Raw genomic sequence first — 127,143 nt, forward strand, 5'->3', positions numbered from 1 at the left:
GGTAGATCTCTGCTTGCTGTCATTCTGCAAAAACTTCTAAGTTTACTGCCAGTGGACTGAAATCTGACCATGGTCACACAAGTGTATGGCTCATTAGTATCACAGAGTAATCAGATCAGTGTCACGACCTGTACACCTGTGTGACTATGGTCCATGGACCATGGAAAACGAGCAGAAATCTAGAAAACCCTTAGGAATTGATACAGAAAGTATATCAGAAAATTATATCACTTTTCATTATACAAACATAAATATGTATTTGCTCAAATGGGAATACCCCTTTAATCCACCAGGCCAGGGTGCTCATCTGCTTAGCGTGAAGGTGGATAGGGGGAAATGTGACCTTTCTAAAATGCTTTAAGGTGTACCTTAATTTGTGTGTACGATGTGCCCCTACAAGGCTCTATGTGAGAAAATAGTCAAAGCTACTTCTCTCTTGTTACACCCCACAAGTTTTGAGCACGTTAAATACCTGACCTGCTGTAAATTACTTGTCTGTTTGTATATCACTTACACAGTGTCGGACTGGTGTACCTTGGGCCCACCAGAGAAAATTTTTGGGTAGCCCACCCTTCATGTAACAAGAAAAACTGCCAGACTACTCCTAATTGAAGTGTAAAACACGTTCTAGCAAACATTAGATACAGAGCCAAGGTCCATATTTAACTGTAGTATTCAGCCAAGAATGCAGCCATATATGCGTCACCACAATGGCAGTGTGAAGGCACACTAACTGTGCCCAATCATCGCTGGGAAAACATATTATTATTTTACTATGTACTGCGGCTGTAGCTCCATGTATGACTGTGTACTGCAGCTGTTGCTCCATGTATGGCTGTGTACTGCAGCTATAGCCCCCGCGGCCTCCCCCCCACCCCAGTATAGAAACAGGGCCCCCCTCCCCAGTATAGAGACAGGGCCTCCCCCACCCCAATATAGAGACAGGACCCCCACCCCAGTATAGACACAGGGGCCCCCCCATCCCAGTATAGACACAGGGCCTCCCCCCACCCTACTATAGAGACAGGCTACATGCACACGAACTATGCCCTGCGGGCATACGTTCGCCACGATGAAGAGGAGGAGGGGTGACCCCCTCCCCTATCCATAGCAATGCATGGCGTTGTAACACGGGGAAAGATAGGACATGTCTCAGCTTTTCCCCGTGTACGGAGCGTTACGGTGTCCCGCTCCATACACTGACTGCTATCTATGGGGGATGGTAGTGAGCATGGGTCCTTAATGAGGAATTGTTAGACCTAATCATTAAATCATTAGACCCAACCCTTATTTTTTTCCATATGTCAACACGTAATGTACCAGAAAGTAAGCAGTCTGGCCAGAAGATGGGAAGTCTTTGCATCATATTTTGGTATAATGCAAGAACTCCCCTTTTGTACAAGGTGGGAGCAGGCCCACATATAGGTCCATTTCCCTGGGCTGTACACAATTCCCTAATTTGAACTTGTCACTCACATCTCTGGGACTTCTCCCGAGCTGCATCAATTCTCTGGAATTCCATATCCTAGACTATCAGGCTAATACCCAACATCCAAAGTTTCAAACTGGCTCTTAAAAGCCTTCTCTTTAGGCAAGCCTATCACATTCCCTAACTGCATAAAACTTCAACCCTTTCAACCCTCTTTATAGTAACCCATCCTGTGCACTCCTCCCATCTGTTACGCAGTAAAAACCAAATACCAAGTTACAGGCTTCTGTGCAGTCCCATTGACTTTGGGCTTCATATTTAGGATGAAGGCCGATGACTAGTTCAAGCAGCAGAATTTTAATTTATTGAATTACTTTTAGTCTGTTCCCTTATAAAGAATGGCTGGACCATTATACCTCTTGTCTGATTATTTGCACTTACTGCTTGGTCTGGCTCAGGAGTTTATCCTAACCTCATATGGAGATGGGTGGAAGAAGGAAAGGGGGCAATGTCTCTTCTGCCCTTACAAGGGCAGTCCCAGCATTGTCCCTGTTAATGATTGTACCCCATATTACCTCCCTTATTAATTTCATCACTTGAAAATTGATGCAAGAGTCACTTTCAGCACTTTTCATGAGTAGTTACAGGCAGGTTTGGCCCTCCGCTGGAGGAGGAGCGCTGCGATAAGTTCTATTCAAGCCCGGACGCTGTTGGCACGTAAACACCTTATTGGATCATCTTTTATAATAGTATATGTGTATACTGGGGCAAGACCCCGGGTAGTTGTTTCTGTATTTGATTTCCAAATAGAATACAGAAATAAGCATATTTTGGTATATTTTTCAATAAAGGTTACATCTTATTCAGGTACCACCTACATTTTTCTGCTCTATGTTTGTATATTTGTAGTTGATGAAGACCAGGTAGTGCATGTACTGGTAAGATCAGAATGCAATTCTTCGCTATATATATATAAAGGTTATTATTAGCTTTATGTATGTGAAGGCTGTTTTATTTTATACCTGCTGCTGGAATAAACGCAGGCGAGACCTGTTGTGGACTGAATCTTGGTGTCACTGTCTTGAACTATATCACAAATCCCCACTACCGCGGACTCTACTGGGCCAAATCTCCCACAATCGTTATGTTGTAAACTTAACCCCTTCCCGACATTTGACGTACTATTACTGCATGGCGGGAGGTGCGTTCCCGCAAAATGCAGTAATAGTACGTCAAGCTTCTGTCGGATCACTTGTTCAAGCTAACCTGTAAAAGTAAAGAAAAAAGGTAAAAAAAACACTAATAACACACTTTTGAATAAAAATAATTAATTAAATAAAGTTAAAGTCCCCCTAAACACAAACAATCCCTATACACATCTAATAAAGTGAAAAACCCTGAAAATTTCCATATTGGTATCACCGCGTCCGTAACAATCTGTACAATAAGTCAGAAACATTATTGGACCTGTATGGTGAATGCCGTAATAACAAAACGCGAAAAACTCGCCAAAAATGTAAATTTTCATAAAATCCCTTCACAAAAATGTTCCAAAAAGTGATCAAAAAAAAGTTATGTGCACCAAAATGGTACCACTGAAAAGGACAACTCAACACGTAAAAAATAAGCCCTAAACTAGCACTGTCAACAAAAAAAAATTAAAGTTATATCCTGGAAAGATGGCGATGCAAAAACAAATGAGATTTTCTTTATATTCGTTTTTTTCCTGTAAAATATATAAAAACTATATAAATGAGGTATCACCGTAATCGTAGTGATCTAGAGAATAAAAATATTATAGTATTTTTAGTGTACAGTGTAAGACCCCCAAAATATACCAAAAAAAGAACCCAAAATTGACAATTTTCTTTTCCTCCATACATTAAAGAGTTAATAAAAACTCATCAAAAAGCTACAGACCCACTAAAATGAAGTATTTGTAAAGTTCATCTCATGTCGCAAAAAATAAGCCCTTATATGTCCAAATTGCCAAAAAAATAAAGATTGTATAGCCATTATAAAGTGACAATGCATAATCTGTTCTGAATGGCGCAGCTCCCCTTTGATGCCCTGGCGTGTGCCCATACAGCAGGTTACCACCACATAAGGGGTATTATTATACACGGAAGAGATTGGGTATCAAATTTTGTGGAGCGTTTTGGTATTTTATTCACTGAGAATTTGTACATTTTATGAAAAACACATTAATTTAGTAAAAAAAAAAAAAATTCAAAATTGCATCAGATTTTGTTTTAACCCCTGTAAACCAATTAAAGGGTTAACAAACTTCATAAAAGTTGTTTTACATACGTTGAGGGGTGTAGTTTCTATAATGGGGTAATTTATGGGGTTTTACTTTTATTTAGGCCTCTCAAAGTGACTTGAAACCTGAGCAGGTCCCTCAATAGCAGGATTTTGCTTTTTTTATGAAAATGTGAAAAATCGCACCTAACGTTCGAAGCCCCATAACAGCTTACAAAAATAAGACTATGTATAAAAAAAAAACACGGAGGTATAAAGTAGACATTTGGTGAATGTTGGTTATTATGTTTTCTGGTGTTATGACTCATGTGTGGAAAAAGTAGAACATTTTGAATTTTGAAAATTGAGAATTTTTCCAAATTTTCACCAAATATCTGATTTTCTCATAAATAAATGCAAAACATAACACCAACATTTTGTAACTAACATGAAGTACAATGTGTCACGCGAAAACAATTTCAAAATCCCTTGGATATGTTAAAGCGTTCCAAAGTTATAACCACTTATAGTGACACAGGGCAGATTTGAAAAAATGGGCCGTGTCAGGAAGGTGAAAAGTGGCTTCAGCGTTAAGGGGTTAAAGGGCTTTTCCCACGAAGGCAGGTTAGCCTGTATCCACAGGATAGGGCCTAACTTGCCTTCGTGGGAAAACCCCTTTAATTTTAGAGGCCAGTGTTTGCTGCTAAAGGAAATACAATTATGTGATGTAACAAAAGAGAAATATAAATTATCATAAGGACATAGTTTTGCCCTTCAGATAACTGGTCAGGCCACACATGGAATACTGTGTACAGTTTTGGGCAGGCCAGTTTCTCAGTAATTTGCTGTACAGGGCGAATCTCAAGAAATCAACCCACCCCAGGTTATTAAAATATATACAATGTGGCCAGATTTTTTACCATAAACAGCCCCAACAAATTAAAAATTTTAGAGACATGCACATAAGTATGGATTATAGTGTATGCCGCACTGTCCCACTAAGTCAGCCTACATGTTGCTCTCCCAAAATTAATTATAACACATATAGTGCCGCCCCTTTAATTAAGATGTACAGTGTCTTTCAAATTATAATATTATGCCTATCATGAATTATTATAATAGCAATATACATATATACTTCACCAGAACAAAGCTTAGTACATAAAAACAGCACCACCAAGGAGTTCAATACATAAGTACAGTACTAGAACTGAGCTTTGTACATAAACACAGCACCAGGACCAATTCCGGTCGCACTGCACACTGAACCCAGTATATAGGTAGCCAGCACACTGCCCCCAAAGTATACAGGAAGGCAGTACACTGCAGCCACTTCCCCCCATATATAGGTAGCCCTAGCACAATGCAGCCTCATCCCTCCTCCCCGAGTATAGAGGTAGCCCCAGCACAATGCAGCCACCCCCAGTCTACAAGTAGCTGCAGCACAATGCAAGCCTCCCCACTAGTATACAGGTAGCCCCAGCACAGTGCAGTCACCCCTCCTTTGGTATGTAGGTATCCCCAGCACACTGCATCCTCTCCCCTCAATATATAGGTAGATCATGCACACTGCATCCACCCCCAGTATATAGGTAGCCCCAGCATATTGCAGCCATCCCCTCAGTATATAGATAACCCCAGCGCACTGCAGCCTTTCTACCAGTATATGTGTAGTGCCAGCAAACTGCAGCCCCCCACCCATTATATAGCTAGATGCAGCACAATGCAAGCCTTCCCCAAGTTCTTAGGTAGCCCATGCACACTGCAGCCACTCCCAGTCTATAGGTAGCCACAGCATAATGCAAGCCTCCCTCCCCAATGCAATCTCCACCCGCAGCATACAGATTGCCCCACCACACTACAGTCACCCCACCACTGCGCGCATTAAGGATTGCATGGAGCTGGGTCGCATTACTGCAGAAGATCCGCCAGAAGGTAAGTACTGTTTTCTTTTACTGGAAGCAGTGGGCAGCTTCAGGCGCCTCTTGTTTGTTCACCAAGTTGCGCTAGGGGCCGTTGCCCACTGCACGCAGTGCCCTCTCCACCTCATCCTCTCTGAGCCCGAGAGAGAGGCGGAAGCAGTACTGTAGGGAAAGGTGAGTAAAGTTTTTTTCTTTAAACAGAGACTAGGCAGCAAGAGCTGGTCCATCTTGCTGGTGGGATATTGCTGTACAACAGGGAATTCTACCAACATTCTTCCTACCACCCGAGATGGCGGACATCACCCAAAAACCTGGACCGTCTAGCTATATCCGGGACGGTTGGGAGCTATTCTGTACTGTATGGTGCTGATTAGCATACCTGTGTCGGGGTGGGGTTTTCCCCCCATCTATGTGCAACATCCCCCACTGGGGCCTAGCCTTTTCTGGGGCCTAGAGACAGCTGGAGACCGGAATACCGGAGTGGCTGTGTCCAATCATGGAAGCTGCAGCTTTGTCCTGTTTGTGTTTCAGTATCACACTGTGTCAGGTTGATGAGCTGAGGCCTAGTAGCTTCTACTGTGGTGAGAGCTGGGCCTGAGACTTGGGTTCATAGGACTTGACACAGGGGTGAAAGAACGTAGACATCGGTTCCTGTGTACCCGGATTTATGGACGGTATCCTCTTGAAATCTCGTCGACTTCAGGGGAGAGACTGTCCCTAACTAGGTATGGCTCACACTCCCATCGCCCATCTAAATTATTGGTGGGATGGTTGTTTTTCAGCCACACTCGTTCTCCGGGGGCAAGGGGCTCAGCACAGGCATTGCGGTCAAAGTCTCTCTTTTGTTTGTCTCGGGCTTCTTCCACCCGAAGATCCACAATTTCTCTGGCATCCGCCAGGCGCCTCTGATGCTCCTAAACCCAATCAGTCTGAGGGAGTAGAGATTGGGAATCGGGATTTTCCATGTCCAAGGCCATATCTGCAGGGAGATGGCCATGTCTCCTGAACATCAAATAGGTGGGAGTGTATCCTGTGGAGCAATGGGTGGTATTACTGTAAAGGTATACTAGCTCTGGTAGTAACTTTGGTCAGTCAGCCCTTTTTGAAGGGGTCAGGGTTCTCAGCATGTTGATGAGAGTCTGGTTCATTTTCTCACAGAGCCCATTGCCCTGAGGATGGTAGACTGTGGTCCTCAGCTTCTTGCAGCCGTAGAGGGTACACAGTTCCTGGAACACTTGCGACTCAAATGCAGTTCCCTGGTCCGTAAGGATTTTATTCGGACAGCCATAAGGGAGAATTAAGCTTTTCCACAGGGCCGCTGCGGTGGTCCTGGCGGACAAGTCTCTGACTGGTACTGCGAGCCTCAAACTTAGTGTAGTGGTCGATTATTGTCAGGGCATAAGTGTGACCGGATCTGCTGGGCTCCAACTTCACATGATCCAGAATCTCCAAAGGCCGTTGGCTCACAATGAGATGTAGAGGGGCCCTTTGATTGTGTTGCTCTCCTCGAGCGATGTCGCAGGCTGGGCATTCCTGGCACCAGGTCTCGATGTCGGGCTTCATGTTCACCCAGTAGAAGCGCAGACTCATCCAGAGGTCTTTTTCTGCGGGTGGCACAGACTCTTCCGGTGGGGTAGCTGGTACCGCTTCTGAGGGTAAGGAGTAGACTCTCTGGGCCTCTTGGCGCACAAACCGGGCATAGAACGTTGGCATCTCCACATCTTCCCACTGAGCATCCGTGGAGGGTCCCTCCCACTGATCAGCGAGACGGGACAGAGCATCAGCATTGTCGTTGGTCTTGCCAGCTCGGTACTTGATAATGAAGTTAAAGTTCGCTAACCTGGAAGCCCATCGCTGCTCCAGGGCTCCAATCTGGGCAGTGTTCAGATGCGCCAAGGGGTTGTTGTCGGTGAAGACAGTGAAGAAGGAAGCAGCTAGGTAGTCTTTGAACTTTTCAGTCACAGCCCAGACTAACGCCAGAAACTCCAACTTGAATGAGGTGTAATTCTGGTCATTCTGTTCTGGTTCTCGGAGGCAACGGCTGGCGTAGGCTATGACCCTTTCAGTTCCATTCTGAAGCTGGGATAGTACAGCTCCTAATCCCTGCTTGCTGGCATCGGTGTAGAGTATGAAAGACAGATTGTAATGTGGATATCCTAACACCGGTGGCTCAGTTAGTCTTTGCTTCAGCATTTGGAAGGCTGCTTCTCGTTCTGCTGTCCATTCAATGGCTGCTCGGGATCGTTGGCCCTATTTTGGCAGTCCCCTTAAGAGTTCTTGCAAAGGGGCTGCTAATTGGGCAAACTTCGGGATGAATCGCCTGTAGTAGCTGGAAAATCCCAAGAAGCTCTTGATGTCCCGGATAGGGGTAGGCCAGTTATGGACAGCTGCAATTTTATCTGGGTCTGGCTCGATTCCATCAGCACTCATCACATGTCCTAGGTACTTTACGCTAGGCTGCAATAGCTGGCACTTGGACGGCTTTACCTTCAACCCATGCTGGGTCTGGATTTTGAAGACTTCAGCCAGATGTTGGAGGTACTCTTCGTAGGTCTTGGAGTAGATGATGATATCATCCAAGTACAGGAGAACAGTCTCAAAGTTCCGATGACCCAAACATCTCTCCATTAACCACAGAAATGTGCCTGGGGCGTTGCATAAGCCGAAAGGCATGTTGTTGAACTCGAACAGGCCCATTGGGGTGGTGAAAGCCGTCTTCTCCCTATCTTCAGGCGCCATGGCCACTTGCCAGTAGCCACTGGTCAGATCCAAGGTCGAGAAGTAAGCAGCTGACCCTAGGGCTGCGAGGGATTCCTCGATTTGAGGCAGCGGATAGGCATCCTTGTGGGTGATATTGTTGCTCTTTCTATAGTCAACACAGACTCAAAGGGTTCCATCCTACTTTTTCACAAGGACCAACGGGGCAGCCCATGGGCTGTGACTCTCCCGGCTAACTTTGGCTGTCTTCATCTCTTGCACCAGCTTCTTTACCTCTTGGTAGCGGGCTGGAGGTATCGGCCAGTATATCTCTTTGATAGGAGGATGAGAGCCAGTAGGGATGGTATTTTGGATCAGAGTAGTCTGCCCAAAATCCAGTGGGTGTTTGCTGAAGGCCCGGTGATACTTCATGACGACATCCAGGACACCTTCTACTTGGTCTGCAGGAGTAATATCGTCATCTCCAATATTGAGCTCAAGCCACCAGGATTGCTCTGCACCTCCAGCTGTTGGGAGGCAGATAGAGATGTTTCCACTAAGTCTTCAGGGTGGACGCTGAAGAGAGTGGCTATGGCTTGGTATCTTCTCAGATCCACTGGGGAGTCTCCCACATTTAGTAGTCTGATGGGTACTTGTCCTCTGGCTACAGTGACTAGACTCCTGGCGGCTAGAATGGGCAGGTCTTCGTCAGCTGGTAGCGGTTCTACCATAGCCTGGTAGTCTAGCCCTTGAACGCCCATGCAGGCTCGGCACCGTACTAACGTCTCAGTCCCAGGTTGAAGGCAGACAGGTTGTGGATATCTTTGATCCGAGCTCTGCAGATTTCTCCATTAGGGCCAGCAAACTTCTGTTGCGCCGCTAAGACCTGCATAGTCTCCTGAATTGCCTTCCGAGAACCACTGGGCACTGTTGGTAGAGAGTTGTGGAGAGCCTTCAGCACTACAGGGTAGCAGTTGTGAAGGACATTGGTACCCAGTACCAGGGAGAAGTTACAGTCTTCAGGCACTTGTGTCCCAATAACCGCGGATGGCTACGGTTTTCCCATTAGTAGCAATAATGTTCCAGTAAGCACTGGGAGGCTGTGTCAAGGATGCTTCTCTTAGGCATCGAAGGTAGGGTTACTCCGTTGATGGTCACATGAACCATGGGGCGAGTCCCCACGAACCTGGGCATCCAGTTGGCATCTCGGGGACTTAAAGGTTCTTCCCTTGGGGTTGTCCCCTAGCTCCAAGGGTTTGTCTTTTAACCGACGCCATCCATTCTCTTCATGCCCGTAATTACGGCAGTAGCTGCACCGCTGGCGGGGTTCCTTCTGACTCCAGGTGTTTAAAGACTTTGCCTCCGTTGGGCGCAGTTTGGCTGGGGAGTCACGAGGAGTGACTGACCGTACAGGGACAATTGGGACAACCGATCGAGTATTTTACTCATGGTGTCCGTCAGATTAGTGACCTGTCCTGCTAGGACAGCAACTTCTGCAGACGTGGGAGGAGGTGATGTCGGCTTGCGTTGAATGACAAGCTAGAGCAGTATCCTCCATTTCCACGGATTCAGAATCTTTCTGCGGTCCATTGGGCAGTCGGTCCCCTAATAAGTCAATGGCAATTTCCTTGAACTCAAGAAAGGAAGCCTGGGCATGTTTAGAAGAGATTATCTTCAGTTGACATCTTTGATTTCTATCAACAAGTCCATAAATGAATTGTTCCCTTAGGGTTTGGTCAGAGTTTTCAGTCTCTGAGGGACTCTCGAGGCTTCTGTCTTTTTCCAAAGAACTTCTGCTTTAACTCTGCGGCAGTGCATTTGTCAAAGGTGTTGCGCAGCCTATTGAGAATTTGGACCAAGACTTAACTTCCCGGAGAGCGGGTCCCTTTAACTTCCCGGTTAGAATGCCCAATTTCTGTTCCTCGGTGAGTGGATACAGGGCGAAGGTAGCTAACAACTTGGCTATAAATTCAGAGAGAGTGTGTAATTCTCCTTCGTAGTGGGGTAACCAGGGAGCCCCCAGATAGTAGGGCATAGTCAGAGGCATAATGGTGGGAGTCCAGGGGACACTGGCGGTAGCAGGGCTGAAGGGACTCTCTGGCAGGTTTAACATGCTCCGGTACCCTGAGGAGGGACCAGGGGACGGGAACTGCTCCGGTCCCGTATCTTCGTCTTGGACTGACATGATTGAGCTAGCCTAATGAGGTCTAAGGAGTACACAATGTCCGTTGCTATAAGCGATGGCCAGTAATGGGGAATTGAGCACTTTAAAACACAGTCACTATTCCCTGAGAGGTGAGCGTCGGAAACAATCTCTACCCCCCCTTTAACTTCCCCAGCGGTACTCACTCAGGATCAGCCGCGTTGACAGGACAGCTACGGTGCACGAAAGACTCAGCTCCCTATGTCGGCAGGCAGCCGGGATTCAGTGGTGATCAGCTGTGCTCTCCTCCGCGCCCCACGCACAGTGGGTGGAGCTTAACAAGGCCTCTGGGTTTCCCGCCAGTGAAGGTTTTGGCGGGCAGGAAATACTTGCTGCGCCACAGCCTCGTGAGGTAAATGTTTAGGTACTGCAGGGCCGGATGTAGCAGAGCTGACAGAGTCCGTTGCAGGGATTAACCTCCTGAGTGCTGAAGCGGAGCTCGACAGCACGTGGCAATGCAGTATAACAGAGTCAATGTAAGAATGCACACAATCATTTGGGCCTAAACGCGAATGGCAGCACAGTAGTTTTGTAATAAAGGACAGCCTATAGTGCCAGTATAAGGCACAGAAGTAGACATCCTGTTCGTGACGCCACTTGCAACATCCCCCACCGGGGCCTAGCCTTTTCTTGGGACCTGAAGACAGCCGGGACCGGAATACCTGAGTGGCTGGCAGTTGTGGCCTAGGCACGCTAGTGTCACGGTGCTTGGTATGGGGACCGGAGGGCTGTCCTACAGCCTGGCAGGTCTCCAGCAGGTGGTGTTGGCAAGAAATGATATAGAAGGAGAGGCTGTGGTATTGGTTCTCCCTGGGGCAGCCCTTAGAATCTGTAGTGTATGTCTATGGTAGATAGATGGGGTGCCCTTGATGGTGATACAGCCTTAGCAGGGACCAGACGTAGGCAATATTGTGCATAAAAGTAACAGTTCTTTATTTAACCAACGGTAACAACACGCCAAACGATTCTGTATAAATGCAGTACTGGAGTGATTTTGGAGAGGAACCTCAGTAGTTGTCTCACCAGCCTGGATGCATGGGCAGGCTGGGATGTGTCTGTATCCAATGCTGGAAGCTGCAGCTTTGTCCTGTTTGTGGTTCAGTATCCCTTTGTGTCAGGTTGATGAGCTGAGGCCTAGTAGCTTCTCCTGTGGTGAGAGCTGAGCCTGAGAGATCTGCTCTCTCCGACATTTCTAGAATTCTCCCTTAGCTCTGACAGACTTAACTCCTCCCCTGACTAAGGGTTTAGTTACTCCCTTGTCAGGTGGTCTCCTCCTCCAATCACACTCCAGTTACAAACAATGGAACATCATTGGATGATGACATTAACATGCTTTTAACCCTTGCCTATCCAAGCAGAATCTACCACTGCTCAATTACCTCTATATGTATTGCATAGAAAAAGGGCTTATTCGCAATTCCTCTGCCCTGCGCATTGGCAGGTACGTTGCATATGCAAAACCTCTAGCTATGCCCCATTCCGATGGTGTGGTTAAAACCATATAGAAATCCCCATCACATGAGAAACCATCCCATGCCGTGTGTCTCTGGCCAATCATAGCCCTGGATAGTTTCTAGGGGTGTCAATTTGAACTCAAATGCTGAATATCTTATTTTATTTGTATATGTTTCCCATGATATGTAAATTGCTGTGGAATATAATGGTGACATATAAATAAAGATATTTTACCATTATTATATAATTAACATGCCTTATATTGACTTCAGATGAAAACTTTGGATTCTAAAAACCCTCCTAAAATGTTTTTCAAGCATTTTCAAATTGTATAACACTTACTAAAAGCTTCCCATTGATTTCAATATGAAATGCTATTATATTATAATGCAAAAAAAACACCCGGATTTCAAAGGCTCGTTTCTCATGACAGATGTCCAATGTGAACAGTCCTAAACATGGATAGAGTAGAAAGCATTCTGAATAGTGCGCATGGCGACAGCTCTTCTCCCGTCACAACTCATTGTTATCCACCACAGCTTACAGGTGATGTTTAGAAGCGCACTGCCCCCTCCTAACGCTCCGCAGAGCGCACAGCGCCTCAGGACTTCTGTCCCATGCCGGCTTCCGTAGCTCCAACCTGACGTCACGTCCTGCCCTAAGCTAACATGAAAGTTTAGAGCGCGAAATTCAATAGGTTGTGTGTGTAGCATTCCGGAGGTCTGTCATGGACCAGGTGTCCTGTATGAAGAGCCTGCTGCTGGCAGTGGCGCAGTACCGCAGCTGTAAGAACGAGGCCAATGGAGCAGCGCTGCAGCGACAGCTGGAGGTACAGTAGTGACAAGTGATGGCTGTGCCTGTGGCAGTCTATGGCGGTAATAACCCGTATCCCCCTCATGTAACAGGCCTTCCTGGGGCTCAAGCTCAACAAGCTATTCGTGTCCAGCCACATCCTGCCGGGGGAGTGTCTGAGCAGCCTGGTGGAGCTCATCGAGGACCCCAACACCAGCCCTGCCGTCACCCTGAAGACCATCAGCCTGCTCTCTAGTCTGGGTAGGAGCCTGTGTATTTATTATGTAGAGATAACACATCAAATATTTACCTGTTTATATTTCTCATTGCTGGCTGCTATTGTAGACTCCAGTATGAAGGCCAGAGTGCTGCTGTCCAGGCGCCATGACATGTATCAGTTATTCACATCAGCTCCAGAGAATTGGGGGGGTAAACTGCAACGGTTTCCATTTCCAGCATCACAGATGGGAATTATCCATGTGCTGCATACACGTTATGCTGCAGTGTTTACTCTTCGATCTCTAGCCCATTCCTGGAATTTTAAAGAAACTGTCAGGTTGATTTGGGACTCCAACTACTTATGTATGGACCTGTGGTTTAGGATCTCAAACTGCCATGGATGCGATTTTTATTTATTAATTTTTATTTCCTGTAGGCGCAATGTAAAAGTAAACCAAAACATTAATACTTGCCTTGATGTGAGTGCGATCAGACCAATGAGAGTATAAATGTTTTTTTGTTTTTGTTTTTTTTAATACGCCCATGGAGAGAACTCATACCGGGTGGTTTAAGACACTAAGCCACCTGTCCATAAGGACATGTGGGTGGATTAGTGTCCCAGATTGCATTGACAGGCTTAGAGGTTAGTACAAACCGCATCCACTTTGTTGGCACTATTAAACAATGTGGCTGACCTACAGTAATTCCACAGCACTTGTCTCTGGCCAGCAGTGTTTTAGTCTTGTAGATAAGGTTAGTTCGGATCTTTTGAAGGGGGTGGTGCAAATTTTTCAGTCCACAGTCTTGGCGTTGCTGTAGTAACACTCTTTTCACATAACATAACGCTGGCTGGTAGTGATTTGTCTATTCAACACATACTGCTCACTTAAAGCATGTGCGCATACAATTTTTCACATGGGGTACTTCTAGAAACCCATTTGTATTCAATATCAACTCCTCCAGAAAGCAGATGCTAATTTGTCCATCTTGTGGACTGATATAGGTGTCATTAATGCAGAAAAACAACTTTAAAGGAAACCTACCACGTGAAATAGTAGTTGTAAGCTTCAAATACTGAGCAGGGTGAGCTGGTGCCGGAGCATATTTTCGTTATTGTCCTAAGCTGCTGAATTGTGGTTTAAACACTTTTTAATCTTTATATGTGAAGCAGCTTCGGTCGTACGCTTGGTGCGCCGAAGCTGCTTCACGTATAGAGATTAAAAATTGTTTAAACAGCGATACAGCGGTTTATGACAATAACGAAAATATGCTCCGGACCCCAGCTCCCCCTCAGTTGGTGCTCGGTATTTGAAGCCTACAACTACTATTTCACGTGGTAGGTTTCCTTTAATAATATTAATTTGCAGTTTCTCAGAATATTGTTAGGTTGCTTAACATTTCTTTTTGCTGTGTTTTATAGCTTCTGACATTCAAACTAGAGAAACCCTTCATGCCACCTACAATGTCACCAGTGTTCTGGCTGGTGTGGTCCATAGATACAGCTCCATCCTGAATGACCCTGTTTTATTACAGGTTTGTAATTTCAATTGTTCTTAATTTGTCTGAAACTATATGTTATCTTTATGAATACATATGTCATAGCAGATGTGTTCCCAAAGTCTTTATCTACCCTGCTTTAGGCTTCCTTCATGGAATGGGTAAGGCTGCAGCCCCTATACTACCTAACATGTATAAAGTAGATTAATGATTTGAAGGGGTTTTCTGCTTGTGGAGAGGTGGCTGCATTTGTGTGGGAATAAAATGAAAAGTTATACTTGCCACTCCGAATAGCATACCTCTCTCCTGCTGTGACCATTTGTTCCCATGGAAGTTATGTAATGTACATTGACTTCTGTAACCGCTGGAGCTTGACCCAAATGTCATGTCCTAAAATGTGTGTGACATCACTTCTGTCCTATGGGGACCAGATGCATCTGGGAACAGACAGTCTGTTGCTGCTAGGTATAACTTTCCTTTAGATTTCTGAAGAAATGCTGCCCGTTCTGCAATTAGCTTGTTTAATTGACTGCTTTGACCAGGGCAAGCAAATATACTGTAAAAATAAAGTGTCAATTGTAGGACAACTTTGTTTTTAATCTCAAATCCTTCCAGACATGAATACAAATACAATATATACTCTACTTTGAAGCACAACTTCCCAGTTATCCATTTGAGGCTTCAGAAGCCTCAAATTCTTTGTTCACAAGCAGCCAAACTGTGACATTAACATCACATGAACTTAGTTGTGTGGTACTTGACCACTGACTGTTGTTGCTCTTTGTTCCAATTTTTAGTGCTACATAAAGTTATAAGAAAGTGTGTGCACTGGCATCCATGGTTATGTGGCAATACATTTGATGTAAGGTTTAGTTAAATGAATTGAATATCTTGTTGTAATCATCATGTGAAGAAGACATATGTTTTTTTTATAGTATTGTTTCCGTAACTCTGGTTGTGGTACATTAGTTTCCTGGTTTGGTAAACTTGAGTGTGAATGACTTTATTATTCTACTTCTCTCATTAGGCCGACCACCTAATGCTCTATTCCCTTCTGTCTAGTATTACCACCTGGGAGCTGTGTACCAAAACCAGGGAATGTGCTGTTACAATGTAAAACTATGTAATAAATGTTATGTTCTACTTACCTGCAGCATGGTGGGTCTGCTCTGACCTTATGAGAGGCAGGCCAGCAGCAGCTCTGGTGTTTTATAGGGGAAGCTGCAGAGAATTGTGGGTATTTCAATTGTATAAAAGGTGTCACTGACCAGCAATCTGGGGGATTATGATTGTGGAGATTTGTGTTTTGCCTTCTGCTGCTCTGTGGAACTACAAGAGGCTGGTGTATATTGAACCTGTTATGTTATATATGGACTTTTCAAAATAAACTCTTTTGGATTATTTTCCTCACGCAAAGGCTGGTTGTGCATTGAAATGCCTATGCCTCACACATTACATATACTTTTCATGCAACTAATTTCATATGTGAAGCTAGATTGCAGGCTTCTCCCTGCTATTCCTTTGTTTGTTTCCTGTGCCCAGGTTATCTGCAGCAAGCCCCCCTTATCTCCATTCCCCCACTTCTGCCTAGAGTGGGATGTTCCAGTGTGCCCTCTGCTGTGGCCCCCCCTCGCTGCATGGAGCATCCCTGGTGCAGATGTATTGGGTACCATCTTCTTTAGTTGGTAATGGCCACAGTGAAAGGGAGCTGTTTCTTGTTGAAACTGTTTATTTGATGACTGTCCCAAAGTATTAGTTCCTTTTCTCCCATTGGCACATAAGAGAGCAGCTTGCACCTCCCTAATGACAAAGCCATTTAATCACACATGGTATAAGCTTTCTTTGACTATTTTTAATGATGAATTTGTATTTTAATCAGAGCATTCAGCTGCTGCAAAGACTAACCTACAATGTACGAGTTCTGCATGCAAGTGTCAATATAGAGGGATTAGTTTCATTCTTGATGAACAGAATGTAAGTACATTGTTCAGTGTTATTTTATCGTAATATTTTTTTTTTAAAAACATGGTTTTTTTATGCTTCTAGACAGCAAAACACATCCCAAACTACATTTCTTATATCATTGCATGGCCGCATTTCTGTAAAAAAAAAAAAAAAAAAAAAAAATAGTTTAAGATATGCAAATTAGCCTTTGGTGCTCTGCAGAGCACAATCAGGCTCTACCGTAATATAATGCCAGCTGCCAATGCGGCTGACATGGCAGCGGGGAAAGCATAAATTATATTACTTTGGAGCCTAATATGCATATCTTTCAAACTTTTTGTTTTACAGAAATGAGGCCATGCAAAGCTATTAGACGTGAAGCTTGGGACACGAGACGGGGAGGTACGGTATGGTCATCTACCATCGGGTAATCTGATGGTAATGTCTTTTTAAGGGGTTAACAACCACAAGATGTCAGCTATGGATTTAGCTATAATATGCTCCTAATACCTGCACACTGGACTTTGCCATACATAGTGATAGCACTTCCCGTATAAAAAAAATGCCTTTAAAGGGGTATTCCCATCTGTACATTCACATTTATTTTAATTACTGTAATATATACTTCTTCAATCCAATGTTATTAAAAAAAGTTTGCCTGTTTTGAAGATAATTTTTCCATAAATGTCATGTATATGAATTATTTATTATATTATGACTGCCCCTACACTCTCTTAGCAGTGGCCAGTCATGTGCAATATGTTTCTTTGTGCAATCAGCAGAAGTGGTCATATCCAAGGACATCAATCTTGTTTCTAAGGGAGCATATGATTACATTTATGGGAATTTTTTTTTTTTTTTTAATGGAGAAATGTATGTATATGGCAGATTTAAATTCAATGTGAATGCCAAGATCAGAATTCAGCAAATATTTTTTTTGTTTTGGTATGAAGGAAGTTTTCAACTACTCTTTTTGTATCAATTCTTTTCCAAGATCGGTTTCCAAGATCTCTGCTTGTTGTCATGCAATAAGAAGCTTCATTGTTTACTTCCTGTAGAAAACTGGTCCATGGTCATGTGATCTCACACAGGTGCATGGCTAGTTATAACAGTGTAATAAAAGCTGTGTGATGCTAACGAACTGCGCAACTGTGCGACATCACATGATCATGGACTGTTTCTGCAGGAAAACCTTTGCTACAACCTTCTTCCATGCATAAATGTCAAATTTAGGTAATTCTTTGTCTAATTCACATAAACATTTAATTTATACAATCCTACTCTAAAAGCAACAGAAGAAAGCAGCCTTTTTGAAACAAATTACTTGCACTGGGGAATTTTAGTGCATGTGACAATTGGAGTTTCAATGTTTTTTGCTGTAATTGGACCAAGGATTATCAATAAAGCTTCATTACAGACCCCGCTTTCAGAAAGCTTCACCAGAGGTCACAGTGGGCAAAGCCTCCCCATGCTGCAGCCATCCACCTCGCCTACTGATGAAATGGCCCATTCACCCCCCCCCCCCTCTTCTTTTGAAATGCCCCCTGCAACCCTTTTTCGTATATAAAAAAAAAAAAACTTACATACTCGCCTTGTGGCACACCCGTCCTTGCGGCTCCTCTTTTTTTCTTCTCTATACAGCAGAGCTGCAGGGTGCGTATGTAAACCGGGTATAAGCCGTGGTGAGGTTTTGCTGTATTTTTTCTTATGTAGTTTTAAATCTTTTTTAACTGTATATACAAACACAATAATACCCCCTATCCTTCTCTTGAGATTTTCTGCTATTTTAGTCATTGTTGGGAACACTAATACTGCATATCATTTTGTGTGAAATTTTGGCCAGCGGTGTTTGTTATCAAACTGTATTTGTTTTGTCTTTGTATTTCATATATACCGTATATGCCGGCGTATAAGACGACTGGGCGTATAAGACGACCCCCAACTTCTGCCCTAAAAATATAGAATTTGGTATATACTCACTGTATAAGACTACCCCTCTCCCAAATGAAAAAAAGTCTGCTTAAAACTTTGCAAAACAAACAAGAGAGCAAGTGCCTGGTGATCATAACTGTAAGCTGCGATATTAATGAAGATCCGACATGCTTCTGTAAGTGCCGCCGGTGACCCCCAGCTCTGTGACGCCGACCGCTGTGACAGGGCGGCTGCATTAGCATACAGCGCGCCGCCCTGTCAGCGCGTACTAAGCCTCTTCTAATGACTGTGAGAGGCGGACTGCCAAGCATGCGCGGCGGTCCCAGGAGGCGGCTCTCTATGCGCTGACGGGGGAAAAAAACACCTCACACAGTGCGGCCCCCGTATATCCGGCGTATAAGACGACCCCCCACTGTAGCCATTATTTTAAGGGGTTAAAAAGTAGTCTTGTACGCCAGTATATACAGTATCTCAGAATGCAATATTTATATGCTGTCATTTTGCATTTGTGTAAATCTCTTCTCTAGAAGATAATCCCTGTGTTTCATTTCATCTGTTGTAGTCAGTCTCCAGAAGATGACCTAACAATGCCATGTCTTGGCCTTTTGGCAAACCTTTGCCGCAACAATATTTCTGTACAGACACATGTTAAGTCATTGGTAAGTGTTGGTATGCCCACATGAATATGTGTCTGTATACAGTCCTGGCAGGATTGTTTATTATCAATCAAGTTCCAGTCAGTCTTTTTATTACGACTCCTGGATTGTTAAATTTATATTAACAATTTTTTTTTTTTGTATGGAATTGTAAATCAACTAGAAGGATCATCTTTTACTAACGTGTTTTATCCTCTCATTTGCAGAACAATATTAAAGGATTCTATCGTACTTTGATTAGTTTCTTGGCTCACACCAGTTTGACGGTTGTAGTATTTGCACTTTCTATCTTGGCAAGTCTCACATTAAATGAAGAAGTAGGAGATAAGGTGAGGTTTGATTTTGCTTTTGTTTATTATTAGGGAACTATTTTTATGGACATTGTTATATACAAACACTCTTTCTCATGCTTAGGACATAGGCCAAACCAGAAGCTATCTGTGGAATTACTGCTGCTGTGACCAACAAATAGTTGGCAACGTCAGGCAATTGCATTTTTCCAGTTTTTTTAACATGCCATTCTTGAATGAGATGTTTAGCAAGCTTACAGAATCAGAAACGACCTCTGCGTAACATCAGCATAAGTTACTTTGAACAAGTTTCACATCTTTGTAGTGAAAAAAAAATTGCTAAAGAATATTTATAATTAGATCTTTAAATCTGTGCTTAAGCCCCTTAGACCTTTGACGAAAAAACATGTCCTGGTCGGCTTCTAGTTCGCGCGCCTAGATGTATATTTTTGTCCGTCACTGTGATAGCTGTCAATGGTGACAGCAGTGCAAGAGCCGGCTGCACACGTAAGCCGGGACTCCCATGTAACGCGATTCCAGCTGTTTAACCCTTCAAGCACCACAGTCAAACATGACCACGGCTCCTATAGGGTTTCAGTGTGTGCCTCATGTGCCGTTTTCAGGGGTGCGATTGTCTCCATGGCAGTCCCGGGGTCCGGACATGGACCCCAGAGCTGCCTGCAGAAGCACAATGACATAAAGTTACCATATATACTCATGTATAAGCCGAGTTTTTCAGCCACAAAAAATGTGCTGAAAAACCTCAGCTTATACAAGAGCCAATAAAAAAAAAAATAAACTTGCATACTCGCCCTGCTGATGCTCAGCGCGGCTCCTCTTCTGTCTTGCCCCTGCCGCTCTTCTTCTGTCTTGCCCCTCCTGTAACAGCCGGCAGAGAGACGGCTATGTTATCTGCTGACTATCGCTCACTATGACGTTATCAGCCTCATCATCATAGTATGCACCGGCCGACAGAGCGCATGGACATCTGAACCACCCGAAGGTGAGTATGTAAGTTTATTACATATGAAGAAAAATGTGAAAATCTCCACGCAAACAGTACATATAATATATCACCGCGTTCCGTAACAACCCGTACAATAAAATAATTATTAAACCCATACCATGAACACCATTAAAAAAAGCCAAAAATTTGCATTTGCGCAAAAAGTGATCAAGAAGTCCCATTTATATCACAATGATTCCAATAAAAAGCACGACTCATCACATAAAAAATAACAGCTTAAGCAACAAAAAAATCTAAATGTTACGCCTCTTGGAAGTTTGATTTTTCTCTCCAAATGTGTTTTATTCAGCAGAATTACCATATATACCGGTGTATAAGACGACTTTTGAAGACAGAAAAATCTTCTGTCTTCTCTGGGGTCGTCTTATACGCCGGTAATCGTCTTATACGGCGGCGGTCCCGGTGCATGGAGAGGGCTCACGGGCTGAGCCCTCACCATAGCCGGTAAGTCTTTGCTGCATATTGCAGCAAAGGCTTACCGGTAACACCCGCGATCGGTGCTAGCACCGATCGCGGGTGTTTGCACAGCGATGGCTGCCGGCAGCCTCAAAAAGACATCGGGGCGCATACTCACCCTCCGTTGGCCCCGATGTCCGCGCTGTGCTGTCTTCAGTCTTACGCGCCGTCTTCTTTCTTCTGCTGGGCGCCGCCATGTCTTTCCCCAGGTCGGCGCCTAGTATGACGTCAGCAGCGGCCCGTCATACTAGGCGCCTGCCGGGGAAGATCAAGGGTGGCGCCCAGCAGAAGAAAGAAGACGGCGCGGACATCGGGGGAGCAGCGCCGCACATCGGGGCCACCGGAGGGTGAGTATATGTTTATTATTTTTTTTTTAATGCTGTGCTGTATACTACGGGGGGCTGTGCTGTATACTACGGGGGGCTGTGCTGTATACTACGGGGGGCTGTGCTGTATACTACGGGGGGCTGTGCTGTATACTACGGGGGGCTGTGCTGTATACTACGGGGGGCTGTGCTGTATACTACGGGGGGGCTGTGCTGTATACTACGGGGGGGCTGTGCTGTATACTACGGGGGGCTGTGCTGTATACTACGGGGGGCTGTGCTGTATACTACGGGGGGCTGTGCTGTATACTACTGGGGGCTGTGCTGTATACTACTGGGGGCTGTGCTGTATACTACTGGGGCCTGTGCTGTATACTACTGGGGGCTGTGCTGTATACTACTGGGGGCTGTGCTGTATACTACTGGGGGCTGTGCTGTATACTACTGGGGCCTGTGCTGTATACTACTGGGGCCTGTGCTGTATACTACTGGGGCCTGTGCTGTATACTACTGGGGCCTGTGCTGTATACTACTGGGGCCTGTGCTGTATACTACTGGGGCCTGTGCTGTATACTACTGGGGCCTGTGCTGTATACTACTGGGGCCTGTGCTGTATACTACTGGGGCCTGTGCTGTATACTACTGGGGCCTGTGCTGTATACTACTGGGGCCTGTGCTGTATACTACTGGGGCCTGTGCTGTATACTACTGGGGCCTGTGCTGTATACTACTGGGGCCTGTGCTGTATACTACTGGGGCCTGTGCTGTATACTACTGGGGCCTGTGCTGTATACTACTGGGGCCTGTGCTGTATACTACTGGGGCCTGTGCTGTATACTACTGGGGCCTGTGCTGTAATGGTAATGTTGTTGTTGTATGCCTTATGTTTATGAGCGACAGTTTTCCTGCTATATACCTGCATGTCATAAGAATTTACATTTAAAAAAGGACCATGTTAAATTCAAATCTTTTTTTTTTTTAAATTTTTACCGGTGTTTTGTATGCGTTGGAAAAGGGGTAGTCTTATACGGCGAATATATCTTAAACTCTATATTTTAAACAGGAAAGTAGGGGGGTCGTCTTATACACCAGGTCGTCTTATACGCCGGAATATACGATATTCAACCATAAAGAAGCTATATAAATTGGATATCACCGTGATCATACTAACCCATAGAACATAAATATAATGATATCTATGCTATACAGTGTATAAAACAAAAAAAAATCACAAAGTCAAGAGATTTTAAGGTGGCCATACATATGAGATCCCTATTGGGGGTTTTTTTCTGTTTACAGGAAGATATTAACAATCATGTAATGGCATTTTCTTCCTTGTTTTGAGAGTGTTATTTCATCGTATATAAGGCTGGAAAAAGACGCCAAAGTCCATCAAGTCCAACCTTCAAGAATTAAATGTTTTATCCCCATAACCCGTGATATTTTTTTCTCTGCAGAAAGGCATCCAAGCCTCGCTTGAACATGTACATAGAGTCCTCTTGGATTTACAACTAGGAAACTAACATTTTTGAAGGTTCTGTCATGTTCCTTATTAATGAACAATTTGTGCAGGGTGCATTAGGGACTACCATTGCTTTATTATTAAGGTCTGTGTAACATGTCAGGGTAACATTAACAACATTATAACTAGAGATGAGCGAACACTAAAATGCTCGGGTACTCGTTATTCGAGACAAACTTTTCCCGATGCTCGAGTGCTCGTCTCGAATAACGAACCCCATTGAAGTCAATGGGAGACTCGAGCATTTTTCAAGGGGACCAAGGCTCTGCACAGGGAAGCTTGGCCAAACACCTGGGAACCTCAGAAAAGGATGGAAACACCACGGAAATGGACAGGAAACAGCAGGGGCAGCATGCATGGATGCCTCTGAGGCTGCATAATCGCACCATTATGCCAAAATTATGGGCAACAGCATGGCCATGACAGAGTGACAGAATGAAGCTAGATAGCATCTAAAACATCCAATAATTGACCCTGACACTATAGGGGACGGCATGCAGAGGCAGCGGCAGCAGGCTAGAGAGTGTCATGGCGACATACCCTAAATGGACTCAGGCTTCAAACCAATGGGTGGCAGAGAGGAACCAAAGGAGGTGAGCAAGAAGCGCTCAAATAATATCGGTACATGATAAAAGTTTGCCAGTATATTTTGTGGATTACACAGCAGGGTGGCGACAAAGTTAACATGGAAGCCATGAAAACAACCCAAAATTCTGCCTGACACAGCTCGTTTGATAAGGGGACCATGTATGGAGGCAGTGAACTAGTAGTAGATTAAAGGTGCTGCAGTTAAAACTATGTTAGTTGGATCTTGGCATGGAGCTGGCGCTCCGCTGCCAGGCGAGCTTTCGCCAATCCAAGCCCCTGTCTATAGGCTACTCCCCAAACAGCACTTCTAAGAACCTTTTGTATAAGATCAAGTGTAGTAGCGTTCTTATAAGTTTAGGATATGCCGGGTGAGGGGAATGTAAACAGATGCGCAAGAAGCGCTGAAATAATATCCCTAAATGGTAAAAGTTTGCAAGTATATTTTGGGGATTACACAGCAGGGTGGCGACAAAGTTAACAACTTTGATGTGGAATGCCCTGTAATAGCTCTTGGGCGGTGTGCCTTTTATCGCCTAGGCTCAGCAGTTTCAGCACCGCCTGCTGTCGCTTAGCGACGGCACTGCTGCTGTGCCTAGAGCTACCGACTGATGGCGCCATGCCCACGGATGGTAATTCGGAGGAGGAGGAGGTGGAGGAGGGGTGGGAGGAGGTATAGTAGGCCTTTGAGACCTGGACCGAGGTAGGCCCCGCAATTCTCTGCGTCGGCAGTATATGACCAGCCCCAGGGTCAGACTCGGTCCCAGCCTGCACCAAGTTAAGTGTAGTAGCGTTCTTATAAGTTTGGGATATGGCGGGTGAGGGGAATGTAAACAGATGCGCAAGAAGCGCATGGAGCTGGCGTTCCGCTGCCAGGCGAGCTTTCGCCAATCCAAGCCCCTGTCTCTAGGCTACTCCCCAAACAGCACTTCTAAGAACCTTTTGTATAAGATCAAGTGTAGTAGCGTTCTTATAAGTTTAGGATATGCCGGGTGAGGGGAATGTAAACAGATGCGCAAGAAGCGCTGAAATAATATCCCTAAATGGTAAAAGTTTGCAAGTATATTTTGGGGATTACACAGCAGGGTGGCGACAAAGTTAACAACTTTGATGTGGAATGCCCTGTAATAGCTCTTGGGCGGTGTGCCTTTTATCGCCTAGGCTCAGCAGTTTCAGCACCGCCTGCTGTCGCTTAGCGACGGCACTGCTGCTGTGCCTAGAGCTACCGACTGATGGCGCCATGCCCACGGATGGTAATTCGGAGGAGGTGGAGGAGGGGTGGGAGGAGGTATAGTAGGCCTTTGAGACCTGGACCGAGGTAGGCCCCGCAATTCTCTGCGTCGGCAGTATATGACCAGCCCCAGGGTCAGACTCGGTCCCAGCCTGCACCAAGTTAAGTGTAGTAGCGTTCTCATAAGTTTGGGATATGGCGGGTGAGGGGAATGTAAACAGATGCGCAAGAAGCGCATGATGCGCATGGAGCTGGCGTTCCGCTGCCAGGCGAGCTTTCGCCAATCCAAGCCCCTGTCTCTAGGCTACTCCCCAAACAGCACTTCTAAGAACCTTTTGTATAAGATCAAGTGTAGTAGCGTTCTTATAAGTTTAGGATATGCCGGGTGAGGGGAATGTAAACAGATGCGCAAGAAGCGCTGAAATAATATCCCTAAATGGTAAAAGTTTGCCAGTATATTTTGTGGATAACACAGCAGGGTGGCGACAAAGTTAACAACTTTGATGTGAAATCCATGAAAACAACCCAAATTTCTGCCTGACACACCTCGTTTGATAAAGGGACGATGTATGGAGGCAGCTATATGGACGACTTTTGGAGGTAGCAATGGAGACAACGTGTGGAGGCTGCTATGGAGACAATTTAATTTGGATAGTGCCTGTATGTGGCAGTCCCAAACATTTTTCAAACCAGAGGAGCAGGTAGGTGGCCCTCCAGTAAAATGGGATAGATTGAGTGCCTGTATGTGGCAGTCCCAAAAATGTTTCAAACCAGAGGAGCAGGTAGGTGGCCCTCCAGTAAAATGGAATAGATTGAGTGCCTGTATGTGGCAGTCCCAAAAATTGTTCAAACCAGAGGAGCAGGTAGGTGGCCCTGCAGTAAAATGGAATAGATTGAGTGCCTGTATGTGGCAGTCCCAAAAATTGTTCAAACCAGAGGAGCAGGTAGGTGGCCCTGCAGTAAAATGGAATAGATTGAGTGCCTGTATGTGGCAGTCCCAAAAATGTTTCAAACCAGAGGAGCAGGTAGGTGGCCCTCCAGTAAAATGGAATAGATTGAGTGCCTGTATGTGGCAGTCCCAAAAATTTTTTAAAACAGAGGACCGGGTAGGTGGCCCTCCAGAAAAATGGAATAGATTGAGTGCCTGTATGTGGCACTCACAAAAATTGTTTCAAACAGAGGACCGGGTAGGTGGCCCTCCAGAAAAATTAAATGCATGAAGTACTATAGCAAGAGCCAGTGGGCCCTGTCAAAAAATAGCCATTTTCCTCTGCTTTACTGTACAAAGAGGAGGAGAAGGAGGAAAATGAGGAGGAGGAGGAGTGGATCAATTATTCAGGTTGAGCTTCCTTCACCTGGTGGAGATTGGAAATTCTGAGAAATCCAGCCTTTATTCATTTTAATAAGCGTCAGCCTGTCAGCGCTGTCAGTCGACAGGCGTGTACGCTTATCGGTGATGATGCCACCAGCTGCACTGAAAACCCGCTCGGACAAGACGCTAGCGGCAGGGCAGGCAAGAACCTCCAAGGCGTACAGCGCCAGTTCGTGCCACATGTCCAGCTTTGAAACCCAGTAGTTGTAGGGAGCTGTGTGATCATTTAGGACGATGGTATGGTCAGCTACGTACTCCCTCACCATCTTTCTGTAAAGATCAGCCCTACTCTGCCGAGACTGGGGACAGGTGACAGTGTCTTGCTGGGGTGACATAAAGCTGGCAAAAGCCTTGTAAAGCGTACCCTTGCCAGTGCTGGACAAGCTGCCTGCTCGCCTACTCTCCCTCGCTACTTGTCCCGCAGAACTACGCACTCTGCCGCTAGCGCTGTCAGAAGGGAAATACTGTTTCAGCTTGTGCACCAGGGCCTGCTGGTATTCATGCATTCTCACACTCCTTTCCTCTCCAGGGATGAGAGTGGGAAGATTTTGCTTGTACCGTGGGTCCAGGAGAGTGAACACCCAGTAATCGGTGCTGGAATAAATTCTTTGAACGCGAGGGTCACGGGATAGGCAGCCTAGCATGAAATCTGCCATATGCGCCAGAGTACCAACGCGTAAGAATTCACTCCCCTCACTGGCCTGACTGTCCATTTCCTCCTCCTCCAACTCCTCCAACTCCTCTTCTTCTGCCCATACACACTGAACAGTGAAGGACTCAACAATGGTCCCCTCTTGTGTCTCGCCAACATTCTCCTCCTCTTCCTCCTCATCCTCCTCCACCTCCACCTCCTCCGATATGCGCTGAGAAACAGACCTCAGGGTGCTTTGGCTATCAACAAGGGAATATTCTTCCCCCGTCTCTTGTGACGAGCGCAAAGCTTCCTCCTTCATGCTGACCAGAGAGTTTTTCAACAGGCCAAGCAGCGGGATGGTGAGGCTGATGATGGCGGCATCGCCACTGACCATCTGTGTTGACTCCTCAAAGTTACTCAGCACCTGACAGATATCAGACATCCACGTCCACTCCTCATTGTAGACTTGAGGAAGCTGACTGACCTGACTACCAGTTCTGGTGGAAGTTGACATCTGGCAGTCTACAATCGCTCTGCGCTGCTGGTAAACTCTGGATAACATGGTCAGTGTTGAATTCCACCTCGTGGGCACGTCGCACAACAGTCGGTGAGCGGGCAGTTGGAGGCGGCGCTGCGCTGCCCTGAGAGTGGCAGCATCTGGGCTGGACTTCCTGAAATGCGCACAGATGCGGCGCACCTTCGTGAGCAAATCAGACAGATTGGGGTATGTCTTGAGGAAACGCTGCACTATCAGATTTAACACATGGGCCAGGCATGGCACATGTGTCAGTCTGCCGAGTTGCAGAGCCGCCACCAGGTTACGGCCGTTGTCACACACAACCATTCCCGGCTTGAGGTTCAGCGGTGCCAGCCACAGATCAGTCTGCGCCGTGATGCCCTGTAATAGCTCTTGGGCGGTGTGCCTTTTGTCGCCTAGGCTCAGCAGTTTGAGCACCGCCTGCTGTCGCTTAGCGACGGCACTGCTGCTGTGCCTAGAGCTACCGACTGATGGCGCCGTGCCCACGGATGGTAGTTCGGAGGAGGAGGTGGAGGAGGGGTGGGAGGAGGAGGAGGCATAGTAGGCCTGAAACACCTGGACCGAGGTAGGCCCCGCAATCCTCGGCGTCGGCAGTATATGAGCAGCCCCAGGGTCAGACTCGGTCCCAGCCTCCACCAAGTTAACCCAATGTGCCGTCAGCGATATATAGTGGCCCTGCCCGGCAGCACTCGTCCACGTGTCCGTGGTCAGGTGGACCTTGTCAGAAACGGCGTTGGTCAGGGCACGGATGATGTTGTCTGACACGTGCTGGTGCAGGGCTGGGACGGCACATCGGGAAAAGTAGTGGCGGCTGGGGACCGAATACCGAGGGGCGGCCGCCGCCATGAGGTTGCGAAAGGCCTCGGTCTCTACTAGCCTATAGGGCAGCATCTCCAGGCTAAGCAATCTGGAGATGTGCACATTAAGGGCTTGGGCGTGCGGGTGGGTTGCACTATATTTGCGTTTCCGCTCCAGCGTCTGGGGTATGGAGAGCTGAACGCTGGTGGATGCTGTGGAGGATCGTGGAGGCGACGATGGGGTTTTTGTGCCAGGGTCCTGGGCAGGGGGCTGACTAGCAGCTGACACAGGGGAAGGAGCAGTGGTGTGCACGGCCGGAGGTGAACGGGCTTGTTGCCACTGAGTGGGGTGCTTAGCATTCATATGCCTGCGCATACTGGTGGTAGTTAAGCTAGTAGTGGTGGAACCCCTGCTGAGCCTGGTTTGGCAAATGTTGCACACCACAGTCCGTCGGTCATCCGGTGTTTCCTTAAAGAACCTCCACACTTCTGAAGATCTAGCCCTCGCCGCAAGAGCCCTCACCACGGGAGCTTCACTAGTTGACAGTGGCGCTGATGCACCAGCTCTGGCCCTGCCTCTCCGTCTGGCCCCACCACTGCCTCTTCCAACCTGTTCAGGTCGAGGACTCTCCTCCGTCTCAGAAGCACTGTGTTCACCCGGCCTCTCAACCCAGCTTGGGTCTGTCACCTCATCATCCTCCGATCCCTCAGTCTGCTCCCCCCTCGGACTTCCTGCCCTGACAACAACTTCCCCACTGTCTGACAACCGTGTCTCCTCATCGTCGGACACCTCTTTACACACTTCCACTACGTCAAGAAGGTCATCATCACCCACAGACTGTGACTGGTGGAAAACCTGGGCATCGGAAAATTGCTCAGCAGCAACCGGACAAGTGGTTTGTGACTGTGGGAAGGGTCCAGAAAACAGTTCCTCAGAGTATGCCGGTTCAAATGCCAAATTTTCCTGGGAGGGGGCAGACTGGGGGGGAGGAGGCTGAGGTGCAGGAGCTGGAGGAGTGGGGATTTCGGTGACATGGGTGGACTGCGTGGAAGACTGACTGGTGGTGGACAAATTGCTCGAAGCATTGTCAGCAATCCACGACATCACCTGTTCGCACTGTTCTGGCCTCAACAGTGCTCTACCACGAGTCCCAGTAACTTCAGACATGAACCTAGGGAGTGTAGCTCTGCGGCGTTCCCCTGCTCCCTCATCAGCAGGTGGTGTCTCACCCCGCCCAGGACCACGGCCTCTGACCCCTGCAGTAGTTGGACGCCCACGTCCCCGCCCTCGTCCTCTACCCCTAGCCCTCGGGTTAAACATTTTTAAAATGAGAGTTATAACTTTTTTTTTTTTTTTTACTTCTTTTTTTTTTTTTTTGTGTTTTTTGTTTTTTTTTTAGTTTTTAAAACCAAACAATCCTATCCTATTGCTATGGCTATTTTCTAGCCAAGTATCAAAGGAAGCACACTACTATGCCAGATGAGATGACACTGAGTTATTGCCTAATAGAAATCCAACCCCTACTGAATTTTGCCACTTCGGCCTTTGCTATGGATATGTGCGCCACTAAGCGCAGAACACAGCGGTCGCAAGTCTCACTACAAATTGCTCAGAATTGGCAAGTACATGCACTGCAGAAACTACAGCCACCAGCAGATCAACCAGAAATCAAATATATAGAACGCTACTGTAGGCTTCAAGAAGCTGTTTGTATTCTCCTATGGCTATTTTCTAGCCAAGTATCAAAGGAAGCACACTACTATGCCAGATGAGATGACACTGAGTTATTGCCTAATAGAAATCCAACCCCTACTGAATTTTGCCACTTCGGCCTTTGCTATGGATATGTGCGCCACTAAGCGCAGAACACAGCGGTCGCAAGTCTCACTACAAATTGCTCAGAATTGGCAAGTACATGCACTGCAGAAACTACAGCCACCAGCAGATCAACCAGAAATCAAATATATAGAACGCTACTGTAGGCTTCAAGAAGCTGTTTGTATTCTCCTATGGCTATTTTCTAGCCAAGTATCAAAGGAAGCACACTACTATGCCAGATGAGATGACACTGAGTTATTGCCTAATAGAAATCCAACCCCTACTGAATTTTGCCACTTCGGCCTTTGCTATGGATATGTGCGCCACTAAGCGCAGAACACAGCGGTCGCAAGTCTCACTACAAATTGCTCAGAATTGGCAAGTACATGCACTGCAGAAACTACAGCCACCAGCAGATCAACCAGAAATCAAATATATAGAACGCTACTGTAGGCTTCAAGAAGCTGTTTGTATTCTCCTATGGCTATTTTCTAGCCAAGTATCAAAGGAAGCACACTACTATGCCAGATGAGATGACACTGAGTTATTGCCTAATAGAAATCCAACCCCTACTGAATTTTCCCACTTCGGTCTTTGCTATGGATATGTGTGCCACTAAGAGCTAAACACAACGGTAGCAAGTCCCCCTGCTAATTCCTCACAAAATGGTAAAAGATGCAAATTAAAATAAAAAAAGTAGAACGTTATTGTAGCCCTAAGAAGGGCTGTTGGGTTCTTTGAGAATCACTCCTGCCTAACAGTAAGCTAATAGAACACCCTAACGCTTTCCCTGAGCAGCAGCAGCTCTCTCCCTAGCGGCATCCAGAGACAGAATGATCCGAGCAGTGCGGCCAGCGGCTAGTCTATCCCAGGGTCACCTGATCTGGCCAGCCAACCACTGCTATCGACGTGTAAGGGTACCACGTCATGCTGGGTGGAGTGCAGAGTCTCCTGGCTTGTGATTGGCTCTGTTTCTGGCCGCCAAAAAGCAAAACGGCGGGAGCTGCCATTTTCTCGAGCGGGCGAAGTATTCGTCCGAGTAACGAGCAGTTTCGAGTACCCTAATGCTCGACCGAGCATCAAGCTCGGACGAGCATGTTCGCTCATCTCTAATTATAACCCAATGGAGTATGTATCAATGTGTCGCATGTGTCAGACTATCTCCAGATTTATCACTTTGTTGTTGAATCATAAATCAGGAGCAGCATAAGATTATTGAATCCTACTTTGCCGCATCTATTAGTTGCTTTAGTTTGATGCAGCAACTTCCATTTTATTTGCTGCGCTGACTTTTTGTCGCAGGACCACAACTCTTTTTCAAACAAGTCAGAAGAGTGGCTAAAAATGCTATAAAAACTTTAATAAATGTGGCGTAGGATATTTCATACAGGTTTTTACCTTAGAATTCTGGCGCAGACAGCTTGATGCGTCTCTAGAAATGTTCCTCAAACAAATCTTACTCGGGGAATTACGCTGCCCCTTGCTCTCTTCAAGTAGTACAGACGTGTGCAGCTGTCTGCTTGATAAACAAAATGTGATTTAGTTATTTTTTTTCTAAACATTGATTTTTGGACTGTAGTTACACAATTCCATGCATTGCGGCTTGTGTTGCTTTATGTGTTGTGTGACTTCTGCAATAGCTCAAGGCACAGTAGTGTGTGATTGTATGGAGACTTTATATGAATACATGCACACTGAAGCCTGTGTTTCTTTTCATGTGGCAGCTTTTAAGCTCTATAGACTGTCACCCAGAAAAGCTGCTGCTGATAGCAGAGAAGTGTGTTATTCCTTGTGTCCTTGACCTTCACAAGATGCTCTGAAGTGTGTTGGCTGCAGACAGCTGTCCTGCCGAGATCAAGCACCTCTCCATTTTTGTTGAGAAGTTTAAAGCTTCTTCTAATAGAAGGAACAAATCGCCATTAATCAGTCCCTCACAGTAGTTTTTAGGAAATCTTGGAGTACTTTACAGTAGACTGTCCATGTAAGGCCGATCGTAACCTCTAGAAAAAAAAAGTTTATTCAAATATGTAAATTGGCCTGAGGAGCTCAGGCACATATCTCGCATGCGCAAGTGTATTACAAAGAGTGACAGGTTCTTTTGGATTTCGTGTTATAGAATAAGAAAAATTACACAGTCAACAATATTTAAAAGGTTTATTGTAATACAGAAAGTATATAAAGAGTTAAATATCAAATGTTATACTCACAACACTGTCAGCTTTCATTGATGAGCTCCAGCACACAAAATCTTCACGGGCTTATCAACTTACAACTCTGTCCAGCATCATTGATGACCTTCGGCAGATAGTGGTCTTCACGGACTATCACCAAGCAGTAGAATGACAGGTATTGACGGGTATCTTGAGGCGTCCCACAAGTACCCAATAAGTATAGCATCAGTCAATAGCTAGCTCTCAATTCTCTCAAATCCACCGCTAGGTGATAGTACAGAAGTTTTATACCCCATGTCTGCGTCACCAAACTATATGGAAAAACATGTGTATGCACATGTTTTTTTTTTTTTTTTCTCATTATTCTCCTAATGGTATAGTTTCCCATGAAAGTAGCCAATTTTCATTGGAAAGCATCCCAGGAGATGGACACATCCCAGCAGGTGTGTAATACCTAGCAGAGTGCCAAATGAGGATAAGAATATATCAAACTTAATGAGGATCAAAATGTTGATTTGGGCTTATTTATGGGTGAAATAAGGTAACATGAACTAACTTTTATCTCAAGAGCAGACATGTTGTATCTTCGACTTCATTTTGGTTTTTCATTACAGCGAGATTTGCAGACAGCTGGCTGACGTCACTGGCTGTTTGCGGAGACCAGGGAGGGATGGAGAAGTGAATAAGCAGGAGGTGCATATTTACTGAGTGGTGGAGCTATGAGGTGCTCAGGTGACGTGTGCCTCAGGCTAATTTAGATATTTGTATAAACTTTTTTTTTCGTAACACCACATTTTATCAGTTTGCTGCAAAGTTGCATGAAGGTTGTTGTGTATATTAATTATAAAGTTATTTTTGTGTACTTAGGGTGTGATTTCAGAAAAAATATTTTGACAAAATAGGAGCTTTTTATTTTGGGAGTATATATATAATATATATTATTTACACAATTTATGGTTTGCAACCAAATATTGCATGAATTGTGTTTTGGCTTTTTTGGGAGTGTAAATTCTTGCTAAATGTTGTGTATTGTGGTATAAATAAATCTTTATTTTTATTTAATGTAATTTTTTTTTTACAATTGGGCACTGCACCAGAATAATAATGGCATGCTCAAACCCCTTCTCAAATCCCCCTCAAACCCATTATTTTCAACAACCGTGGCGTCCGATACACTTTATGAAGCAGGCCCGGCTGTCTTTGCCACATTTAAAGAAAGCGTACTTGGAGATGCCAGTACCTACACACACACACACACACACACACACACACACACCTACACACACACACACACCTACACACACACACCTACACACACACACCTACACACACACACCTACACACACACACCTACACACACACACCTACACACACACACACACACCTACACACACACCCACACCTACACACACCCACACCTACACACACCCACACACACACCTACACACACACACACCTACACACACACACACCTACACACACACACACCTACACACACACACACCTACACACACACACACCTACACACACACACACCTACACACCTACACCTACCTACACACACACACCTACACCTACCTAGTTTTCCATATGCCCAACTCTCTTTTCCCACTTTCTCCTGACCTCCACCATTGGGTCCCCTAACACCTCATCCAGTAACACCCTTTACAAAAGAGATATTAGCCCCCTCATATGATTAGCAGGCACTACCCCATGTTTCACTTTAAAGGAAGAGAATGACACCTCCTCCAGGTCAAATTGAGCCTGTACAGCATGTCGAATCTGGGGGTACTGAAAAAAACATCGAACGGGGAAGCTCAAACTCATCTGCCCTATTAGTTTGTCTTTATTATTTTTACATCCCTATTTGTGTGAACCTGTTTTTTTATGTGAGTTTTAGTTACAAATTTGTGATTAGATGCATTTTTGTTTTAACTTATTTGTGTTTGTCACAAGGTTGCAGGAGGTAAACTGTTAATCAAGACTAATGCAATCGCCTGGTTGCTTTAAAAAAAAAATATATGGGATGTAGGGGTGCCTTTACTTTTTATCTGTTTTATCGCTGTATTGTGAAGGTTGTGCCTGTCTTAAAATTTCTAGCTGAAAAACAGATTTGAGTTATTTATTTATTTATTTTATATGAACACATGACTGAGGTATCTAATGAACTCTACATATGTTCATCTATTACATGTATGGGGTGTGCAACAAATAAATTTTTGTTTTGTGGCATATTGCAGTATGGCCAATGTTGTGGTGAGACAGCATCTTGGTGGAGTAATGTGTAATGATGGCGGCTATACACACATCGGTGTGTATACACACGCTTCTGTGCCAGTTTTCTGAGGGCTCATGGTAGTTGTGGTATCTTGTGGTGCCCATCTTGAAGATAACTCTGCCAAGTTTAGATTGCTTTTATGATCCACAAAATGTCATGGGCAAACTATTGAAGCTCCATTTTCTAATTAACGACAATGAATTTTGCTGTATCCGTTAATTTATTGCATTGCAGTGTTTTTTATCCGATGTTCATGTACCTGGAATAGCCATTTAAAGAGAACCTGTCACTTTTATAAAAAAAAAAACGTCCCTAGGAGCTGTTTACTAAAGTAAGCAGCTCCTAGTGCTACAACAGAAGCAGCGGCAGTGTTACACCGCTAGCATTATCAGAAACCTCTAATAACCCTGGCAGACACTGCATGTACACTAGAAACACCGAACTGCCCTGTAAGCGATCCGGCATATTCACGAGTGGCGGTCCGAGGCATTACCTCTCCCCTGGACCACCCCGCCCACTCCATAGGCTGACAGTGACTGCCGAGCATCATGCGGCAGTCACTGCCCCTAGCTCCGCCTGCTCATGAATACACCCGACCGCTTACAAGCGCAGTCCTGCATTTTCGGTGTAGATCGCGGCAGTGTTTGCTAGAGTTATCAGAGTGTAACACTGCTGCGTCTGTTATAGCACTAGGAGCTGCTTACTTCAGTAAGCAGCTCCTAGTGCTGTTTTTACAGGTGACAGGTCCTCTTTAAGGTAAAATGCTGGCTGTTCTTTGTGAGGGCGGAGCATAGAATCTGGAATACTCCCTTTTAAATAGAAAAATAAGAGCCATTTGTTTTGAGTGATCCGTTTTTTTATTTGTTTTATATATTTAAATAATATATTTTGTACATGGGGAACTGTATAACTTGCAGTAATTTTCACTTTCTGGCTAAATTGTCATTTTCTTTATAGCTTTTTCATTCCAGAAACATCCATCAAACTTTTCAGCTAATATTTAATATTCTTGTCAATGGGGATGGCACATTAACACGAAAATATTCTGTGGACCTTCTTATGGATTTGTTAAAAAATCCCAAAGTTGCAGATTATTTATCAAGGTAGGCTTTTATATTACTTTGTCAATTACATGTGTGTATATATCTCTCTCTATTGATAGATGTATGAGATAATTCAGAAGTGTTTTTACTTTTTTTGCATCCCTTAATTCATTTATTTTGTACTACCTTAGATATGAACATTTTAATTCATGCCTTATCCAAGTACTAGGCCTTCTTCATGGCAAAGATCCAGATTCAGCTTTTAAGGTATTTTTCGTCTTTTATATGATCTTTTATTTTATTTTTTACAGGATGTGTAGGATATTAATTTTCCCAATTTAAAATGAACCTGTCACCAGGAATGTGATTTTTAGCTTGTTGCCAGTTCCAATAGCCTATGTTGTGCTGATTTAAAAAATGCCTTTGTCAGTATTTTGAATCATTTTAGTAGTTTATATAAGTTTACTTACATTACCTGGCTCCCTGCCAGCAGCGTGTGGCAAGTCCCCAGTTGAAGGGGCGGCTACAGCCTGCGTGTGCCTGTTAGGGTTCCATCAATACCAGAAATTTTGAGTGCAATACCATGATACTTTTTTCTTTTCCTGAATGCATTGTATTATCTGGATTAAATTTTTAGGGTGCAGTCAGATTGGGCATTTGCATTGCGTTAATGTAATGCAATGTATGGGGGAGGGGCTCTGTCCAACTGCATATGTGTTTCCAATGAAACACATTCAATCAGTAACAATCAAGGTGAAGGTTGTCCTGGTAATGTTTAATATAAAATGTTTAATTTATTTTATGTCTTATATATTTTTATTCAATTTAACTGTATTACTTTGTGTGTTTACTAAAGTAAGCAGCTCCTAGTGATGAAACAAACGCAGAAGTGTTACACTGGTAGCTTTATCGGAAACCTCCGATAACGCTATCTAACACCGCTGCGGAGTACGCTGGAAACGCCGGACCACTCTCAAAGCGGTCGTGAGGGGGGCGGAATTCGGGGCAGTGACTGTCGCATGACGCACGGCAGTCCCTGCCGAGCTATGGAGCGAGTGGGGCGGTCCGTGGAAGAGGCAGCACCTATTCGGTGAAATACAGGTTTAACTGTATAAAACATATCACAAAAAGACTATAATTTCCATGTGAGGCATTTCAGGAAAATGTTACTGTATTTTTTGCACCGGATCTGCATAAGGTGCACCGGATCGGATTATAAGGCGCACCATCAATAAATTCCTGCTAAAACGCCTAGGTTCATATATAAGGTGCACGGGATTATAAGGATGAATGACCAGCAGGTGGCAGACCTGTGCACAGTTAAAGGCAGCTGTTGTCTGTAAATATGGTTTATATATAAGGCGCACCTATGATTTCTGAGAAATCAAAGGATTTTCTGTGCGCCTTATAGTCCGAAAAATACGGTACTTAAGAAGTAAAACAAATGTGGCCATTCTAAATTCATGTGTGTAAATATCTTCTGTATTAAATCCATTCCTAACTAATTGGAAATCTCTATTTTTCAGGTGTTAGAATTGTTGTTGGCCTTCTGCTCAGTCACCAGCTTACGTCATATGCTGCGCCAGGCTATACTAGAACAATCGAGTATACCTGCTACAGGGAATGGGAGGCTTGGGCCCCGTGCAAAATCTCCAGAACCAGCTGTGGCTCTTGTTCATTGGTCAAGCCAAGCACTGGAAGCCCCTCAGAACTGTGCAGTATTGTCACTAGAACTCTTCAAGGAAGTTTTTGCTGTAAATGTCTAACGTTCTTTCAATATTTAGCATAAACTTGATATGTTTTAAGTGTAAAGAATGTATATTATTTTAAAAGAGTTTTTCCTAGCAATACCTATTCTTTTGTAACAGGATATGCGATGAGTTGTTGAACAATGGGCATCCAATTCCTGGAGCCCCTGTTTTCATTAAAATGTTTTTGTTTTTGTTTTTTTTTATCTCCTGTTACTAAATTTGGAGGAGTAGGTTTGATGCCATGCTATGTAACAGAGACAAAATAGCAAGCAAACAAGGAACTCCTATCAATCTAATTTATTCCTTAAAGGAAACCTAGCACTTCTGAAGGTAGGTATGAGATGTAAACACCGGGCACCAGCTCAGGGTGAGCTTGTGCCGGAACTTAGCTATATTGCAGTTTAAACACATTTTGATTTACAGCCCCGAGGTAGCTACGGCGCTGGAAGCGCCGGAGGCGTCACGTGCGGACACGGCCGTGCGCAGCGCCGAAGCTACCTCGGGGCTGTAAATCAAAATGTGTTTAAACTGCGATATAGTGGTTTAAAACACTAGCTAAGTTAAGCTCCGGCACAAGCTCACCCTGAGCTGGTGCCCGGTGTTTACATCTCATACCTACCTTCAGAAGTGCTAGGTTTCCTTTAACCTAGTCCAATAAATGTGATAATTTTAAAGGGACTCTTGGCGAGTTTTTATTGAACTTTCATTATCAAAACAGGCGGTCCCTGGTTTATGTACAGGATAGGTTCTGTAGGTTTGTTAAGTTGAATTTGTATGTAAGTTGGAACTGTATACTTTATAATTGTAACGGAGACCAAAAAGAATTTGGCTGGGGTGACAAATGGATTTTAAAAATGTTGAGTTGTCATAAGAACCAGGATTAACAATAAATCTTAATTGCTGACACCTGTGATAACTATTAAAGCTGATCATTTTAGCCTAATGCTAAAGTACAGTAAATTACCAACATCCAGAAGTCCGTTTGTAACTAGGGGGTCGTCTGTAAGTCGGGTGTTCTTAAAGGGGTATTCCGGGAATATGAACGTCTGACACAAAAAACATGATGATATAAATAAATGAATACAACAATGTCATTTGTCACAAAACTGAGCTTAAATAGTTTGGTTTTATGATTTACAAAATTTATGGCCTCTCTAAAGTGGGTTGAGTTATCACTAAGATGGCTGCCACTGGAAACTACAAGTTCCATGATCCATTAGTTCTCAGTAACTCCTCCTCCCTCTTATGCTCTGCTCCCGGTGATGATATAACAGACTGTCTTGCTCTGTTACCATAGTAATGATGTGTAACTGTCATAACCAAATATTACCACAACACTGTCCATACTGGATGTACTGCAACCAACTACAGCCAAACGTAGTGGTGATCACATGACCTGCCCAGGCAGGTGCAGGACATGTGACCAGTGGCCATCTTCTGTCCTGTGTATGCTCCTTAACGGACTGATTAAAGGGACAGTAGCATTTTAATTCTTCATTACAGTCTATGTCACCAGCATTTTCTGCTAAGGGGAGCAAAATTTTAAATTACACATTAGCTTATATTTTGAGTGCCCTTTTGTATATGAATTATGCTTATTCCTGGAATACCCCTATAGTATATAGCCTTTTTTCCTGTAAAATTGTAAAGTAAGGGGTTAAAAATGATCCTTCTTGTGTAAACATCACTAGGGGATTAAAATTTGAGAATTTTCTTTAAAGGGCGCTGGAGACCTGGGTTTAAATCCCAGGGTCAACATCTGCAAAGAGTTTGTATGTTCTCTCCGTGTTTGCGTGGGTTTCTTCCAGGTCCTCCGGTTTCCTCCCACATTCAAAAACATAATGGTAGGCTGATTAGATTGTTAGCCCCATTAGGGACAGGGGCCGGTTTGGCAAGTTCTGTGCAGAGCTGGGTAATCTGTGTGCGCCATTTAAAGGAATTGCTATTATTATTACAATTTGCAGTGTGGTGAGACTTGGTGTGTGCACTGTGCCTTTGGCTATGAGGTAGCTACAATTTGTTCAGCTACTGTAGTTTGTGGCCCCCAAATATGGTATGTGTGTGAGGCCAAAGTCTGTTGAGGAATACTAGTTAAAAGGGTTTGGACCTACCAGTGAAGGACAGTTATCACAGTATGCACAGTCAATCTGATAGGAACAACTCCCTGACATTGTCTAAGCATAGACCTAAATTGAAAATTATTAAAAAAAAATTTCACACAAAAACATAGTTTGCATCTTTATGCCACCTCAGTACCTTCAAATATTTTTTAAAATTTTTAATTTATAATTTTTCTCCTGTCTGCCTTTAGGATGCTATTGACACTGGTGCCAGCCAACCTGCAGAAAGGTTTGTGGACCTTCTCTTGCCAGTTATTCTTGAGCAACTGCATGTGCCTGATTCTTCCTTGGATGAACTATTGACAAAAAAGAAATGTGAAAGAATGGCAAAATCAATGGAAGTATTAATCAATATCCTTTATCAAGCATTTTGTTAAAGTTAATGTAAATACAAATGACTACATAATTTACAACAAAAATAGTTTGATTTTGGTTTTAAAACTAAATGCAGACATGGATACAAAAATAGTTAAGCAAACTAAAATGGATTTCTTATACAGGCAGTCCCCAGGTTACATACAAGATAGGGTCTGTAGGTTTGTTCTGAAGTTGAATTTGTATGTAAGTCAGAACAGTATACTTTATCATTGTAACCTCCAGCCAAATTTTTTTGGGTCTCTGTGACAATTGGATTTTAAAAATGTTGGATTGTCATAAGAACCAGGATTAACAATAAAGCTTCATTGTAGACACCAGTGATAAGTGTTACAGCTGATCATTGTAGCCTAAGGCCAAAGTATAGTAAATTGCCAACATCCAGAGGTCCGTTTGTAACTATGGGTCGTATGTAAGTCAGGTGTTCTTAAGTAGGGGACCGCCTGTAGTTTGGAATTTTATTAGGTTAAAATTTTACAGGTTAAGTCAAAATGTATTATTTTACAAAATGTTTAACATACACTTAGGGGGCACCTAATTTTGATATTGGTATTTTGATTAAAGGGTTTGGCCACTCTTTTACTTTAATTGCCCATGTGCTTTACTGCCCTAATAATACTTACTTTAGTGCTGTTTGTAAACTGTGAATTTGTTACATGTTACTGATCCTGCCACCCCCTCCGCCTGTGTCTGCCAGTGAAATGGACTGCGAGAAAGGGGCACAGTGGGTGATGCCACTAGGGCGGACTGAATGAGTGAGAAACAACAAGTTGTATATCTATGCAGAGGGCAGCATGGTTATAAACAGGAAAGGCTGAAGCTTTCAAAGGGCGCAATGGTACAGGTACTTATACATGCATATATATGTCTAATGGAACAGATTTATTTAAAACTGGCCAACCCCTTTAATTTCCATTTTTTGTTGCAATATGGGTTTGGATTGGCTTATCCTGTCCTATAGGTGTATTTATCCATTGTTCCCATTGTTCAGACCAGCTGGGCTAGCATTCAGTCAAAATATACTTTGTGGTTCCCTCCTCCTTTTTTGTCTTGTTAGTTTTAAACACATATGAAAAATCATGCTTATTTATGCTTACTGAATGTTATGTGATTTAAATCTTTTATCATTATATATCTCCTTAACCTTGCTTACCGATTTGTGCTGATGACTCATTAAAATCCCGTGTCGCTATGAAACTCGCTGTCAACCGATGTATTGCTCTTGTTGATTATCAGTTTACATTCAGTGCTGCGGATTCCACCTTCGGTGCCAAAATGATGGATCCAGAACTCTTGTAAGTTCTATGGTTTTTCCTATCCATACATGTTTTTACTTCAATAGGAGCCTTCACCGCCACTTCTGGCTCCATTCATTGTGTAGCTGTGTGTCTAGCTGCCCTATAAAGGGCTCATGGATGAGGTTGCAAAGTTAAACACACATTAGAACCATATGTTTGACCTACACTATGAATGTTAAGCCTGAAAAACTCCTTTCATTTTTATTACAGACATTACCTGTGCACATGATTCAGATATGTGAATAGGATTTCGTGTGTGTGTTTTATTTTAATGTGTGTCTTTTGTACCAAGGAATATTTCCTCAGATGTTATCCTGAAGACCTTGGATGTTATGAGCAGGTTAAAACATTTGGTTGCAAACATGGAAGCTGCCTTTTATAAGATATTACAGGTATGTATCATGAGATGATTGTTTTGTAGCTGTTTCCAGTGTAGGTGAAGTATAAAGATTGGCATATTGCTCCTTCTGTGGAGCAGTGCTGTATTCCCCAACACAGTACACAACTTATGGCAAAATAAACAAGACTCGCCCTATTATGCAGCCATTTAGAAAGCGGTTTTTATATTTTTATATATTCCAGTATGTTACTGCCCCTTTGTTACATGTTTCAAATTAAAGCCTTTCAATGGACCAGTTTAGTAAATGAATGATGAACACATACAAGTATACGCACAAATATGTTGCATTTTCCTACAGGACCAACGTTTGATCGCATCACTGTCTTTTGCATTAACGTCTGATAACAGGGAGAGAGTCCAAGCTGGCCTTCGAATATTGTTTGAAGCTGCACCACTCCCAGACTTCCCAGCTTATGTGTGAGTAAAAAGTATATAGGATAAAACGGAAAAAAAAATTGAATTAGAATAGTTCATGATCTAATGGTCAATGTTTTTAACTTTATTTTTAGGCTTGGGGAAAGTATTGCTGCTAATAATGCATACACAAGGCAAGAAACCGAGCATCCATCAAAGAGATTTGGTTTGCATGTTCCTGCTAACAATTTCAAACCACCACAGACACCTAAAATTCACAGTATGGATATGTCGTCCTCAAATATCCAAGACCTTATTCAAAAGCTGCAGTCGGGGATGGAGGTAAAGTTCCATAACCTACTGCAAATAATGTTCATACCATAATAGGTTTTAACAACGGAACATGTTTGTATATAACAAACCATATACAGTTATTATGACAACAAAACAGGGGAAGTAACTGGTAATTCCTTGGGCCAAGTACCAATTCTTTATCATAAAATGGCACCTTATGCAGATAAAGGCGTATCCATAAGGGTATAAATGTTGTCAATACTATATGTTTATGCATTGCAAATATCAACTCTACTTTGTGATTTGTGTTTGCAGTTGAAGGAGCAAGTGAACGATGTTCGGATTTCAGATATCATGGATGTCTATGAACAAAAACTCTGTGCACTGGCTGTGAGTACTGAGATTTTATCCCCATTTGTCAGAGGAAACTAGTAGTTTATCTGACCTACCTATATGTCAGCAATGGCGAACATATGGCACAGGTGCCAGAGGTGGCACACGGAGCCCTCTCTGTGGGCACTCAAGCCACCGACCCGGCACAGAGCTCACCAGACAAGACTTGAAGAATCTTTTCAGTTTCACAAAACTCAGGATATACCCTCAATGGCATATATAAAGAAACACATTTGTGACTGCAGGAAGAGTGAGAACATGTGGAAAGAATGGATTATATTTGGAGCTCCTACTGTCTGATGAGAAACTACAACAATAGTCCAAATTTGCCCTTCATCTTTCAACTGTATTGGTGTCCTCAAGAGGCCAATATGATATAAATTTGTGACAGAACAGGGAGCAAAATCGAAATGAGTGATCCCACGTTCTTTTGCAGGGCACAGATTTGGCTGTCTGACCTTCACATTTTGCCGGAGTAGCGGCCGAACAGCAATCCAGCAAATTGAAGCTCCTAGCTTCAGTTATGATTGGCCAGGGAACTCCCATATTTGTTAGGAGCCTGAATTGGATGGATTTCAGGTTCGGCAACCAATCCGGCAATACATCTGGCTCAGGTGGCCAAACCCAAACAGGAAGGTCGAGTCCGCTCATCTTTAGTACCAATAACTTACCACTTAAATTGCTGTTTTGGCACTTGGCAATGAATAAATGGGTCTTGCTTGTAGTTTGGGCACTCATTCTCTAAAACGTTCGCCATCACTGCTCTATGTTTTTACAGTCTAAAGAAAGTCGGCTACAGGATCTTTTAGAAGCAAAGACCTTAGCTCTTGCCCAAGCAGATCGACTTATTTCACAATACCAATGTCAGCGAGCACAAGCTGAAGCAGAGGTGAGACTGCAATGTTACTAAACTTCATCCCTCTCAGTATATTCATACCTCCACCTGTTTTCCTACCACAGTACAGTGTTAATATAACTTCTAATCTCTAGAACTACATAAATGTTATTAAGATTCTACCGCAAGTATTGTTTTCATGTTGCAGGCAAGAAAATTGGCAGCACTCCTTAAGGAGACCGAAAGGAAGAATGAGGAACTGAGTTTGCTTCTAAAGTCTCAACAACTAGAGTCGGAACGAGCAAAGAGTGATATTGAGCAGTTATTCCAGCACAGTAAGAAGCTACAAGTTGTAGCTGAAGAGCATGAAAAACTGAAAGTCTCTTATGCAGATCACATATTAAAGTAAGGACTCTTTTGCTTAAATGTCATTCAGTTTTTGCTATTTTTATATTGTTTCATACATAATATTGCAGCGTTAATTTTTTTTTTTAATCTAACAAACCTGTATTGAACTTGCTTTTGTTATTACTAGAAATGAACAGATTTTAACCCCTTAAGGACCAGGCCCTTTTTTGTTTTTGCGTTTTTATTTTTCACTCCCCACCTTCAAAAATCTATAACTTCTTTATTTTTCCATGTACAGAGCTGTGTGATGGCTTATTTTCTGCGTAACAAATTGCACTTCGTAGTGATGGTATTAAATATTCCATGCCGTGTACTGGGAAGCGGGAAAAAAATTCTAAATGCAGTGAAAATGATGAAAAAACACATTTGCGCCATTTCTTGTGGGCTTGGTTTTTACAGCTTTCACTGTGCACCCCAAATGACATGTCTATTTCATTCATTGGGTCAATACGATCACGGGGATACCAAATTTGTATAGGTTTTATAATGTTTTCATACATTTACAAAAATTAAAACCTCCTGTACAGAAAAAAAATTCTTCATTTTGCCGTGTTCTTGCGCTAATAACTTTTTCATACTTTGGTGTATGGAGCTGTGGGTGGTGTCATTTTTTGCGACTTCTGATGACGTTTTCAAAGCTTCTATTTTTAGGACTGTTCGACATTTTGATCACTTTTTATAGAATTTTTTTCTATTTTTCAAAATGGCAAAAAAATGCCATTTGCGACTTCGGGCGCTATTTTCCGCTACGGGGTTTAACGCAGTGAAAAACGGTTATTATATTTTGATAGATCGGGCATTTTCCGACACGGCGATACCTATTGTGTTTATGATTTTTACTGTTTATTTATATTTATAAAAGTTCTAGGGAAAGGGGGGTGATTTGAATTTTTATGTTTTTTTTAATATAATTTTTTTTTTTTTACTTTTTTTTTTATTTATTTTTTTTACTATTTTACAGACTCCCTAGGGTACTTTAACCCTAGGTTGTCTGATTGATCCTACCATATACTGCCATACTACAGTATGGCAGTATATGGGGATTTTGCATACCATCTATTATAATGTGCAGATCGCACATTATAATAGCCTCGATCATGACAGCCTGGGATCTTTGTGTGATCCCAGGCTGTCATGGCAACGGATCGCCGCTCCCCGGTGACGTCACGGGGAGTGACGATCGGAGCCAAGATGGCGGCGCCCACGCGCCGCCGGCTCTTTAATGCCGCCGGCAGCTTTGCCGGCGGCAATCAAAGGGTTAACACCCGCGATCGGTGCAAGCACCGATCGCGGGTGTTAGCGACGGGCGTTTGCTTCATTATGAAGCAAATGCCCGGTGAGTATGAAGAGGGCTCAGCCTGTGAGCCCTCTTCATACTCCCCCATGCGCAGTAAGACGTAAGGGTACGTCTTATTGCGCTATGGGGTTAAAGAAGATAAGTTAAAAACTTGGGCTATCTTCTATCCACAGTAGGGTCAGTGAGGATCTGGCTGCTAGCACACCAATGACCAGGCATGGCAAGCATGTGTGCTGGAACTACGTTAAATACTATGGGAGTGTCAGAGTGATACACTCAAGAGATTTCTATCTGCAGAATTCTGTAAATGAAAGTGCTACAGATAGCTGAGCGCTATGCATGTCTATTTTTACCATTCCTTATTTTTACATGATCCCTGAGTCACTGCGGGTTCCAATATAGTGATCGTGGGGGTCCCAGCAAACAGGACCTTGTTTTCTCCTATCCTGTGGATCCTCTTTTTCAAAACTCTGCAAAGTGTTTTTCCTTTGTTGTTGCTCACAGTAATTCCAGGGATAGAGGAACAGGTGATTATTACCATTACACTTTAAGTCTTGTCCCTGTTAACATAAAAAGGAATGGTAACATCCAGTCTTTTCAAATATTTAAGGAGGGAAGAGAGAAGTGCATGTCATAATGTTATAAGAAAAAAAGTCTCCCAAATTGCAGAATTCATGCAGAAATATTTTCCTTAAACTGTTGTCAGTAGAAAACACAGGCCACAGGACCAATTTTAATTTTTTTTTATGTGCAAATAAATGTCATGTGTTTTTCTAGATCTGAACTCTGTGAAAAGCAGTACAAGGAGCTACAGAATTCTTATAATGTATTAAGTAAGCAAGCGGAAACCATGAAAAAACTGAACGATTCCCTAAAGCTACAAAATGAGAAGTACGTGTAACAGGTTATATATCTCTCTTAAACCCTTTCCCTGCCAAGGTCATCTCTCACACGTCCTCAGACAGAGGTGCCACCCTGTGAGATTCCTGGAGCCTTTGGATTTCTGACACCTAGAATCTCCTCTAGGAATTTGGAGATATTCCCTTTTTCAAAGTGACAATTTATTATTTCTTTATTTTTCACTCCCTACTGCCTAAGATGTTAGGTGTCAGTGATCCAAAGTTATACTGCTCTGAAGTTTTCACCCATCCAGCTTGTTAGCCAGCAGACAGAATGACGGAGGTTAGGTGCACAGAGGAGCTTCTTACCGATAAAGTAAATATTTACTTTATCTGTAGCTAAAGGTCTTTTAGGAGCTTCTTTACATAGCTAATAGACATGCAATTCTCCAAGACTACCCATTGAGAATGGATATTCACCTTCTCTTATAATATTAGAATCTTAATTCTATGTTCTAGTGACCAGTCTATTCTAATGGGTTAAATCTATTGTATTCTTACACATAAATGTAAATATAGCAATCTGTTTTTATCATTTTGTTCATCTTAAAATGTATTACAGAACCCTGGCACAATTAGAAGACATTGAAAGTCAAAGGAAAGAACTGTCTAAACAGCTTCAAGACAGGGAGAGCAAAATTTTGAGTAAGTGTATCTGTATAACACGTCTAATTAAAATAGGGGGTCTTACAATGGACATATTAGGGGTGATGAATATGTAAATGTTGGGACTCCCAATGATCAGTAGGGAGTGGCTCCATTCAGACTACCATCACTACTGTTGTCATGTGATCCTGTATGTATCCATCATGATATACTTTGTTCATAATGAATAGATTTGCAACAGAAAGTGAAGGGCTTAGAGGAAAAAGTTAAAACAAAGCAAAAAGAGAAAGAAGATATGGAAGAGAATATTGATATCCTCCGGAAGGAATTAAGTAAAACTGAGCAAGCAAGAAAGGAACTGAGCATTAGGGTAAGACATGCTTTTTCCCCTGACTGCTTACGAAGAATTTGCCAAAAATGAAAACTATAATTACATAGTAAGGTGTTTTGCCATAGCCAAAGGGACTTGCCAGTGATCATCTTCTATTGTTGTAATTTCCCCTCCATTATATCATCATTTTAAGCACTTGGAATCCTTATCTTATTTATGTATTACCATTATCTGTGTAGTGGCTGAACCAAGTCACTTTAGCTTACATTCCATTAAACTGAAGATGAGAGAATCTGCAGTAGCCTGTTTTGTCCACCACACTGAGAATAGAGATGTCTGATCAGTATTCTATTAAGGGGGTGGCCACTTTACCTCATGTTTTTGTAATGTGTGTGTAAGTGTGGGGGGCAGGAGGCAGGATATTAGGTAATTTACCAATATACATCTATTAAAAGTTCTTCTCCACTTTCTTGGTATGTAAAGTGAAGTCTCCTGTCTTTTACCTCATCAGCCAGACATTCATGTCCATAACATGGCTGCAGATGGAGGGTCATTTGATCTCTATCTATACATGAACCAGGGCAGGGAGATTGTTCATGTGGTCTTTTTATGTCAGGAATGTCTGGCTGATGAGGTAAAAGACAGGAGGCTTCACTTTACATATCAAGAGAGTCGTGCAGATCTATTAGTTGTATATTGATAAATTACCTAATTTCCTGTTCCCACACTAACACACGTTACAAAAACATGGGGTAAAGTGGCCAAACCCTTTAACTGTCTATTAACAGCTGGTATCACTTAATCTGTATGGGTGCTTATGTTGATGCCCCATCTATCAGACAGGATCTAGTCCTTTAATATTTTAGTCTGTAAAACTACTTTTAGTGAATGCTTTTTACTTTGTTTTACATTAATTGTATGTGTTATATTAAGATAATGCATAACTGGCTCATAATAAAACTCTGTCCACATTGTTTTGCTGCTTTTCTATTTGTGTTATCTATATATAATCCTATAATGTTGACTTGTGTGTTTTGATGTCTGTCTACTACAGGCTTCCTCACTAGAAGTCCAAAAGACTCAGCTGGAAACCCGTTTGGAAGAAAGAGAAGCAATCGTGAAATCACAACAAGAAGAGCTGAATAAACATTCACATATGATAGCCATGATACACAGCCTAAGCGGCGGCAAACTCAATACAGAGAATGTAAACCTCAGCCTTTAGTAAAATTGCTATATTGTACTGGTATACAGCAAGCTCATAACATCACACAGAAGAATGCTAATGCCAGGCAGCAACTTTTTTAATGAAATACAATTCATGAAAACTATTCTTTTTATGGTTTTACAATACAGTGCAAAGATAAAATTTCAATATCCTGTATAAAATGTACAGTTTATAAAGTGCAATTGTGTGGCTTTTTCTTTTTTTTTCGATATTTCATTCTAGTATAGTATATACTTGGCTTAAATAGGATTTTATGCAAATTAAATGTAAGCATTGCACATTAACAATGAATCTCTACTATTTTCACCCTCTTTGTGTGAAATTGAACAGTGTAACTTCCTAAGTACATCCATGTATTGATGTCTTTTATTTTCTATTGATTCTTTACATGTAGATGCTGGGATTTGCAGCCAATTAAAATTATTTCAATTGCTTCTTAAAAACAGATGACAAACGATCACTTTAACCAGTAACTTGCAACTGTACTCAACTTATAAATGGAAAAGACTGAATTAAGTTAAGATACATTACTCTTTGTAGGAGTCCTGTGTGCACTTTTAGCAAAAAGAATATCAATTCAATTTTAGTATATTTATTTAAGCTTAAGATATGTATAATGGGCAAACTATAATACTGTATATGTGATTTCACATGGACTCTGCACAGCACTACAGAGCTCTCATTGGCTATTTTAGAAATATATGTAGAGTACATTAATGTGTCTTTTATTGCACTGTAAAACAAAGTAGACTAGTTATTGTATATATGTCTGAAAATATTAAATACGAAAGTAGTACAGCAAGACTATTGTTTTTCTTCCAACTGGTGTTCTCCAGTTAGAAAAATCTAGAAACAATGCTACACAGTAATAAATGAAAAGTGGGAAGTGGTTTGTATAGTGGGTTTATATTTTAAGGTTGTCTTGTACTATGTTGGGCCATGTCCATTTTGCTGTATAATTTGAAAACTTTAATAAATCATGGAAAATAGCAGGTTTAGGTATAATTGATGTGCGATAACTAGAGCAGTGGTCTTCAACCGCTGTGCCACGGTTGAAGCCCACTGGTATATGACACTTGGGGGAATTGGTAGTTGCCTTCGGCGCTCCTCCTCTGCTTCTTCTGTCTCCACTTCTTCTATCCCCAGCTTTCCGGCTATGCTCTTTCCCGCATGCACCTGCTATGATGAAATCGGACAGCGACACTACCGCGCCACAGCGAACGTAACGGTGTTCTTTATTTTTGACATGTTATGGGGTGGCAGCACTGTTGGGGACATTTTATTAAAAAGTAACCGCTGCATTTCCCACCCTTGGCCTATACCCATGGTAATTCTTTTACATTTTTTTTTTTTTGTAGTAAAATGAGGTACCTCGGTTTGCACTTGCGTATCTGTGGTATATATATATATTTTTTAATAATAATTCTTTATTTATATAGCGCACACAGATTACGCAGCGCTGCACAAAGCATGTCATATTGTGTGCCCCATGGGGACGGGGACCAATCTAAACAACCTAGTATGTTTTGGGTTTTTTATTTGAGTGTGGGAGGAAACCAGAGTACCCAGAAGAAACCCACACAAACACGGAGAGAACATACAGACTGTTTGCTGTTGTTGACCTGTGTGGGATTCAAACCCAGGACCCCAGTGCTGCAAGGCAGAAGTGCTACTCACTCAGCCACCGTGCCACCCATTTTCCTGCTTCTTTCTCCCCTCTCATTGAAACATTGTTATATTTCCTATATTTAAAAGGAACTTGTCCTGTATTTCTAAGGCTACATGCACACAAACATATCATGCAGTCATGGAGCCTAAAATGTCCAGCAAAGAAAATGGTGGAAAACACCTAATTATATACACAACTTTTATTGGGTACAAAAAGAACAAAAGCATAATTAAAAGACAAAACACATGATGAAAGTGTGCTTGCATAAGATTTGAGTTGGCTGATGTCCATCATTGGTGTAACAGAGGAGCTAAAGGTGCTGTTACAGCTCGAGGCCAGACCCTTAATGCTCCAGAAACCCCACTAATGGCTTATTAGTATACAACTGAAAACATCATGGCTGTCCAAATGATTATTGTACCGTATTGCATTACATTATTTCATGCATTAATATGTTTATTTTAAAGAATCTTGGATTTTTGCTTCTGGAAATGTCGTGTTTGATTCTTCCTCTTCACTTCATAATTGAAGGCATTTGCTTGTCATAAAGTTGTGTACAAAACTTTCCTAATCTCCCAAAAGAGCTGGAATATGTAGTCTTGCAAGCTACAGTCATTTATATCTTCCCATGTCCAATGACAGCCTCGCTGAGCTATTTAAACTTTCCTAATAATGTGACTTCAGCCAAGATAAAGTTGTCAACAGCTACTCTCAGAAATGAATTGTCTTAGTGGTTAGATGGGCTCTTGTCTGTGCACCAAAGTTGAGTTTGAAGGATGTTTTTGTCATGAGAAGGATATTACAACCTCTTCTAGAATTTTATATATTGGATTTATTTTAAAAAAATCAGTTCTTTAAAAGACCTCAAAATGAGGTAAATCTAAACTCAAATGCTTCCTTTACCAAGAATGAAGCAAATTGGAGAATTAATGTGTGAAATCTAATAAACCAATGAATGAATAGACTGTAATCAATAGCCGTAATAAAGTAACCCCTGTCAGTCCCTCACATTGTTATTGAGGGATTTTACACTACTCTGAGGCTTAAGGGCATTGCTTTATGTATAGATCTCAAGGTCCTGACATAGCAATTTCATTGGGACTTTGGGCCATTATAAGATCTTGCTTTTATTCTTTCAGACATTCTGTTGTAGATTGCTGGAGTCCTTGAATCTTTTCCATGTTTTATCCACCACCTGCTGGATAGAGGAGAAATAGTTGAGGACTACCATGCAGAATAGATGTTCCATATTCTCGAATAGACCTTGGTGGTATTGGGATTCCTCTGAGCCAGAAGAGTGTTGATCACGGTATCTTCCAGACCTTCAGCTCTTAAGGACACCCACTCAGTGTGTCTGGGACACTAGAGGCAGGTAACACAGGTTGGGGTGAAGAATCAAAAGATCCTAGTGAAGAGGCAGGAATTGGGGCTAAAAGATAAATAAGATGTCCACTCCACGGAACTGAGAAACTGTCTATGGTCATCAGACTATCCTTCTTGTACGGAGAACAGAATACCTTGGTTTTGGCATTGAAGCTGCTTGCCATTACATCTATTTGCTGAGCCAATATGTCCTGATGTTTAATGTCCCTTTTTATATGTACCTCTTAAATCACTGGAATATGATATATATTGGACCTAATTCACAATTTTCCTGCTTTTGTTCTACACTTTTGTGCTCCATGTGTCACCCTTGCTTGTTTAAATTAAAGACAGTTGGAAGATTCTGTTTGAAATTTAAGGGAAATGAAAGGAGTCAACCTGTTCCTAAGACATCTACTGAAGAAAAGGGAAGTCCAAATTCAATCAACAGGATTTATCTTAACAATTCCATGATCTATGGACCCACTGTGTGTCCGTGTGGGTGCCTGAGACGTCTGTGGTAATCTTACTACTTGCAGTATAGGTTTGTCTGGCAAGAGGTCAATTGTTCATTCTGGACGAGCCACCACTACTGACCTTTCATCCAGAGGATGGGTTTTCTGTTACAATTCTTAGCAAGCTTTTCTGTAGTGTGGGGGTGTGAGCTTTTGCTCATGGCGCTGCTTTGATGAGTAGGCCTAACATCCTTATTGCAAAATGTAAAAGACATTCATGCATGGCATGTAACTTCTGAACTGAAGACCTCAAGGTTATCTTGTCTTCGGACAAGGTTGGTAGCCCCACCTCTTCCCACACCGGTTGGGAGGAGGCGAGGTGGAGCTATATAGCCATTTTCCAGTTACATACAAACCGTTTTATACGCCCAAAACGCGTAGGTCTTTTCAATACTTCTCACCCCAGTGTTGTTCAGGATGCACTGCTATGGAATATAATAATTTTGAGAAAAATTTTTTTTTATCATTTTAATGGAAATTTGAATAAAGAAAACATTTTTTTTAATCCACATCTGGTGCGGAACGCGACTTTCTCCTGTTCCTGCTTTGGTCTCATGGTCCTTGAGCGGCAATCTGCACAGCCAGTGGACGGTGAACTGAAAGAAAACTTTTCTTTGCTTTGTTACTTCAATCTACCTCCTCAAGGCTTCTTTTTATAGAGGCCATGTGAATGGTTGTTGTTGTATTTTCTCTCAAACGTACGAAAATTACACTTTGACTTTGGAGGTCCTTGAGACGGGTTTGCACCTGGTTTTGCTGTTTGTTGAAATAATATTCCCTTTTGTCCTCATTTCATTTCTTTAAGGCTAGCCTTTAGTTCTGATCCAGAGATGATGGATCAAATGGTTAAGAGCTGAAGATCAAATGGTAAAGGGCACAACTTCAGCCACTATGGCCTTCTAGCCATTTCACACACGGCCATTTCCCTTGATGAAATTTCAGGACGTCTAAAGCTGCTTGCATAATAAATCTGCAGCTGACTTAAGCATCAGAAGGCCCTAAAGGATTTCCTCTCTAGAGACACATAGCTATGAGTCAAATCACTGAACTAGATTCTTAACCCCTTAAGGACGCAGCCATTTTGTAGCTTAAGGCTCAGCCCGATTTTTTGGATTCGGACTTACTTCGCTTTATATGGTTATAACTTTTGAACACTTACTTATCAGAACGATTCTGAGATTGTTTTTTCCCCACATGTTGTACTTCATTTTAGTGGTAAATTTTGGCAGATAAGTTTTGCGTTTATTTACAAAAAAAAAGAAAATATGATAAATTTTTTGAAAAATTTGCCATTTTTGAAATTCTAAATCATTGCGTTTTCAGGCAGATAGATTTACCACCTAAATAAGTTGCTGAATAACATTTCCCATTTGTCTACTTTACATTTTCATAATTTCTGAAATGTCTGGATAATTTATTTTGATGTCACGCGGCTTACAAATAGAATAGCGATTTTCTGGATTTTCAGAATTGACTATTTTGGGGATAAATACAGTTTTGAATGAAATTTTACATATTTAGCATCAAAACCCCCTATATAACCAACCCATTTTCAAATCTGCACCCCTCAAGCTATCAGAAACAGCTTTTACGAAGATTGTTAACCCCTTGAGATCTTCATAGTAATTGAATCAAAATGGAGGTGAAATTTAGAATGGTCATATTGTTCCCTTATACGTTCATTTAGCACTAAAATTTACACATTTCCAAAATATAAAAAGAGAAAACCCACCATACAATTTGTTCTGCAATTTCTCCTGAGTACAAAGACCCCCCACATGTGGCCGTTACTTGTTTTATGGGGGCACAGCGAGGTGCAGAAGGGAAGGAGGGCGCTGCAGCTGCCAGGATTTTAGTTTCCTCATTGGCCCCTTTTGAAGGCTATAAAATTTTCGCTTTTTCGTTATTGGGGCCATGTGACGGCATTTTTTTTGCGGGATGAGATGCTTTTTCCATTGTTACCATTTTGGGGTTGGTATCACCTATTGTTGAAAATTTAGGAACTTTTTTTGTGGGCAGGAGTAGAAAAGCATCAATTCTGTACTGGATTTTTGACTCTTTTTTTTTTCTGGTGTTCACCGTATAGACTAATAATCATGTTATCTTTATTCTATGGGTCGATACGATTACGGGGATACCAGACATGAATATATTTTCTTACGTTTTACTAAATTTGTCAAACAAAACCCTAATGTGGGGAAAAATCTATCATTTATGTATTGCCGTCTTCCAAGTGGCATAACATTGTTACTTTTTTGGCTACGGAGCTGGTTGATGGCTTGTTTTTTGCGGGACATGTTGTACTTTGCACCAGTATCATGTCTTAGTACATATGGTTTTTTGATCGCATTTTATAGCATTTTTTTGTGGGATTGAAAAGGTAAAAATCATAATTTTTGGAGGGTTTATAACAGTTTTTTTTTTACGGCGTTTATCGTGGGGGTTCAATAATGATTTACTTTTATTCTACGGGTTGTTACGGACGCGTTGATACTATATATGTGGGGTTTGTGTTATGATTTAGACTTTTTTTGAGTTATATGTCTCTTTATATGTTTTGGGAGTTTGGGGCATTTTTAGTGATTTATGACTTTATTTTTTTATTGAATAACTTTTTTTTTTTACTTTTTCACTCTTATATAATGGGACATGAACAAGCAATCTTCTGATTGCTTCTTCATGATAATATTCTGCAATACTGATGTATTGCAGAGTATTATCAGTGTCAGCCTATACACTTGCATAGGCTGGCACTGTGCCAGTAAGATGATGTCACAGACGCCATCTTACCGGCAATTCTTGCAAGTAACTCTGGGGTCCAAATCGGACCCCAGAGTTGCTATAGCAACGATCGGCGCCCCCCGATCGTGGGGCAAAGACCGCCCAGATGCATGTTAGATGCCGCGGTCGCGCTGACCGCGGCATTTAACGGGTTAAGCACCCGCGATCGGAGACAACTCCGATCGCGGGTGTTACACTGGGGTGCCGGCTATTAGTTATAGCCGGCACCCCGTGTTTCCCGATGCCGGTTCGGCTCTGATCCAGAGCCGAGCCGGCATAAGCGCCGTGGCGGATATATCCGCCACTGAGCGCTAAGTCACTGCGCTCCGTGGCGGATATATCCGCCACGGAGTGTGAAGGGGTTAAGGCTCTAGCCACTGAAACAGATGCGGCTTCTACCTTGCACAAAGCTGCTGAAACGGGATATGCCTTCTTCATTATATATATACCTACACATGGAACAAGTATCTTGTTGCCATTCATCAGACATAGGCTGTGCACACTTGGACCATACATTGGCCCAAATATATGAAAACGTGTGCAAACTACTTTAGTGCCGTTTGCCATACTAATGTGCTGGGTGCACCAGATAATGACATAGTGTTGCACACTAGTTATTCTGGTCTATTTTCAGGATGGTCACACAGTTGCAACTTTTTTTTCTTGGAGCACTTTGCTGTATGCTGACGAGCCACAATTATGGCGCAGCTCAGTAATAAATGTGGTGCAAACTAGGAACAAACGCCATCATGCCCCTTTAGGTGCACAGTTTTCTAAAGTGTCAGACAAAATGCAACAAAAGTGACGCAAACACAAAGACCCTTTTTTGTGACCAAACTTAGACAAAACTGGCACAAACACAAAAATATATATCTGGGTTATTGTGTATTACTTTTCTGGATGTCTTTCTCCAAATAAAAGAAGCAGGAGAGGAAGCAAACATACCATATATACTCGTGTATAAGCCGAGTTTTTCAGCACAAAAAAAGTGCTAAAAACCTCACCTCGGCTTATACACGAGTCAATAAAAAAATAAACTTGCCTACTCACCCTTCGACGCCCCGATGCTCGGTGCTGCTCTTCTTCTGTCTTCCTTCTGCTGTATTAGCCGGCGCACACTATGATGCGGTAGTGTCGCCACTGATGACCTCATAGCGTGCGCCAGATCGCATAAGGAAGATCAAAGAGGAGCCGCGCTGAAGATCGGGAGCCGCAACGAGCATCGGGGCGTCGGAGGGTGAATATGTAAGTTTGGGGTTTTTTGTATGTGCTCGGCATTGGGCTGGCTGGCTGTATACTACTGGGCTTTGGATGGCTATATACTACAAGGGGCTGGCTGGCTATACTGGGAGACTGTGACCAATGCATTTTCCATCCTCAGCTCATGCTTGAGTCAACAGGTACCAATGAGCGGGAGAGCACAAGAACCTCTTCCACCAGCTGACTATTATAGACTCCTGTTCCCTCCAACAACCACGTTGGCACCGAACTCCTGATCCAATAGGGAGGACGGAGCATTTTGTTGAGGACCGTACCGGAGGGGTACTCACAGCAGTGGCACAGCGAATCAGGAAACAGCTCATCCACACTATTGCTTGAAAGTTGCTCTTCTATCCAACAAAAGACAAATAAACTGTCTCTGGGTGAGAGGGGTTTATATGTGCTCTGGATCATTAACAGTGAAATAACTGATTATTGCGATTAACTATGTCTGTTCTTTTTAGCAGCAGGCAGATATTAACCCTTTGATGATATCAGTCATTTCCTGGACGTCCTAAAGCAGCACACAGAGATATTTTCATCATCTATGATATGGACACACAAGTTGCTCCGGCATGTGTTTTATTGACCACTTAAACACTTATGATCAATTATTCCTTGTACTGGAACTGGAAAAAGGGTATACATAAGACATGTACAAAGAAGTCCTACCCGTATTCAGTGAGTCCTGTGTGAACTTACTCTCCTTTAAAGGAAATCTCCTACCAGGATAAATAATTGTAAACCAAGCACATTAACATGCTGGCAAGATCCACTCTTCTTTTAGCTCCTCATACAAATGAGCCTAAGGGGCTCTGGGCTCCTTAGCTGTTCATTAAGCCCAGAGCCTCTCAGGCCCATTTGCATGGTTATTAAAGCCTTGTTTTTAGTAAAACAAGGGCATAAGAAGCTAAAAGGAAAACTGATCCTGCCAGAGGGGGCACTCTTCCTGGTGGCAGATTTCCTTTAACTTCTTATCAGGGATTCTGTAACAGAGAGGTATTCCCACACAACAGGGAGGCTTTGCTAGCAGGCTAAAGTGATCTACCTCTGATTATGTCTCCATGAGTTCAGGATCACTTATTTCTATATTTAATGGCTAATTATGATTAATGTTATTGATGCTATACATAATATATAACTGTATAATGTATTCTTTTATTCAGTAAAGACTGTAGTCCTTTACTTAGCTATTAGCATTGAAGGGGAAGTGATAAGAAAATATCTGGGAGCCACATGTACATATTTTATCATATGTGATTAGGGAAAACAACTGTTCCATTAGGTCATTTATCAACAATGTACCAACAATCATGTCAAGAGACAACATAAGCCAAAAACACTCCTCCTAGCTGTATGCTTATTGTCACCAATCTACACTCACCCATGGGCCTAATATAGCATCAAATGAGAGGTGTGTGGCTTGTTGACCTTGGAGACCTCATATAAAAGGTACAACTCATCAGACACAGGGTAACGCATCATTAGCTTGACAGGGTATGTAACAAACATTAGACTTGCTAGAAATAACTGCACGTTATACATAGTATACATACGTTTATGTATATATATATACATGTTCGTGTATTGTACTGATTGTTTATATTGCTCTATATTGTTTGTTTGCAGTGACTGATTTTGTACATCACATCAATCTGTCAAGATGATGGACATGGCAGATTTCGGGGAGGCAGCTCCCTTCCTGAGAAAGAGTGACAAGGAATTAATGATACAACAGACTGTGGCTTTTGAGGGCAAGTAAAGCTTTTATTTCACAATTACATCACTGTTGTGTTAACCCCTTAAAGTTCTGACCTACTTTGCTACTTCAGTGCTGAGAAATAGTTTCTCATTTTTTGCTCTGATATATTCCAAAAGCCAGAACTTTTGTCACCACTGAAAACACTGTTTGTATACTTTATTTTGGTCATATATTTTACATTATAGACCGTGCAGGCTGTTTTAACAGTGAATAAATGCATATTTTATGGAAAAAAACTTTACTTTATTTTGAGACCTGTATCTTTTTTTAAATTTTTTGTTTACGAAGCTAAATGAGGACATTAAGTGTGGGATCTGGACAAAAATAAGTTTATATTTTCAAGGCAAAGTTTTGGATTAAACTTCATTACTCCTAGTTTCACAATGTTTGTTCAACTAAGGGCCCAAAACACTGCAATCGTTTAAAAAGTTACAATCAATATTTAGTTTTTCAAAACAATATATGTGTCACACTGACAGGTTATCTCTGAGATTATGTGTATTTGGCAGACCTAGGGGAATTTGCTAAGCCATCATCTGTCATGGCAATTCATTGACTATCCATGGTTGGTTGGCATCTGAGATGACTACAATTTCACTGTAGTAAGATGTCAGTATTTTTACAGCTGCCACCCAGTGTTGATGCCACAAGCACCAGTTCTGTGCCTATACTGTCCTTCACCAATCTGCCCTATTGGGTTAGAATACTCCAAAAGGTTTAATCTTAAATTAACTTTTTTTTTGTTTACCCTTTTTTTGTATTCCATAATCATATATACATTTATTGTGAATCAGGCGTTGATGGGCCACAATCATTGCATCTGACTTAGTATTCAAACCAATTACATATACATTTTTGTGTCTACTGTCATCACTACAGTATAATTAAAAGTTTTTATTTGAAGAATGCACATGCCATTGGCTAACCCGTGTGAAGTTGGCCCCCCACCTCATTCAAATCTAACAAAATTGGTGTCAATCGTTTGTGCTGGTTTGTGCAGCAAAAATTTTCATTTGTGACCCTATCGTTTTTAAGGTGTGTTTATGTGTTTGTATAAGTTAACGGTTTAGGATGAACTGCTAAAAAAACAAACCGAGTGACACTTCACAATAAAAGAGATGAAATAATATTAAAAAGCACGGTATGGCTTAGGCTCCTAAATCGATGTACACAAAGCATCTTTGATAGAATGTGTTGCTGTATGTTTATCTAGTTAAAAAAAACTAATTACAAAAATTGATTTTAAAAAAATGCACAGTATGGCCGCAGTATAATGGCCTTTTTTGTACAGGAAAGAAGAAATGCTGGATACCTGATGACAAAGAAGCCTATCTGGAAGCTGAGATCAAAGAGACAGGGGGAGGAAAAGTCACTGTTGAAGTGAAGGATGGAAAGGTGAAACATACTATATTATGATAAGTATAAGAACTAGAAGTTTTCGGAAAGGATTGTCCCAATTTGCTAAATATATGTGCCACTATAAACATACATGGTTCAAACTTGGTGAACATGTACCCAGAAACGCATGGGTTAAGTTGTCCTGGTTTATCATGTATTGCATACACAAATGATAAGCGGGATTCCTAAAAAAGGACTTTACTTGCCAAGAGCAGGGTTATCTTTGCTCTTGTGATTCCTGACAGTAGCATTTAGAAATGTGACACAGACATCTTTTTTTGGAAATGTTATGATAAAATCTCTATATGGGATACATTCTAGCTGTAGCTAATTACAATATGGTCACACTCCTTTAAATTATTCTCACCTTTGAAGGAAGCAGTGAATAATTTTTTACTCCCTTCACAATTTTACTTGATAGTGGTGCCATTTAACATTTAAGATAATAGTAGGTTGGAAAAGAATATCCAAATGTAGTGAAATTGCAAAGAAAAACTTACCATTCCTATAATTATGACCTATACGGTATGGTCCAAATGACACATCCCTTTTATTTATGTATATGCCAAATTTTGATAGTTTTGTTTTGTTTTACGAACAAATTAATAAATATATTCTGACACCCGTAACTTTTGTATACTGTGTTTAGAGCTGTGAAAGCTGTGAATTTTAGGTAGGACCAGCTATAGGTTTTGCTAATACTATTTTGGGAAATGTTCAACCTTTAGATCAATTAATATTAAAATTTTTATGGGCAATCAAAGAGCAGAAAAAAACTGCTATTTTCATGGGGTTTTTTTCATTATGGGCTAATTATTTATGTGTACCGTATTTATATATAGAGCAAGCATTTTTTGGACACAGAGATACCTAATATATTTATATTTTTCTTAATTTTATATTTTTTTATATCTTATATTTTATTTTTACATGCATTCTAGTTAAAAAATGTTAAAAATTTTTTTTAAATATCTCTGTATTCATTTATTTATTTATTTAATTTTTAAATTTTCATTTTACTACCCCCCTTTGGGAACTTCAACTTGCAATCTTATGATTTCTTGTTCTATATAGTTGCTACTACTAACATTAAACTGTTAACTCATTTCTATTCAGCTTTAACCTCTTCCCTCTACGTTAGTGTAGCATCCAGAATCATTTTTGGATCTGCAACTATCTTCAGCTAAGCCTTCGCATAGGCTGCCGCTCCACCACAGAATACATTTGAAATATCTAACTCCCACCTGCAAATCCTACGGCAGTGTTCCACCTTTCCTATCTCTGTGATTTTGGCCCTGAATCTCTTTCTGTCACTGCACCCATCCTCCTTCCTGCCAATGATCTATTGTGTCCAAGTCCATTTTGCAAGACTATTCTCCAGCTGTACCAGTTCCATAGAATGTGCTACCACAATGGATCATAAACATCCAGAGTTTCATGTGTATCCTAAAAAAATATATTTTACCTAATCAACTCTCCCTAACTTAACTCTCTGCTTTTATCCTTTCTCTTCTACATAATTCCTCAGAACATGACCCCCTCTTCTAATGGTAACCCTAGAAATCCACGAGCATAAATGAACTTTGGAAACTTTGAACTTTATACCCATGCAGCTTTTCGTTGAATTAAAAGAGATGGCAAGAACATTGTACAAAACTGGCACTTCTATCTAGGGCAGTGATGGCGAACCTTTTGGAGACAGAGTGCCCAAGCTACAACCAAAACCCACTTATATGTCGCATAGTGACAATATAAGCAGTAACTTATTGATCCCTGCTGAATCACAGGTTTTAATCGTATTGGCCTACTGAGTTCACCAATACAATAGAAAGATGATGGAGAAATTTGGATTGTAGCTTCCCTCCAGGGTGCCCTGAAGAGGAAGAATCAGGGGACCCAGAGCAGTAGCTCCGACAATAATGCATCTCTGTCCGCACCTTCTCGCTCCTCCTGTAGTCCTGGCGGCCAAGCGTTGAGCATGGCACGTCCTGGGATGTATTGGATCACAGGAGAAAGCCTTGAGTCCCAGCTGGCAAACTTTCTGTTGGGGTAAAGGTCTGGGTGCCCACAGAAAGGGCTCCGAGTGCCACCTCTGGCACCCGTGCCATAGGTTCGCCACCACTGATCTAGGGTGTCTCCCTTGTTTTCTTGTACATCTCATGTGAGAGTCCTTATTTCTATTCTTTGCATTCCCAATTCCCCAAAAAGCTTGGTTCTAGTGCCACATGTAGGAAGTGAACTCTGGACTTGTAGGGGCTATACTAATCATACAGCCCATGGCCCATGCCAGTCTTAATTGGTCTCTGATTCTTTGGTATTGTTATTAATTAATATTTTACTCTGTAATAACAGATTTAGTTTGTTCATGTATCCTCTAACTTGTAAAGTGCAGAATATGTTCTCTCTATATAAATGGAATATTTATCTGTATTTTATCTGTATGTATACATACAGGATATGTCACATTCCTTTTTTGTATACAATTAAGTAATTTAAGCTGTTAATTATGGGTTTATGTGTCTTAAGGCGGTTGTTGTAAAGGAAGGAGATATTCAGCAGATGAATCCTCCAAAGTTTGACATGATTGAAGACATGGCCATGCTGACACATCTGAATGAAGCATCGGTGTTATTTAACCTTCGTAAACGCTATGCTAACTGGATGATTTATGTAAGATGTATCCTTTATTATATATTATTGTTTGCAATTGGGTTTACATATTTAAAAAAAAACTAAATATTTCATCCATCTTTTCCTACATTTTAGACCTACTCTGGCCTTTTCTGCGTGACTGTTAACCCATACAAATGGCTTCCAGTCTATAAAACTGAAGTGGTTGCTGCCTATAAGGGCAAGAGACGTTCTGAAGCTCCTCCCCACATCTTTTCCATTGCTGATAATGCATATCATGACATGTTGCGAAGTAAGTATTATTTTATCTTGCAAATAATACAATCTTACATTTTGTAATATTTACAATTTTTTTGGCTACATTCACATTTGTTTTGGAATGAAAACATTCCTCAGTCACGCTATAACTTCCACACACATAAATAAAATGGTACATTCTTAAAAATGTAAAAATTATTGTATATGAGGTTTTACTTTTTCTGTCACATATGGGAGACTTTAACTTGGCTGAATAGTTTTATTTATGACATATTTTTTGTTTATAGATTTATCAGACTAAAAATTAAATAAAATATGCTTCTTTTGTCATTAAAGGTTTTAATAATTAGCAAAGTTGTATAAATCTTTATCAACATATGTTAAAAAAAAAGAGTCAATCTATTACTTTTCGCCAGGTTCCACTACAAATGCAGCTACTTCTGCATGTACTTCTGCAAAAATTTTAGCTCTGTCTCCCTGCGAGTCACCTCCTTCTACATTCTGCCTCCAGCTGACAGGCTGGAGGGGGGCACATTTCAAACGGCTATATCTTCTGAACTGTGTCACTAAGATACAAAGTTAAGGGGTCAAATAAAAGAGGTGAATCTCCCTTGTTTCTAGGTGCCACAGAACTGAAGATATCCACTGTTAAAGTCAACAATGGGAAGCTGTATTTAAAAATTGTACTTTTGACTTCAAGATTAACAGTGGATATCTTCTGTTTTGTGACACCCAGAAACACAATCCTAGAGGGATATTAAAGAGGAGATTCTCCTCTTTAAAATGAACTGTGTTTTTAGCTGCCCTGGTCTAGAAGATACAGTATAGCTGTTAGAAATGGGCCACTGTCATGATATCTATAGTGAAATTAGAACGTATATAGCCATAGGGCAGTCATGAAGGGGTTAAGACACATTTTGGAAACAATTTACATTGTGAAGAATATAAGGAATAAAAAATCCATATACTATCTAACTAAATGTATAAAACTTTTGTTTCTTAGATCGTGAAAACCAGTCAATGTTGATCACGTAAGTAAGCTAAACTTCTTATGTAATGTGATACAAGGGGAAAAAGCGTTTTTTGGGTTATTTTACATAATTTTATAATTCAATAAATCATTTTAGATGTTCATGCACATACTATACCTTGTAGAATAAGCAATATAATGAGACATGTGTCTAAATATTCTGTCTATATTAACAAGCTATGTATTAATGGTATTTTATAATTGCTGCACCTATATTTCAGTGGAGAATCCGGTGCTGGCAAGACTGTGAACACGAAACGTGTCATTCAGTACTTTGCCACAGTAGCTGCAATTGGTGACACAATGGGTAAAAAGAGTGTAAGTGAAAGATTCTGTTTAAAATAATAATTTTTTATTTATATAGCGCCTACAGATTACACAGCGCTGCACAGAACTTGCCAAATCAGTCCCTGTCCCCAATGGGGCTCACAATCTAATCAACCTACCAGTAATTTTTGGAGTGTGGGAGGAAACCCAGGCAAACACGGAAAGAACATACAAACTCTTTGCAGATGGTGACCCAGGGACCTGAACCCAGGTCCCCAGCACAGCAAGGCTGTAGTGCTAACCACTAAGCCACCGTGCTGCCCCATTGTTACTTTTATCACATTAAACCAACCTCTGTTTATCCATTCAGACAAACTATAAAGCTATAAAGTTAAGAATACACAAGGGGCGTCATAGTTAATAGGAAAAAGACTAAACTGTGCTCTAGACAGAACCTGGATTTTACAGATAATAATAACTATAATAATGTAGATAAAAAATATCGGCACTAGCTAAGTCTTATATTGCTATCTGAATTTAAAATAAACATAACACAGTAACAGTACATAATGTGTTTGATCAAAGATAAAGAATATTAGTTATTACTGTAGAATTTAGTTACTAAAGACTAAATTATTTTCATTAGTGTACTTATGTGATACGCATATATGTTTAAAACTATTTAGTATTGATTTCATGAAGATTAAACCAGAATTCTTTCTTTTATCATAACAGCAACCATCAACGAAGACTGGGGTAAGTAGAAACATTTAACTCCAAACCTGACTCACGCCAATGGACTTCTATTATTATACATGAAGTTGCTCAGTTTGTTACTTTTTTTAATCTAAAGATAATGTGGGGCTGATGCAACCCCATTTACAAATCTATACATGAGCCTCATACGTGAATACAGGCATAGGATCTGATCGGCAAGCCTTAAGATCAATTCAAACCTTTGGTGTTAGAAATACAGTGACTGGCTCATGGGTACAAAACTATGTACCCATTCAGCAATATTTGTAATGAATGTATATTGAATTTGTAGCATTTGCCTAGTCTTAAGGCTACATTCACACGTCCGTATGGTGGTCATATATAGCGTAAATATGTCCCCCATAGACGGCAATGGACGCACGGCGCCGTATGGGAGCGGTACTTGTGCTGCACCGTTCCATCCCATAGACGGAAGAAAGAAAGGACATGTCCTAACTTCCCCAGAATTTGGCTCCATGTGCCATATATCTATATGAGGAGGGGCTGGGGTGACTACCATGGTACAGTGGGCACACATGTGTGTGTGGTTTTAGCCTAAGTTACATTTCAATGTTAGAATTAGCTGTCCATGTATTCAATGTTACCACTTTTTTTTAAACATATGCCATGAAAAAAAACATATGGTTGTAAGCTGAGTATTTTTTTCTTGTAGGGAACCCTGGAAGATCAAATCATTCAGGCAAACCCTGCCCTAGAAGCCTTTGGGAATGCCAAAACCCTGAGAAATGACAACTCTTCTCGTTTTGTAAGTTTGCCTGTTTGGTATTCACACTTTGATTCATCTTTTCCAATACATTCTCAAAGTTGTACTTTCAATACTCTATGAGCTTTTTACCCCCATCCTAAAGACTGAGGCTTGCTCTTTCATGGGCGCCTTTTCAGCCTTTAGCCTCCTCTATATTCCAGCATATGAGGAACAGATACAGGTCCACCTTTGGGGCAGTCCTGAGGAAGAAAATAGACAAGTGGTTATATTTTTCCAATTATATTTTCATTCATATCATATCACAATTTGCTTCTCATAAAGTTACTGTATAATTTATAGGAGTTGTAAAATCAACAATAGAAAAAAATATATATATTTTTTTTTAAATAACATAACCAGCATTGACGGTCTAGTGGTTCTATGCTGTCTATACCTATCTCAAGTGAATCTCCAATGAGGCCAGTGGGTAGAAAACACATCATCACTGCAGTAAATTAACAGTGACTAGCATGAACCATGGGAATATGCAAAGGTGTGAGTGAGTGTTTTTTTACTTTTCATTTTTTATGGTCAAACTCAATCAGATCTAGAGTAAGGAGCTATGTAAAAAGTGAGACATGAAAACAGAACACTTACAGTCAATTTTAATTGGACTGCTTATTAAAACAGGTCTTTATTTCAGGGTAAATTCATCAGAATCCACTTTGGTACCACTGGCAAGTTATCATCTGCTGACATTGAAATTTGTAAGTTGATATGGTATTTAGAATAAGTTTTTTTACTCCATTTTATGTCTTTTGTATTTCATCTATTTATGTAAAAGGTAGCAAATAGTAAGCATCACATATATGAAAACAGCCATAAAATTGACAGTCACAGACTTACTGTATATTTAATCTTTGAAAAAAAGTAAAAATATTAATGTAATGTTATTAACATTATTTTCAGATTTATTGGAAAAATCCAGAGTCATTTTTCAGCAGCCCGGTGAACGAAGCTACCACATTTTTTATCAGATAACCAGTGGCAAAATGAGTGAACTACAAGGTGAGAACCAGAGAATAGTAAAATAATTACTGCTATCATTATTGTTATTTATTGAGCACAATTAATGATGGTGATATTCATTTACATAGTTTTACATATAGTGAAAATAAAAGGAGGTGAGGGCGGCACAGTGAAGTAGTCGGATTGAGATCCAGGTGGGTGCAAGCTCTATGGGCCCGACTCAAGGCACCAGGTAGATCCAAAGAAGACAGCAGGAGAGCAGCACTCTGTGGTGATTAATGTTTATTCATACACCAGTGGCAGTACAATGCTTTGTATTGTGCATTGTACTGCCACTGGTGTATGAATAAACATTTTATAGTGAAAATAAGACATAATACTAGAGGGAATTGGCTCAACCCTGTCTGTGAGGCATACAATCTACTTAATGAGAGGGTAAATTGAGACACCAGAGGAGGGGTATTGTAGGCAATTCTAAAAAGGTGGGATTTCACATTACATTTTAACTACTAGATAGGCAAACAATATCTTATGACTACAAATTGTGGTGTTTTCAGATGTCTGATAAACAGCTTAAAAATAACATTTTGTCAGCAGAGATTTGCTGAATTGCATGTTTCAAATGAACAGTAAAGTGTTTTTACAGCCTGAACATTTAAATATTAAATATAACACATTAATATTGATAGATTTTTAAAAATAAAATTGGTGTGTGTGCAAGATGACTTTGCACCCTTGGTAACCCTGCAAACTGATCAGAATGGGTGCCAAGTATCGCAGCCCCAAATTTATGACCTATCAATATGTTCAGTTCTCTATAGTCATGAAAGTTCATTTCAGTACACCTGAGTCTTCAGCCCCGGGAATACAGTAATTGTTTTTGTATTTTGATAGATCAAACCTTTTGGAACACTTTTGGGAATATCTTGTTAATTTTAAGTGTTCATTTTTTTTGTTTGTGTTCTAGGAAAAGTTGGGTGTTTTTTTTTTTAATGTTTATGTGTTTTTACATTTTTTTTTATTTTATTTTTTTACTATTATTTCAGGTTCTTTAGGGTACTTTAATTGATCACAGCTTTTCTAGTTAACTGCCATGATCAGTGCCACCACTGACTGCAGCAGTTACTTGCAGGCGTTATTGAGTGGGCTCAGCCTGTGCCCCCTCTCCATACAGCCCTTACTGCTGTATGACTTATGTAGGTGTACATCAGTAGGGAAGTGGTTAATATATAATTAAAGTGCTTATTTTGGCTCTTATCATCCTCCCTTCTAATCTTTGTATATGCTTTTGTTCTTAAATAAATGTGTGAAGTCCATCTTGCTAGCAACAAGACAGAAGCTTAAAGATGTATCTGATTACATAGAAGATCTATGAAAGGGTGAGGGGAAGCAGTGAGTTACAGGAGTAAAGTCTCCTCCTAGGCAGCTGAAAAAGCACAGGACAATAAACTCAGAGAGGAGAGCTCCTGGAAAATGAAGAAGTACCCATAAACAGTGTTATTCCTCATACACCAAACCGTTGTCTACTATAAGGTTTGCTGAAAGGATATATGAAGAACACTTTAGCATTTGTACACATTCTTTAACATTTTTTTATGTTCTAGATATGCTCTTAGTGAGCACAAACCCCTATGATTTCCACTTTAGCTCACAAGGAGTTGTTACTGTGGACAATTTAGATGATGGTGAAGAATTAGTTGCAACTGACGTAAGTACTGACAATCCAGATGAAACAAATTTACCAAAGTTGAATTGGAAAATATAGAACCACAGTTTTCACTCTCTGGCTGATCATTATATATAAATTTCTACAGCAAGCGTTTGATATATTGGGATTTGTACCTGATGAGAAGTATGGATCATACAAACTGACAGGTGCCATAATGCATTTTGGAAATATGAAATTCAAGCAGAAACAAAGGGAAGAACAAGCAGAGCCTGATGGCACAGAAAGTAAGTTCAAGTAAAAAAAAAAGTGACTTGTGCTTATACAACCTATGGAGGTAAGTGGAGGTACCAGAGGTGGACACCATATCTAACAATAAACCACCAATGGGGTTTCAATGCAGTTTTTTACTTAACCAATATTACATGCTTTAGTGTGAAGTTTTTTTAAATGCTGCCTCAGATAAAACGATAGGTAGACATCCAAAATCCCCAAAAAGTACCTTATGTAGTCCATGTGCAGTATATGGAGTATATGGGTGTGTTAGAAAAGTGATTGTCCATTAACTTCTGTGCTATTGTCAAGTTCTGCCCTTGTTCACACAACCTCAGGTTCTCTAATTTGAGTGAGCTCAAAGAAATCACACCAAGACAAAGTATGATATAATATCTCAATTTTTGTGGAGAAGCGATGCCATTAAGACTAGGCAGATGTGAGATGCTTTATTTGCGTCACAAAGGATTATAAAGAACTTTCAGTGGGGCAGGACCTGGGCTTGTTAAGAAGTAATGTCCATAGTTCATTGGTTAGTAAATTATAACATGGGCATCACAGAAACAAAAGACGTCTCTTTCCCTGGAGTGGGTAGTATCGTTAATCAGCCCAGGGAGCCTTACATTCTTTAGCTGCACAGCAGTCTGTTATCACACTGTTATCAATCTTCATCCACAGTCGAGCGTCCTCTTAGTTTCAGCATTTAGCAAGGATATAAAAATAAAAGCATTTTCATTAAACATATAACAACATTTCACACTATAGACAGTGAATGGAGCAGCAGGACATGTGCTTCGAGTAGGGGACCTGGACCCCATTCCCCATGATTTCTAGGTATACCAGCAGTAAACCTTCGCTGATGAAAATGCTTGTTTAAAGGGGTTGACCTCTTTGGCTCATGTTTTTTGTAATGTGCATGTAAGTGTGGGGGGGGGGGGTATTAGGATATTAGGTTACGTATCAATATACATTTATGAAATGTTCTGTGAAACTTTATTGAAATGCCCATAAAATGGTGACAAATCCTAACTGTCCTGGACAGTTAGAATTGCATGACCCTCTAACTACAGTAATTTTATGAAAGTTGTACAGAACTTAATAGATGACCTCAGTAACATGTCTGGTAGATCCTCGAAAAAATTGTGAATTATTAATAAGTGATATTTTTTTTTGTTAATATTAGATACGGATAAAGCTGCTTATTTGATGGGCATCAGCTCCTCCGAATTGGTAAAGGGGTTGATGCATCCCAGAGTAAAAGTAGGCAATGAGTATGTAACCAAAGGACAAACAGTAGCGCAGGTAAGACCCCCCAGATAATACTGTTTATCTATGATCTGTGTTTTGTACATTATCTTAATTCACACAAACTATAAGCTATCATTTTTGAGAATGAAAAGAAAAGTAAATTATAACAACTACGATTAAAGCAAATAACTTTCTATGAATCAGAATTTAGAAAATGTGTGTGTTTTTACTATATTATAGCATTTGTATTTCAATTCTTCTTGTTGTAATGGGCAGTGGGTAGTTTACTAGTTTGCCTTTGAGCTACTCCTATGGCAATGATACTGTCGGTTATCAAACATTTAACCCCTGGACATTCCTGTTAAAGTTTCAGGATTTAGCTCTATGTTTATTTTTTAGGTTGTTTATTCAGTCGGTGCATTGGCTAAAGGCATCTATGACCGAATGTTTAAGTGGCTTGTGGTTCGTATAAACAAAACACTGGATACAAAGTTACCCAGGCAGTTCTTCATTGGTGTGCTTGACATTGCTGGATTTGAAATTTTTGATGTAAGTCATATATTTCACGGATTTTACAATCTAAGTACTTTAAAAATCACTACCCCTAGTGTATTCATATTTTATTGTGCACTAAAACTGCCTAAAACATCATGAGATGATGGAGCTCCAACCAGAGCAGGGGGAGCACAACACCTAACTCTGCAGGACATACTGTTTTTATTGTCGTATTGCAGATTATGAAAATGATTAGAAAACATAAGTCTCAATAAAACTCTCCTATTGACCTCAATATAAGAATAGGTAGCCACACAATATAAACATAAAAGCATGTCTTTTAATTCAGCCTGTTGAAAGCATTGCAACAAACTTTGATAGAGGGAATGCAGTGGAAGCATCACACAAAACACCTCAATAAAGGAACTTCAGCACTGTTTGATAATATAACTTAGGTTATAACTTAGGTTCTTACAAGATATAGAGATCTGAATTCTTTCATTGTAATAATTCTAATTGATTTATATTTATAAAGTTTAACAGCTTTGAACAACTTTGCATCAACTTCACAAATGAAAAGCTGCAACAGTTTTTCAATCATCACATGTTTGTGTTGGAACAAGAGGAATACAAGAAAGAAGGTATTGACTGGGAGTTCATTGACTTTGGGCTGGACTTGCAGGCCTGCATTGACCTTATTGAAAAGGTAATGATGCTATTTTATATTGCCAAATAATTTACTATGTTTATTGTATTTTTTTATAATGACCCATAAAAAAATATAATACTGATACATTTTATATATTTTATCGGAAAGCCTATGGGGATTTTATCAATCCTTGAAGAGGAGTGCATGTTTCCTAAGGCTTCAGACATGACATTTAAATCTAAGCTTTATGATAACCATCTTGGAAAATCACCCAATTTCCAAAAGCCAAGACCTGACAAGAAGAGAAAATATGAGGCTCATTTTGAGCTTGTGCATTATGCTGGAGTGGTAAGTAACCCAAGACACATATTAATACATTAATAAAATCATTACATATGGTTTACATAATATTTTTATTTGCTTTTCCATATGTAGGTTCCTTATAACATTATGGGTTGGCTGGAAAAAAATAAAGATCCACTTAATGAAACAGTGGTGCAACTCTTCCAAAAGTCATCCAATAAACTGCTGGCCTGTCTATTTGAAAACTATGTCAGCTCAGACAGTGGTTAGTACTTGCTACAAAAAAAGAATATGTATAGCAATATGATTTATCAAAAGTCTCAGAATGTAAGATAATATAAGGTTATGCACAGTTCTAATCTCTGTTAGGCCTTGAAATATTTGCATCAGTTACTGTTACAAAAACAGCAGCCCCCAATAACCTATAAAATGTATAAAACCTCCCCTCCTGTCATATGAAATTCATAAAGAGCCCCCCCACACTCATAATAAATATATAAAGCCCCCCTTCATGATAAATTCAGAACAGCACCCCTTTCATTTCAAATTCATAATAGGACCCACCTTATCAGTGCTCATTATAAAAACTATAAAATCCGTACTTAGCCAGCAGCTTTCTTTTCTCATCCCAATGCTCCTCTTCTGCCCAGTCTACACAGACCTCTCCCTCTATTACCCATATGTGTGTCCTTCCCTATACCTGCATGGGTCCTTTTTGAGGCGGCGGATGTGGTGCCGATATGACTGCCTCCATAAGTGCTGGGGAGGTCCCGTACCTATCTCAGATAGATGCGGGCCCTCCCCAGCACACCCTGCAACCTCGATGCCCCTGTAGTGACCTCTGTATAGTTGCTACTTATCCCACCTGGGCACAGACTTGGTCTGTGCCCAGGTGGGATAAGTAGCTCTATAATTAATTGAGTGGTTACAAGATATAAGAAAACGCAGCAGGACTGTCTGAACAGTGGTCTATTCTCATCCAAATACCGTTTGTGGGGAACTACACCAGAGAAGTTCCTAAGGAGTGAAAGTGGAACGAAACTGTGGATTTGCTAAAGGATACATAAAAGACACAAAAGGAGCTCCGGTCAGACTGTTTTTATTTTTACTATATGTTGGATGTGGGATCGGTGCGTGACTGTGAGGTAGCTCCCAATAGGGTTTAGTGTGCAACTCAGAATATTCCGATTTGTACATGAAGATGTACCTATTGTAGATGTGAACTAGGACTAGGACGAACAGTCTTATGCTTCACCAGATTTATCAAGGAGTTATCCTAAATGTTAAATTTGATAGAGTTGGACACTCCTTTTGTCAAACCATATTAGTTTCATGGCACAAATTACAACAAAATTGCGTCATTTATAGATTGATAAAGCTGCCCCGTAATATTTTATCTATCCACACAGAAGTGGGCATACATAAGTAATGGTTACCCATGGGAGAGTATTGCAATTGAAACAATCATTCAGATATGTTTTTAAATGTTTCCCTTTTTTACTGTAAGACAATGGCCCAGATTTATTAAAAGCTATGCGCCAGTTTTGTGTCTGACTTTGCGCATTCTTTTCAGTGCAAACTGCTTTCACATGTATTTAAGAATTGTATGTGACACATATGTCTTGCAGCCGCACTATATCCGATGTGACACAAAATTCTGCACTGAAAGGTGCGCCACATTTATCTTGCAGTGTCCGGCAGAATTGGGTCGCACGCTCAAAAAATTGGTACACTCTGTTGGAGCAGTGAAGGGAGCGACAGATTCATGAAGAATGGGCGCCACAAATCATGAATCTGGCGCACTCTGCAGACTGAAAACTGCACCTAGTGTAGATGGAACTGTAAATTTAATTTATGCAAGGATTTCTATTCCTGGGTAGTATTGAAGTGACAGGGTCCATACAAAGATCTGAAGAGAGCCTAAGATCATATGAGGATTTTACATCTAAAGTTATACCAATTCTAAAAAGGAATATTGCAGATTAGCAAATTGTTCTTACGACAAACTCTTGTCAGCTTTGCTTTCTATCAAATTTTATAAGTGCAATCATGTTGTTTTCAGTGAACAATGTGTACATTTTTACAACTAAAAATTATTTTTAAAAACACAGTCTATTAACCTAAGTTCATGATATGATTTCTCCTAGTTCTCAAATCACTGACACTTATATAACATATTGGTTTGATTCACAGCTGACCAAGGTGGAGAGAAAAAGCGCAAGAAGGGAGCTTCATTCCAAACAGTGTCCTCAATGCACAAAGTAATGATCTTTTTACTTTCTTTTTTTAAAAGTTTCTTGTTGTCACTTATTCTATTCCTTTATGCAAAATTAGTTGAAAGTTGGTAACCATTGAATGATTTTCAATCTAGACAAATGAAAGGGAGGATTTATCACCATGCTGTCTGGCTTCTTGTACTACTTTTTGAGACTTTTTTGTAAAAAAAAAAAATCCTCAAAAAAAGTGCAAGAAACCAGACAATATGGTGATAAATCCTCCCCATTCAATATATTTTATCTATGTAAAGATTAATATATATATTTATCTCTAGTTTATTTATCTTAACATACATTATTTTTACTTCAGGAAAATCTGAACAAATTAATGACCAATCTTCGATCAACAGCACCACATTTTGTACGTTGCATCATTCCCAATGAAACAAAGACTCCAGGTGATTTTCGACACAGTTTATTCCTGATATTAATATTTGAAACTAACATACTTTGGAGGCATAATAATATTGTGTTGTTTATATTAGGTGCTATGGACCCATTCCTGGTTCTTCATCAACTCCGTTGTAATGGTGTCCTAGAGGGGATACGTATTTGCCGCAAAGGATTTCCAAACAGGGTTTTGTATGCTGACTTCAAGCAAAGGTCTGTAATACAGAAAAATGGAAATATACATTATTGTAGAAAGTTACATGAAAGATACATGAATTAATATAATTATAATTTTTTCACAAAACTGCATCTTTGTTTGGTATAAAATAACACTCAACAACAGTTTATTGATACAAAGAATACCAAATTTTAAGAACTAATTTAAAAAGTATTCAAATTGTTTAGAAAAGTTTGAGATAATAGAAACAACGTTTTAAAATTCATAAAGTTGGTTGCTCTCTTTTCTTGACAGCAAAAGGACATCTTTTGACAGATATGCAGTCTCTCCCTGCTCTCTCTTATTAGTTGCTGTTTTACTTTGCCCCAAGTTTTACAAATGTTAAAGGTATTCCCCGTTTAACCATTGCTTTGTTTTGAAAGGTACCGTATTCTGAATCCTGGCGTCATCCCAGAGGACAAATTTGTGGACAGCAGGAAAGCTTCTGAAAAGCTCTTGGGCAGTTTGGACATTGATCACACCCAATATAGATTTGGCCATACAAAGGTTATTAATATTTAAGTTTATTAATATTAGGGCCCACAATTTCCATAAAAGTTTCTCAAATTAATCTTTTGTGTTACTACACAAAATATATCTCAAAAGGTGAAACTTGATCAGATGAAGGGGCCGCCATCATAGGGATTTTCAATTGCCTGATTTACCAAAAATGATATGGTGATGCAGAAACAGAGTAAGACCGGGGATATAACTCCTTACCTCCCTGCCCTCCTTAGAAAGCTGATTGGCCCAGCTTGGTCATGACACTGAATGCTCACCACACCATAAACAGGTGCCATAGACCACTATAGGGGCCATGATATGGCAGCAAATTGTGCGGCTATATCATAGGCACCCATACGGTCATGTGCATGTGGCGTATATAAGAGAAATTATACATATATAAATATTTAAAAAATAAAACCGGACATAAATGATGGACATACATCTTGGGAATACACCTGATGTATAATATGGGGGTAAAAAAGTTATCCTTGATTTAGTGGAACTTCTTTATTATCTCTATTTCTTGGATCTGTGAAGTTCAGTCATCCACTTAAAGTGAGGGAAGAAGGTGAAATACTCAGTAACTGAGAAACCTTTCCTAATGCTATCTATGCCAAAGTGCCATCCACTAGTGACAATTAAAAAACTATTGTATAACCAACTTTGGTAAAAATATTTATATATATTTTTTTATGTACATCAGGTATTTTTCAAGGCTGGTCTGTTAGGACATCTTGAAGAGATGCGCGATGAAAGATTAGCTAAAATCCTCACATTGATCCAAGCAAGGGCTAGAGGAAAGCTGATGAGAATCGAATTCCAGAGGATTATTGAACGAAGGTAAGCCTCAGAAAGGTAGAATGCTAGAAAAGACTGAATAAAATTGTTTGTATATGTAGAACTGCATTCTATACATATTTTTGGCTAATCTTTAGTAAATTGAGTACTTTTTCTTAAAATTCCATTCAGATGTGTTAATGTGTCTTGAGATAGCTATTGGGTACTCTTCCTACCAAATTCACCATTAACCTGTACCCTTAGTAGTCAGAAGTCACAATTCTTTAAAAAAGGGAGGAAAGATGAACAATTAAAACTGAATTAGCAATCAATAATTTTAGGAATATTAGATACCATGGATTTCTAGTGAATACAATTCTAAGAAAGTATACCATGTTTTGTTAGGGATGCACTGCTTGTCATCCAGTGGAACATTCGTGCATTTATGGCTGTTAAAAACTGGCCTTGGATGAAGCTCTTCTTCAAGATTAAGCCTCTGCTGAAGTCTGCAGAAACCGAGAAGGAAATGGCAAACATAAAAGAAGAGTTCCTCAAACTAAAGGAGGCACTTGAAAAATCAGAAGCCAGAAGGAAAGAGCTTGAGGAAAAACAAGTCTCCTTGGTACAAGAGAAGAATGATCTAACACTTCAGTTACAAGCGGTGAGAATACAATAAATGTTAATTCTATTGGATGGATTCCCTTTATTACATACCACTTTCACATTAACAAAAGCCTTCTTTTCAAGAAAAACCTAGAGAGCAATCTCATATATAAAAAGTAAAGATTTCAGTTTATTTTTTGTAATATATATCATGTATTCATAACGTCTATGATCTTTCCACAAAACACTACAGTTTGCAAATGGCAATACAATATAGAATACAAATAGAGAATTAAATTATAACATTCCACATTTTACAATATCAATTGGTTGCTGATGGGTACTAATGCTAATTTAGTAGTAATACTGCTGTTGGAAAGAAAGTGCAGCATTATTTTGGCCAGATTCAGACTGGGACTACTGTGCAATACAGAGAGCATGGATCACAGCAATATAGAAGACTATGATCCTGAGATTATCCGTCATATGATCTGCATTTCACAGACTGAAACTGTCCTATTTAAATCTATTTATTCCAGGCTTAAAAATGTATTCTCATGAAAACATTTATGCTATATCCAAAGAATACTCCATGAATGCTTGATAGATTCTGCAACCATCTCAAGGACACACACCTAATACTATAACTGACCACCCAGACACTGTCCTGCATATCCTACATGAGTACATAACTACATGAGAACAGTACAGTTTGTAGTAAGGATTCCTAAAGCACATTATTTTATTCTCCTCATAGGAACAAGACACTTTGGCTGATGCTGAGGAGAGATGTGATCTGTTAATTAAAACCAAGATTCAGATGGAAGCTAAGATTAAGGATTTGACTGAGCGCATAGAAGATGAGGAAGAAATGAACTCAGAGCTCACATCTAAGAAAAGGAAACTGGAGGATGAATGTTCTGAACTTAAGAAAGACATTGATGATCTTGAAATAACATTAGCTAAAGCAGAAAAGGAAAAACATGCAACAGAAAATAAGGTAAATTCTGCTTTGTAGTATCACATAAGATCCAAAATAAGATAAGTGAATGGTCATATTGTCTAAAATAACCAAACAATTTTGTGTAATACCAGATACCCACAGCAATTGTTTTTTGTTTGTTCATCTCCGTCCATTTCCAGGTTAAAAATCTAACTGAGGAGATGGCAACTCTGGATGATACTATCAATAAGTTAACTAAAGAGAAAAAGGCCTTACAGGAGGCACATCAGCAAACCCTAGATGACCTTCAGGCAGAAGAAGACAAAGTCAATACTCTGACCAAACTGAAAACAAAGCTGGAGCAGCAAGTAGATGATGTGAGATCAGATTTGGGATTTTCTCCTTTTATTGTTTCCTATAGCTTTTTTAATTTGCACTATACAGTTCCTGTACAAAATTATATGTGAAAAGCAAATACACAGTCCACTCACCATAAGCCCTAATGGGTGCAAAATACATAGGAAGGAGACATATTCTAAAATTCTTACAATTTTTGTGTTTTAATAATTACTGTAAGAATTATATTATATAATGGTGTTACTTATTATGAAAAATACTTACGGTAATATGTGAAATAAACAGTAAAAAAAATGTCTAATACCCAGTTGAGCCCTTATAAGCCTCTAGTAAGTCCGCTTTCCACTGGATTCAGAGAAAAGCAATGTACATCCAATCGATCACTTGCTCTTTCTTTGCAGCTTGAGGGTTCCTTAGAGCAAGAAAAGAAGGTGAGAATGGATCTGGAAAGAGCTAAACGCAAGCTGGAGGGAGATTTAAAGCTGACACAAGAGAGTCTTATGGATGCTGAAAATGATAAGCAACAGTTTGAGGAGAAATTAAAAAAGTAAGTTAAAGAAACTAAGTAGAAGGTTTTTCCAGTCATTTAAATTTAATAGCCATTTGAAAAATGTCAATAAAATTGGTATCAGAAGCAAGTTAACAACCTAGTCAAAGAGCGCTCTGACCCGTTTAATGCTGCGGTCGCCGAGGCCGCAACATTTAAATGCTTTTAATTGTTTGAATTGTTTGAATAATGCCTTTGAATCGTTCTTAGTGGGCGCCAATCGTAGGAACCTGGGGCAGCATTTAGCAAATGGCTCTGTTTCAGCTTATGCGTCTTCATTGACTGACAATTATAATACCTTTATAAATCAATTGCAAAAACTATAGAAGAAACTAAAAATTGATATGTCCTGCATTGCAAAACTGGCTACTTCATAGCCCTCCCTCCATTCTGCTCCCCATTATATACCCATACAACAAGTAACATCCATCCAGAAAATGAAATAATTCTGTAAAAATCTTAATTTTCTCTGGTTTTGTTTCGTAGGAAAGAATTTGAAATCAATCAGTTGGCATCCAAAATGGAAGATGAACAAGCCATTATTACACAACTGCAAAAGAAAATAAAGGAGCTTCAAGTAAGTTTAAATGTTGTTGTGAAATACCAGTTTGAGAATGCTTAAGGCCCTCTAGGAAAATCTGTTCTTGGACACCACCACAGTACAGCATCATTCAAGTATTATCTGAAACACATTTGCAAATTTGTAAAACATACATTTCTTTTACTAGCTTGCTTTTTAGCTCTTGTATTTAATTGGTTTTGTTATCAAGGCTCTATGAGTAACCCACCTGTAAACTGCATTGAACTTAGGCCCTCGTAGCTCTGTCATTCAGGATTCCTACTCAGTCATTCAGATTCCTACACAGTAACAGACCTCAGGCAGCAGCAAGATGCAGCAAAAATTGGGGAATAGCATCTCCATCTCTGTGGGAACATCACATCAGTACCATCAAATGGAACATTGGGGCCGATTTATCTGTCAATGGCAACCAATTACAGCTTGGCTTTAATTCTACCAGTGCTCATGCATATTTTAAAGGGGAGCTGTAATTGGTTGCCATTGGCAAGTAAGAACATTCTTACTTTTAGACAGCTTGATAAATCTGCTCCATTGTCTTTGTAGTAACCCTACTGAAACAAGAGAATATTGATGTAAATTAAACATAGGTCCTGGATCCTGCACATCTCCTTTAGACATATGAATCGACAATATGGAAGAAGTAATCAGATCAAGAAAAAGTAAAACGACTAAAAGTAAAAATTTATAACTAATGCTCCTGTTCATGATCTTTGACATTGGTTACCCTGCAGGCTCGAATAGAAGAGTTAGAGGAAGAATTGGAAGCAGAACGGGCAGCCCGGGCAAAGGTAGAAAAGCAGAGGTCAGATCTCACAAGAGAGTTGGAAGAATTAAGTGAGAGACTAGAAGAAGCTGGTGGAGCAACATCTGCCCAGTTAGAAATGAACAAGAAACGGGAAGCAGAGTACCTGAAACTACGAAGAGATCTAGAAGAAGCCACACTACATCATGAAGCTACCGCGGCAGCTCTAAGAAAGAAACATGCAGATGCTGTCTCGGAACTAGGAGAACAAATTGACAACCTCCAAAGAGTGAAGCAGAAACTTGAAAAGGAAAAGAGTGAGCTCAGGATGGAGGCAGATGATCTGTCATCAAATATGGAACAATTAGTCAAAGCTAAGGTAATTTTTAAAAACTATCACTTGACATTTGATTTTATTTATATATTATTTATTTTATTTATATATGAGGGTAAGAAGGATATGACATGTCCAATCTATTAGGATTCAAAAAGCAAGTATCCCTTAGAAATGTATTCTTCCATTAAAAAGCAAATAATGTGATATAAGAAAATGGGACAAGATGGACAATGCAGACTTGCTATAGCTTTCACGTTTCGAAAAAGTTGTCTTACACTAATCATGCCTAATCTATTGTTCTTAAGAAAGTTATACTGGAACTGTTCCAATAAATTTGCTTCCACTCTGCATTCAAAATCCTTGTGACTTTGTTATAGGCCATATCAGAGAAACTTTGCCGCACATATGAAGACCAGCTTAATGAGGCAAAAGCTAAATTGGATGAGATTACCCGCCAAGTGAATGAGCTGACCACTCAAAAGGGAAAACTACAAACTGAAAACGGTATCTATGACTTGTATTATTAACATCTATTGATGTCACATAAAATTATAGAAAGTATCATTTCTTAAATTATAAAATTAACCAACATAATTACTAATTACTTTGTTTATTAATTGACAATGCAATATAATGTTCAAAGCAATGTCAACTGTGTTTCTGTAAGTGTTGATAAGGTGTCCTACATGTAAAGAATAGAACCTGTTACATTAAAAAAAATTAAAAATGGAATAAAATCCGCCGGCAGCCTGTTACAATTTAGAAGTTACTCAGTACATTGGTATATTCTTAGAAAAAAATCTAGTATAAGTTGCCATTTCTTCATTCACATTGCTGCTGATTTGGGCTTTGGATTCAAGGGCTTTGAGCCTGCATTTTATAGTAATAGGTTCCTTTTCAGAGTATTACAGGTGACAGGCAGAAAGACTGCTATCTCTTTTAACATGTTATACATTTCATAAAATAGGAGAATTTTCAAGACTTCTTGAAGAGAAGGAATCATTGATAAGTCAATTATCCCGAGGAAAGTCTTCATTTACTCAACAGATAGAAGAACTCAGAAAACAACTTGAAGAAGAAACAAAAGTAACTTAGTAGTTTAATTTTCAAAGTAAAATAAGATGTGTTATATAAGATAAGATAAACACATTGTGGGTTATGTATCATTAGGCAGGCTCTTTGGCACAGATCTATGTCTGTATTTGGTGCTCCGCTGTCCATAAGATTCATTATGGACAAGTGGCTTTAGGCCTAATAAATGTTCTTATGTAAACATCACTGAATTCTTTAATTTTTTTTCCAGAAAGCCACCAAATGCATAAAAAGTCCCAGCACATATGCCAGCAGGTCACTGGAGTGACTATGCAACTTTTTATACAACTTTTTGCAATCCCAGGTCATGAATCTGGCTGTGCACAGTGTTACACTAGCAGTAGTTTTATGTTAACACCAGATTAATGAAGTGGCGTAAATAGTTCTGTAAAACTTTATAGCATTGAAAGGTCCCAAAAAACCTCAATGTGACTTTTTGGGTCAAAACCAATGATAAATAACCCCCATTGTATAAATATGTGTAACTTTGATTTAAAAAGTACATGTTAAAGGCTTAAAGTATGACCCTAGTACTATGCAAAGTCACAAGACTATAGGAAAAACATACTGCTATGTTCTTACATCCCTTGCAGATTAAGTCTTATGCTTGGGAGATGCATTCTATTTAATTATTGGTCTCTTCTTGTAACTTGTTCCTCCAAGACTGTGGATCTCCTGCAATGGGGAGCTGAAGTATTTGTACAACTTGACCTTTATTATTATAAGTTATAGCCACAAACGTATGTGTTTTATTAATATTTTCTATACACATGCACAGATGTAGGAATTACCTAGCGACAATTGCAACATTAAGTTGGCTTCGTGGTGGAAGGAAGACACTTGTTATAAGACTTTATTCTGTTCCTCAGGCAAAAAATGCACTGGCTCATGCTCTTCAATCTGCTAGACATGACTGTGATCTTCTTCGTGAACAATTTGATGAAGAACAGGAAGCTAAAGCTGAGCTTCAAAGGAGTTTGTCCAAATGCAATGCCGAAGTGGCTTTATGGAGGAACAAATATGAAACTGATGCTATTCAGAGGACTGAAGAATTGGAAGAAGCTAAGTATGTTGTCTACATTATTACATTAGCACCAAGCTGCAACTTGTAATATGTGTCGTGTTGCTTTACCTACCATCTGGGCTATGTTCACATTTGCACTACAATGCAGTATCTATTCTGTATAGATACTGTATTGAGTCAGTGGGGTTCATAATTTTCCATTGGTTCTCATCATGTGATATAGTTGGAAATGTGTTTCAGCTCAGTTCATATCTAAGACCATGGCACAGATGTGAGTAGAGCCTTACATGTAAGGCCATAGCAACCAAAAACAATATTTGACTGCTATATTTGCATCTTATCTGGCTGCTTTTACATTGTTTCATAGAAAGAAGCTAGCTGCACGGCTCCAGGAGGCTGAAGAGGCAGTTGAAGCTGCTAATGCTAAGTGTGCTTCTTTGGAGAAGACCAAGCATCGCCTACAGAACGAGCTGGAAGACATGATGATTGATCTGGAGAGGTCCAATGCTGCTGCTGCTGCCATGGACAAGAAGCAGCGTAACTTTGATAAAATTATAGCCGACTGGAAACAGAAATATGAGGAGGCCCAAGCTGAATTTGAAGCCTCTCAAAAGGAGGCCCGCAGCTTGAGCACAGAACTGTTCAAATTGAAGAATGCTTATGAAGAAGTTTTGGATAACTTGGAAACAGTAAAGAGAGAAAATAAGAACCTGCAAGGTACAGCATGGACTTTAACAAACTAAATAATAGTACATAAAATTCCATTTGAGGCTGTAATGTGTATTCCCCCTTCTAATATAATAGAAAGATACAAAATTTGCTCACAGACAAAATATAGGAAGCCTAGCTTAAGAGCCTGTTCCCCAGTCTACTATACACATGCTCTGAATTCTGGATGTTAAAGGTTTACAACTTTTGATTTATCCTTAAGTGGACATCATTGTGTGTGCCACATGAATCTTTTTGGTGGTTTAATGCTAGTGTTACATGCTGGGGTCAAACTATCTGTCTAGGCTTTAAATCCCAGTTTGTCTAAATTGTAAATCGTGGACATTTGCTTTGCAGAGGAGATTTCAGATTTGACTGACCAAGTCAGTGAGGGCAATAAGAGTTTACACGAAATAGAAAAGGTGAAAAAACAAGTTGAACAAGAGAAGTCAGAGGTACAAGTGGCCTTGGAGGAGGCTGAGGTAAAGACAACCTTTACTTTACAAGTACATGACTAGACAATACAAAAAATAACATAAGGAAATTATTATTTTGTATGATTTTTGCGCCCTTGTATCATCAAGGAAACATAAATGAATGCATGGTGTACATTGTTTCCAACCAGCTCTTCTAACCCATTGATTGCATAACTTCCATTGCTTTTCATATACATGTGCTGTGATACCTGACAATCTTTTACAAAAAGGTGGGCTCCGTACTATATATCCCTGACAATCTTGTCACTCCTTCTCATTTTAAAGGGTGCTCTTGAGCATGAAGAAAGCAAAACCCTCAGATTTCAGCTCGAGTTATCTCAGATAAAAGCAGATTTTGAAAGAAAACTGTCTGAAAAGGATGAAGAGACAGAAAACATAAGGTATTATCTGAGAACATTTTCACTGTTAAGTCTAATGTCGATGTGCATAAGAAGTGAGCGAGCCCTCCACAATCCAGGCAGTGACACATACGCAGTGCATGCATCATGCTTGCATTGGGACTATGCACAATATATCTTAAAGGAAATCTACCACCAGGATGAAGGATTGTAAACCAAGTACACTGATATACTGGTGTGTGCCCCCTCTGACAGGACTCACTCTAATTTAAGCTTTATATGTCCTGGTTTTGCATGAAAATAAGTAATAATTTTATAAGCCTTTTTTTTGTAAAAAAACAAAATACAAGGACATAAGAAGCTAAAAAAGAGCAGATGGGGCGGTCTCCAGTATGTCAGTGGTTTACAATCCTTCATCTTGGTGGTACATGTCCTTCACTGGGGGTTGTGAGGTAGCAATTTGTGTATCTAGCTCACAGACCCCAAATGCAGTTGTGTGAATGTAGCCTTAGCTTTTCAGTCAATGAAACTTGAAATTGCAGGGTCCTAAGTGTTCACCATTGCAGCCAGTACTTAAAAGAAATGTACAAAATCAAGATGATTTGGTTTAGCCTATTTCCTGTGTAATTAAGTTACCAAATAAAAACAGATATATGGTACAACTAATGGCATATCCGTTAAAGTTTGGATATCATATATACAGAATACGGGAAGAAAATATAGACACAAGGGGCTAGAGGTACTCTGTGGTACAGGTCCATGTTTGAGCAGAGAGACTTGTTTTTACTTTGTATTTGGACATTGTGGGTTGTGTATTGGTTCAAGGATGTATGGTGCAAGTGTTCTGGGTAAGCCTCAAGAATCTCCTTTTTTCGGCACTGAACTTCTGTAGTGTCCAACCAGAATCCGGCTGCAGCTCTTACTCATAGCAAAAGGGAAGGGCCATTAAGATTCCCAGTGGGAAGAGCAGGGAGACTTACCCAGAGCACTTGCAGGAGCTTCAAACCCAGATTAAAACTTAGATTTTCAGACTCTTGCAGATTTGTATGGTCAAACATTCTAGTAGATGCAGTGTAGTATAATTATTTCACAATTATCAATTTCACAACAACCTTATTCTGTAGGTATCCAAAATCCTGGAAGCCTTTATTGTACATATGTCCACTTCTGTATGTCCAAATTTGTTTAACTAAACTAGGCGAAACCAACAGCGCATCATTGAATCTCTACAATCTAACTTGGACTCAGAAGCCAAAAGTAGAAATGAGGCAGTTCGGCTTAAGAAGAAAATGGAAGGAGACCTGAATGAAATGGAAATCCAGTTAAGTCATGCTACTCGGCAAGCTACTGAAGCAACCAAAGCCATGCGGAACCTACAAGCTCAGATCAAGGTATTGTGTCAACATGCAAAAATTTTACTGGATGAAACATCATTTGTGTAGGGCTTTTTCTCACCAAGCATTTTATCTGCTGGCAGCGTGTTGTAGAGAAATGCCCTAAGATCTGAAAAATACCTTTATTATTTCTCTCCATTATGCTGTTTCTTTGAGATTCCCATGATAATCCATATGCTAATGAGACATCTTCTCAGCACACGGAGATCTACTTTGACCATTACCCTCACTATCAGATGAAATTTGTCTTGCGATGTGCTTTTGGCCACACTGGAAGAAGATGGAAGGATTTAGGACCCTATTTTTGCCTGTGCGGTTATTGCCAACCAAACAGCCAGTTCGGCAAATTGATGCCACTGGCAACCAGCCATTGCTATTATTGTCCAGGGGTGTACCTGGGGGCATCAATTTTCCCGGGTCACAACTAGCCATGTCTATCACTGTCCAAGGATGTCCCCCTGTCCAATCATAGCCATGCTTAGTAGTTAGGAGCAACAGATTGGCTGTTTGGCTGGCAATATGTCTGGGTCGGGTTGGCCAAACCCAAAAGAAAACGTTGTGTTTGCTCACCTGTACTGAAGACCATGACATCAACTTAGTGCATCAACTTCCTCATTAGCATACAGATTAAACTGGGAATACTATGGAAATGGAATGGACAGAAATAAAAAAAGGATGTTAGAGTTCACAGTGCAATTCTTTACACATACTTCTAACAGACAATAATGTATATTGGAGTTGGTAGACTTACTTTAAGTGGAATCAGCAATGACATGGGAATTTGGGAACATTAAATTTTCTACACTGATATTTACAGCTTCTTTCAAAAGCTCTGCTAGTTGTCTGTGGAAATGGACTGTGTCTTAACCTCTCTCTGCAGATGGGCATAAAAGCTCTTACGCCTGATGCACATGAATGTTGTGTGTTCTCAGGTTGTATACAACCCCGATGAACCCCGAACGCATGAACCCCGAACCCCAGGCAAGCATAGGACCTGCCATGGGCATGAGCTCACATAAAGACATAGGGAGGTGTGCCAGCTGCATGAACAATGCCTAGCACATGTTCCCAATATATGGTTGTGTGCATGAGGCCTTGTTTGTGTAGCTATCATATGACTTTCTAAACCAAACCAACCCTATCAGAAGCTATACACACCATGAAGGGCAATATATATTTTCTTTCTAATAGTCCATGAAAATGTATAAGAATGCTACTAACCTCAAATGCCCATGTGTGAATAGGGTTCATCCATATATGAGTCCATGTGTGCAGAGGAAGCTGCGGGGAGCAAACAATCCGCGTAGATGAAAACATCCAGAATCTCTGTGATTTTAAAAATAAAACCTCCTTTATTTAGGTAGCCCAGCTCAGGACCATTTTAATGTGCTAAATAAAAGAGATTTTCTTTTTATTATCACTGAATTTTTTTCATCTATACATATTTTCTTTATTGCTCCTCTTATGGGCTAAACATTATTTCTCTGAATTCTAAGTCATAGAATAATACGAATTCAGCTTCAATGAGAGTTTCTAACCTCTTAGAAGAACCCAAATAAGAGGGACTCTCACTCTATCTCAGAATGTTCTTTCACTCTACTTCCCTTGATTGATTTCTCTGCAAGAAAAACACCCTACGTTAGCACATTGCCTTTAAGTGTTGCATATGAAGAAATATTATGTAAACTAGCACTAAATTAAAGAATAAACAAACTACTTAACAGTTCATTTTCATAAATCTTATTCCACAAAAAACACATTCTCGCCTATTTCTGGGGGAGAGGAATAGGGTGGACATTAGAAAAAAAAATCACATGGTTCCAATTCTACATTTATTATTATTTACTTATTATTATTATGATTTTTTTTACCAATAATTGGATAACTGGATCTTACTTTATATGTCATATTCTATCTCCAGGATCTTCAAGTCCAGCTGGATGATTCAATACATCTAACGGACGACCTGAAGGAACAGTCTGCAGTCAGTGAAAGAAGGAACGTTCTGCTACAAGCCGAGCTTGATGAACTGAGGGGAGCTCTGGACCAGACTGAACGAGCCAGGAAACTGGCAGAGCAAGAACTCCTAGAAGCAACAGAAAGAGTCAACTTGCTGCATTCACAGGTCCCAAATAATATTCTTATACCATGTTTTATACTGTAATTCTTCATAAGAATCACGTTTGCACTACAATGCAAGTACCCGTATATACTCGAGTATAAGTCGACCCAAGAATAAGCCGAGGCCCCTAATTTTACCACAAAAACCTGGTAAAACCTATATTTTTTTTTACTCAAGTATAAGCCAAGTTTGGGTTTTCAGCACATTTTTTGTGCCAAAAAACTAGGCTATATAGTATATGGTAATTTCTTACAAGATAATAGGTTGTATTAAGTATGTGGCTATATTTATCAATGTATTAAAACCTGGGCCCATCTGGTCACCCTCCTCGTGTACGCACCTCAAAACATTAAGATAATGAAACACATGTAAATAAGTAAATTCCATAGCTTATTATGATACAATAACTATTTATGCTTATAGAACTGACTGTATTAGTTTATAGTAAGTATCCTAATATCTATTTCTTAATAGAATACAAGCCTCATCAACCAGAAGAAAAAGCTGGAGAATGATCTGACCCATATGCAGAATGAAGTTGAGGAAGCCATTCAGGAGTGTAGGAATGCAGAGGATAAAGCTAAGAAAGCTATTACCGATGTGAGTCTACATTTACCAAAGCATAAATTACATAATTAACATCAATTTATAAAAATCAGTTTCAGGTTTTACAACAAATTGCTGAGAAAATAAAAATGTATAGTTTTCTATGTGATTGTATCTGGTGTAGATGCATTTCACAGTTTTATGAAGTGTTTTAAGACACTTTTCCCTTCCCATGGCCTGATAATAGGTTGTAGCTTGAGATGTGATCATGTGCATGGCACAAAGTAAGCCAGTTTATCATCCACCTTTAGTTACTGTGATAAAAGTGGCAGATTTCTAGTCTTTAAATTTACACAATTTGGCACATATTTGATAAAATGTATGTTAAAAGTCACAGCTGTTTTTGTGCAAAACAATCTGCAAATTTTGGTACGTCTTTGCCCCACATGCTGTTTTTCTAAAATATGGGCATGTTGAGAAAGGGCCTGGCCTTTAACAGCAAGAAAATTTGTTCATGATTAGTGTCAGAAAGATAGTATCTTAAATCTATTACAGCTCTTAGCTTGTGTAGATTTACATTGATGCAGGAGAATACCTCTTAGTGAATTAGCCTCTTCACTCCAGCACAGTTAGTGGAAGTCTTAATAAATCTTCCCCACTGTGTAAATTTTAGACTAGATTAGTAAATCTGACCCCCATTTTTCATGGATGCTTCTATCACAGCATGGTGTGTGACAGTAAAAAGTGTTATGTATATTCAGGCTGCCATGATGGCAGAAGAGCTAAAGAAAGAACAAGATACCAGTTCTCACTTGGAGAGGATGAAGAAAAATATGGAACAAACTATTAAGGATTTACAGAAGAGACTAGATGAAGCAGAACAGATTGCACTTAAAGGAGGCAAGAAACAGATTCAGAAACTTGAGTCTCGGGTATGTTACATTTTTAATTTTGTTCATGTTCTGTCAATATGTTACATTATTATTATTATTATTATTATTATTAATGAAATGACATCTCTAAATGTTTATATATTTAATTATGGATAGATAGAGAAACATTTGTATTCAAATTAACATCATCGTAGATTAAGCTGAATAAATGCATCAAGTCCAACGTTCAAGAAAGGCTGATTAAACTTGGCTAGTGTTGGCTAGTCATAACACCCTGCATCAGTTCCACAGTCTTACTGCTCTGACAGTAAAGAACCCCTGTTTATGGCGATGGTAGAACCACCTCTCCTCTAGGCATTTTGCATGTTTCCTCATCATGCCAATACATTACAAAGCTCTCTGTTGTTTCTATATTTGTACATTGTAATTATATTCTTTTTTTCCAAATTGGATGCCCTTCTTTGCATCCGCTCTAGTTCAGCTATGTTCTTCCTATACACTGGTGCCAAAAATGATATTCCATGTATGGTCTGACCAGTGATTTGTGTAGGGGATCTCTTTATCATGAGCATCTATGCTTCTCTTGATACATCCCATAATTTTATTTGCCTTAGCAGCAGCCTGGCATTGGTAGAGAAGGTTAGGTTTTCTGCTCACTCCGCTAGAGTTTTACCCAGTGTTTTACCATTTAATACATATTTGTTCATTTTGTTTCCTCAGCCCATTTATCTATATTAAATTTTATTAGCCTCTTCCCTACCCACACCCCCAGCTAAATCCACCTGTAATATTATACTATCCTCTTCTGTATTATTATTATAATAATTATAATCTATACTTATATAGCACCCTCATATTCCGTAGCACTTTACAGATCATACAAATATTAATTACTTTACACAGCTTAGTATCATCTACAAATATTAAAGCTAATGCTTACAAAATCTGTGTTTAATTAATTAGCAAAAATATTAAGGGTGCTGACACACGTTCAGTTTTTCAGATGCAGTTATTGATGGCCAAACCAGGAGTGGAGTGAAAATAGAGGAGGAGTAGCTCTTCTAAATGATAAGTCCTCACCCATTATGATCCACACCTGCTTTTGGCTTCAAAAACTGCATCTAAAAAACTGCAACATGTGGCTGCACCCTTAAAGAAAGGAGGCCCAATACTGACCACTTTGGCACCCCATTGGTAACATCAAACCAATCTAAGAATTCACCAGGACCCTCTGTTTTCTATTACTAAGCCAATTTCTAACCTGAAAACACAGATTTTCACATAGTTCCAAGAGTCTCAATTAATGTAGTACAGTATCAAATGTCTTGGAAAAGTCTTGATATGCTACATTCACCCCAGGAACAGTGTAGAACCTATCTCCTCATAGAAGCCGATCAGATTAGTCTGACAGGACCAATCTATCATAAACCCATGCTGATACTGGGTTATAAGGTTACGTACAGTGAGATACTTTAGGACAGCATCTCTAATAAACCACTCCAATATTTTCCCCACCAAAGTAAAGCTTACAGGTATGTAGTTTGTGGGTTAACATTTTAATCCCTTTTTGCATTGTAATATTATATTTTAGAAAAAGTTCTGTAACTTTGTAACACTGGTGGGGATTTATATATTTTTTGTTTCGTTTATTTGTGACTTTTTCATGTACACTGAGGAGTTTGTTGCATAACAGGAGTCCTGGTTTGTGCCTTCTTTGTCTAAGTTTATCACTTGCTTCCAGAAGTTTTTCTATGAAATTGTGCCAAAAAAGTAGTTTAAAAAATGTGCAAAAATAAATAAGACCCACCAAAAAGTATGCAACACATAAGCATTGTCACGGCGAGGACGCCGCCGCCTCGTCACGTGACGTGGGGTGCAACTGTACGGGTTAATTTAGCCTACTCAAACTTGCGCTCACCTTTCACTCAGGACACAAATTGAGCATAAATCACACCTCATACAGCTCCAGCACCAGACCAGACCCGCTGCCACCACTTATTGCATTTATACCGGGACCAATAAGTATCCCACTCTACATCAACTCTTGCTCTCAAGCAGTCAGCTTGTCACACTCAGCACTTTAGCAGTCACACAGCTAACCACACTTCACAAGGCTATGAGTTCGCAGAGCATACAGGGACCAAAATTAAAGTGAAAAGCTTTAATTACAAAAAGTTGATCAGTGCATAAAAAGATATTAAAAACAAAAGAATTACAAAATAAAATGACACACAACACGGCAAAACAGTTATAAAATAAAAAGGGAGAAAAATAACAGAAACTTACAAACTTATAGTAAATCCTGATCCCTGGAGGTGGGAGAAATAAGGAACACACTCAGCTTGTCAAGCAGCCCCCAAAATGTGAACACCAATTCCTGGATTTCATATTGTTTTATAACTTCTCAGTTTGGTTCAGATTTCAGAACCTCCCATTCATTAATTAGTCCAGAGGGTCATTCAGGATTGGGCAAAGTGTTAATGAGGGGGGAGAGTCCAGGAATATTTAACCCCTTAACGCTCTGCGCCGTAGCTCTACGGCGCAGAGGTATAAGGGATGTATGAAGAGGGCTCACGGGCTGAGTCCTCTTCATACAGAGGTGGGGGTTTTTGCATTTTGCACAAAACCCCCACCGCTAATAACCGCGGTCGGTGCTTTCACCGATCGCGGCTATTAACCCTCTAAACGCCGCCCGCAAAGTCGCGGGCGGCGTTTAAAAGACGGCGGCGCGCGGGCGCCGCCATCTTTTTTTCGATCGCCACGCCCCCGAACGTCATCGGGGGGCGGCGATCGGTTACCATGGTAGCCTCGGGTCTTCTCTTGACACGAGGCTACATGGTTTATGCAGGTTCGTTACAATGAGCCAGTGGCTCATTGTAATGTAAGACCTGCAAAAACGCCATATATTGCAATACTGTAGTATTGCAGTATATGGTAGGAGCGATCTGATCATCTAGGGTTAATGTACCCTAGATGGTCTAAAAAATAGTGAAAAAAAAAAGAAAAAAAAAAGTTTAAAAAATAAAAAAAATTAATAAAATATTAAAAGTTCAAATCACCCCCCTTTCCCTAGAACGGATATAAAACATAACAAACAGTAAAAATCACAGACATATTAGGTATCGCCGCGTCCCAAAATGCCCGATCTATCAAAATATAAAAACGGTTACGGCCGGCGGTGACCTCCGAGGCGGGAAATGGCGCCCAAATGTCCGAAATGCGACTTTTACACCTTTTTACATAACATAAAAAATGAAATAAAAAATGATCAAAATGTCGCACAGACCTCAAAATGGTAGGAATGAAAACGTCGCCTCATTTCGCAAAAAATGACACCTCACACATTTCCGTGCGCCAAAGTATGAAAAAGTTATTAGCGTCAGAAGATGGCAAAAATTTTTTTTTCTTTTTTGTACACATTCGTTTAATTTTTGAAAATGTATTAAAACACAATAAAACCTATATAAATTTGGTATCACCGCGATCGCACCGAACCAAAGAATAAAGTAGGCGTGTTATTTGGAGCGAAGAGTGAAAGTCGTAAAAACTGAGCCCACAAGAACGTGCGGTTTTTTTTCAATTTTTCCACATTTGGAATATTTTTTCAGCTTCGCAGTACACGGCATGTTAAAATAAATAACATTACGGGAAAGTAAAATTTGTTACGCACAAAATAAGCCCTCACACAGGTCTGTACACGTAAAAATGAAAAAGTTATGGATTTTTGAAGTTGGAGAGCGAGAAATTAGCCGAAAAACCCTCCGTCCTTAAGGGGTTAAACAGTCTTTTGTTTCCAAATCCTGATGCAGAAGAGGGGGGGGGGGGGTAGGGAGACCAAATGTCCTTTGGGGTCTGAACAGACCAGTCTTCAGTTCAGAGGTTATCAGGCTGTTAAAGCTCCAGGATGTCATAAAAACTGCCTGGACGCTTCAATAGATGCCAAATATTTAAACAAAGTTTGTAATTGCCCTAAAGTTAAACCAGTCTTATACATTCACAATTAATATCCCCTTGACAAGCATGAGTTGCATCAAAAAACTGCACCAATAAAAGAAATTGTGAATTAGAAGACCGCAAGATTTATCTGAATGCAGTTCCACCAGCAGCAAAAAAGCTACAAAAAACCTGCCGCACTAATTCTGACTAATAATAAATGTCCCCCATTGTGTCTTAGATACGTGAATTAGAAAATGAACTGGAAACCGAGCAGCGACACAACTCAGAGTCACTGAAGGGAGTCCGCAAGTTTGAACGCCGCATCAAGGAGTTAACATATCAGGTATTGTTATGTTAAAATATTTTTACCTGTTTTTTTTAAATAGAAGGAAATAAACCTATATAGCTTCATTCATGAAATTTGATGTGTTTCAGCGCACAGCAGACATTTTTTGGTTCTATGCGTGTATATAAGAAACGGTGGTGCTCCTATACAAGTCGAGAATAGAGTTCCCCATTAGAGATGAGCGGACCCGTTTGGCTGCGCCCAGCGCGAGCCAGACATGTTGCCGGATTGGCTGCCGAACAGCCAATTTGTCTACACCCCCAGCTACTAGCTATTCTGTTGCCAATCCAGCAATATGTCCAGGTGGCGCAGGGCGCACCCGAACAGGACGTTTGCGTCTGCTCAATTCTATTCACCGAAGACTTTAGATTACTGTGAACATTCTAATCTACACTGCAGCAGGTGAAAAATGTCTTAAAAATTTCAAGCCCCAGTTAAAAATAAATGAATACAAGAAGTAGTTTGGATTATCATGCATTTTCCTTTCAAAATTATCATTTTTTTACCCATCAATTTGGAATTACTTTTCTACTCCAATAGGCAGAGGAAGACAAGAAGAATCTCATGCGTATGCAGGACCTGATCGATAAATTACAACTGAAGGTGAAGAGTTACAAGCATCAATCTGAAGAGGCTGTAAGTGTTAATAATAATAATAATAATAATGATAATCTTTATTTATATAGCGCCATCAAATTCCATAGCGTTTAATATATCTGGATAGGTAACATATGCAGCACAATACAATTCAATACAAGTCTATAAATAAATTCATAGATGGAATGCTTTGGGTGGTAGATTATCAAAGAATATGTATTCATTTATAGTGAGGAATCAGAGATGATGGCAGGCCAAAACAAAAACTTACCATCTTCACGGCTCATTAAGAGTGGCGTATTTGAGGTTCGCATGCTATCCGTTTTTTTGGTTTTTTTTGCGGATGGCATACAGACCCATTCTTAGTCATAGGAACTTCCTCATTGGTTATTTATGTTTGGTCTTCTCATTCTGGTTTGGCGAAATTCCTCATTATATTGTTGACTGGTTGTACTGTACTGTTACTGTACTGGTACTGTACTGTTTACTGGTTGTAAAAGCTTCATTGTCATGTCTGGGGTTTTCACTGTGCTAATAGTAGTTAACAAAACATTTATTTATTTATTTACACATTTATCTGTAATTGGTGTTTGCCTTTAGATGCAATTATAGAGTCCATAAAGCCAACCAAATAATAGCCCAGGCTACAAAAGATACACTATTCACATCATTCACTCCATATAACAATAATCTTTTTTTACATAGCACCATCATATTCTGCAGTGCTTTACATATTATAGGGGGAAATATACAAATAAAATAAGATATTACATAATCATATGAAACAATAGGCGTGATGGTCCTGCTCACAAGAGCTTACAGTCTATGGGGCTGGGGATATTCTGTAGTATGACTATGAAGTTACTGCTTCAGTCTATACACACTTGCATAAACTTTCACTCATGGCTGACATTTTAGCTTCATGACATTGATAAATTGGACAAATTATCCATTTAGTTCCAGTGTGGATTAAGACTGTAGGAAATCTAAAAATGTGTTCAAACATGGCACATAGGGTTGTAATGATCTGTAAAAATTTCTTACAAACAACCCTATCCTGCTACATAGAAAATGTTTTCTTCATCAAGTCCTCCATGTGATGAGACCATTTTGCATACATTTGCTCGCTATCTTTTTGCAATTGAAATGAATTTTGTAGTATAATCCACCGTCTTTCATAGGAGCAACAAGCAAATCAGTACCTGACCAAATACAAGAAGCTGCAGCATGAGCTGGATGATGCCCAAGAAAGGGCTGATATAGCTGAGTCCCAAGTAAATAAGCTGAGAAGCAAAACTAGAGATGGTGGAAAGGTAAGAGGACCCTTTCATCACTATGGCTTGTTGTTATGCAGTTGTATAATAATTTGTGTCTAAAATATTGTGCATGCTTGAAGACTGCATTCACCATATGAACCTATCCTGTTAAAAGGAGTCTGTTACCAGATATTACCCCGTTAAACTACCAGCACCTGCAGGTACACTAGAAAATGTCATTTTTAGTATTTATTTTTGAATGAGAAATCACACCCATTTACCATTAAAAAAGTCACTTTCAACTTCCGATGCAAAAGAGCTGAGAAGAGTCATCTATTGTCTGCATTTAGGCTGGTGGAGGAGAGTCACTCCAGATGCCTCTATCTTGGGTTCTGTAAAACCAAGAATCGTGCTTTTAAAGAGAAGAATCTCGTCTTTCAGATCACATCACTGTCTACTGAACTGGAGAAGCAGGCAGTTAAAGAAAAAAGTGGGAACCAGATCTGTGGCTCACATTCCTACCTATGCCTTTAACCGCCTTTATCTCTGATTCTGTAGGTCACAGAACCAAAAGCCTGATCCAATTTGAAATATGGTATTCTTATATTTAAAAACATGAATTGAAGTGCTATAGAACCCCAAGATAGGGGTGCCTGAAGTTACGCTCCTCCGATTCGCGGTTTCCCGACGTGTTACCCGAATATTTCCGATTTGCGCCGATTTTCCCTGCATTGCCCCGGGATTTTGGCGCACATGATCGGATTGTGGCGCATTGGCGATGGCATGCACGGATTCGGAAAAACCGCCGCATTTGAAAAAAAAAAAAGTGTTGCGGGACTCCCGCTTACCTTCACTAGGAATAGGCCGGTGAACTTCGGTGCATTCCGGTGGGCCTCGGGGAACTTCAGCGCAGCAGCGCCACCTGGTGGACGTCGGAGGAACTACCTTAGTGAATCCCGGCCGGACCCGAATCCACCACAGAGAACGCGCCGCTGGATCGCGAATGGACGGGGTAAGTAAATCTGCCCCATTATGTGACTTTCTGCTAATTTTCATTATTGTAAAATATCCGTAAAGTAATATAAGATAAAGTTGATTTATGGGGATGTGAGGGAAACATTTTTAGCTAAAAGAAGGGTATCAGTAGTTAGTAGGGCTCTATGGGAACCTGTCATTAGCTGTATGTATGAAAATGTGGTGACAGTTTCCCTTTAAGTTAAAGTTCCTGCCTGTACATTTTTAGCAGAATATTCCACCGCTAAGCTCTGAAAGATTGTTTTCAGACATCACTTTAGTTCACTACTAATGGATAGACTGTAATAATTTTGTGATAATGAATACAAAACTAAGTAACTACTTTTATATTAATATTCTATAATTCGTCTGTAGGTGCGTGAAGAGGAATAAACAGAAAACCTGTGAAATCTGAAAACGTACTTTCCAAAATGTTGATGCAATTTATACTAAAGTTGTGAAACATTAGCCTGAAAATCAATTAAATAAATCTTATGTCATAAAATGGAGTGTGTCTCTTTATTTTCTCCAATAGACAACCAACAAACTGTTTCTTTAAGGAAAGGTCAGTTTATTAGTTACAAAAGGCCAGAACTAAAGAGTTTATATGCAAAAAGTGTACATTGAATCAAGGATACATCATCCAATTCTAAATTATCATAATACATCACTGCAACATAAGTGTCCAATCATGATTATGGGGGTGTAGGTGATAGTGAGACATGTGACTAGCTACATCAGCAGATATGTAGGCGCCAGTAAGTCCTGGCAATCTGTCCTAAAATTAACTGCGGTCATTTTTTTCTCAAATATTCTCATTTTTTGCGGCTGCACAGCGGACACACCCTTCTGAATGAGCCCTTAGTCATTGGAATTTCCTCATCTTATTTATGTTTGGTCTTCTGATTCTGGTTTGACAAAATTCCTCACTATATTGTTGACTGGTAATAAGAGCTTTATGTCATGTCTGGGGTTTTCACTGCCAACCAAATAATAGCCCAGGCTAAATTTTATAAGAAATTATAACTAGATTATAATAATTCAATACATAGAATTATTTCATATCAAAAACACCAAAACCAAATGGTACTGCGCTTGGTGAAATATGCAGGTCTACAGTAATACTCATATATGCAGGATGTGGAATCTCCATGTAGGATCAGAATCATAGTACAGTGCTGCATTACATATTCAGGTAAACAGTAGTAGTTCTGTTCAGTGCCCATATATGCTGGTAAGAGTAGTAGTAAAGTACAGTGACCAAATATACAGGATGAGATAATTCATACTGGGCTGTGCCCATAAATACAACATAACATTAGTATTAATGTGCTGTGCCCCTGTATATAACATGACATTAGTATTATTGTGCTGTGCTCATATATATATGGGATACCATTAGTACTAATGTGCCATGCCCATATATATAGGATAAGATTAGTTGTAATGTGATGTGTCCATTTATACAGGATAAGATTAGTAGTAATGTGCCATACAAGATAAGATTAGTAGGATAACATTAGTACTAATATGCTTTGCCCATATATACAGGATAAGATTAGCAGTAATGTGAAGTAGCACTGTAAAGTGACCATATATACAGGATAAGATTAGTAAAACTGTGCCATCCCCACATGTACTACGCATATTCAAGAGTAGCAATAGTGTTCTGTGACCATATTTGCAGAACATAAGTAGTGTTAATTTGCTGTGTGTATATATGCAGCATAAAAGTAACAATACAGCGGATTGTAGGACACATCTTATTGGGGCACATTCACTAAGGGTTTGCACGGCGCATTTTCGTTGGGTTTCCCGACTTTCCGATTTGCGTCTCAAGAGAGGTTTTTGGCGCACGTGATCGGATTGCATGTGACACGAATCGGGGGCCGTGGCCGACGACAACCCGGCTTATTCGGACTAAGCGCAGGATTTACAATTCAAATTGTGTCGCAAGACAATGCACTCACATACACCGGGAAGAAGAAGGTGAACTCCGGCGGACCTCAGCGGGGAAGCGACAGATGCGGGAAAATGGACGCACGATCTTGAAGAATCGCGCCGGACTTCATCCTCGTCGGAGAACGCACCTCGGGGATCGCGACAGGACCAGGTTTTATTGTTTATTTTTATATCAGTTCTAGGGAAAGGAGGCGGAGGGGTGATTTAAACTTTTTTTTTTTTTTTTAGATCCCCTGGGGTACTTTAACCCTTGGTTGTCTAATTGATAGATCATACTATATACTTCTATAGTACAGTTTAGTAGTATATGGGTATTTTGTACATGATATTTTACAATGTGGCACTGGACATTGTAACAGATCTTCAGAAATTAGTCCAGGGGTCTTGATCGTTGCTCCCTGATAACATTACACACCGCTGGGGAATTTTCCAGTGGCATGTAGAGGGTTGAAATGCGTGATTGGTGCCCTCACCGATCAAGGGTGTTTGCTGCATTATGCAGCAAACACCCTTTGTGTACACAGATGGTTACGCCCATGAGTCCTCTTCATACACCCGTTGCTGCACCATAAAGTTGGAGAACATCATTAAAGGATTAACCCCTTCACGCTCCGTGGCGGATATATCCGCCACGGAGCGCAGTGACTTAGCGCTCAGTGGCGGATATATCCGCCACGGCGCCTATGCCGGCTCGGCTCTGGATCAGAGCCGAACCGGCATCGGGAAACACGGGGTGCCGGCTGTAACTAATAGCCGGCACCCCAGTGTAACACCCGCGATCGGAGTTGTCTCCGATCGCGGGTGCTTAACCCGTTAAATGCCGCGGTCAGCGCGACCGCGGCATCTAACCTGCATCTGGGAGGTCTCTCCCCCACGATCGGCCCCCCCGAACCGTTTTCGGGGGGCGCCGATCGTTGCTATAGCAGAGTTACTTGCAAGAATTGCCAGTAAGATGGCGTCTGTGACGTCATCTTACTGGCACAGTGCCAGCCTATGCAAGTGCATAGGCTGACACTGATAATACTCTGCAATACATCAGTATTGCAGAATATTATCATGAAGAAGCAATCAGATGATTGCTTCTTCATGTCCCATGGTATAAAAGTGAAAAAGTAAAAAAAAAAGTTATTCAATAAAAAAATAAAGTCATAAATCACTAAAAATGCCCCAAACTCCCAAAACATATAAAGAGACATATAACTCAAAAAAAGTCTAAATCATAACACAAACCCCACATATATAGTATCACCGCGTCCGTAACAACCCGTAGAATAAAAGTAAATCATTATTGAACCCCCACGATAAACGCAGTAAAAAAAAACTGTTATAAACCCTCCAAAAATTATGATTTTTACCTTTTCAATCCCACAAAAAATGCTATAAAATGCAATCAAAAAACCATATGTACTCAGACATGATACTGGTGCAAAGTACAACATGTCCCGCAAAAAACAAGCCATCAACCAGCTCAGTAGCCAAAAAAGTAACAATGTTATGCCACTTGGAAGATGGCAATACATAAATGATAGATTTTTCCCCACATTAGGGTTTTGTTTGACAAATTTAGTAAAACGTAAGAAAATATATTCATGTCTGGTATCGCCGTAATCGTATCAACCCATAGAATAAAGATAACATGATTATTAGTCTATACGGTGAACACCAAAAAAAAAAAAAAGTAAAAAATCCAGTACAGAATTGATGCTTTTCTACTCCTGCCCTCAAAAAAAGTTCCTAAATTTTCAACAATAGGTGATACCAACCCCAAAATGGTAACAATGGAAAAAGCATCTCATCCCGCAAAAAAAATGCCGTCACATGGCCCCAATAACGAAAAAGCGAAAATTTTATAGCCTTCAAAAGGGGCCAATGAGGAAACTAAAATCCTGGCAGCTGCAGGGCTCTCCTTCCCTTCTGCACCTCGCTGTGCGCCCATAAAACAAGTAATGGCCACATGTGGGGGGTCTTTGTACTCAGGAGAAATTGCAGAACAAATTGTATGGTGGGTTTTCTCTTTTTATATTTTGGAAATGTGTAAATTTTAGTGCTAAATGAACGTATAAGGGAACAATATGACCATTCTAAATTTCACCTCCATTTTGATTCAATTACTATGAAGATCTCAAGGGGTTAACAATCTTCGTAAAAGCTGTTTCTGATAGCTTGAGGGGTGCAGATTTGAAAATGGGTTGGTTATATAGGGGGTTTTGATGCTAAATATGTAAAATTTCATTCAAAACTGTATTTATCCCCAAAATAGTCAATTCTGAAAATCCGGAAAAGCGCTTTTCTATTTGTAAGCTGCGTGACATCAAAATAAAGTATTCAGACATTTCAGAAATTATGAAAATGTAAAGTAGACAAATGGGAAATGTTATTCAGCAAGTTATTTAGGTGGTAAATCTATCTGCCTGAAAACGCAATGATTTAGAATTTCGAAAATGGCAAATTTTTCAAAAAATGTATCATATTTTCTTTTTTTTTGTAAATAAACGCAAAACTTATCAGCCAAAATTTACCACTAAAATGAAGTACAACATGTGGGGAAAAAACAATCTCAGAATCGTTTTGATAAGTAACAGTGTTCAAAAGTTATAACCATATAAAGCGAAGCAAGTCCGAATCCAAAAAATCGGGCTGAGCCTTAAGCTACAAAATGGCTGCGTCCTTAAGGGGTTAAAGGACATCTACCATCAGAATCACTGATGGTAAATAGTAAGTACCATGTCTGCAGGCTGAACTGCAGTAGTCACACAGTAATCACGATCCCTGCTGCTGCAGTTCGGCCAGTTTGGGGCGTGGCTAGGGTGCGTCTTAGGAGCAATGTATGTATTATCAGGACTTCAACTCTATCTGTGAGAGCACATTAAGAGCTGAATAACTGGATGGTGCAGGGTGCTATTATCTCTCTGCATCACCGTTCCCCTGCTTAGGCGCGGAATGATGATGTCATCATCTGCTAGCATCACAGCCACAGAAGAAGATGAGAAGAGGAGAGATGCTGGGGAAAGAGGGCAGGTTATTATGTGGTGTTTATTTTTTTTTAAATTCATTTGAAACGTGGAAAAGAGGATAAATGGGTGGGTATGAGAGGGGACCCATAATATGGTGGATTATGAGAGGGGGCCCACAATATGCTGGGGTATGTGAGAGGGGGTCCACAATATGGTGGGGGGATATGCGAGGAGCCCACAATATGAGTGGTATGAGAAGGGGCCAAAATATGGGTGTATATGAGGGGGCCGGCAATGTGGTGTATGGGATGGGACTCACAATATGGAGGGTTTGAGTAGGGTCCACAATATAAGGGATAGATGAGAGGGGCCACAATATGAAGGGGAAATGAGAGGCCACAGTATGAGGGGGAGATGAGAGGGTCCACAATATGAGGGGTGGATAAGAGGGTCCACAATATTTGGGGGAGATGAAAAACACCAATATTAAGGGGAATTGAGAGACCACAATATGAGGTAGAGGGGCCACAATATGAGGTAGATATGAGAGGATCAACAATATGAGGGGGAGATGAGAGGGGCCACAATATGCGGATGAAATGAGTGGGCCACAATATGAGGAGATGAGAGACCACAATATAAGGAGATGAGAGTCCATAATATGAGCAGTAGATGAGGGGTCACTATATGAGGAGGAGATGAGAGGGGCCACAAAATGAGGTGGGGATGAGACAAGCCACAATATGAGTGGGAGATAAGAGAGGCCACAAAGAGATGAGGGGCCACAACATGAGGAGGAAATTATAGGGTGCACAATATAAGGGGTAGATGAGATAGATGAGAGGGTCCACAGTATGAGGGGTAGATGAGAGGGTCCACAATAGGAGGGGGACATAAGGGGTCACAATATGAGAAAGAGATGAGGGGCCACAATATGAGTGGGACGTGAGGGGCCACTATAGGAGCTGGCAGAGGCACTTTTAATAGGTCCTACCTAATTCTGGACTTTGCATCCATGTTCACAAGATTGAATTACATTTTGGACGCATCGGGAGAATCTCCTCCCTGAATGCAGACTCCTCCCTGATGTGTGTATGTGCGTGTTGAGAGTTTAGACTTAAATGCTTGCATTGGGTAAGTAGCAACAAAACACATTACTACTTACTGAACACAAGCATTAAAGGGGTATTCTTGTCTGGGCATTCATATTCAGTTTGATAAATCTGCCATATATAAACGTTTCTTCAATTAGATGTTATTAAAAAAATGTTCCTGGGTGAAGATAATTTCTCATAAATGTAGTCATATGGTCCCTTAGAAACATGACTGTGTCCCTGGATACGGCCACCTCTGCTGGAGGGATTGCACAATTATCTTCACAAATTATCTTCACACAGGAACATTTTTTTTTAATAACATCCAATTGAAGAAATGTTTATATATGGAAGATTAGTGAAACTGAATGTGAATGCCCAGACGAGAATACCCCTTTAAGGTCTAAACACATTTGCCTTCCGGGAGGAGATTTTCCAGATGTTCCTAAAATGAATTTTAAAACACAATTCAATCGCATCTTGTGCACATGGTCTAAGCTGCGTTCACAATATGTGTCTGCATTGTATTTTAAAACAGATCTCAAAATACATCCGTGTTTTTCCTATCATTATTACTGATGTGTTTTGAGATTAATTTTGCCTGATGTATTTGTTGTGCCTTTCAGATGCAATGAAAGTGCATTCGGTAAACACGGCTTAATATACAGGAATATTTACATGTAGCATAACGTGGGTCCCCAGAATCAATTTCACTGGTGGACCAATTTGTGGAGTCAATTTGTGCAGATTTTTGTGCACACCCTTTTGCTATTAAACCAGGTTCCAATGATCTTTGGGTTTTGGGTATTAAAAGAGATTTTATGGCAAACTATGACAAAATTCTTTGCACTACATTTCCTGAACGTTTTAGCCTCTACTTTTAGAGGATTGTCAACTTGCTGTGTGACAAATACGGTTCAAAATTTTGAGCCATTTTCTGTCTTAAAACTAAGCCAATAGGAAGGTCAAAGTTGAATTATACAGCCTTGATCTAGAACAGATTATGGCCCAGATTTATTAGTGAGGCAGACTGCTGCACTTTCTTTAATAATCTAGCGCACCCGGCACACCGATAGCACTTATCTTGAGTGCACCAGTTTTATTCTGGTGCTCTCAGTTTAAAGGGGGTGCGCCACATTTCTGTCAGACTTCCAACATAAATGTGGTGCCCGATGCAAATCTGCACCAGAATGCCCCTTTAAATGGGTTTTGTGTTGCAGTGGATACAGTGCAGCCACGACACAAAACTGGCACAAACACCACATAAGTACAGCAGTTAGCACGTGTATTTACGTGCAATGTGCTCCAGAAAATTGGCACAGCTAGTTTTATAAATCTGGGTCTAACATAGCTCCCAAACGTCCTGGATTTGGCAGAAGAATACAGTTTTTTGGGCACTGTCCCGCTGTGAAGGGTGATTAGGAGAATGTCCCATGCTGTCCCGCCTCCTGGCTACAGGAGGAGGAGAATGAAGGACAGGAGGTTACAGGAGGAGGAGGCTGGAGGACAGGGGGCTACTGGAGGAGGATGGAGGACAGGAGGAGACTGGATTACAGGAGGCTACAGGAGGAGAAGGCTGGAGGATAGGTGAAGGCCGAAAGACAGGAGTACACAGGAGGACGCTGAAAGACATGAAAAGGCTGGTGGACAGGGGCTACAGAAGGAGGAGGCTGTAAGACGGGAGGCTACAGAAAGAGGAGGCTGGAGGACGGGAGGCTAAATCAGGAGAAGGCTGGAGGACAGGAGGCTACAGACGGAGGAGGCTGAAGGACAGGAGACTACAGAAGGAGGAGGCTAGAGGTCAGGAGGTTACAGAAGGAGGAGGCTAGAGGACAGGAGGCTACAGAAGGAGGAGGCTGGAGGACAGGAGGCTACAGAAGGAGGAGGCTGGAGAACCGGAAGCTACAAAAGGAGGAGGCTGGAGGACAGGAAGCTACAAAAGGAGGAGGCTGGAGGACAGGAGTCTACAGAAAGAGGAGGCTGGAGGACGGTAGGGTGCAGAAGGAGAAGGTTGGAGGACAGGAGGCTACAGAAGGAGGAGGCTGGATGACAGAAAGCTACAGAAGGAGGCTTGAGGACAAGAGGCTACAGAAGGAGGAGGCTGGAGGACAGGAGGAGACTGGATTACAGGAGGAGGAGTCTGGAGAACATGAGGCTACAGAAAGAGATGACTGGAGGACAAATGGAGGCTGTCTACAGGAGGAGACTGAAATACAGGAGAAGGCTGGTGGACAGGGGGCTACAGAAGAAGGAGGCTGGAGGATGGGAGGCTACAGGCGGAGGAGGCTGGAGGACAGGAGGCTACAGAAGGAGGAGGCTGGAGGACAGGAGGCTACAGAAAGAGGAGGCTGGAGGACGGTAGGGTGCAGAAAGAGAAGGTTGGAGGACAGGAGGCTATAAAAGGAGGAGGCTAGATGAAGCTACAGAAGGAGGCTTGAGGACAAGAGGCTACAGGAGGAGGAGGCTGGAGGACAGGGGGCTACTGGAGGAGGCTGGAGGACAGGAAGCTACAAAAGGAGGAGGCTGGAGGACAGGAAGCTACAAAAGGAGGAGGCTGGAGGACAGGAGTCTACAGAAAGAGGAGGCTGGAGGACGGTAGGGTGCAGAAGGAGAAGGTTGGAGGACAGGAGGCTACAGAAGGAGGAGGCTGGATGACAGAAAGCTACAGAAGGAGGCTTGAGGACAAGAGGCTACAGAAGGAGGAGGCTGGAGGACAGGAGGAGACTGGATTACAGGAGGAGGAGTCTGGAGAACATGAGGCTACAGAAAGAGATGACTGGAGGACAAGTGGAGGCTGTCTACAGGAGGAGACTGAAATACAGGAGAAGGCTGGTGGACAGGGGGCTACAGAAGAAGGAGGCTGGAGGATGGGAGGCTACAGACGGAGGAGGCTGGAGGACAGGAGGCTACAGAAGGAGGAGGCTGGAGGACAGGAGGCTACAGAAAGAGGAGGCTGGAGGACGGTAGGGTGCAGAAAGAGAAGGTTGGAGGACAGGAGGCTATAAAAGGAGGAGGCTAGATGACAGAAAGCTACAGAAGGAGGCTTGAGGACAAGAGGCTACAGGAGGAGGAGGCTGGAAGACAGGGGGCTACTGGAGGAGGATGGAGGACAGGAGGAGACTGGATTACCGGAGGAGGAGTCTGGAGAACACGAGGCTACCGAAAGAGATGACTGGAGGACGAGTGGAGGCTGTCTACAGGAGGAGACTGAAAGACAGGAGAAGGCTGGTGGACAGGGGGCTACAGAAGAAGGAGGCTGGAGGATGGGAGGCTACAGACGGGGGAGGCTAAAGCACAGGAGACTACAGGAGAAGACTAGAGGTCAATAGGCTACAGAAAGAGGAGGCTGGAGGATGGGAGGCTAAATAAAGAGAAGGCTGGAGGACAGGAGGCTACAGAAGGAGGCTGGAGGACAGAAAGCTACAGAAAGAGGAGGCTTGAGGACAAGAGGCTACAGGAGGAGGAGGCTGGCGGACAGGGGGCTACTGGGGGAGGATGGAGGACAGGAGGAGACTGGATTACAGGAGGCTACAGGAGGAGGAGGCTGGAGAACATGAGGCTACAGAAGGTGAAGGCTGGAGGACAGGTGGAGGCTGAAAGACAGGAGTCTATAGGAGGAGGCTGAAAGACAGGAGAAGGCTGGTGGACATGGGGCTACAGAAGGAGGAGGCTGGAGGACAGAAGGCTCCAGAAAGAGGGGGCTGGAGACTACAGAAGGAGGAGGCTAAATTAGATAAGGCAGGAGGACGGGAGGCTATAGGTCAGGAGGCTCCAGAAAGAGGGGGCTGGAGGACGGGGGGCTACAGGATTGTGACACTTTATCCACCCACGCTCACTGTACCTTTGCCAGCACTAAAGATGGCGCCGTACGAGTCAACTGACTTCATAGAGCGTCGCATTGTATGACAGCAATTCCGCCGCCCGTTGCCATAGAAAAAACATTAACGAGAGCTGATGCTCCGGTGTGATCGCGGTGGGTAACCCGGGAGCTATGTGATTGTGCGGTCGGCGGGTGTGTTTCCCATAGCTCTGAAGGACTTGTCTCCGGGAGAGAGCAAACCATTGGCTGAGCCATGTAGTCATATGGCAATGCATGTACATGGCTGCGATATGTGTTATACACCCTGTGTGTGGGCAGATGGGTGATAGGAGGCTTCCCGTGGCCTGCCACAGGACATAATACTTACTATAAAGTGTATAGTAACGATTCTTGTTACTCTCTATGATGCTGATCGTTCAGGTAACACTATTCTGGGTGCCCACCCTCCAGCAGTCCCCTAGAAATAGACCCCATTAGCTTTCAGGTTGACCTTTGTGAATTGTGTTAGAGCCTGCCTGACCCTGGTGGGAATACACATCTGGATTACATGTGTTTTATAACTTGCAGAACTGTCACTGCGCTTGCCTCATATTAGAATGTAAAGTCCTGTTCACACTACTCCTTTAGGCTTAATTGTAATTTACTTGTTGAAATCTCAAACTGAAGGGGGTTTCCACTTTGTTTGTTTTTCTACTTCCTTTCGTTTTCTGGTTTATTGATATTTTTTATTGTTAAGTGTTGATGATCTTTCCCTGCATGTTTAAGGGCCACTCCTTTCTTTCAAGCCCTATTCTATAGCTTGTGAAATTTGGTGTTGAAAATCAACTGCAGACACTGCTATGTTGTCATGGGGAAGGGGGGGGGGGTGTCTAAGTAATTGACAGCTCTCCAATATTTAATATTTTTTATCTTGCAGACAAAGACAAGTTGTGTAAGATAGTATTTAGTTCCATGTTATAAAAGTTCTGTGAATTTGTAATTGAAATGACTGAAGATGGTAGAAGAATGGAAGAGGAGGAGCGAGGACCAGGGGCTGTCTTCCATGTGTTTGTTCTCATGGAGGACTTGCTGGAGAAATTGAAACTTCTGGATTATGAAGAGGATTTACTAAGGAAGCAAAATATGAGGCCAATATCCCGGTAAGCAGGGTGTAGACATATTGACCATTTTTTACATTGTTTGCATTAGGTGAAAAATATATCGTTAGTCTAGAAGACAGTAACAATCTCAGCTTTGTCCATTCACTGCATTCAATAAAAAACTACTTATGTCTACCTACTGACATAATGGCATAGAATATAGACAGTAGAAATCAAAGTACTCCAGTTATTTTAAAGGGAAACTGTCACCAGATTTTCACTAATTAAACTAATGACAGATCCTCATAGCACTACGTTAACTGTTGCCAACACTGGTTTTAGCTAAAAAAAAATTCATAGTCCCAACGAGTTGCAGGAACGTTTTTTATTTATGTAGAGCAGAGCATAGGATGATGTTGGCCAAACGAAGGGGGAATGAGTGGGAGATGTCGGAGACAGGATGTCAGGTAAGCTTACAAAGTTCTTTAGTATTGGCAATAATGAAAATGATGATATGGGAACCTGACATTAGGTTTATTTGTGAAAATATGGTGACAGCTTTCCTTTGAGGATGCTTGGAGTAGGTTACCAGTCCATCTGAGCAGTAAAAAGAAACATCAGTATTTTCAGATGCACATTTTTTTTTTTTTTATCTCTATGCTGGTTGGTCTGCACCAGACCATCAGGTATCCTATCTTGTCCTGTGTTATACAGATTTAGTCTTTGTCACTTTATTGTAAGTGTGCAAATGAAACCCAGTCCACATAAGAGAAAAGCCACAGAAGGTAAATGTGCATCACACAATGAGGATGTGAAGACTAAAGTGTTATCCAACCTGTGTACAGACCTTCCTATCCCCTCATTAATAGTATTCACTGTGCGCTTGATCCGCTGATCTTACTGGAAGGCCTCACCCCTGGGACCTTCAACGATCACAGGAATAGGGGCCCCTTTTCCTTCTGTTTGAATAGGACAAGCAAGTTATGCTGGGAGACTTCAGATCTGAAGTGTGCGGAATTATGTAATGCAATTACATGTATTGTCGGCAGGATTATTAGCATTTGTATGATGTGTTTGTAACATTTTCTTAACAGTCTCTATTTTGCATTGCCAACCAACCCTGGGGAACAGTTCTACATGTTCAGTTCTCTCGCTGCATGGCTTATCAATAAAGCTGGACGCTATTTTGAACAGCCCCAAGAATATGATGATCCAAATGCTGTCATTTCTAAAATTCTTTCAGAGTTGCGTTCCTTTGTAAGTCCTTTTTTCAGACTTCTTCTTATTAGAAGGGAATATTCTATGTAGGTCTGGGGATTTTTTTAATGTTATCTGTTTTTTTTTTGTTTTTTTTTTTCAGGGTGGTACAGCAGATTTTCCCCCCTCTAAACTGAAGGCAGGCTATGGAGAGCAAGTGTGTTATGTCCTCGACTTCTTAGCAGAGAAAGCCTTAAAGCATATAGACTTTACATGGAACAGGTAGGTTCGTGGTTGTCAGACCTGAGGGCAGAGGTCGCAATAACACCTCACCAAGCATCATAGATGCATGATGAGGCACCATTACCCCCCAAAATAATTCCCATGCATAAAAGTATGCATGACAATTATTTCTTGTAGCGCGCAGGTTGAGTGGTCTGGCGCACGATGCAAAGGAGGGAAATATCAGTAGCGTGATCGCAGCGCGCATTGGACCGCTCAGCAAAACATGTGACGCAGTGATCTGTGTCAGCGGTGCGCCGGAGAGACACGGAGCTAGAGCGAAGGCCCGGGGGAGACATGTGGACAGCAGGCTGCCCTTTTTTAGCGTGTAGCGAGTGTGCGCCTTTTTTAGCATGTAGCAAGTGCGTCCTGTGCTGTGTGTGGTAGATGTAGCTAGTGTGGCGTGCAGAGGTCTATGACGCTTGTAGAGACTGATTTACTCTTGTTTCAGCGTTGGCTGCCGGCACTCGCGCACCCGCACCTCTCAGTAGCACATATAAGGCTGCTCCGCCCTCTCCTCCCCCGCTAGGCCTGCTTGCGGCTCAGATAGAAAGTCATGTGACCAAAACCAAGTGCGATCAGCACACAGAGCCATCAACAGGATTGCGCTGTCTATGTGACAGACCGATCCTATACTGTGACAGGGGGCTGATAATATCACACTTGCCCTGGTATACAGTGAGGGGCATGCAGGGAAGGTGCTATATGCTTCCTCTCTGTATGACCCTGTATACCGTTCACTGATAACAGTGATCCTGTAGACTGTTGCCATTAGATTTCTATTATCTGTGATCTATATATAGGATTACCAGTGAACATATTTGCCCCTGTAAAAAAAAAAAAAAAAAAAAACTTGTAATTTAAGAAGAAAAAAAATAAGAAAAAAATAAACAGTGAAAAAAAAAATTGTAACGTCTTCAAACCGTCCCAAAAATAAAAAATAAAATAAATAAACTTAGAGGCGTCAGTAGCACAAAAAAACTCGGGTTTTAATGATTTTCTTTCGTATTAATAGCCATTTATTAGATTGTTAATAGACGTTTTATAGCTCTATATACAACTAGGAGTTCTATATTTTTATATTACTAAAGATTTCATACTCCTCCTCGGCTAAAAATACTCCTCAAAAATAGTGAGAGGAGTATTATTACCCTTCTAGAAAAATGTTAGTGCGACCTCTGCCTGAGGGTATTAACAGCTGCTATGCCAGTCTGTGTTTATAAGTCACTTCTTGCACTATGTAAAAATAGTTTTTTTATTTTTTGATCATTTCAGACCAACCTACCCATCTGAAGAACTGGAAGAAGAGGTTGTAGGGGAAGATGATGCAGAGCTGACTTTAAACAAGATTGAAGATGAAATTGTGGTAGGTTCCATGACATTCTCCGAGCTTTCACTATATACTGTACATGCAGCCTCTAGAATACTTTACATTTAGGCTCCAGGTCACCGTTGTTGTGCATGGTGATAAAGCGGATGACAGTATCTGGATAACTGTATTACAAACAGAGAATAATACTTACCATATATCATATCCAGATGTTTTGGAACTAATGTGCTTGTGTTGAAAAATCAATGGAAAAAACTTAACAACAGACATTTGTCCCAAATGGTGAATATGTCTTTATATGTCCATACTGGCGTATACATGAATTAACTGTGTACATAGGGGGGGATATAGCACTATTCTTGTTTGCTGTCTTCTTGTGACTTTTCAGGTTCAAGGCAGTGATTAGCACCTTATCAGATGCGACATTTTAGGCTTACTCTACTGCCATGTTTTTCTTTCCAACAAGTTGCACTTGCGCCAGAAAAGTCGTACAGCAGTGGAGTGCGTCCAAAAATCTGCACGTCCCTACCTTGCACATAAAAAGTTGTATCACTATTCTGTCTTGGCTGTCTTTATATTTTCCCCACATTCTTCTATGCATCCATTGGATAGTTTTCCCAGAGAGTTTTCCTTGATATGCTATGGACATAAGTAGCAATAAGATTGTAGGGCCCTCACTCCAGTTTTAGCTGGTTATGGTGCTCTGTAATGTCTTATTTTATTTGTATATGTCGCCCGTGATCTGTGCAGCGCTGCAGAATATGATAGTTCTATATAAATAAAGATTTATTATAATATTTTGTTTATTAGGAAGAAGATTCGGACAATGATGAGGAACAGTTCATAGATCTAAATGTTCTTAAGGCACAGACTAGTAAATTGGTAAGTAGCTTTATTTAGTTTTTTTTTTTTTTTAGCTTAGCTTTAGTTTGTTGTTAGGGGTTAAATGCAGAAAAATGCTTTGCAAGTGCCTTAACATGGCTTGTGTTCCACCTGCATGAGGGTTGGGGTTTTTTCTACCTCGTGTCCTCTATTTACAATACATTATAATGTATTTGTACCAAATATTGACATTTTTAGATAAATGATCAAGAGCAATGTTGTGTTAGGCTACAGTCACAGTGTTTTTAAGCCATCCATTGTATGGAGGATTCCTGACAGCAGATGCTTATACAGTGGGATGGGTCCTCCATTATGGCTCCTGCACCCTTAAAATGGGAGGAGGCGTGCACATGGGCAGAAATCATTTTGAGAAACACCCATAGCATAGGCTAAGCACTAGGCAGGGATGGATGGCTCCGATGGCCTCCACTGATCGTATACTTTGCTTCATTATATTACATAGACGCTGCCCAGCACTCTATTTCTTCAGTGTATCCACCTGTGGATCTTTTCTTTTTTTTAATTTTTGTATTGTATACCTAATAAAATATTTTTTTACAAGCACTGGCTTTGAGTCTCATTTTTTCTTCTTCGTTATTGTGAAGGAATAAGATGATCAATTACAAAATGTTGTCTTTCCTCACAAGTCGGCTGAGTCTTCTAAGCCAGCAGAGATTTTGGAATCCAACACAGATGCAGCAGAGTGGTATCTGGAAGTGGAGCGCGTTCTTCCTCAGCTGAAGGTCACAGTCAGAACAGACAATAAGGTCAGCTCAATAGTCTGGCTCAACACACATCTGCTTGTAGGCTTAAAGTGAACAGAGTGTAATAAAAATCTTCCTGCTTTCCTTTTAGGACTGGAGAGCTCACGTGGATCAAATGCATCAACACAGAGATGGCATGGAAACATCCTTAGGTGAAACCAAGGTGAGAGAGAAATCTAATAGAGGGCAGCTGCTGTTCAACTCCTGTGGCGAGTATGTTTCAATGGGTTGCAGGTATTGCAGCTCAGCTCCATTGATATTAATAGTGTTTGAACTGCATTACCACTCACAACCTGTGGACAGTAGAAACCAGAAGTTTACATACACTGGGGTTGCACAATGCATCCAAACCTCGTTACTTGTGTGATACTTTCATACTCAGAACAGTTCAATACTGTCATTTTTCGGTACTCAATGACTTCTGCTGTTGTACAGACTCCCAGTATCTATAGCTTACACTATATAAAAAGACACATTTTTCTCATATCTGAAATGAATTCAGAGTAAACCATTCACATTTTAGGTCAATTAGGATAACCAAAATTATTTCTTACTTTCTGCAAAGTCAAAAGTTTTACATACACTAAGATTACTATGCCTTTAAACAGTTTGAGAGAGCATGTGATGAGGTCATGTCTTTGGAAGCTTTGGACAGTTATTGGCAACACACCTGATGTATTTTTTATTAGACACACACCTGATGTATTTTAAGGCACACCTGAAACACACTGCTTCTTTGTTTTACATTATGGGAAAGTATAAAGAAATCAACCAAGATATCAGCAAGAGAATTGTGGGCTTGCATAAGTCTGGTTCATCCTTTGCTTTCCAGACACCTGAAGCTCAGTTATACCAATGCTGTCAAGAATGACCTGTACCTAGTTTTGCTCATACAGGTTTTTAAAAAGTACACAGCCTGCCCACTCCTTCGTGGATGCACCCCTACACATTGCGTGGAGGTGGAAAAGTCGCTATTATAATCAGAGATAATTGCAAATTCTTCTGCACTGCAAGAATTTGCGATTATATGAGCGCTTCTAGGCCAAAGACTCGCAGAGAAGCATAAATAAATCTCACCCATAGTGTTGTTTTGGTGTTACATGTCCTTTATACTTTTTCAGAGAGATTGTTTTTAATGTATTTCCAGGGATATCTGGACAAGCTTCACAGTGAAGTCAGTAAAACTCTGGAGAAAGTGACCAGTCGAGAGAAGTATATCAACAGCCAGCTTGATCCTCTGATCCAGGAGTATCGGGCCGCACAAGCCCAACTGAGTGAGGTAATCCACTTTTACAAACACAATACGAGTTAAAAAAAAAAAAAAAAGCCAACAAATTTCTGATAAGTTCTATAAATGTTACTATTTAGTTAGTAATTTATAACCACAATTGATTTTCCAGGTTATAGATTACCTAATATTGTGATCAGTTTTCTGCATATGCTGCAAACAGAGTAGTACCTTTATAGTGTATATTCCCACCCACTCAATATGCTGAGATGTATTCAATTTATTCAGCTGTACAGTTCCAACACATTAGACAGCACTGTAATCTCTATTCATCACTTATATTATTTTTAAATATTCAGAGAAGGATTAAATGCACATTTTGTGCTAAATAAATTGAATGTACTGTATATACTCGTGTATAAGCTGGGTTTTTAAGCACAAAAAATGTGCTGAAAAACCTCAGCTCTGCTTATACTCGAGTCAATAAAAAAAATAAAAACTTAAATACTCTCCTTCCGGCGCCCCCGATACTCAGCGCGGCTCCACCATGTCTCCACTTCTGTCTTCCCCACGGCTCCTCTTCTTTCTTCAGTCTTCAGTAACAACCGGCAGAGACTGGGCCATGTTATCTCTCAACCGGCCAAACACTATGACGTCATCAGTGGCTGCATCATAGTATGTGCCGGCTGGCAGAGGGAATGGCCACGTCTCTGCTGGCTGTTACAGAAGACCAAAGAAAGAAGAGGAGCTGCGGGAACCGGAGCGTCGCGGAGAAGATAAAAGAGGAGTCACGCCGACATCGGAACTACCCGAAGGTGAGTATCTCCTCTAGTATACAGTGCTGGCTGTATACTACTGGGGGCAGGCTGTATACTACTGGGGGCTGGCTGTATACTGCAGGGGGCAGGCAGGCTGTGACCAATGGATTTCCCACCCTCGGCTTATACTCGGGTCAATAGGTTTTCTCAGTTTTTGGTGGTAAAATTAGGGGTCTCGGCTTACACTCAGGTCAGCTTATACAAGTATATACGGTAGTATAGTTGACTAATTACATGTTATTTTCCTCATAGTTAAAGGAGCAGCACCAGCAAGTAACTGAAAAGGTAACAGAGAAGACACGAATCTTGTCTGAGGTAAGAACTTACTGTTTTAATGGTTCTGCATGTATATGAAAAGAAGTTCTAGAAAGAGCACATAAATGCCCATTCCTGAATTTTACTCTGAACTATGATTGCTTAAGCCAGAGGCTGCGCGGATTGTGGCACAATTTTCACTAAATTGTCATCATTAAAGGGGGTGTCCGATTGTTTTTAAATTTCTGGATACAGGCTGGGGAGGGATTTAAAAATAAACAAACCTGTACTCTCCTCCTCCACCTCTTATTCCCAGCATGGGGACGGGTGGGCATGACCGGTCACCTGAGCTTCCTTGCCCCTGTACACAAAAAGGGACATGGACCGGTGGGACAGGAGGTGAGTACAGGTTTGTTTTTTAAAAATCTCTCCCCAGTCAGCTTCTAGAATTTTATAGACAATTGGACAACCCCTTTAACAAAAATTACCACATAGTGGCCTCAGATGTTGGCTGAAATTTCAAGTGATCTTATCTAAATATTGTAAAGAGCCAGCCCTTTACTGGTCACTAGCCAACACAGGAAAATCTAAGGTGGAGAACTAGTTTGTGGTTCCTTATGGACAGCCCCTTTAATTGACTAATTATGAAGAAAATGACCAGCCACAAAGGCTGGTGACTGCAGAGCTTATCTTGGCTGTATGCATGTTTATTTCACTGGTGGGGGATGTATGCTAGGAATAAAACATATTTAATGTAGTTGTTCTCTTTCTCTTAAGCTAAATGAAGATTTAGAGAAGGTAAAGCAGGAAATTGAAGAAAAAGGGAGCAGCATTACAGATGGTGGTAAGTGTAATTGTGGTCCCTACTGATGTGCGTGATTTCACTGCCAATATTAAGGATGGTGGCTGATGGCTCCACTTGGAGTCTGCGATGCAGGCATGGCTTGAATGACATCTACCACCAGGATGAAGGATTGTAAACCAAGCACACTGACATACTGGTGTTAGGAAAAAAGGGCTTTAAGAATTATGCAAATTGGCCTGAGGGGCCACAGACTCATTTTCATAATTTTAAAAGCCTTTAGAAAAAAAAAAAACAACTAAAGAAATAAGGGATAAGAAGATAAAAGAAGAGCAGATCCTGCCACAGGGGGTACACACCAGGATGTCTGTGTGCTTGGTTTACAATTCGTTATCCTGGTGGTAGATGTCCTTTAAGCATACTATATGGTTAGTAGTGTATTTGTGATTACCAACCAGTAAGGATTTTTCAATTAACTAGTATGATGGCAGATTATTCTCAACCATATATCTAATTGTGGTCCCATCAAACATCAGTATGATGCTATACCGCACTCCTCCTCCTCCTCTATAGCCACTGACAGCATGCAGTGAGTGGGAGAACTAGGAGAAGCCCCATAATTTCAGTTGTGTCAACATTTGCAGGATGTGGTATTATAGTGGTATGCAGGAATTAAAGGGGTTTATCAGGATCAGAATATAGACAACTAGGTGTTAGGATAACCAATCAATATTAGATTTCTGCATTTGAAGGGGTCATTAGTTGAGGGGAAAAAAACTGTATGGAAAGCTGGCAATGCTCACCCAGTAAGACACTCTTTAGGAAGACTTTCACTCCGGCAGCTTGGATCTCCATGTGACCACTGTGTCCGACAAAGGAAAATCCAACAAGAATTATGATCTGCCAACGCGTTTCGAGCGCATTAGACACTCTTACTCATAGCCATGAGTAAGAGCGTATAACACACTCAAAACGCGAAGGCAAAGATCTGTAGCCCTCGCTGTGGACGCAGTGCTTTTGCATATGTGATGTTGTACTGTCTACATAGGAGTCAATAAAAGTCTGAAAGATTTTCTACCACTTGCACTGGATCGTAATTCTTGTTGGTCATATTATTTGAGCATTACAGGCCTCTTCATTGTCTACATGTGATCAGGATTATTGTGGCATAATTTAATGGAGCAAAGCTACTAGTAGGTACACAATGTGCAGGTAGATGAACCTGTGTAAACAATGAAGAGGCTGTATTCCCTTCAAGGAAAATGCCATCAACATTAAAATGCCATCTTGGAAAATCCCTTTTATTTGAGTAAATAGTTTCTTTGTCTGATCCCAGGGGAAGGCTTTTATTGTTCTTGGGTGTGTATAGTGTTTGTCAGTCTCTTAGCGTGGCAACAAATGAAGAAAACAGGGGACCTGCCAAATCTTACACTTTATATAACACTTCCATCCATTTTTTAGATCTTACTTGGGGCTTGATTATTATTATTTATTTATAGAGCACCATGAATTCCATTCATTAAGGGGTTCACACACATTACATTAACAACAAAACAAATGCAAGTAAAAATACTACAGATATCTGGAACAAGTGGAAGGAAGACCCTGCTGTGAGGGTAGATGGAGACCCCAGGTGAGGGAGCAGAACAGTGCAGTTATTGTGTGTTGTAGGCAATCTTGAACAGATGTGGTTTTGGGTTATTTTTGTCAGATTGTCCCCACCTTCCAAACTGTCACATTTTCTTAGATACTATGGAAGTATGGAAGATGCATGGGAGACCTCCTAGAGATGGTTGTGAGAAGTGCGTATGTTAATAGAGTGAAGCTGCAGATCCTGTGGGATGTATGGATGGGACAGGTTGTGGACAGCTTTTTAAGTTGACAAAATGAATTTGTTGTTCAATGAATAGCCAGTAGAGAGACTGGCAGAGAAGTGAGGTACTGTAGCGTAGAAGCGAGGTGATGGTCCCCGAGTCCCCTTCCCTAGACTCGCCCCACTCTGCTGGCAGGGAACCAAAAAAAAAAAAATCAGCATGGCATAGGCTATTGCAATCGATCACCAGCTAAACATTACATTCCTGGTGTCAAAAATTACTCGAAGGCAGCGGACTTTAGGGACTGGGGAGAGTGTAGAGCCATGGATTGTGTCTGTTAGGTCTTGTGGGAGGGATGTGTTAACAAACTGTCTTAGGCCAGAAGTGTAGATGGAGAATAGTAGGGCAGAGTAGTCCCAGGGCAGAGCCTTGTAGGTCGCCAACAGAGATTGGGAAAGGTCAAGAAGTAGTATGATTGTGATAGACACTGAATGTCCAGTTGGAGAGGTATGGAGAAACTAGGAGAAGGCCAGGTCAGTAATGCCAAGAGAACATAGCGTCTACAGCAGGAGAGAATGGTTCACAGTGTAAAGGGCAGAAGGTAGATCAAGAAGGAGGACAGCAGAGTAATGATGTTTTGCCTTGGCAGAAAGTTTATCATTGGGACTATGGTTAAGGCAGTCTCAGTGGAGGGATTGCCTGCTCCCGTTATCTCACGGACTTATCTCACTGCAGACTTCTGTTAGTATAGAGATGACGGTGGTGTAAGTGCATGAGTTTCAGTGCAGTAGCAGGTTCGTGGCTCTAGACGAGTGTCTTCGCCAATGTCTGTATACAAAATGAAGTCCACAGTAATGGGCGCTGCTGCTGGAGAACGGGAGCTGGAAAGGAGGTAATATAAGTGCTTTTTTATTTTTAAATTCCCTCAGCCTCCAGTGGCATATAGAGTCCAGGTTGGGAAAAGAGTGATGTGGGTCAGTATGTTTTTAAATTGATCAAAGTCAACAGTGACACTATTTGATAGATGCAGTGCAACATTTTATGCTTACTATCCAGAATTTATATGAGGCACCGTACTTGGTGCTGGATGTTAAGACTAGTTTTCAAAATGCATAGTAAACTACTGTATATTGAGCACATAAAACTCATTACAGTGGGAATCCTGAATAAACCTCCACATAGTAGGTGCATTGCTGATTATAAGTACCTGTTTGTCATTAAAGGGGTATTCACACATGGGCATTCACATTTTGTGTGAACATAATTTCCCATAAATGTAGTCATGTTGTCCTTGGATACGACCACCCCCACACTGGCTGAGGCCAGATCGGCCTCCTGCATTACCACAAGACAGCAGTGGACATTTCCTTTGAAGAAATAATTTGTTTCTTTGCAATCACAGCAGTGTTGGTCGTATCCAGGGACAGCTGGTTTCTGGCTAAATGTATGGGAAATTATCTTCACACGGTACATATTTTTTAAAATAACATCCGATTGAAGAAATGGTAATATATGGCTGATGAATTAAATTAAATGTAAATGCCTAGATGAGAATACTGTATATACTCGTGTATAAGCCGAGTTTGAAAAACTCACCTCGGCTTGTACACGAGTCAAGTAAAAAAAAAAAACGTAATACTCACCCTCTGGTGTCCGGATCGCTGGCGCGGGTCCCGATCTTCAGCGTGAGGCTCCCAAGCTTCGGCGCGGGTCCCGGCGGCTCCGCTTCTCTCTTCTTTCTTCTGTAGCCGGCAGATCGCGTCTATGTCTCGCCGCTGATGACGTCATCAGCAGCGACACCGCCGCATCATAGTGCGCGCCCGATGGCAAATAGCATGGGAGCGATCTGACGGCTACAGAAGAGATAAGAGGAGCCGCCGGGACCCGCGCTGAAGATCAGGAGCCTCGCGCTGAAGATTGGGACACCGAGGGTGAGTATTAAGTTTTTTTTATTTTTTATGCGCTTGGCAGGGGGCTGGTTGTATACTACATGGGGGCTGGCTAGCTGTATACTACACCCTCGTCTTATACTCGAGTTAATAGGGTTTCCCAGTTTTTGGTGGTAAAATTAGGGGTCTCGGCTTATACTCGGGACGGCTTATACTCGAGTATATACGGTACCCCTTTAATATATACAATCCAGTCTTCTAACTAGAGTGATAGCACAGCACCACAACTAGTATCTAAAACTCATTAACTACTGTGCAGGGAAGTATTGTTTCATTTACTTGCCCTAATAGAATTGATGTAAAATATCTCATATACTGTATCACTTTCCATTTTATGGGACCTTCACTGTGGAAATTTCTTGAAGGGGGGAGCACTGCTGTGAACATTGCGTTGAGTGGGTTCTGCTCAGGATATTTAATTGGGTGGGGGCTCTGCAACGGCCGTTTTATTGGGTGGGGGGGCATTGCTGGGGACATTTCAGTGAAAAGGTATCAATACATTAAAAGAGGCCTACAGAAAAAGGGGCACTATAGAGAGGGGATGCCCCAATAATGTTCATTTAATGTGGTCTGACAGACATTTCATATATAATATACATTCAATTTCTCTTTGCAGCCCCTCTTGTGAAGATGAAGCAAGCCTTAACCAAGCTGAAGCAGGAGAACATACAGATGGACATAAGGATTGGAGTTGTGGAACATGCGCTACTTCAGTCAAAGCTTAAAGAAAAATCCAATATGACAAGAGACATGCATGCTGCAGTCATTCCAGAATCTTCCATAGACTATTAATTTTTAAATTAATAATCAGAGGGGTTTTAGAATTAAAATCATTTGAAAGGGAAACTTTAATTTTTATATACATCTTTTCATTGAAAAAAATTCTTATCCCCCAGTCAGCTCACAATGTAAAGGTTCTTGATAAAATATTACAGAAGGCCTTTCTTTAGGTTTCAGCAATGGGTCCTTTGTTTCTCAATATATGGGTGCATTTAAATGACCGTTTTGGGACCTTTGATCTTGCTGCATAATATGCAGCCAGATCAGGCCACCCATAGACTTCTATGTCTCCTGGTCACTGTGCGTTGAGCATACAATGGAGAACATTTACTAAGGGTCCGTCGGATGCATTTCAGTCGGATTTCACAATTTTTTCCATTTTGCCCTGAATTGCCTTGGGTTTTTGGCGCATCGGTGGGGGCGTGGACGTCGGACAACCCGACTGATTCGGACAAACCGCAGAATTTAAAAACCAAATTGTGTTGCAAGATCAGCACTCACATGCACCGGGAAGAAGAAGGTGAACTCCGGCGGACCTGAGCGGGGGAAGCAACACATGAAGGAAATTGGACGCACGATCTTAGTGAATCGCGGCAGCTCCGAATCCTCGTCAGACATTCCAGATCGACGGCATCAACGGGACGGGTAAGTAAATGTGCCCCAATGTGTCACTGCTTCATGACCCAGTCAGCTGCTTCTCTTCCTATGGAAGGAGGAGGAGGGAAGAGCACTCGCTCCTCCTCCTTCCAACCTTGTACTCACCCGGGATCCGGTCCTGACAAGCACTCGGCCGTCTGTATGTTGCCAAAAGATTGTACCAGCAGTTTTGACCAAACAAAGATGTTTGTTGTTGGTAGAAGCAGGACTGTGAAAAAAGCATTTATGTTCCAGGATTGTAGCTGTATGTGGTGCAGTTCTGTGTGACATGTCTTCACTGAACTACTGCACAGCTCCTCCCCACTACTGTAAGTAAGAGCAGTAGCAGTCTTTAGGTTCAGGAGACTCATCCAGTGATTCAAGTCTAGCTACAGTCCTGGAAATTAGAATAATCTTTCAGTCTAATAACAAAACACATAAAGGTATAGTTACTCAGATCTGCAGAATGATGCCAGCTCTGTATATTAGAAACTGCTGGTCAACCCCCTTCCAGCAATGCCACAATTTGAAATAGAAAACTCCACATGCTTCTATATTACCTTTAATACAACACCATAAGAGAACAGCCATAATGGAAGGGGGTGAAATCTGCCATCGCAGAAACATCAATACATAGATATGTAGATACTGTAATGCTTTTTACTTGTATTTTATAAACTGTATTTATTCTTGTTTGGTACAATCATTTCATTTTGTATGCAAATAACATGCAGATTAAAAAGATTGAAAGCAAATAGTCTCTTTTTTTATTATGTATGGAAAGCAATGATGTGAGTTGTTGCTTGTCCTGGACCCACCACTGCTATGAAGCTGGATACCCCGATCTGCATAGTCTATAAACCACTGATCACTTGCAGTGCAGGACCCTTAGGGTGATGCCACATATGGCGTTTTGAACCCATTTTTGGTCCTTTTTTTTAGTAGTCAGTCTTAAAATGAATGCGTTTTTTGACCAGTTTTAATTTAGATAATTGGTAAAACTTGTCAAAAACGGATGCGTTTTCAAAAAACAGTAAGAACAGTAACCATGATTACACTGCGATTTGCAATAGATGGGGGGCCTTTAGGGTTTTGGCTGCCAAATACTGACCAGAATACTGCTGATGCTGATTGAAAATAGCACTGCTATAAATAACAATACATGTATCTTCAATATATATACAGATACAGTCTACCTCTATCTACACCACTGGAAAAGAAGAGAATTAACTTCTACATCTAAGTGTTCTTTGAACTCATTAACCTTTAATCTTCCAACATTATATATGAATGTATAGCCGAATTCATAGAAACTTAACTCCTTAGTGACGCAGCTACATTACATTTTTTAGGTGGTTTTTTTTTTCGAGACACATAGAGCTAAATTGAAATATTACCTTTTTAACATTTTTATTTTGGGTTAAAGGTAGAAAAAGGTTTTATTTTGTAATTTATAGTCCTTTTTTTTTTTTTTTTTTAAATTAACTCAAAATGAACATTATTAATGATTCCCTATTTTGTTTTGCTCGTTTTTATATATATAATGGGGGTCATTTACTAAGGGCCCGATTCGCGTTTTCCCGACCTGTTACGCGAATATTTCCGATTTGCTCCGATTTCCCCTGAATTGCCCCGGGATTTTGGCGCACGCGATTGGATTGTGGCGCATCGGCACTGGCATGCACGCAACGGAAATCGGGTGGCGTGGCCGATTCCGGATTCGGAAAAAACGCTGCATTTTAAAAATCTGTCGCCGAGCTCGCACTTACCTTCACTCAGCCCGGCTCAGTGAACTCCAGCGCGTTCCGATGCTTTTCAGCGCAGCAGCGCCACCTGGTGGACGGTGGAGGAACTGCCTTAATGAATCCCGGCCGAACCCGAATCCAGCACAGAGAACGCGCCGCTGGATCGCGAATGGACCGGGTAAGTAAATCTGCCCCATTATGTATAGTTTCGGGCAAACGGGGCGACTATGACAATGCTTTTCGTAGTGTAGTGGGGGATTTTTTTTTTTTATTATATGGGTAAATGTCATTGTAATTTTATGAATATTTATTAATATTTTTTGTGTATGTGTGTTTTTACTTTAAATGTCCCCAATGGGGGACATTTTCACTTTTTTTGTTTTTTAATTTTACTTTTTTTTTTCTTTTACAAGTTTGAGGTAAAACTAGCTGCCCATAGAAACCAATCAGAGCTCAGCTTTAAATTTTATAAACAGCTGTGGGAAATGGAAAGCTTTGTTTGGTTGCTATGGGAAACTAGAACCGTTCTGCCCGCAGACTCTTATGATAAAACTCCCCCATTGATTGTTCTATTTGTGCAAAGGAAAAAAACAATAGGGCAGATTATACTGTTCATTTTGACAAAATAAGGTAATCTTCACAGTGTCTACCCCCCTATTAGGGAGGGAGGGGGATGGGGAGGAGAGTAAAAATGCCTGAGGAGACCCAGGCTGCAGCTGCCCCCCTCCCCACAAGCTGCTGACAGGGAGCCCGGTAATGTGAATTAAGCTTATAAAAACTAATAATTTACAATGCTGACAAAGGCTTTTTTTTATTTTTTTTTTATTGAAAATTAACATGTCCATACAAGCATACATTGCCAGGGCAATAATTACATAAAGTATATTTCCAATACAAGGCGGTATACACAGATGTAAGAAACACATGTTATGGGTTGAACAGAGGTATATCATTGCCTGGATGTGTATTTGACAATATCGCTTTGATGGACAAAAGTTGTTACAAAGGCATTTTTTTTTTAACTGTATTTATTGTGAAATTTTCAATTTTGTAAAAGAACAAGACCCTAATATAGGGTCAACAATACAAACACTGGGCCTGGCACCCACAGGACAAAGGGGGAGGGAAAAGAAGATGTATGAAAGAATGAGAAAGGGAGAGAACCTATCGGGTCACTAGGTTCCATTTAATCTGGAATAACAGCTCCAGTTCTCTCCTGCCGTTAGTGAATGCCTCTTCCAGTTTAAAAATCGGAATTCACAAAGTGTTGGCTGGTTAAGTGATATCCTTGCAGCCTAGTTTTACCCAGTTCTGAGGGAAAGGATTGGGGGAGGGGGGAAGGGAGGGGAAACGCATATCATTAATACAAAACCAAACCAAAGAATCATGGTAACTGCTCATTATCTCATCCCTGGAGGTTAAAACCCAAAAAACATCAATACAACATATACTCATTTGTATTTATGCTCCTAAAATATTTCAGATAAGTAAAGAATGTCCGATCGTTGCTTGTTTATGTAAGTACCAGTATTGTGGAAAGATGGAATAAAGCATTCAGCCACAATCTTGCTATAATTAGGATCGTCCAGTCCAATGCAAGAAGACCACATCACCTGCACAACAAGAAAGGTTATACTTACCAACTTCATACAGGAACCAGGTCTTCTTATTCTTGTGGTGCGCCAAAAACATCCATCCCGCATGTGCGAACCTGCGAATATACGCAAGCTCGTTGTCTTACTAAAAGATTGAGTTTGACACTAAGGAGACTCCGGGACGCCGGTATATATCACTCCCTCATCTTTTCCTTTATGCAGTGCCTTGATGAATTAACCATGAGTAGGAACAAGCGGTTCCATACAAAATTATTAGGACGGTCTATATGCTTTCTCTTCATAAAAATAAGCACTTTCCAAAAAACGGACATTGTTCGTTGAATGCTTTATTCCATCTTAAATTGAATTTCTTTACATCTTTCCACAATACTGGTACTTACATAAACAAGCAACGGGAACTTATATCCTCACCGATCGGAAATTCTTTACTTGTGTGTATACTTCTTTATGTGTATATGATGTATTGATGAAACATATTTTATATCATTGTAGAGAAAGATACAACAAAGGATTCTTCAAATACACATTGGGGGTCATTTACTAAGGGCCCGATTCACGTTTTTGCAACAGGTTAACCAAATTTTTCCGTTTTGCGCAGATTCTCCCTGTATTGCCCCGGGATTTTGACGCACATGATCGGATTGCGGCTCATCGGCGCCGGCATGCACGCAACGGAAATCGGGGGGCGTGGCCATACAAAAACCCGACAGATTCGGAAAAAGCGCCGCATTTTTTAAAAAAATGTGTCGCGGGACACGCGCTTACCTTCACCCAGCAATGGATCGTGCACTCCGGCGGACCTCAGCAGACTTCAGCGGACATCAGCACAGCAGCAACACCTGGTGGACGTCGGAGGAATTACCTTAGTGAATCGCCGGAAGACCCGAATCCACCGCAGACAACGCGCCGCTGGATCGCGAATGGACCGGGTAAGTAAATCTGACCCATTGTTGTGAGATACATACATGGGTTATTTATAGTATTGTAGAGTAAAGAGACAATAGAGGAAATATATAACTATTGTCAGTTATATATTTATATATACATATATATATATATATATAAAATTCCGTCTAGCGATATTGATGTGGTGAGGGAAAATGTGGTACAGGATTTCAAATTGAAGGATTGTGATTTACATTTGAAGAGCAGGTTTTGTCCACCTACCACTTCTCCTGCAGTTGAGTCTTACATTACTACGGTAGTGAGAGACATTGAGACATATAAACAGGCTTCTGACACTATGTCCATTAAGCACAATCTATCCATGAATGAGAAACGTTCTCTTGAGAGTTTGATCCATAACGACAATCTGGTAATCAAACCCGCTGATAAGGGGGGAGGGATTGTCGTTATGGATCGTACCGTATATATGAATGAGATTTATAGGCAGTTGGGTGATGTGGAGGTATACAAAAAAGTTGATACAGACCCCACATTAACATTTTCTAAGAGACTTAGGATTTTGGTTGATCATGCGTTTGCTATTGATGTCATTGATAAAGAACTGCATGAATTTTTGATTCCTAAATTCCCCAAAATACCACTACTGTATTGTCTGCCCAAAATACACAAGGGTCTGTCTCCCCCTCCTGGCAGACCAATTGTGTCTGGGCGGGATTCACTTTTCAGCCCAGCAGCTATATTTCTTGACAAAATTCTGAGAATATATGCGATCAATGCTAAATCATATGTGAGGGACACTACTGATTTTTTGAACAAAATTTCTACCATTTTTGTACCTACAGGGGCGTATCTGGTATCTTTTGACGTTACAAGTCTTTATACGTCTATTAATCATGACCGTGGCTTAACCAGTGTGGCTAAAATTGTACTCAATTCTCAATACTCGAATGAGGGGAAAGAGTTTATCCTCGGACTCTTGGAGATGATTCTCACGTGCAACTATTTTAGATTCAATGAGGAATTTTTTGTACAGTTACGCGGCACGGCGATGGGGTCCAACGTGGCCCCAGCCTATGCCAACATTGTGATGGCCGACCTGGAGGAGACGTACGTTTATGTGTCCCACCACTTCAGTCAAGTACTGTTGTGGTGGCGTTATATCGACGACGTCTTCTCCATTTGGGTGGGAGATCGCCCCTCACTGGACACTTTTCTTGAATTTCTCAATAGTGTGGATCCCCACATAAAATTTACCATGGTTATGTCTGAGTCCAATTTACAATTTTTGGATACCAATGTCTTCATTGTTGATAATCATTTAAGAACTAACCTTCATGTAAAAAAAACAGATTGTAACACACTCCTTAGATATGAAAGTCAACACCCCAGAAGTATGGTACGTTCTTTACCCTACAGTCAGTTGTTGAGGGTCAAAAGGATTGTGGATGATGTTGATACTCAACAATCTGAATTAATTAAGATGGGAAAAAAATTTATCAATAGGGGATACCCCAAATCACTTGTGAGCGGACATATACAAAAAGTTCAAAGACTAGACCGCCAATCCCTACTCTCTTCTAAACGGGTGACTAAGTCCAATACCCGCATACCGTTGGTCACTACATACACTTCACATAGCCAACAGATTGCCACTATTATACGTGATAATTGGTGCATTTTAAAAACGTTCTATAAAAGCTCACCATTTTTTCAGCTACCTCCACTGATCTCCTATAAACGGAATAAAAACTTAAGAGACATGTTGGTTAAAACTGATGTTGTCCCAAGAAAGGACAAGGCCTCTCGTAAAGGATGCTATCCATGTATGGCCTGTGACAATTGCTCTCTGCTGTTGAAAGGCGATATGTTTTGCCACCCGATCTCTGGTAAAAAATATAAGATAAATTTTTCACTTACATGCAGAAGTGACTATGTGATATATGTCCTCCAGTGTCCATGCAAGATGCTATATGTCGGTGAAACGACTACGGAGTGCAGATTACGGTTAAATAATCATAAATCTAGCATACGTACAAACAAGCTTGATTTACCGGTCCCATGCCATTTTTCTGAAGCTGGTCACTCACTCGATGAACTCAGGTTCATGATTATTGATAGGATTCCTCCGCTAACTCGAGGTGGCAATAGGGAACTCTTATTGAAACGTAGAGAAGTCCAATGGATTCACAAACTAGGGTCACTTAGTCCCCGTGGTCTGAACAAGGATTTCCCCCTGAATGTATTTTTGTAAAGGGTACCTTTGTAATGAGCCCCAGGATCTGTCTACCCTCTCTGTATATGAGTATCTCTTCTAACAACTAAACTCAATGTTATACAGTTTATTTACGTTGAGGATATGTTATTTATATCTATACCTTATATTTGATACAGGTTTGTGCAGTCATATGTGCTAATATTCTCCCTCTTTCTCTTCTATCCCGTAGCATTTATCGGACGTAAGAATTGGGACCCTGTGGATTTCCATTTGGGGACGGCGACGATGTGACGATTGGGATACATTGGGGCCGGTGGATCCATATAAGGGAGCAGTGCACCCGGATGGGACTCATAGCAGGCATGACATCCTCTGGCTGTTCGGCATCATGTTGGTGTCCTTACCTTGCTGAAAATTGCTCACCACTGGACCACCGAGCACCTTCCCGCGACGTCCCTCGAGGTTCCGTCCTGGTTTTCCCCGGGTCTCCTAACGGTCCATTTTGCACGGGTTTCTACATTTGTGATGGCTATCATTGACGCACAAGCCTATTCTACGCATGCGTGAACTTTCTCCTCCGGACGGGGGTTTTTACATAGGATCCGTATGACTAATATTTGTTATATATTTCTAAATGTATTAGGTATAGTACTCTATTATGTCCTCTATTTGTACACATTGCACTTTTTTGGCACTTCTGCACTTTGTTGTTCTTCCGGACGAACAGTCCGTGATTATGTCTGTAAGCTTCATTGGTAACCATGACAACCATTAGGGGAGCATGAGTTACCTCTTAGCCTCACTTTATAATTACAATACTTTACAAGTAATGCACTTTATTTGCCATTAAGAATATGTTATATGATACTTATATGGTTATTACACAGTTTTATGGATACACTTGTTAAACTTATGTACACATGTGTTGGCAATCACCTGTCCGCTATTTAAAGGCGGCGGGCGGATACCTCACTATGCTTGAAAATGTCTTGATTGAATGGACGAAACGTCGCATCTTGAAGGTGGAATAAATCACTTTTACGGAGTGCTGCTTCAGTATCTTTTCTTCTCCTATATATATATATATATATATCATGCATTGTTTTTGTTATCATGTTTTTGTAAATGTATTATATTTATTCTATGCATTAACTCCTTAACCCCTTAAGGTATAAGGAGTGTATGAAGAGGGCTCACGGGCTGAGTCCTCTTCATACAAGGGTGGGGGTTGTTGCATATTGCAGAAAACCCCCACCGCTAATAACCGCGGTCGGTGCTTGCACCGGTTGAGGCTATTAACCTTTTCATTGCCGCCGGCGATCGGTTGCCATGGTAGCCTCGGGTCTTCGTTTGACACGAGGCTTCATGGCTTCTGGAGATTCGTTACAATGAGCCAGTGGCTCATTATAATGAATGTGCTGCAAAAATGCCATATATTGCAATACAGAAGTATTGCAGTATATGGTAGGAGCGATCTGACCATCTAGGGTTAATGTACCCTAGATGGTCTAAGAAATAGTGGGAAAAAAAGAAAAAAAAAGTTTTAAAAATAAAAAAAATTAATAAAATATAAAAAATTCAAATCACCCCCCTTTCCCTAGAACTGATATAAAACATAATAAACAGTAAAAACCACAAACATATTAGGTAATGCCCGATCTATCAAAATATAAAAACGGTCATGGCCAGCGGTGACCTCCGAGGCGGGAAATGGCGCCCAAATGTCCGAAATGCAACTTTTACACCTTTTTACATCACATAAAAAATGAAATAATAAATGATCAAAATGTCGCACAGACCTCAGAATGGTAGCAATGAAAATGTCCGCTCATTTCGCACAAAAAATGACACCACACACAGCTCCGTGTAAAGTATGAAAAAGTTATTAGCGCCAGAAGATGGCAAAAAAATTTTTTTCTTTTTGTACACATTTGTTTAATTTTTGAAAATGTATTAAAACACAATAAAACCTATATAAATTTGGTATCACCATGATCGCACCGAACCAAAGAATAAAGATTATGAGTGTTATTTTGAGTGCACAGTCAAAGTCGAAAAAACTGAGCCCACAAGAATGTGCGTTTTTTTTTCAATTTTTCCACTTCCACATTTGGAATTTTTTTTCAGCTTCGCAGTACACGGCATGTTTAAAAAAAATGACATTTCGGGAAAGTAAAATTTGTTACGCACAAAATAAGCCCTCACACAGGTCTGTACACGTAAAAATGAAAAAGTTATGGATTTTTGAAGTTGGAGAGCAAGAAATAAACGGAAAAACCCTGCGTCCTTAAGGGGTTAAATACAATTTATTTTGGCTATGGTGTCAGCCTATTTCTGATCTTACACTTTTATGAGTACTTTTATAACCATCTGCTTAGTATGCCATCGTCTATATATAACATGCCCACATACAATGGCAAAGGCCGGCTCCCTCACCATGACATCTCCAGCATGCTATTGTGTCGTATATACCCATATGAAACCCTATAATTGGAGTAATATAGGAGCGGTGCCACAACCAAAGTTACATCTCCTGGAAGCGGGGCGAAGGAAAAGATCTATAGGCATTAGCTATAGCCTTCAGGAGCTGTGATGGGGTAATAGACAAGTCGTTTAGTTGCCATTTAGCCAAGGAAGCAGGTGAGGTAGTATTGTCCAGCGGGGAAGGGGGGGCATAATTTAGGGAGACCTGTTTATATTGGCTGTTGTCCCTATTAACCCTTAACGTCGAAGCCACTTTTCACCTTCCTGACACGGCCCATTTTTTCAATGCTGCCCTGTGTCACTATAAATGGTTATAACTTTGGAACGCTTTAACATATCCAAGTGATTTTAAAATTGTTTTCTCGTGACACATTGTACTTCATGTTAGTTGAAAAATTTTGGTGGTATGTTTTAAATTTATTTATGAGGAAATCAGATATTTGGTGAAAATTTGGAAAAATTCTCGATTTTCGAACTTCAAAATGTTCTACTTTTTCCACACATAGTCATAACTGCAAAAAAACTTAATAACTAACATTCACCGAATGTCTACTTTATGTGGACATGGTATTTTATGCATACTCTTATATTTGTAGGATGCTATGGGGCTTTGAACTTTAGGTGCCATTTTTCACATTTTCATAAAAAACACAAAATCCTGCTATTGAGGGACCTGCTCTGGTTTCAAGTCACTTTGAGAGACCTAAATAAAAGTAAAACCCCATAAATTACCCCATTATAGAACTATACCCCTCAACGTACATAAAAC

General features: G+C 40.8%; 3 protein-coding genes across 5 annotated transcripts; all 3 read left to right on the forward strand.

The window, feature by feature from the left end:
* Positions 1-12,526: 12,526 nt before the first annotated feature.
* CIP2A (cellular inhibitor of PP2A) lies at positions 12,527-48,461 on the forward strand. Of its 2 annotated transcripts, XM_072136073.1 has the most exons (21): positions 12,527-12,776; positions 12,853-13,000; positions 14,379-14,491; positions 16,335-16,429; positions 18,894-18,990; positions 19,194-19,316; positions 34,991-35,136; positions 35,268-35,343; positions 36,603-36,830; positions 39,139-39,298; positions 40,476-40,617; positions 40,913-41,012; positions 41,319-41,437; positions 41,530-41,716; positions 41,984-42,058; positions 42,840-42,950; positions 43,105-43,301; positions 45,379-45,492; positions 46,063-46,145; positions 46,337-46,476; positions 47,492-48,461. In XM_072136073.1, exons 1-21 carry the CDS (start codon positions 12,675-12,677, stop codon positions 47,660-47,662), a joined length of 2,727 nt encoding a protein of 908 aa, XP_071992174.1. In that variant the 5' UTR covers positions 12,527-12,674; the 3' UTR covers positions 47,663-48,461. The 2 variants fall into 2 exon arrangements, with proteins under 2 accessions (XP_071992174.1, XP_071992175.1); XM_072136074.1 differs by lacking the exons at positions 12,527-12,776; positions 12,853-13,000; positions 14,379-14,491 and adding an exon at positions 16,748-16,801 and having other exon boundaries at positions 16,332-16,429.
* Positions 48,462-56,646: 8,185 nt separating this feature from the next.
* MYH15 (myosin heavy chain 15) lies at positions 56,647-94,271 on the forward strand. The gene is made up of 43 exons (XM_072136075.1): positions 56,647-56,749; positions 56,882-57,006; positions 58,306-58,409; positions 60,939-61,082; positions 61,179-61,335; positions 62,305-62,332; positions 62,553-62,649; positions 63,334-63,354; positions 64,028-64,120; positions 64,764-64,827; positions 65,030-65,128; positions 66,694-66,797; positions 66,904-67,042; positions 68,212-68,330; positions 68,676-68,825; positions 69,307-69,477; positions 69,589-69,768; positions 69,856-69,988; positions 71,917-71,984; positions 72,310-72,397; positions 72,485-72,602; positions 72,990-73,113; positions 73,817-73,953; positions 74,296-74,551; positions 75,251-75,493; positions 75,637-75,813; positions 76,195-76,340; positions 76,827-76,917; positions 77,652-78,041; positions 78,377-78,503; positions 78,967-79,085; positions 79,961-80,157; positions 80,483-80,832; positions 81,181-81,305; positions 81,585-81,700; positions 82,857-83,049; positions 84,974-85,177; positions 85,649-85,774; positions 86,482-86,652; positions 90,788-90,892; positions 91,436-91,531; positions 92,674-92,805; positions 94,138-94,271. Exons 2-43 carry the CDS (start codon positions 56,916-56,918, stop codon positions 94,153-94,155), a joined length of 5,811 nt encoding a protein of 1,936 aa, XP_071992176.1. The 5' UTR covers positions 56,647-56,749; positions 56,882-56,915; the 3' UTR covers positions 94,156-94,271.
* A 9,337-nt stretch (positions 94,272-103,608) lies between these two features.
* IFT57 (intraflagellar transport 57) lies at positions 103,609-118,163 on the forward strand. 2 transcript variants are annotated; one of them, XM_072136076.1, is made up of 12 exons: positions 103,609-103,745; positions 104,509-104,731; positions 105,766-105,928; positions 106,032-106,150; positions 107,426-107,516; positions 108,291-108,362; positions 109,010-109,129; positions 109,218-109,289; positions 110,274-110,405; positions 111,425-111,487; positions 112,205-112,271; positions 116,609-118,163. In XM_072136076.1, the coding sequence occupies exons 2-12, from the start codon at positions 104,577-104,579 to the stop codon at positions 116,782-116,784; spliced, it is 1,230 nt and encodes a 409-aa protein (XP_071992177.1). In that variant the 5' UTR covers positions 103,609-103,745; positions 104,509-104,576; the 3' UTR covers positions 116,785-118,163. The 2 variants fall into 2 exon arrangements, with proteins under 2 accessions (XP_071992177.1, XP_071992178.1); XM_072136077.1 differs by lacking the exon at positions 103,609-103,745 and adding an exon at positions 103,808-104,012.
* The last annotated feature ends 8,980 nt before the right edge of the window (positions 118,164-127,143 follow it).

This window comes from Engystomops pustulosus, chromosome 2, assembly GCF_040894005.1.
Source record: "Engystomops pustulosus chromosome 2, aEngPut4.maternal, whole genome shotgun sequence".
Taxonomy (NCBI): Eukaryota; Metazoa; Chordata; class Amphibia; order Anura; family Leptodactylidae; genus Engystomops; species Engystomops pustulosus.

Bases quoted from the DNA above. Each gene is read 5' to 3' on its own strand.
- CIP2A (XM_072136073.1), top strand. From the start codon at position 12,675: ATGGACCAGGTGTCCTGTATGAAGAGCCTGCTGCTGGCAGTGGCGCAG. The intron at 35,137-35,267 runs GTAGGCTTTTAT...GTACTACCTTAG, and splicing joins GTTGCAGATTATTTATCAAG to ATATGAACATTTTAATTCAT. The intron at 36,831-39,138 runs GTAAATGTCTAA...GTCTGCCTTTAG, and splicing joins TCTTCAAGGAAGTTTTTGCT to GATGCTATTGACACTGGTGC.
- MYH15 (XM_072136075.1), top strand. From the start codon at position 56,916: ATGATGGACATGGCAGATTTCGGGGAGGCAGCTCCCTTCCTGAGAAAG. The intron at 61,083-61,178 runs GTAAGATGTATC...CCTACATTTTAG, and splicing joins ATGCTAACTGGATGATTTAT to ACCTACTCTGGCCTTTTCTG. The intron at 69,769-69,855 runs GTAAGTAACCCA...TTCCATATGTAG, and splicing joins TTGTGCATTATGCTGGAGTG to GTTCCTTATAACATTATGGG.
- IFT57 (XM_072136076.1), top strand. From the start codon at position 104,577: ATGACTGAAGATGGTAGAAGAATGGAAGAGGAGGAGCGAGGACCAGGG. The intron at 109,130-109,217 runs GTCAGCTCAATA...CTTTCCTTTTAG, and splicing joins CAGTCAGAACAGACAATAAG to GACTGGAGAGCTCACGTGGA. The intron at 109,290-110,273 runs GTGAGAGAGAAA...ATGTATTTCCAG, and splicing joins CATCCTTAGGTGAAACCAAG to GGATATCTGGACAAGCTTCA.